Raw genomic sequence first — 144179 nt, 5'->3', positions numbered from 1 at the left:
GTTGGCCAGTTTTCCCAGCACCACTTGTTAAAGAGATTGTCTTTAATCCATTGTAGGTTCTTGCCTCCTTTGTTGAAGATAAGGTGTCCACATGTGCATGCATTTATCTTTGGGCTTTCTATTTTGTTCCATTGATCTATATTTCTGTCTTTGTGCCAGTAACATACTGTCTTGATGACTGTTCTGACTGGGGAAGGGGAACATTAAGCACAGGCGGCGGCAACTGGCACACTAAGTGCAGGTGGCTGTGACTGGCACACTAAGTGTGGCCAAGAGGAGCTACCCCACGTCAGAGGTCAGGGGCAGAAGCTGGGAGGACCCCATGGTCGAAGAGTGGTGGCCAAGAGGAGTTACCCCACGTCTGAGTTCAGGGGCAGTGGCCAAGAGTGCCAAGCTGCGACAGTGCAATTATGGCCGAGTGGAGCTACCCCACGTCTGAGGTCAGGGGCAGTGGCTGGGAGGAGATACACAGCATCCGAGGCCAGGGACTGTGGCCGAGAGGAGCCACTGCATGTCTGAGGCCAGTAGCGGTGGCTGGGAGGAGCAACCATACGCCCGAGGACAGGGGCGGCCAGGAGGAGCAACCCAACGAACAAGGAATGGTGGCTGCACAGGCACAGAAAGGCCTAGAAGAGCCATCCCACACTGAAGGTCAGGAAGGGCGGTGATGAGGGGATACCCCTCATCCAAGGTAAGGAGCAGTGGGTGCGCTTTGCTGGAGCAGCCATGAAGAGATACGCCAGGCCCAAGGTAAGAGAAACCAGTTAAGATGGTAGGTGTTGCAAAAGGGCATCAGAGGACAGACACACTGAATCCATACTCACAGAAAATTAGTCAATCTAATCACACTAAGACCACACCCTTGTCTAACTCAATGAAACTAAGCCACACCCGTGGGGAAACCCAAGACGGGCGGGTCATAGTGGAGAGGTCTGACAGAATGTGATCCACTGGAGAAGGGAATGGCAAACTACTTCAGTATTCTTGCCTTGAGAACCCCATGAACAGTATGAAAAGGCAAAATGACAGGATACTGCAAGAGGAACTCCCCAGATCATTAGGTGCCTAATATGCTACTGGAGATCAGTGGAGAAATATCTCCAGAAAGAATGAAGGGATGGAGCCAAAGCAAAAATAATAGCCAGTTGCGGTTGTGACTGGTGATAGAAGCAAGGTCCGATGCTGTAAAGAGCAATATTGCATAGGAACCAGAAATGTTAGCTCCATGAATCAAGGCAAATTGGAAGTGGTCAAACAAGAGATGGCAAGAGTGAATGTCTACATTCTAGGAATCAGTGAACTAAAATGGACTGGAATGGTTGAATTTAATTCAGATGACCACTATATCTACTACTGTGGGAAGGAATCCCTCAGAAGAAATGGAGCAGCCATTATGTTAAAAAAAAGAGTCCAAAATACACTACTTGGATGTGGTCTCAAAAACAACAGAATGATCTCTGTTCATTTCCAAGGCAAACCATTCAATATCACAGTAATCCAAGTCTATGCCCCAACCAGTAATGCTAAAGAAGCTGAAGTTGAACGGTTCTATGAAGACCTACAAGACCTTTTAGAATTAACACCCCAAAAGATGTCCTTTTCATTATAGGGGACTGGAATGCAAGAGTAGGAATTTAAGAAACACCTGCAGTAACAGGCAAATTTGGCCTTGGAATGCAGAATGAAGCAGGACAGACACTAACAGAGTTTTGCAAAGAAAATTCACTGGTCATAGCAAACAACCTCTTCCAAAAACACAAGAAAAGACTCTACACATGGACATCACCAGATGGTCAACACCGAAATCAGATTGATTATATTCCTTGCAGCCAAAGATGGAGAGGCTCTATACAGTCAACAAAAACAAGACCAGGAGCTGACTGTGGCTCAGATCATGAATTCCTTATTACCAAATTCAGACTGAAATTGAAGAAAGAAGGGAAAACCACTAGACCATTCAGGTATGACCTAAATCACATCCCTTATGATTATACAGTGGAAGTGAGAAATAGATTTAAGGGCCTAGATAGATAGAGTTCTGGATGAACTATGGACTGAAGTTCGTGACATTGTACAGGAGACAGGGATCAAGACCATCCCCATGGAAAAGAAATGCAAAAAAGCAAAATGGCTGTCTGGAGAGGCCTTACAAATAGCTGTGAAAAGGAGAGATGAAAAACAAAGGAGAAAAGGAAAGATATAAGCATCTGAATGCAGACTTACAAAGAATAGTAAGAAGAGATAAGAAAGCCTTCTTCAGCGATCAATGCAAAGAAATAGAGGAAAAGAACAGAGTGGGAAAGACTAGAGATCTCTTCAAGAAAATTAGAGATACCAAGGGAACATTTCATGCAAAGATGGGCTCGATAAAGGACAGAAATGGTATGGACCTAAAAGAAGCAGAAGATATTAAGAAGAGGTGGCAAGAATACACAGAAGAACTGTATAAAAAAGATCTTCAAGACCAAGGTAATCACTATGGTGTAATCACTGACTTAGAGCCAGACATCCTGGAAAGTGAAGTCAAGTGGGCCTTAGAAAGCCTCATTATGAACAAAGCTAGTGGAGGTGATGGAATTCCAGTTGAGCTATTTCAAATCCTGAAAAATGATGCTGTGAAAGTGCTGCACTTAATATGCCAGCAAATTTGGAAAACGTAGCAGTGGCCACAGGACTGGAAAAGGTCCGTTTTCTTTCCAATCCCAAAGAAAGGCAGTGCCAAAGAATGCTCAAACTACTGCACAATTGCACTCATCTCCCATGCTAGTAAGGTAATGCTCAAAATTCTCCAAGCCAGGCCTCAGCAATATGTGAACTGTGAACTTCCAGATGTTCAAGCTGATTTTAGAAAAGGCAGAGGAACCAGATATCAAATTGTCAACATCCGCTGGATCATGGAAAAAGCAAGAGAGTTCCAGAGAAACATCTATTTCTGCTTTATTGGCTATGCCAAAGCCTTTGACTGTGTGGATCACAATAAACTGTGGGAAATTCTGAGAGAGATGGGAATAGCAGACCACCTGACCTGCCTTTTGAGAAATCTGTATGCAGGTCAGGAAGCAACAGTTAGATCTGGATATGGAAAAACAGACTGGTTCCAAATAGGAAAAGGAGTACATCAAGGTTTTATATTGTCACCCTGATTATTTAACTTATATGCAGAGTACATCATGAGAAAAACTGAACTGGAATAAACGCAAGCTGGAATCAAGATTTCTGGGAGAAATAACAATAACCTCACATATGCAGATGACACCACTCTTATGGCAAAAAGTGAAAGAGGAGAGTGAAAAAGTTGGCGTTAACCTCAACATTCAGAAGTCTAAGATCATGGCATCCAGTCCCATCACTTCATGTGAAGTAGATGGGGAAAAAGTGGAAACAGTGTCAGACTTTATTTTTTGGGCTCCAAAATCACTGCAGATGGTGACTGCAGTCATGAAATTAAAAGATGCTTACTCCTTGGAGGAAAAGTTATGAGCAAGCTAGATAGCGTATTCAAAAGCAGAGACATTACTTTGCCGACTAAGGTCCATCTAGTCAAGGCTATGGTTTTTCCAATATTCATGTATGGATGTGAGAGTTGGACTGTGAAGAAGGCTGAACACTGAAGAATTGATGCTTTTGAACTGTGGTGTTGGAGAAGACTCTTGAGAGTCCCTTGGACTGCAAGGAGATCCAACCAGTCCATTCTGAAGGAGATCAGCCCTGGGATTTCTTTGGAAGGGATGAGCCTAAAGCTGAAACTCCAGTACTTTGACCACCTAATGTGAAGTGTTGACTCATTGGAAAAGACTCTGATGCTCGGAGGAATTGGGGACAGGAGGAGAAGGGGACGATAGAGGATGAGATGGCTGGATGGCATCACTGACTCGATGGAAATGAGTCTGAGTGAACTCCGGGAGTTGGTGATGGACAGGGAGGCCTGTCGTGCTGTGATTCATGGGGTCGCAGAGTCAAACACGACTGAGCGACTGAACTGAACTGATGCTCAGTAAATCTTTAATCCAGTTTTCTGTTGATGGGTGAGACTTGTTCTCTCCCAATTATTTGACCTTGAGGCCAAACTATGGTGACGGTGACAAAGATAGTGGTGACCTCCTTCAAAAGGCCCCATGCAAGCCCTGTCACAATCAGTGCCTCTGATCCTGCATTGGGCCACTGCTGACCCACACCTCCACTGGAGCCTCCTAGACACTCTCATGCAAGTCTGGCTCAGTCTTTTGTGGGGCCACTGCTCCTTTCTCCTATGTCTTGGTGTGCACAAGTTTTTTGTTTTCCCCTCCAAGATTGTGTTTCCCCAGTCCTGTGTAAGTTCAAATCTCAGTGGCCTCCAAAGTCAAATTCCCTGGGGTTCTCAGTCCCTTTACCACATCCTCAGATTGAGAAATCTGTTGTGGGTCCTAGAACTTTTTTTAACAATGTGAGAATTTCTTTGGTATAATTGCTCTGCAGTTTGTGGGTCATCTGTTCAGTGGCTCTGCAGATGGGTTAATGGCGACCTCCACCAAGAAGGCTTATGCCACATGCTTTGTGACCCAGGTAGCTGTCCTTGATATTTGCTGCTATCCTTACAGCAGACCACTGCTGACCTGTACCTCCATAGGAGACACTCAAACACTCAAAGGCAGGTCTGGCTCAGTCTCAGTAGGGTCTCTGTGTCCTTGTGTGCACAAAGTTTTGTTTGAGCCCTCTGATCATCTCTGGTGGGTATGCAGTATGTTTCTAAATGTGATTTTGCTCCTCCTACCATCTTGCTGGGGCTTATTCTTTACCATTGGACATGAAGTTTCTTGGAAAAGGAAATGGCAACCCACTCCAGTATTCTTGTCTGGAAAATCCTAGGGATAGAGGAGCCTATTGGGCTGCCGTCTCTGGGATCGCACAGAGTTGGACATGACTGACACAACTTAGCATCATGGAGTATCTTATTTTGGTGAGATCCAATATTCTCCTGTCGATTGATGTTCAGCAGCAAGTTGTAATTTTGGAGTTCTCACAGGGGAAGATGAGCACACGTTCTTCTGCTCCACCATTTTGATACAGAGTACAGATAAACCTATAGCCAACATCATAACCAAGGGTGAAAATCTGAAAACATCATCTCCTCTAAGATAAAGAAAAAGACAAGATTGCTTACTGTCACCATAGTTATTCAGCCTAGTATTAGAAGTGCTACCCATAACAATCAGAGAAGAAAAATAAATAAAAGTCATTCCAACTGGAAAGAAAAAAAAAAAAAAAAGAAAAGAAAAGCTAATCACCATTTTCAGTTGAAATGATACTATACATAGAAAACCCTAAAATTTCAATCATAAAGACTGCAAGAACTAATAAATAAATGTTTCAGAACAAATTTAATATGTTTCAGGATGCAACATTAATAAAATAAATCTGTTGTGTTTTATAGAATAATTAACTATCAGAAAACAGTTAAAAACAAGAATCTTATTCATAATTGAATTGAAAAGAAAAAAAATCTAGGAACAAATTTAAAATGAAGAAACTGAAAAATCTGTTATCTGAAAACTATAAAACAACAATAAAAAAATTGAAGACTACAAAAATAACTAAAAAGATATAATGTGCTCATGGATTGGCATAATTAGCATTGTTAAATTGTCCATGATAACTAAAACTATACAGATTTGAGGCAATTAATCTCAATATACCCTTGGAAATTTCCAGGGAATCAGAACAAATAGTCCACAATTTCTATGGAACCACAAAAGACCTTGAATAGCCAAAAGAATCTTGAGAGAGAAGAATAAAGTTGAAGCTTTCACACTCTTTGATTTAAAACTACACTGCAAAGCTATAGTGATCAAAATGGCATAATGCTGGCACAAAAACAGATACACCAATCAGTGAGACAGAATAGAGAGCCCAGACATACATGGACAATTAATCTACAGTAAAGGATTAAGGAATAAAGTATAAATGAATCTATTTACATAACAGACTCACAGACATAGACGATAAATAGACCATAAATTTATGGTTACCAAATGGGAGAGGGAGGAAAGGAAGAAAAGATTAAGAGTATGGAAATAAGAGATAGAAACCACTATACATAAAATAGATAATACAAATTTACTGTATAACACAGAGAACAATATTCAATATCTTGTAGAAACCTATAGTGAAAAATAACCTGATGTATATATATATATATATATGTATATAAAATGTTAATTTTGTACATTGTTTTATTTTTATATTTACTTTATAAAATCAAATATATGAGAAAAGCAAATTGCTGTACATTTTAAACTATAAGAATCTTGCAATAAAACACAGACAGTAATATCCTTGACATCATTCTTAGCAGTATTTTTTTTAAATATGGATTTGACTCCACAAGCAAGGAAAATAAAAGAAAAAATAAGCAGCATGATTACATCACACTAAAAATTCCTTCACACTGAAGGAAACCATCATCTGTTTTGATTCATCTTACTGAATGAGATAAAATATTTGCAAAACATATATCCAGTAACAGTATAATACCTCAAAATATATAACTCAACATTTTTAAAAATCAAATTAGAAAATAGGCAGATGACATGAATAGACATTCCACCTAAGAGGACATAAAGATGACAAACAGGCATATCACCATGAGCACTGAAAATATGGCTATCACTAATCATTAGGTAGTTACAAATAAAAATCTCTGAGATATCACCTTACACATATCAGAATGGCTATTATTAAAAAGTTGAATACCAAAGCTGGCAAGGCTACAGAGAAAAGGTAACCTTCATTCACTATTGAAGGAATGTAACTTGGTGCAATTATATGGAAAGTAGTGTGGATGTTTCCCCCCAAATTAAAAATTGAACCATATAATCCAGCATCACTTTGTTTTTATCCAAGGAAAACACATTAAAATATATGCACCTCTGGGTTCATTTCTGCAAGGTTTTCAATAACCCAGAAAGAAAGCAACCTATATGCCTATCATTACATGGATGGAAAAAGAAGTTGTATATGTGTATACAATGGGATACTAGTCAGCCATTTAAAAAAAAGAATGAAATTTTGCCATTTGTGGCAACATGAGTGGAGCTTGAGGTCATTTTGCTAAGTGAAATAAATCTGAAAGCGAAAGACAAATATTTTATTTCATTTATATGTGAAATCTAAAATATGAAACCAAAAATAAAATAAAGCAACACAAGAATAATAGATAGCAAACAGACTGGTGTTTGACAGGGAAGTGGATTGGGGCAGTGGACAAAATTCATGGGGTAATTGAGAGGTATAATTTACCATCAATAAAGTGAACAAGTCTTGGGATAAAATGTACACCACAGGGATAAAATCAATAATATTTTCATAGTTTTGTATGGTGATGGATAATAACTAGTCTTACTGTGGTGTTCACTTGGGAATATCTGTAGACATTGAGTCATTATGCTATATGCCTGATGCAAATAAGATATTACATTTCAATTACACTCCAGTAAAAAAGATAGAAAGTATGGCTACCTAAGGGATAATTGAAGAGTATAAATTCAGCATGTATAGTCCTTTTTGGGAGAGAAAAAGGGTTGTTGTCATTTTAAATGTAAAAGAGAAAAAGTGGTAGATGGTAGGAGAAATCCCCTAAAGAACAGAGACACCCTTTTGCTTTTTTGATCTTAAAAATTTTGAAATAAAGACATTGAATTTATTCAGTGTATCTTCAGTCAGTTCAGTCGCTCAGTCCTGTCTGACTCTTTAGCGATCCCATGGACTGCAGCACACCAGGCTTCCTGTTCATCAACAACTGCTGGAGCTTACTCACACCCATGTCCACACTCTTTGGCCCAATGTCCTGCCTGTCTATAGATTAGACATTTGTCTCTTGCCTTCTCCTTCAAGGACTTGGATTTTGTCATAGGGCTGCCCTGGAGGGCAGGCAGCATCAAACCATGCCAGTCTCTTTTCTCCTCACCCTTTCCTGGGCCTTGGCCTCCCTCTTCTATTCTCTGTTATAAAAGGTATTGGTGGCTATCTGGACCATCTCATCTAAAGAGGCAGCAGGGTCCTGCTGCTGTAGCTGTTGTAACTTTTTCCTGATGTCTGATGTGCATTGGGACAGGAATTTGTCCTTTAAAATCACCTGTCTCTCGTATGAGTCTAAGCCCAGATTGGTAAACTTTTGGAGGGCCTTTTTTACCCTTTCCAGAAAGGCAATGGGATTCTCATAGGGCTCCTGAGTTATTGCTGAGACTGGGCACAGCCCCACAACTAATAGCCTTCCTTCTATTTTTATTGGTGAACTTCCTTAAGGGTGAGTCTTTCTAAAGCTTATCTTACACAGTACTGTTGCAACCTGAGAGCTGGGCATCCCCGGGTCAGGGTGCAGATCCCCAGGCAGATTGAGGCTGACAACATCTTGGAGATCGAATCCACTGGTAGGTTAAGGCATGTCAGCCTCCTGAGAGTTGAGTTCCTGGGCAAGTTGAGGCATGTCGACCTCTTGGGACACCTGAAATGGCGGATCCCTGAGCAGGTTGAGGTGTGACAACCTCCTGAAAGCCAGATCCATAAGCAGGGCAAGGCAGGTCAACTTCCTGTGATCCCAGGCTGGAATTGGGTGTCCCCAAGGTCTCTAGCATGACCAGTGCCGGGTAGGATTAAGGGGTTGTAATCTTAACTCATTGCTGCTTTGCTACAGTGATAGGAATAGATACCAGGAGGTAAATTTGCCGACTAATGTCCGCCTAGTCAAGGCTATGGTTTTTCCTGTGGTCATGTATGGATGTGAGAGTTGGGCTGTGAAGAAGGCTGAGCACTGAAGAATTGATGCGTTGAAACTGTGGTGTTGGAGAAGACTCCTGAGGGTCCCTTGGATTGCAAGGAGATCCAACCAGTCCATTCTGAAGGAGATCAACCTTGGGATTTCTTTGGAAGGAATGATGCTAAAGCTGAAGCTCCAGTACTTTGGCCACCTCATGCAAAGAGTTGACTCATTGGAAAAGACTCTGATGCTTGGAGAGATTGTGGGCAGGAGGAGAAAGGGATGACCAAGGATGAGATGGCTGGATGGCATCACTGACTCGATGGACGTGAGTCTGAGTGAACTCCGGGAGATGGTGATGGACAGGCGTGCTGCGATTCATGGGGTAGCAAAGAGTTGGACACGACTGAGAGACTGAAATGAACTGAACTGAACTGAAAGCAATCCCAGCCTGCGCCCTTAGACTAGGAACCTGGCGAAGCAGACATATCCCTTATTCTCTTATTGCTCTGAGGGAATATAAGTCACTGATTTCCTCTCCTAGTCTTCCATAAGACCAGCTTAGTGTGTCTCCAATGGTAAACATTTCATTGCCATAGACACACTCTAGGTAATAACAGAAATAATGACAAAGCAGTTGGTTATCTCACCCTGTTAGGGGCATTATGAGTTTTAATAATAGGCTGGGTGGAGGAATTTTGCCTACAGATGAGGCAGGGTCCTGGTTGTAGGAGTTATTAAGTAGCTCAAGGATATAATGGTAAAAGGCAACAGATATTCAATAAAAGTGGAGTGGAGATTTGATTCAGGGGTATGTTCACAACTTTAGGAGAAGTTTGGTAAGTGTTTGGGCCCAAATAACCTATAGGGCTAACATCCAATGTGGCAAACATTGTCCCTGGAAGTCCAATTGCTCTTGAAGTGATGGCACAAACACATGGGCTTCTAGCAGGCATTGTGTGCCTGTTATCTGCCCTAGTGGATTCACTGAGATGCTGTTGCTGCACATGTTGTAGGAAACATGGAACATGAAGACCTGAATCTCCAGAAGGATTGGATATTATGCAGTATTTCCATCCCAAGGGCCAGCTATTTTCTGGTTATCCCACCAGAAGATTGTAGACGCAACACCGTGTGCCCGGATGGGTCTCACAAAAAGAACATGAAACAAGATGGAAGTGGACAGCGCACAACTTTTGAAAGAATGACATAGCCCAAGGGCATAGGTAACTGATTAAAATCAAATGTTTCCAAGACAGCAGACTGTGAAAAATTCTTCATGAGACCACCTGACCTGACCTTACAGAGAAATCTGTATGCAGGTCAAGAAGCAACATTTAGAACCAGACATGGAACAGCAGATTGGTTCCAAATCAGGAAAGGAGTATGTCAAAGCTGCACATTGTCACCCTGCTGATTTAACGTATATGCAGAGTACATCATGTGAAATTCCAGGCTGGATGAAACAAAAGCTGGGATCAAGATTTCTGGGAGAAATAATAACCTCCCACATGCAAATAACACACACTCTTGTGACAAAAAGTGAAGAGGAACTAAAGAGCCTCTTGAAGAAAGTGTAAGACAAGAGTGAAAAAGTTGACTTAAAATTCAACATCCAGAAAACTAAGATTATGGCATCTAGTCCTATCACTTCATGGAGAATAGATGGGGAAACAATGGAAACAAATACTTTATTTTGGAGGGGGCTCCAAAATCACTGCAGATAGTGACCTCAGCCATGAAAATAAAAGATGCTTGCTCCTTGGAAGAAACGTTATGAACAACATAGACAGCACTTTAAAAATCAGACACATCACTTTGCTGACAAAGGTCTGTCTAGTCAAAGCTATGGTTTTTCCAGTAGTCATTCATGTATGGATGTGAGACTATATTGGACTTTGGACTAAAGAAAACTGAGCTTCGAATAATTGATGCCTTTGGACTGTGGTGTTGGAGAAGACTCTTGAGAGTCCCTTGGACATCAAGGAGACCAAACCAGTCAGTCCTAAAGGAAATAAGTCCCGAATATTCATTGGAAGGACTGATGCTGAAGATGAAACTCTGGTAATTTGGCCACATGATGGGAAGAACTGACTCAGTGGAAAAAAAACCTCATGCTTGGAAAGATTGAGGGCAGTAGGAGAAGGGGATGACAGAGTATGAGATGGTTGGATGGCATCACTGTCTCTATGGACATGAGTTTGAACAAGCTCCAGGAGTTGATGATGGATAGAGAAGCCTGTGGTAGTGTGGTCCATGGGGTAGCAAAGAGTTGGACACAACTGAACTACTGAACTCAACTGAACTGGCAGAAAAGTAAAATTCAACTAAATCTTGATCCTCAATCTGCACTCTAAATGACACTCAGAGGCACCATCACAGTTCCAAATCACTATCGAATGACCAAGGAGTGGGTGGTTCCCTAATTGTTGGAATGATTCTCCAACTCATTAGCATATGAAATCACTCAGCTCAAAAATCTAACCGCACATTTCATGGCCACCACACTCGCCCTCTGTTATGGCCCACACTCTTGGAGTTTGCTTCTCTCTGAATCCAAAGAAATCTACCTCTTACCTATTGCTGTGTCTCTCAATGAATTATTTCTTCAATGAAATATTAAGAACCTGAGCTTCATTAGGTCCTGAAACCAGGCACCATGGATTTTGGCCAGGCTCAATTCCCAGTCGGATATGACTGTGAGACAAAACACAGCACAGAGTCCCTGACATGTGGGTTTGAGTCCTAATTTTAGGTAAATGGTTTCAAAAACAACTTTTAGAAATGGAAAGATGATGACCTTCCCAATACTTTGTAAATGGTGGCATAGATGAAGAGAGGATGGGAGGAAAAATCATTGGGAAAAATGTGTTGAGGAACCCCTTCCATAACTTGCCAGAAAAGCTGCTAAATACCTGACTTGTGCCCACAACTTTCATTGGCTTGATCCTTGGCACAAAGGAGATTAAGGACAGAAGAATCCTTACCCACTTGGGCAATAGCTACTAGGGTGCAGCAGATAATGGAGCTTTCTGGACACACTGGGGAGTAACCCCTTCCAGACTCCCTCAGTTACACTCACTGTTGCTTATCTGTTCACAGGGGCTTCAAGGAAATAAGAAATGAGCGACTGTAAAGGAATTAAGAATTTTTAGCCATATGTCCTTCCAGCCATAGGGGTGAGGACCTCCTACTTTAACCAGAGGTCTTCTGGAATCTCAGATGGAGCCCTTTGGGCTTTCTGCTGAGGTTTTTTTTTTTTTTTTTTTTTTTGCTATATCTTCTTCCAGCCCACTAGGCTTCTTGGCACTTCCATTGTGCTGGGTTTCCTTCGTGTTCAACTTCCATGATGTGAGCTTTTGCCAAGCTGGTTTCTGGTGTGCTTGGTCTCTGCCTTACTGGGGCCAAGCTGAGGTTGTCTCATCCAAGTTACATCCAGGTCACAGCATGAGATATCTCAGAGGAGTGTGTAATTTCCTCGGTTCTGTCTCCCTGCAGCAAAGATTTGAAACTGTGGACCAGTGTTATAGCTCGGTTACAGCTCAGAGTTGTATTTGGCAAACAAGGGAAAGTACACCCTTAAGGTGTGAGGGCAGGCTGGCCCCACAGGAGAGAGGCTCAGTTTTGGCTCCTCTTTTTATATGTTTTGCCTCTTTCCCCTGAGCTTGCCCTATGTAAATTGGGCTAGCCAGGAGGGTTGTTTATTTTCCTTGAGGTTCTCACTCTGGTCCTCGGATTATCTTTTTTTCCATTTTCTTGGGCTTTTTCATTTCTTTGTCTTTTAGTCATCATCATTTTGGACTCCTTTTTCTTATTCTAACTACCTAACAAATTGAAGGCAGGCGAAAAAGGGGATGACAGAGGAAGATGGTTTGATGGCATAACCGACTTGATGGACATGAGTTTGAGTAAGCTCTAGGAGTTGGTGATGGACAGGGAGGCCTGCAGTGCTTCAGTCCTTGGAGTTGCAAAGAGTAGGATATGACTGAGAGACTGAAATGATGATTTTCATTAGAAATGCTCTAGAATCTTGAAGCTATACTCAAACTTAACTATTGTAGTCAATTTTTGGTCATTCGGTGAATCAGTTAATATGTTTTATTAAGATGAAGAAACATTCAGTAAGCTGAACTCTCCAGGATTGTATGAGCCTATATCATCTTGTTGGTGGAGTCAGTCTATACACATATTATTTCCTCTGTCATCCTTTGCCACTTCTTTACATGTAAGATTATCTTATCTCTGTGAAATTGGAATATATACTTCCACATCAACAAACAAGGACTTAATAGCTATCAGTAATTTCTGGCCTTCAAAACTACTAAAAGGGAAACAATGCCTGTGATCCAGCAGATGCCGTCACTCCCCACAGTGATTACTGAGAAGGTCTGGGAAAGTAAGAAATCAGAAAAACAGGATGCTGGCCCCAGATAGCTGAAATGCATATGAAACGAATGCCTTCAATAATCCCAGACTCATGCATCTTCCCATACATAAAAGTGCTAAATTCCTTGAGATATATGATTTTCCTGAATTAACAATAATTTCTAATACTCAGATTGCCTGTCTGCTTTGTTACAAACTTCTAGATACCCTGACTCTTTACCTCAACCACACAGCAGTCTCTCAGGGCTACCACTGAATAAAACACTCTACTAACACCTCTAATAGTTTTTACTCTAGAGTATTGCTAGAATTCCTCATTGCCACTACTCTCAACCCCATCCTTATTTTTTTTTTTTATTTTTTAATTTTTTTTTAATTTTTTATTTTTTTTTTAATTTTAAAATCTTTAATTCTTACATGTGTTCCCAAACATGAACCCGCCTCCCACCTCCCTCCCCACAACATCTCTCTGGGTCATCCCCATGCACCAGCCCCAAGCAAGCTGCACCCTACGTCAGACATGGACTGGCGAATCAATTCTTACATGACAGTATACATGTTAGAATTCCCATTCTCCCAAATCATCCCACCCTCTCACTCTCCCTCTGAGTCCAAAAGTCCGGTATACACATCTGTGTCTTTTTTCCTGTCTTGCATACAGGGTCGTCATTGCCATCTTCCTAAATTCCATATATATGTGTTAGTATACCGTATTGGTGTTTTTCTTTCTGGCTTACTTCACTCTGTATAATTGGCTCCAGTTTCATCCATCTCATCAGAACTGATTCAAATGAATTCTTTCAACCCCATCCTTATTTTCCTACTTGCTCCTTTGAAATTCTTTTAACTATTTCTCCATTGTAATAATCCTACAGAAGCATCCAGTTCAGTTCAGTTCAGTCTATCAGACATGTCTGACTCTTTGAAACCCCATGGACGGCAGTAAGTCAGGCTTTCTTGTCCATCACCAACTCCTAGAGCCTGACCTAACTCATGTCCATTGAGACAGTGATGCCATCCAACCATCTCACCCTCTGCTATCCCCTTCTTCTCCCACCTTCAATCTTTTCCAACATCAGGATCTTTTCCAAAGTGTTGGTCCTTCGTATCAGGTGGGCAAAGTACTTGAGTTTCAGCTTCAGTATAAGTCCTTTCAATGAATATTCAGGATGGATTTCCTTTAAGATCGACTGGTTGGATCTCCTTGCAGTCCAAGGGACTTTCAAAAATCTTCTCCAGTGCTACAGTTCAAAAGCATCAATTATTCTTCACTCAGCTTTCTGTATAGTCCAAGTATCACATCCATACATGACTGCTAGAAAAATCATAGCTTTGACAAGATGGACCTTTGTTGGTAAAGTAATGTCTCTGCTTTTTAATATGCTCTATAGTTTGGTCTAGCTTTTCTCCAAAGGAGCAAGAGTCTTTTAATTTCATGGGTGCAGTCACCATCTTTAGTGATGTCAGTGCCCAAGAAAATAAAGTCTCTCACTGTTTCCATTGTTTCCCCATCTATTTGCCATGAATGAATGGGAACAAATGCCATGATCTTAGCTTTCTGGATGTTGACTTTTTTTAAATTTAAATTTATTTATTTTAATTGGAGGCTATTACTACAATATTGTATTGGTTTTGCCATACATCAACATGAATCCACCACGGGTGTACACGTGTTTCCCATCCTGAATCCCCCTCCTACCTCCCTTCCCATACCATCCCTCTGGGTCATCCCAGTGCACCAGCCCCAAGCATCCTGTATCCTTCATCAAACCTGGCTGGTGATTCATTTGTTATATGATGTTTTACAATTTTCAATGCCATTCTCCCAAATCATCCCACCCTCTCCCTCTCCCAGAGAGTCCAAAAGACTATTCTATGCATCTGTGTCTCTTTTGCTATCTCACATACAGGGTTATCATTACCATCTTTCTAAAATCCATATGTATGTGTTAGTATACTGTATTGATGTTTTTCTTTCTGGCTTACTTCACTCTGTATAATAGGCTCCAGTTTCATCCAGTTCATTAGAACTAATTCAAATGTATTCTTTTTAATGGCTGAGTAATACTCGATACCAGAACATTCTTATCCATTCATCTGCTGATGGACATCTAGGTTGCTTCCATGTCCTGGCTATTATAAACAGTGCTGCAGTGAACATTGGGGTACACGTGTCTCTTTCAATTCTGGTTTCCTCAGTATGTATGCCCAGCAGTGGGATTGCTGATTCATAAAGCAGTTCTATTTCTAGTTTTTTAAGGAATCTTCACACTGTTCTCCATAGTGGTTGTACTAGTTTGCATTCCCACTAACAGTGTAAGAGGGTTCCCTTTTCTCCACAACCTCTCCAGCATTTATTGCTTGTAGACTTTTGGATAGCAGCCATTTTGACTGGCTTGAATTGGTACCTCATTGTGGTTTTGATTTGCATTTCTCTGATAACGGGTGATGTTGAGCATCTTTTCATATGTTTATTAGCCATCTGTATGTCTTCTTTGGGGAAATGTCGGTTTAGTTATTTGGCCCATTTTTTGATTGGGTCGTTTATTTTTCTGGAATTGAGCTGCAGGAGTTGCTTGTATATTTTTGAAATAGTTGTTTGTCAGTTGCTTCATTTGCTATTATTTTCTCCCATTCTGAAATCTGTCTTTTCACCTTGCTTATAGTTTCCTTTTGAAAAAATAGAAAGAAAAACTAAAGAAACAATTCCATTTATCTTTGCAACAAAAATAATAAAATACTTAGGAATATATCTACCTAAAGAAACTAAAGACCTATATATAGAAAACTATAAAACACTGGTGAAAGAAACCAAAGAGGACAATGATAGATGGAGAAAAATACCATGTTCATGGATTGGAAGAATCAATATAGTGAAAATGAGAATACTATACAAAGCAATCTATAGATTCAATGCAATCCCTCTCAAGATACCAACAGTATTTTTCACAGAACTAGAACAAATAATTTCACAATTCGTATGGAAAATCAAAAAACCTTGAATAGCCAAAGCAATCTTGAGAAAGAAGAATGGAACTGGAGGAATCAACCTGCCTGACTTCAGGCTCTGCTACAAAGCCACAGTCATCAAGATAGTATGGTACTGACACAAAGACAGAAATATGGATCAATGGAATAAAATAGAAAGCCCAGAAATAAACCCATGCACCTATGGACACTTTATCTTTTTTTTTTTTTTTTGGCAAAAGGAAACAAAAGTTTATTTTCTGCAATACTTTTATGTAAATTACAAAGGCAAAATGCTAAACTACAGCATGTAACTTCAGTATTTAACCAGAGTACTTGACATAAATATGCATCCTGAAACAAGATAAAAGGCTACACTTTGTCAGGCGTCCTACAAAATGTCTCAAGTTTTACACTCTGCAGCATTTCTGTGTGGGGGTGGGGGGCGTGGTTTTGTGTTTTCTTAAGTGCTGTGACAGAAAGTCCTTTCACATTTTTCTTTGGAGCATGTTCGAAATTGCTGAACTATAAACAACTTAAGAAAAGTAACACCAAGTTCGAAAGCCATTTCTGCTTCGCTGTCGTTGGCCCTCATTCAGCACAGGGCTGCCAAGTGGCCTCTGAGCGCAGGCAGCCCTGTCAGAGCCGGCCTACACTTAACAGTTCTATACGTTAGAGACTTCTGTCTTCAGCTTATATCCCTCAATAAGATCAAGGCCATAAAGGAAGCTGCAAGCAAGTCAGAAACATTTTTAACCTGAAAGTAAAGGGAACAGAGATGTCTTTGACAAAGGAGGCAATAATAGACAATGGATTAAAGACAATATCTTTAACAAGTGGTGTTGGGATAACTGGTCAACCACTTGTAAAAGAATGAAACTAGAACACTTTCTAACACCATACACAAAAATAAGCTCAAAATGATACTAGATGCTTGGGGCTGGTGCACTGAGACGACCCAGAGGGATGGTACCCGGAGGGAGGAGGGAGGGGGCTTCAGGATGGGGAACACGTGTTTACTTGTGGCCGATTCATGTTGGTGTATGCCAAAACCAATGCAATATTGTAAAGTAATTAACCTCCAATTAAAATAAATCAATTTATATTTAAAAATAAATAAATAAACTCAAAATGGATTAAAGATCTAAACGTAAGACCAGAAACTATAAAACTCTTAGAGGAGAACATAGGCAAAATATTCTCCAACATATCTCAGCAGGATCGTCTATGACCCACCTCCCAGAATATTGGAAATAGAAGCAAAAATAACCAAATGGGACCTAATTAAAATTAAAAGCTTTGCTAAACAAATGAATGTTGACTTTTAAGCCAACTTTTTCACTCTCGTCTTTCATTTTCATCAACACACTCTTTAGTTTTTCTTTGCTTTCTGCCATAAGGGTCATTTCATCCGCATATGTGAAGTTATTGATATTTCTCCCCACAGTCTTGATTCCAGCTTTTGCTTCATCCGGCTTGGTATTTCACATGATGTATTCTGCATTTAAGTTAAATAAACAGGGTGACAATATACAGGTTTGACATACTCCTTCCCCGATTTGAAACTAGTCTGTTGTTCCATGTCCAGTTCTAACTGTTGCTTCCTGACCTGCATACAGATTTCTCAGGAGGCAGATCAGGTGGTCTGGCATTCCCATCTCTTAAAGAATTTTCTATAGTTTGTTGTGATCTGCACTGTCAAAGGCTTGGCATAGTCAATAAATCAAAAGTAGATTTTTTTTTTCTGGAACTCTCATGCTTTTTCAGTGATCCAGCAGATGTTGGCAATTTCACCTCTGGTTCCACTGTCTTTTCTAAATCCAGCTTGAATATCTGCAAGTTCATGGTTCACAGCCTGGCTTCGATAATTTTGAGCATTACCTTGCTAGCAAGCGAGATGCGTGCAACTGTGCAGTAGTTTGAACATTGTTTGCCATTGCCTTTCTTTGGGATCAGAATGAAAACTGACTTTTTCCACTCCTGTGCCATTGCTGAGTTTTCCAGATTGTCTGACATATTTAGTGCAGCATTTTCACAGCATCATCTTTTAGGATTTGAAAAAGCTCCACTGGAATTCCATTACCTCCACTAGCTTTGTTTGTAGTAATGCTTCCTAAGGCCCATTTGACTTCACATTCCAGTATGTCTTTCTCTAGATGAGTGATCACACCGATAGTTATCTGGGTCAAAATGATCTTTGTTGTATAGTTCTTCTGTGTTTTCTTGCCACCTCTTCTTAATATCTTCTGCTTCTATTAGATCCATACCATTTATGTCCTTTATTGTGCTCATCTTTGCATTTTGTGAAACATAAGCATACTTTCACAAAAAATATTCTACACCACTTCATTCATTTTCTCTATGTTAAACTTGATTCTATTTAACAATACCTTCATTGTTTGTGATGTTTTCTGACTAAATACTTCTCATAATTGTAAACAGAGTGATCCCAGAGCCAAGATAAATATTTGCTGCTTTTCTATTCAGGCTTTCAAATGACTACTGTTCTAATTCTTTTTAAAATTTTATTTGAAGTTCAGGCTATTTTATTGTTCCCCCTTTTTTAAACTTATAATTAGTGTCATCTCATAATCCTGCTACCTTTTCTTGTTCCCTTTATTTCACATTATTTCCTGTCAACCAGAGGATTACCTCTCTTATTGTCACTTTTGAAAATGACAGGGACATTATTATTTTTTTTTCTTTCTGAAGTATTGATGTGGCAATTCTTAAGTTTGGATTACTCAAATATCCAGCTTTCAATTGTAATATTCTAACTTCTGAGAGGCTCCATTAAAAATATGCAAATAAAAACTTTGGGACTATTAAAATTTATGATCTGTAAGTTCAGTATAAGGTGATGTTACTTTTACCTGTTCTGGACAAATTCACTTCTTCACACTGTAGCATCTTCAGTTTCTACTGATTTATTTATTTTTTAAGCATTAAGCTAACAAGGGCCCTTTGTGCATAATTAAATAGAAAATTCAGGCTATTAAACATTGCTTCACCTTTCTGTTTTATAATTGCCAGGTGATTTACAATCATTGATTGCTCCATTATCTGCCTGGGTCTTGGCAGATACTTTCACATAGATTTTACCTGAGTTCTTGATTCATTAATTTGCTTTCTCCCACTTTTTTATTCTTCTGTTTTTCCTACTTGCAGCATTTTACAGAAAAAATAATTGTAAAATAAGGAAACTCTGATCATATATCAGGCTACTGGTGGCCAGGTCAAACACCCTCCACTTGAGGGAAAAAAAAAAAAAAAAAAAAAACAGAGAAGAGACAGAGAAAAAGGACCTTCTCTCTACACTGAAATTAAGTGAATGTTCCTGGGAAACCACAGGAATCTCTAGATTTATTATCCTCGAGAAAGCAAATCTACTTCAAGAAGAAGACAATGTCTTTATACCTAGTAGTAATAACCTTAGACACGCAGATGGCACCACCCTTATGACAGAAAGTGAAGAGGAACTAAAAAGCCTCTTGAATAAAGGGAAAGAAGAGAGTGAAAATGTTGGCTTAAAGCTCAACATTCAGAAAACTAACATTATGGCATCTGGTCCCATCACTTCATGGGAAATAGATGGGGAAACAGTGGAAACAGTGTCAGCCTTTATTTTTTGGGCTCCAAAATCACTGCAGATGGTGATTGCAACCATGAAACTAAAAGACACTTACTCCTTGAAAGGAAAGTTATGACCAACCTAGATAGCATATTGAAAAGCAGAGACATTACCTTGCCAACAAATGTCCATCTAGTCAAGGCCATGGTTTTTCCAGTGGTCATGTATGGATGTGAGAGTTGGACTGTGAAGAAAGCTGAGCACTGAGAATTGATGCTTTTGAACTGTGGTGTTGGGGAAGACTCTTGAGAGTCCCTTGGGTTGCAAGGAGATCCAACCAGTCCAAACTAAAGGAGATCAGTCCTGGGTGTTCATTGGAAGGACTGATGCTGAACCTGAAACTCCAGTACCTTGGCCACCTCATGTGAAGATTTGACTCATTGGATAAGACCCTGAAGCTGGGAGGGATTGGGGGCAAGAGGAGGAGGGAGTGGCAGAGGATGAGATGGCTGGATGGCATTACCCACTCGATGGACATGAGTTTGAATATACTCCAGGAGTTGGTGATGGACAGGGAGGCCTGGCATACTGCTATTCATGGGGTCGCAAAGAGTCCGACACTACTGATCGGCTGAACTGAACTGAACTGAGTGGTACTCTGGACCAGGGAGGGACATAGGTATGAAACTTTAGTATTCTGGAATTTTTCCCTATGTAATTATCTTTAGCTGAAAGTGCCTTGCTCAGAAAACCTGAACCAAGCAGAATGTGAGACAAGTATGGAAAACCATGTCTTTGGCAAATAGTTTCAATCCTTTGGCAAATAGTTTCTAGTTTCTACACTCCTTTATAACATCTTCCTATATAAAAACTTATACTTTATTGAATAACTCAATCAAAATTTTCCTTAGAGTTTCCTTTGATGTCAAAGAAGGCTTACCACAGCTATGTAATAAAACTTGCTCATTTTCCTTTGTAATAGTTTCACTTGTTTGTTAACTTATGCATTTATGCATTTTAACTTTTTAATGTTTATTTTATCTAAAATTAGTTTTTGTGTTAAGGTAATATTCGAAGTGGGAGATGTATTTTATTGCCAGTGAATTTGAGGTTCTTTCTTCATTGCAAAAGATCTGGAAACAGAGCTGAGAGGTAAAGGAATTAACAGGATAAAAGTTCATTTAAGCAAGCCTACATTCTCCCAGGGACAGCCGTTGGGCAGGTGAGGAGCTGTCACCCTGGGCCTCTTTGGCAAGCCAGTTATGAGGAGAATACAAGTGAAGGAGCACAGTATTAACTGGGGAAGGATGAGTTTGGGGGCTGACTTCCCTGATTTTTCATTCTAGTTGACTTCTCTGAGGGGAGGAGTGGTTTCTGTCCACATTAGCTTAGAATAGAAGTGTCATGGCATTGGTGCATGATGCATACTTCTTATCTGTAAGGCTAATCCCATTATAATGAGAGCACAATGAGCAAAATGTTACATATGTATGCATTTCCCCAATTTTTTTTGTCTGATACGTGGACCCTTATAACCCAAAATGTGTGGTTTCCTATCAGCCTGCATGTTCCTGCTTTCCTTTGTCTGTCTGTGTGTGTTTGTGTGTGTGCTCAGTCCCTCAGTCACGTCCAAGTCTTTGGGACCCCATGGACTATAGCACACCAGGCTCCTCTGTTCATGGAATTTTACAGGTACGATTACTAGAGTCGGATGTCATTTATTTCTCCTGGGATCTTCCTGCCCAGAAATTGAACCTATATCACTTGTGTCTCCTACATTTCAGGTGAATTATTTGCCACTACACCTGTGAAGCCCCTTGTCTGACTATAGACCCCTGCTATTTACCAGATGTGTGATTTCCTTCCACTTGGCCCCTGCCCCAACACCTCATATCTAGCTACTTGCCTGCTGTTAACAATTGTGTCATTATGTTTATTTGAATATTCTATTATATTTTCACTAGCTGAAATTCTGTAAGTCTCAAAGAATAACTGTGTATACAAACAGACACACCCATGCATACTTCTGACTAATTGTAAAGTTTATTTTCTACTTCACTAATCATCTGACTACCTTTTAGAATGGCTTTACCATTTACTATATTTAATATTTTGTTGTTCCTGTCCAGTCGCCCAGTTATGTCATTTCCAACTCTTTGTGACTCCATAGACTGCAGAAGGCCACGATTCCCTGACCCTCACCGTCTCCCGGAGTTTGCCCAAGTTCATGTCCATTGCATCTATGATGCCATCTAGCCATCTCATCTTCTGACACCCTCTTCTCCTTCTCATTAATATTTAGTAATATTTAAACTGTTTTGTTTAAATATTGAGAAAATAGATTATATCTGCACAAAGTGTTTATGTAGGTCATAATATCTTTATAAATAGAATATAATCCTTGAAAAGTCAGTAAGAATTGGATTCAGCACATAAGTGGAAGGATTTGCTATCGATCTCTGGAGGTCTCAGCCTACAATAGCTTGGAGCAGGTCTTGGGTTCCCAGCCAGATGTTGGAGCTTATTTGCGGTGGGGAAAACACCAAATCCTAGCCACAAGACCAATAATCAGTGCCAAGGGCCCTGGTCCTTCAGATTTCTGGAAAAGAATCACCACAAAGATGGAAAGTAGTGAAGCAAGAAAAGTATTTATTAAGAGGAAAAAGGTATAGTACATGTGGATAGGCACATGGGCAAACTTAGAGGGAGATTCCCAGAGTTGTGTCCATGTGGCACTTTAAATCACTTATATGGGGCATTTCTTCCAGTTTTCCTCTGGTCAGTCATTTTAATTTTCCTGGTTCACAGTCCGTAATTGGTGTATCTCAGGAACCTTCATGTCTACTCACTCACCTCGTAGCCAAGATGAATCCTACCTCATAGGAGTCTGCGTAGAGCATCCTTTGATGTTGCTCCCCCTTTGGCCTGCAAGGAGTCTTTTCTGCACGTGTGTGGTTGGGAAAGTCTCCAGACTTTGGAATGAGAGATATGTGGTTTGAGCAGGGCCTAGCCTCCTTCCTTGATTTTCCTCCTATTCATGTATTAAACTTTTAGTAAAGAGAGAATGGATCTCCAATTTCTTTACCCTGAGAGGGAGCATCGGCTTCCTACCTGCTTATATTAGGCAAAAAATGCCTTTTTCCATCAAATAGAAAAAAAAAAAATAAATAAAGTAGGTAAAAGTTCTAAGTTTTCAGCTTGTTTTGATTTTGAAGACTTGTCTGCTGATGGATTCTGTGTTACATGAGGTTGCTATTATTTTAAAAGCACTGATCAACTTGATTTTCCCTACTCTTCTAAATTCCGATTTCTAAAGCCTTCCAGTAAATTATTTTTATACATTGTCACTTTTGATCATTTTATTTTTATTGCTGATTTAGTTTTATGACATTTACATTTTTTCATTAACTCTCTTAAAATTTTATACTGTTGTTCAAAACAATGATATCACTTACTTTTGCCTACCTTGTATCCCTCTTCTGGTAATGACACTTAAATTTTCCTTTGGGAAACTACCCTTTTTTCCTTTCTTATAGTTTTAACTTAATTATCAAACAATGTTCCTTCTTTTTTCAGTCTAAACAATAAATGTTTCTTATAGGAATTGATTCTGGTTAGAAGAAGGCAATTAAAAGATTGTCCATTAATGACAGCATCCCATAAACTATACTAGTTCTCATTATTTATGAGACAGAATTCTGTAGTTTTTTTTTTTTTCCTCTTCTTCTTCTTCTTCTTCCTTTCATTGTGTGAGTTACCCTATAGATTTACTGAATTTCTTTTATTGTAGCCATTACCCAATGGCAACTATTGTTGTCTGCAATCATTGTGGTCTTTCCTGATGGCAATAGAGAACAATGTAGAATGAACTAAACCAAAATGATGGAAACAGGTTTTAAATTGCTCTTGAGTTGAGATGGGACAAAATTCAGGGGCAATCTCACTGATTTTGGGGGATATAAAAGTAACAATCCATGGTAGCTAATTAAGTTATTACCTATGGTCCTACAGATGTCTGCCTACTAATAGGGAAAAACACTGTGTGATTGAACAACTAAATACTTAGAGTGATGTGAAGAGAATGAAAAATTATACCATCATAAGAGAAAAAGATAGTTTGATGATTAAATAAGAGAACATAATAATGAGATCTTTAAATTCCCACTCTAACCATAGAAACTTTAAATCATTGTGATAAAAGAATATTATACTTTTTGTAGCTTAGGATAGAAGTTATTGAAAGGAAAAGTCAGTATAAGATTTTTTGATTTAACAAATTAGGTTATCAATTGAATTAAAATTCTCTAAATATTTGGACATGAAATTTAAAGAAATGCAAATAATTAAAATGAAAATAAATGTGCAGATTCAGGAAATACAGTAATGAATTTATATTCAAGGAATAGCCTGAACTCATGAGTTCATTTCCAAGTAATTCCTATCCAACTTTGCTCTTCTTATCCTCCCTGCAATGTTCCTTGGGCTGGGTGGGAGTATGGCAGGAAAAGTATAATGCCATGTAATTCAATGGCATCTCAACATCTGCTAGTGCATAATTGTCTTTCTTTTATTTTTAAGAACTGAATCCACAGAACTACTAGGACAAGGAAGGGAGTGTTGAATTAACTCCTTTCTTTGATTTCATCTTTTGGGTTTGTGTTCTGACCTGTTGATTCTCTTGTAGTAGTAATTTGTAGGACAAGGGGTGATAGCTATTTCCATCTTCTTCTCACCTGTTTGTAGTATTAATATTTACAGTTCCACCTGACACTGATCACTTTTCAGTTCCATCTGTGCTACTGACCTATTGTACAAATACTGGCAGTGTAGTGAGCATGTGTTTGCTGGGTTTTGTGAGAACTTTTCAAACACTCCTTGCCAATGCAGACACCTGGTGTGAGAGGTGCAAGTAAGCTGTAGCTCTGCCCCCAAAGCAGCCCTAAAGTGTTATCCACCTCATGCCACAATGTTCAGCTGTAGTGCTTTTTCCTCCAGTGGATGACCCCTCTGAAGAATAGAAAAAGCATTTTGAGATCTGGATACCTCCCAAAGACTTCTCATTCCATATAAATTCATGACATTTTACTATGTCAAACAGCAAAAAATGTTGCTTGCTGCTATACATAAACTTTTCTTCTTTTTTCTCTATAACTTCTGATGTTTATGTGGCTTACAGATATTCATATGTGAGACAATTTATAAACTGTAAATTGGGGGGAGAAAGAGAGGCTGATTCCCTGACAAGGTACTTTTCTCTTTCTCTGATTATGTTTATATAGACAAGGGAGTGATGGAAGATGGGAAAGAATTTAGTTTCTCCTTGAATGCTGCTTTTTGTAAATCCTCAACTGCATTTGCTGATAGCCTTTCAAATTAGAAAATGAAGCATATCCTGCTTTTCTTTTTTCTAGCTATGAGCTAACTACACTCTTGTTCTGCATTACCCTTTAGCAAGAAAAATTGGGAAGAGTTACAAAGTAAGACGCCTCCATGGATCACTACCTCGTCCTGGCAAAGGGGCGTGTATAACTCAAAGAAGCTATAAGCTGTGTCACGTAGGGCCACTCAAGATGGACAGGTCATAGCAGAGAGTTCTGACAAAATGTGATCCACAGGAAGAGGGATGGCAAACCACCCCAGTGCACTTGCCATGATAACTTCATGAAATGTGTAAAAGGCCAAAAAGAAGGTGTCCCCAAATGATACTAGAGAAGAGCAGAGGATAATTACCAATAGCCCCAGAATGAATGAAGTGGGTGGGCCAAAGCAGATAGGATGCACAGTTGTGAATGTGTTTGGTGATGAAAGTAAAATCTGATGCTGCTAAGTACAATATTGTATAGGAAATTCGAATATTAGGTTCATGAATCAAGGAAAATTGGATATAGTCAAGCAGGAGATAGTAAGAAAACACATCGACATCTTAGGAATCAACAAACTAAAATAGACGGGAATGGGATAATTTAATTCAGATGATCTAGTCTTTCCAGTGGTCAGATACGGTTGTGAAAGCTGGACTGGAAAGAAGGCAGAATATTGAAGAATTGATGTCTTCAAACTGTGTTGCTGGTGAAGACTCCTGAATGTTCCTTGGACAGCAAAGAGATCAAATCAGTCAATCTTAACGGAGATCAACACTGAATATTCCCTGGAAGAACTGATAATGAAGCTGAAACTCTAGTATTTTGGTCATCTGAGGCAAAAAAGATGACTCATTGTAAAAATCCCTGATGCTCAGAAAGATTGAGGACAGAAGAAGAAGAGGACATCAGAGGATGAGATGGCTGATGTCCATCAGTGATGGACAGCATCGCTGATGCGATGGACATGAACTTGAGCAAACTCTGGGAGATAGTGAGGGACGTGGAGGCCTGGGCTGCTGCAGTCCATGAGGCCACAAAGATTCGGACACAACTGGGTGACTGAACAACAACAATCACTGCCATAAATTAAGAAAAGTGTGTATATCTGGAGTTTTTTTTTTTTTTTAACAAGTGAACACTTTCACAACAAAATTGCAAAAGTAAACAATATCTGAATAACTGTTTGAGGCAAAATGCAGAGTTAAAATGGAGAAGAATGAGGTTGAACTTATAAAATGTAGCAGAAAATTAATAATGTATTTTGTTGACTGCAGGCTTCCCAGATGGTGCTAATGACAAAGAACCCACCTGCCAATGCAGGAGATGTAAGAAATGTTGGTTCAATCCCTGGCTCAGGAAGATCTCCTGGAAAAGGAAATGGTAACCCACTTCAGTTTTCTTGCCTGGAGAATCCCCATTGACAGAAAAGCCTAGTGGGCTACAGTCCATAGGGTTGCAAAGAGTCAGACACAACTGAACTGACTTAACGTATTTTATTGGCTAAAGAAGCAAAGCAATGTTAGATTAGCCTGAATTTACCTGTATTGGTATATTGTCTAGAAATCTTGTGATTCTTTATTTAATTAAAGTTGATTTACAAAAAATACAAAAAATAGTGATTCAATATTTTTTATAACTTTACTGAAAAGTTTTATAAAATATTGGTGTTTTTCCCTGTGTTGTTAAATATATATTTGTAGCATATTTACTTTAAGGATATTAGTTTATGCTTCTTAATCCCTTAGTCCTATCTTGCTCTTCCCCCCATCTCTCTTACCACTTGTAATCATTAGTAGTTCTCTGGATCTGTGAGTATGTTTCTGTTTTATTTTATATATATATATATATATATATATATATATATATATTTATATATATATATATTTTAGATTTTATATATAAGTGATAACATAGAGTATTAATCTTTGTCTGACTTATTTCACAAAACATAATACTTTCTGGGATGTTGCAACAGCATCCATGTTGTAAATGGCAGAACTTCATTCACTGGAGAGAGTGATATTCCTTTTTGTGTGTGTATACATGCATATGGTATTATATATAATTTTCTTTATCCATTCATCCATTGATGAGAATTTAGTTTGCCTCCATTTACTATTGTAAATAATACTTTGGTGAAGATACTGCTGCATGTTTCTCTTCTGAACGTGTTTTCATTCTCTTCAGATATATACTCAGGAATTACTGGATCCTATGCTAATTCTATTTTTAGTTATTGACGTACCTTCATACTATTTTCATAGTGGTTAAACCAATTTACATTCCTACCAGCTGTGCACAAGTTTTCCTTTTTCTTCACATCCTCCCCAACATTTGCTACTAGTGATATATATATATATACATATATATATATATATATATATATATATATATATATATAGAGAGAGAGAGAGAGAGAGAGAGAGAGAGATGCTATCCATTCTGACTGGTATGAAGTAAGATCTCATTGGGAATTCAGTTTGTATTTCCCTGTTGATTCAAGATGTTGAGTATAATTTAATGTGTCTTTTGGCCATCTGTATATTTTCTTTGGAAAAATGTCTATTTAGGTTCTCTGTACATGTTTTGAAGAGTTATTTCAGTGACATTGAGTTATATGAGTGGTTTATAGATGTTGAATATCAAGAATCCGTCAGTCATGGGCTTCCCTTTTGGCTCAGATATTAAGAATTTGCCTGCAATACAGGAGACCCAGGTTCAATCCCTGAGTCAGGAAGGTAACCCCAGAGAAGGGAATGTCTACCCACATGAGGATTCTTGCCTGGAGAATTCTATGGACAGAGAAGCCCGATTGGATATATTTTTTTCAGGTATTTTCTGTCATTCGTTAGCTTGTGTTTTCATTTCCCTAATGGTTTCCTTTGTTTTGAAAAATCTTTAAATTTAATTTTGTCTTGTATGATTATTTTAGTTTTTGTGTCATTTGTCTAAGGATACAGAGCTATATGTGTGTGTGTGTGCGTGTGTGTGTGTATATATATATATATATATATATACAGCTTATGTCAAAGGGTGTTCTATGTTTTCTTCTAGGAGTTTCAGAGTTTCTAGTCTTACATTTGGGACTTAAATTCATTTCACGTTTTTGTATTTAGTGTAATAAAATATTTGAATTTTATTCCTTTAATATAGCTCTCCAATTTTCCCAGCAGCACTTTGTTAGGGAAGCTTCCTTTCCTCATTATATGTTTCTGAATTCTTTGTCATAGGTTAATTGTCTCTATATGTGTGGATTTATTTCTGGGCTCTCTATTTTGTTCCATTTATCTATCTGTCTCTTTTTATGTTAGTGCCATACTGCTTTGATTACTGTAGCTTTGCAATATAATCTGAAGTCAAACAGTGTGATACCTCCAGCTTTGTCTATTTTTCTCAGGATTGCTTTGCTACTTGGGGACACAATTGCTTTAACTATTGTATTTTGTGCAACCCCACATCCAAGGAGCAGTGGCTGTGGGGGCGCAGGAGGGCCTAGAGGAGCGATCCCACACTGAAGGTCAGGAAGGGCAGCGGTGAGGAGATACCGCTCATTCAAGGTAAGGAGCAGCAGCTGCACTTTGCTGAGGCAGCCGTGAAGAGATACCCCACGTCCAAGGTAAGACAAACCCAAGTAAGATGGTAGGTGTTGCAAAGGGCATCAGAGGTCAGACACACTGAAACCATACTCACAGAAAACTAGTCAATCTAATCACGCTAGGACCACAGCCTTGTCTAACTCAATGAAACTAAGCCATGTCCGTGGGGTGACCCAAGACAGGCAGGCCATGGTGGAGAGGTCTGACAGAATGTGGTCCACTGGAGAAGGGAATGGCAAACTACTTCAATATTCTTGCCTTGAGAACCCCATGAACAGCATGAAAAGGCAAAATGACAGGATACTGAGAAAGGAACTCCCCAGGTCATTAGGTGCCCAATATGCTACTGGAGATCAATAGAGAAATAACTCTAGAAATAATGAAGGGATGGAGCCAAAGCAAAAACAATACCCAGCTGTGGACATTACTGGTGATAAAAGCAAGGTCTGATGCTGTAAAGAATAATATTGCATAGGGACCTGGAATGTCAGGTCCATGAATCAAGGCAAATTGGAAGTGGTCAAACAAGAGATGGCAAGAGTGAATATCGACATTCTAGGAATCAGCGAACTAAAATGGACTGGAATGGGTGAATTTAACTCAGATGACCATTATATCTACTACTGCGGGCAGGAATGCCTCAGAAGAAATGGAGTATCCATCATGGTCAACAAAAGAGTCTGAAATACAGTACTTGGATGCAATCTCAAAATGACAGAATGATCTCTGTTCGTCTCCAAGGAAAACCATTCAATATCACGGTAATCCAAGTCTATGCGCCAACCAGTAATGCTGAAGAAGCTGAAGCTGAACAGTTCAATGAAGACTTACAAGACCTTTTAGAACTAACACCCAAAAAAGATGTCCTTTTCTTTCTCGGAGACTGGAATGCAAAAGTAGGAAGTCAAGAAACACCTAGAGTTACAGGTAAATTTGGCCTTGGAATGCGGAATGAGGCAGGGCAATGACTAATAGAGTTTTGCCAAGAAAATGTACTGGTCATAACAAACACCCTCTTCCAACAACAGAAGAGAAGACTCTACACATGGATATCATCAGATGGTCAACACCAAAATCAGATTGATTATATTCTCTGCAGCCAAAGATGGAGAAGCTCTATACAGTCAACCAAAACAAGACCAGGAGCTGACTGTGGCTCAGATCATGAACTCCTTATTACCTAATTCAGACTTAAATTGAAGAAAGTAGGGAAAACCGCTAGACTATTCAGGTATGACCTAAATCAAATCCCTTATGATTATACAGTGGAAGCGAGAAATAGATTTAAGAGCTTAGATTTGATAGATAGAGTGCCTGATGAACTATGGACTGAGGTTTGTGACATTGTACAGAAGACAGGGATCAAGACCATCCCCATGGAAAAGAAATGCAAAAAAGCAAAATGGCTGTCTAGGGAAACCTTACAAATAGCTCTGAAAAGAAGAGAGGCAAATAGCAAGGGAGAAAAGGAAACATATAAGCATCTGAATGCATAATTCCAAAGAATAGCAAGAAGAGATAAGAAAGCCTTCTGCAGTGATCAATGCAAAGAAATAGAGGAAAACAACAGAATGGGAAAGACTAGAGATCTCAAGAAAATTAGAGATATCAAGGGAATATTTCATGCAATGATTGGCTCGATAAAGCGCAGAAATGGTATGGATCTAACAGAAGCATAAGGTATTAAGAAAAATATTCTTAATATTATTCTGGCAAGAATACACAAGACTATCTTCAGATATTCTGCTGAAAAGAATACACAGAAGAACTGTACAGAAAAGATCTTCATGACCCACATAATCACGATGATGTGATCACTGACCTAGAGCCAGACATCCTAGAATGTGAAATCAAGTGGCCTTAGAAAGCATCACTACGAACCAAGCTAGCGGAGGTGATGGCATTCCAGTTGAGCTATTTCAAATCCTAAAAGATGATCCTGAGAAAGTGCTACACTCAATATGCCAGCAAATTTGGAAAACTCAGCCATGGCCACAGGACCGAAAAAGGTCAGTTTTCATTCCAATCCCAAAGAAAGGCAATGCCAAAGAATGCTCAAACTACTGCACAATTGCACTCATCTCACGTGCTAGTCAAGTAATGCTCAAAATTCTCCATCCAGGCCTCAGCAATACATGAACCATGAACTTCCTGATACTCAAGCTGGTTTTAGAAAAGGCAGAGGAATCAGAGATCAAATTGCCAACATCCTCTGGATCATGGAAAAAGCAAGAGAGTTCCAGAAAAACATCTATTTCTGCTTTATTGACTATGCCAAAGCCTTTGACTGTGTGGATCACAATAAACTGTGGAAAATTCTGAAAGAGATGGGAATACCAGACCACCTGACCTGCCTCTTGAGAAATCTGTATGCAGGTCAGAAAGCAACAGTTAGAACTGAACATGGAACTACAGACTGGTTCCAAATAGGAAAAGGAGTAGGTCAAGGATGTATATTTTCACCCTGCTTATTTAACTTCTATGCAGAGTACATCATGAGAAACGCTGGGCTGGAAGAAGCAGAAGCTGGAATCAAGATTGCCAGGAGAAATATCAATAACCTCCGATATGCAGATGACACCACCCTTATGGCAGAAAGTGAAGAGGAACTCAAAAGCCTGTTGATGAAAGTGAAAGAGGAGAGTGAAAAAGTTGGCTTAAAGCTCAACATTCAGAAAACTAATTTCATGACATCTAGTCCCATCACTTCATGGGAAATAGATGGGGAAACAGTGGAAACAGTGTCAGACTTTATTTTTTTGAACTTCAAAATAAGTGCAGATGGTGACTGCAGCCATGAAATTAAAAGATGCTTACTCCTTGGAAGAAAAGTTATGAGCAATCTAGATAGCATATTCAAAAGCAGAGACATTACTTTGCTGACTAAGGTCCGTCTAGTCAAGAATATGGTTTTTCCATTGGTCATGTATGGATGTGAGAGTTGGACTGTGAAGAAGGCTGAGCACCAAAGAATTCATACTTTTGAACTGTGGACTGCAAGGAGATCCAACCAGTCCATTCTGAAGGAGATCAGCCCTGGGATTTCTTTGGAAGGAATGATACTAAAGCTGAAACTCCTGTTCTTTGGCCACCTCATGCGAAGAGTTGACTCATTGGAAAAGATTTTTATTCTGGGAAGGATTGGGGGCAAGAGGAGAAGGGGATGACAGAAGATGAGATGGCTGGATGGCATCACTGACTCAATGGACATGAATCTGAGTGAACTTCAGGAGTTGGTGATGGACAGGGAGGCCTGGTGTGCTGCCATTCATGGGGTCGCAGAGTCAGACATGACTGAGCGACTGAACTGAACTGAACTGATATATTAGAAGACTGTTTGATCTAGTTCTATGAAAAATGTCATAGGTATTTTGATAGGGATATTATTAAACCTCCAGATGATATTCCTAGGTATTTTATTCTTTTCAATGGGATTTAAATGAAGATTTTTTTCTTGCTTTCTCTTTTGGTTAATTAAGCATTAGTGTATAGAAAAACGATTGCCTGCTATATATTAATCTTGTGCCCTGCAACTTTATTGAATTTTTTTTTCTGATAGTATTTTGATGGAGACTTCAGGATTTTTGTATATAGTATCATGTCATTTGTAAATAGTGATAGTTTATGTCCTCCCTCCCAACTTGGGTGATTCTTTTTGTGTGTGTGATTGATTTCTGACTAGATCTTCCAATACTATGTTAAATAGAAGTGGTGAGAGTGGGCATCCTTTTCATGTTCCTGATTTTAAAGAAAAAGCTTTTAGCTTTTCAACATAGAGTATGATGTTTGCTGTGGGTTTGTAACATATGGTCCGTTTATGTTGAGATTGTTGTTACTTTTGCTGTTTAGTTGTTGAGTCATCTCTTTCTCTAAGAAGAGTAGCACGCCAGTCTCCTCTGTCTATGGGATTTCCCAGGTAAGAATGCTGGAGTGAATTGCCATTTCCTTCTCCAGGGGATCTTCCAGACCCAGGGATTGGACCTGTGTCTCCTGCTTTATATGTGTAATTTTTACCACCAAACCACAAGAAAGGTCCTATGCTGAGATTTGTTCCCTTCATATCCAATTTTATGAGAGTTTTTCTTAATAGGAATGAATATTGAATTTTGCCAAATGCTTTCTGTGAGTCTACTGAGATGATCATGTGGTTGTCTTTCCTTTCTTTAATGTGATTTCCAACATAGATTGATTTGCAGTTATTAAACCATCTTTATGTTCCTGGAATAAAATCCCACTTGATTATGACTATGATCATTTTTATATATTGCTGAATTCAGTTTGCTAATATTTTGTTGAGTAGTTTTGTACCTATATTCATCAGATCCCTTGGCCTCTAATTTTCTTTTATTCTAGTGTCTTTGCCTGGGTTTGATATCTAGGTAACAATGGCCTTGCATAATTTATTTTGGAGTATTCCTTTGTTTTCAGTTATTTGGTGTAGTTTGAGAAGGATGGGTATTAGCTTTTCTTCTTATGTTTGGTAGAATTCCCCTGTGAGGCCATCAGGTACTGGACTTTTGTTTTCTGGGAGTTTTTCAATTAATGATTCAATTTCACTACTATTGGTTGGCATGGTCAGATTATCTATTTCTTTTTGATTCAGTCTTGGGAGATTGTATTTTTCTCGAAATTTGTCCTTTTTTTCTAAGCTTTCCAATTTTTTGCACTATAACTCTTGCTAGTATGATGAACTTTTGTATCTCTGTGTTATGGTTATAATTTCTTCTCTTTCATTTCTTATTTTGTCATTTTTATATTGATAAGGCTGGCTTACCAATTTTGTTTATCATGTCAAAAAATAGGTCTTATTTTCATGTGTTTTCTATTGATATTTTTGTCTCCGTTTTATTTATTTCCATTGTGATCTTTACTATTTCCTTATTCTCACTGACTTTGAGCCTTGTTTTTTCCTTTTTTTTTTCTGATTTTTTACATGGTAGATTACATTGTCTCTCTGGGGTATTTCATGTTTCTTGAGATAGGACTTTTCACTATAAACTTTCCTCTCAAAACTTCAACTGTGCCCTTAGATTTTGTTTTTGTTTTCATCTGTCTAAAGGTATTTTCTAATTTCCTCTTTGATTTCTTCATTTACTTACTGAGAACTTAGTAGCATGTTGTTTAGTTTCCATGTGTTTTTGCTTTTCCCATTTTTTATTTATTTATTTATTTTCCATTTTTTTTCCATTCTTTAATTTAAGCTGTTTCTATCCAATAATGTTTTATCATTATAATTGGAAATAATGTTTGATATAGTTTATATCCTCTTAAATTTGTTGAGCCTCGTTTTGTGATTTAGCATGTGACTTACCTGGAGAGAGTTTCATATATACTTGAATGTAACATGTAGTATGCTATTTTTAGATAGAATGTCCTGTCTATATTTATGAAATATTAATGGTATAATATGCAAGGTCAGTGTTGCCTTACTGACTTTCATTGTCGATGATGTGTCCTCTGAAGTGAGGTATTAGGGGTCCCTATTATCATTGTATTATTGTCAATTTCCCTTTGTGTCTGTTAACATCTGCTTTACATATTTAGGCGTTCCTATATTAGATGTATATATGTTAACTTGTAGACAAAAATATCCTTTTTGTCTTTTGTTTTAAAGTCTACTTTGTATAGTATGTGTTGCCATTGCAATTTTCTTTTCATTTCCATTTTCATTAAGTATATTTTTTATTTCCTTTCAGACTGTGTTTTAACTGTGAAGTAACTCTCTTGTAGACAGTGCATAAATTTTCTTCCCAACCAACCACCTTATATTCTTTCATTGGCACAGTAGTTATGTACTTATTGCCATTTTGTTGCTTGCTCTTTTTTCTTATTTTTTGGTAATTTTTCTCTGGTTCTTTTCTTGTTATTTTAGTCTCTTCCCTTGTGATTTATTCCTTATTTATAATTCCTTTCTAAAATTCTCCCTAGGTTCATTTACTTTCTCTCCAAGTTCAGTTAGTGTCCTTATTACTAATGTTTTTAATGGTGAATTATCTCTGCTTCTTTCAGGTTTTTATTATTATTTTTTTAATTTTGTGTTTTCTTTCATTTGAAGCAAACTCCTCTGTCCTTTCATTTTTCTTAACTTTCTCCATGTCTATGAAATTAAGTGAAGCATTCAACTACCCCTGCCTTGAAGGAGTGTCATTCTGTAGGAGCATCCCTATGCAGTTTGCATGTACCTACTGGCTTTGTTGGGAGAGCTGGATCTGAAGTGAGTGTGGCTCACATCTTTCCCTGGGATTTACTGGTGATTATCACCTTGGTGGGAGGTGAGACTGATGTTGGAGAGACTAGAGACAGAACCAGGTGTGAGAATGGGCTTCTTTTCTACTCAGTTGCTGTCAGTGCCCTACCAGGGGTAAATTGATGTCAAAAGTGCTGAAACAGAAGTCCTGAGAGTAAGGGCAAAATTGGCTACACCCCTCTAGATGCATGATGTCCCAGCAATGGAAATTTTGATCTAGTGGACAACAGCACTGGGGCGACAGAGGCTAAATCAGGCCCCTGATGTGACCAGGGTGTGCACTGGAATAGTCCAAGAAAGCCAGTCAGAGTCCCAGGCAGTTCCCCATCAGTTGCTTCCATGTGAGAATTGTCAACAACTGCCTTTGCCATATCAGGTCTGAGCTGGCTCTGTTCTCTGTACTTGTGTACTCTCTCCTTGGCAACATTGGTCTTTACTATAGTGGAGAGCTGTGCCAGAGCAAGAGAGGATGGGGCATATGCTGAGGCAGGCTTGGTGAGTCATATGGAGCTTCAGTCTTTTCCCTGGGTGGATCCTCATGCCTGTTATAGTCCCACCCTCTGCTCTGTGACTGCTAAGGTTGTGAGTTCAGACACAATTTCTTCTCCTCAACGTCTGACAAGATTCTGTGTGAATATCTCCTTACAGCTTTGATTGTAGAATAGCCCTCTTGCTCATTTCCAGATTGATTTGCTCCACAAGCAAATGCATTTTGATGTGTTTGTTAGGGGTGGATGAAATCAGGGTCTTCCTACTATACCATCTTGATCTTTCTCCCTCCTGCGGTGACTCAGTTTTCTAATGTAAACCTGTATGCAATTTTGGTGATTAAATGACATTGAACAGATAGAAATCACATGATAGAGTATACTGGGATTCAGAAATATCTAATTCCAAATTCAGAGAGACAGAAATGCTGGATATACTTTATTTTTATTTTTTATTTATTTATTTTTTTGTTGTTGTTGTTTTATTTATTTTTTTTTAATTTTTTAATTTTTTTTAAATTTTAAAATCTTTAATTCTTACATGCGTTCCCAAACATGAACCCCCCTCCCACCTCCCTCCCCACAACATCTCTCTGGGTCATCCCCATGCACCTGCCCCAAGCAAGCTGCACCCTACGTCAGACATGGACTGGTGATTCAATTCTTACATGACAGTATACAAGTTAGAATTCCCATTCTCCCAAATCATCCCACCCTCTCCCTCTCCCTCTGAGTCCAAAAGTCCGTTATACACATCTGTGTCTTTTTTCCTGTCTTGCATACAGGGTCGTCATTGCCATCTTCCTAAATTCCATATATATGTGTTAGTATACTGTATTGGTGTTTTTCTTTCTGGCTTACTTCACTCTGTATAATTGGCTCCAGTTTCATCCATCTCATCAGAACTGATTCAATGAATTCTTTTTAACGGCTGAGTAATACTCCATTGTGTATATGTACCACTGCTTTCTTATCCATTCATCTGCTGATGGACATCTAGGTTGTTTCCATGTCCTGGCTATTATAAACAGTGCTGCGATGAACATTGGGGTACATGTGTCTCTTTCAATTCTGGTTTCCTCGGTGTGTATGCCCAGCAGTGGGATTGCTGGGTCATAAGGTAGTTCTATTTGCAATTTTTTAAGGAATCTCCACACTGTTCTCCATAGTGGCTGTACTAGTTTGCATTCCCACCAACAGTGTAGGAGGGTTCCCTTTTCTCCACACCCTCTCCAGCATTTATTGCTTGCAGATTTTTGGATCGCAGCCATTCTGACTGGTGTGAAGTGGTACCTCAATGTGGTTTTGATTTGCATTTCTCTAATAATGAGTGATGTTGAGCATCTTTTCATGTGTTTGTTAGCCATCCATATGTCTTCTTTGGAGAAATGTCTATTTAGTTCTTTGGCCCATTTTTTGATTGGGTCGTTTATTTTTCTGGAATTGAGCTGCAGAAGTTGCTTGTATATTTTTGAGATTAGTTGTTTCTCAGTTGTTTCAGTTGCTATTATTTTCTCCCATTCAGAAGGCTGTCTTTTCACCTTGCTTATATTTTCCTTTGTTGTACAGAAGCTTTTAATTTTAATTAGATCCCATTTGTTTATTTTTGCTTTTATTTCCAGAATTCTGGGAGGTGGATCATAGAGGATCCTGCTGTGATTTATGTCTGAGAGTGTTTTGCCTATGTTCTCCTCTAGGAGTTTTATAGTTTCTGATCTTACATTTACATCTTTAATCCATTTTGAGTTTATTTTTGTGTGTGGTGTTAGAAAGTGATCTAGTTTCATTCTTTTACAAGTGGTTGACCAGTTTTCCCAGCACCACTTGTTAAAGAGATTGTCTTTACTCCATTGTATATTCTTGCCTCCTTTGTCAAAGATAAGGTGTCCATATGTGTGTGGATTTATCTCTGGGCTTTCTATTTTGTTCCATTGATCTATATGTCTGTCTTTGTGCCAGTACCATACTGTCTTGATGACTGTGGCTTTGTAGTAGAGCCTGAAGTCAGGCAAGTTGATTCCTCCAGTTCCATTCTTCTTTCTCAAGATTGCTTTGGCTATTCGAGGTTTTTTGTGTTTCCATACAAATCTTGAAATTATTTGTTCTAGTTCTGTGAAAAATGTGGCTGGTAGCTTGACAGGGATTGCATTAAATTTTTAAATTGCTTTGGGTAGTATACTCATTTTCACTATATTGATTCTTCCGATCCATGAACATGGTATATTTCTCCATCTATTAGTGTCCTCTTTGATTTCTTTCATCAGTGTTTTATAGTTTTCTATATATAGGTCTTTAGTTTCTTTAGGTAGATATATTCCTAAGTATTTTATTCTTTTCGTTGCAATGGTGAATGGAATTGTTTCCTTAATTTCTTTTTCTACTTTCTCATTATTCGTGTATAGGAATGCAAGGGATTTCTGTGTGTTGATTTTATACCCTGCAACTTTACTATATTCATTGATTAGCTCTAGTAATTTTCTGGTGGAGTCTTTAGGGTTTTCCATGTAGAGGATCATGTCATCTGCAAACAGTGAGAGTTTTACTTCTTCTTTTCCAATTTGGATTCCTTTGATTTCTTTTTCTGCTCTGATTGCTGTGGCCAAAACTTCCAGAACTATGTTGAATAGTAGCGGTGAAAGTGGACACCCTTGTCTTGTTCCTGACTTTAGGGGAAATGCTTTCAATTTTTCACCATTGAGGATAATGTTTGCTGTGGGTTTCTCATATATTGCTTTTATTATGTTGAGGTATATTCCTTCTATTCCTGCTTTCTGGAGAGTTTTTATCATAAATGGATGTTGAATTTTGTCAAAGGCCTTCTCTGCATCTATTGAGATAATCATATGGTTTTTATTTTTCAATTTGTTAATGTGGTAAATTACATTGATTGATTTGCAGATATTGAAGAATCCTTGCATCCCTGGGATAAAGCCCACTTGGTCATGGTGTATGATCTTTTTAATGTGTTGTTGGATTCTGATTGCTAGAATTTTGTTGAGGATTTTTGCATCTATGTTCATCAGTGATATTGGCCTGTAGTTTTCCTTTTTTGTGACATCTTTGTCAGGTTTTGGTATTAGGGTGATGGTGGCCTCATAGAATGAGTTTGGAAGTTTACCTTCCTCTGCAATTTTCTGGAAGAGTTTGAGGAGGATAGGTGTTAGCTCTTCTCGAAATTTTTGGTAGAATTCAGCTGTGATGCCGTCTGGACCTGGGCTTTTGTTTGCTGAAAGATTTCTGATTACCGTTTCAATTTCTGTGCTTGTGATGGGTCTGTTAAGATTTTCTATTTCTTCCTGGTTCAGTTTTGGAAAATTGTACTTTTCTAAGAATTTGTCCATTTCTTCCACGTTGTCCATTTTATTGGCATGCAATTGCTGATAGTAGTCTCTTATGATCCTTTGTATTTCTGTGTTGTCTGTTGTGATCTCTCCATTTTCATTTCTAATTTTATTGATTTGATTTTTCTCTCTTTGCTTCTTGATGAGTCTGGCTAATGGTTTGTCAATTTTATTTATCCTTTCAAAGAACCAGCTTTTGGCTTTGTTGATTTTTGCTATGGTCTCTTTTGTTTCTTTTGCACTTATTTCTGCCCTAATTTTTAAGATTTCTTTCCTTCTACTAACTCTGGGGTTCTCCAACTCTTCCTTTTCTAGTTGCTTTAGTTGCAGAGTTAGGTTATTTATTTGACTTTTTTCTTGTTTCTTGAGGTATGCCTGTATTGCTATGAACTTTCCTCTTAGCACTGCTTTTATAGTGTCCCACAGGTTTTGGGTTGTTGTGTTTTCATTTTCATTAGTTTCTATGCATATTTTGATTTCTTTTTTGATTTCTTCTGTGATTTGTTGGTTATTCAGGAGTGTGTTGTTCAACCTCCATATGTTGGAATTTTTAATAGTTTTTCTCCTGTAATTGAGATCTAATCTTAATGCATTATGGTCAGAAAAGATGCTTGGAATGATTTCGATTTTTTTGAATTTATCAAGTTTAGATTTATGGCCCAGGATGTGATCTATCCTGGAGAAGGTTCCATGAGCACTTGAAACAAAAGTGAAATTCATTGTTTTGGGGTGAAATGTCCTATAGATATCAATTAGGTCTAACTGATCTAATGTATCATTTAAAGTTTGCGTTTCTTTGTTAATTTTCTGTTTAGTTGATCTGTCCATAGGTGTGAGTGGGGTATTAAAGTCTCCCACTATTATTGTGTTATTGTTGATTTCTCCTTTCATACTTGTTAGCATTTGTCTTACATATTGCGGGGCTCCTATATTGGGGGCATATATATTTATAATTGTTATATCTTCTTCTTGGATTGTTCCTTTGATCATTATGTAGTGGCCTTCTTTGTCTCTTTTCACAGCCTTTGTTTTAAAGTCTATTTTATCGGATATGAGTATTGCCACTCCTGCTTTCTTTTGGTCTCTATTTGCGTGGTATATCTTTTTCCAGCCCTTCACTTTCAGTCTGTATGTGTCCCTTGTTTTGAGGTGGGTCTCTTGTAAGCAGCATATAGAGGGGTCTTGTTTTTGTATCCATTCGGCCAGTCTCTGTCTTTTGGTTGGGGCGTTCAACCCATTTACGTTTAAGGTAATTATTGATAAGTGTGATCCCGTTACCATTTACTTTATTGTTTTGGGTTCGAGTTTATACACCCTTTTCGTGTTTCCTGTCTAGAGAATATCCTTTAGAATTTGTTGGAGAGCTGGTTTGGTGGTGCTGAATTCTCTCAGCTTTTGCTTGTCTGTAAAGCTTTTGATTTCTCCTTCGTATTTGAATGAGATCCTTGCTGGGTACAGTATTCTGGGCTGTAGGTTATTGTCTTTCATCACTTTAAGTATGTCTTGCCATTCCCTCCTGGCCTGAAGAGTTTCTATTGAAAGATCAGCTGTTATCCTAATAGGAATCCCCTTGTGTGTTATTTGTTGTTTTTCCCTTGCTGCTTTTAATATTTGTTCTTTGTGTTTGATCTTTGTTAATTTGATTAATATGTGTCTTGGGGTGTTTCGCCTTGGGTTTATCCTATTTGGAACTCTCTGTGTTTCTTGGACTTGGGTGATTATTTCCTTCCCCATTTTAGGGAAGTTTTCAACTATTATCTCCTCAAGGATTTTCTCATGATCTTTCTTTCTGTCTTCTTCTTCTGGGACTCCTATAATTCGAATGTTGGAGCGTTTCATATTGTCCTGGAGATCTCTGAGATTGTCCTCATTTCTTTTAATTCGTTGTTCTTGTTTCCTCTCTGATTCATTTATTTCTACCATTCTATCTTCTATTTCACTAATCCTATCTTCTGCCTCCGTTATTCTACTAATTGTTGCCTCCAGAGTGTTTCTGATCTCATTTATTGCATTATTCATTATATTTTGACTCTTTTTTATTTCTTCTAGGTCCTTGTTAAACCTTTCTTGCATCTTCTCAATCCTTGTCTCTAGGCTATTTATCTGTGATTCCATTTTGATTTCAAGATTTTGGATCATTTTCACTATCAATATTCGGAATTCCTTCTCCGGTAGATTCCCTACTTCTTCCACTTTTGTTTGGTTTGGTGGGCAACTCTCCTGTTCCTTTACCTGCTGAGTATTCCTCTGTCTCTTCATCTTAGTTATATTGCTGCGTTTGGGGTGGCCTTTTTATATTCTGGGAATTTGTGGAGTTCTCTTTATTATGGAGCTTCCTCACTTTGGGTGGGGTTCTATCAGTGGCTTGTCAAGGTTTCCTGGTTAGGGAGGCTTGTGTTGGAGTTTTGGTGGGTGGAGCTGGGTTTCTTCTCTCTGGAGTGCAATGGAGTGACCCGTAATGGGTTACGAGACATCAAAGGTTTTGGGATAATTTTGAGCTGCCTGTATATTGAAGCTCAGGGGAGTGTTCCTGTGTTGCTGGAGAATTTGCGTGGTATGTCTTGTTTTGGAATTTGTTGGCCCTTAGGTGGAACTTGGTTTCGGTGTAGGTATGAAGGCATTAGATGGGCTCCTGTTGCTTAATGTTCCCTGAATTCAAGAGTTCTCTAATGTTTTCAGGCTTTGGATTTAAGCCACCTGCTTCTGGTTTTCAGTTTTATTTTTACAGTAGCCTCTAGACTTCTCCATCTATACAGCACTGATGATAAAACATCTAGGTTAAAGATGAAAAGTTTCTCCACATTGAGGGACACTCAGAGGGGTTCACTGAGTTATAAGGAGAAGAGAAGATGGAGGGGGTAGTTAGAGGTAACTGGAATGAGATGCGGTGAGATCAAAAGAGAAGAGAGCAAGCTAGCCAGTAGTCACTTCCTTATGTGCGCTCTATAGTCTGGACCGCTCAGAGGTATTTACAGAGTTATACGGGGAAGAGGAGAGGGAGGAAGTAGACAGAGGTGACCAGGAGGATCAGAGAGAGGAATGAGTAGGAGAGAGACAAATCCTGCCAGTAACCTGTTCCTTAGGTGTTCTCCACTGTCTGGAACACACAGAGATTCACAGAGTTGGATAGAGGAGAGATGGGGGAGAAAAGAGACAGAGGCCACCTGGTGGAGAAAAAGGAGAGTCCAGAGGAGGAGAGAGTGGTCAAGTCAGTAATCTCGCTCTCAGGTAAACTGGGATAGTGAAGTTTGGGTTTTTAAATGTACAAAATTGACCACAAAAACCTAAGAGCAAAGATTAAAGATCTGTTTTTGAAGACAATGATCTGCTTTTCTGGATGCCTAATGTCCTCTGCCAGCCTACAGAAGTTGTTTTGTGAAGTTTGCTCGGCGTTGAAATGTTCTTTTGAGGAATTTGTGAGGGAGAAAGTGGTCTTGCCGTCCTATTCCTCCGCCATCTTTCCCTCTCCCCCGGATATACTTTAACATATTAATTGAAAATATTACCTATTTATATTATCTGAGAGATATTAGAATAAATTCCCTTCACCAGGATGTTTAAGACGAGATCTGCAAGAAAAGCACAGACTGTACAAAATGCATTCATGAATGATGTACTAAAGAGTTTCAGTTGAAATGGGCTCTCTGATTTTGGTGTGGCTGGATGAATCACAAACATCAGAATCCAGGTATAAGAGACATAGAAATGTTTATTTTATTTTTTTTTAAAGAGAACATCTTTATTAATAGTGTCCAGAGGAGTTTAGGGGCTTCCCTGGTGGTCTGAAGGTAAAGGGAGTTTAAGAATGAAAGTTTAGCTTTATCAGACTGTGAAGTTTGTATTCTAATTCCCCACAAGAAGCAAATGGATTTGTAAGTTTTTTTTTTTTTTTGCTTTCATATGGAATGTAAGTTAGATTTTTGATTTGACATAGAAAATATAATTAAGTAACTTTCTAAGGCATCAGAAAAAATGCAACAATACTTTGGGTTTTGTTTACTAAATCACGATTGTGTTTTTTCTCCTTAACCAATATGTGTGGGCCACATATTGATCATATTGACTTTTACTCAGTATGTCTATGCATTTTGTTCAAAGCTTTTACTCTCTTTGCATTGTGTTAGGCATTAGACATTTAAGACCATGATGCGGAAATCTAACAGTCACTGTAACACAAACTCTAACAAGAGGGATTTCTCCTTGTATTCTAGTGACATGTGCCTCAGTCCTGTTCCTAGAATTTGCTCAACACTCTGCCATGAGGGCACTGGCACTAGTCTCCTTGTCCCAGCATGCACTGACCCCAGGTATCCACACATCTTTCTCTCTTGTTTCGGTCAGGTGTCCTTTCATCTCTGACTTCATTGAGTCTTTCCTGAGTGGCCTTCCTAAAAAGGGTATTTCTTCCTCTCTGTAGCCCTGTACCTTCCTCTTATTCCTGAACTTAGGACTTCCTTAGACTCTAGTTTATATGTATATATTTGTTTATTGCTGTCTCTACACTAGAATATAAATTATAGTCTATCAGATGTTATTTTTACAACTAATCTCAAAAATATACAAGCAACTTATGCAGCTCAATTCCAGAAAAATAAACGACCCAATCAAAAAATGGGCCAAAGAACTAAATAGACATTTCTCCAAAGAAGACATACAGATGGCTAACAAACACATGAAAAGATGCTCAACATCACTCATTATTAGAGAAATGCAAATCAAAACCACAATGAGGTACCACTTCACACCAGTCAGAATGGCTGCGATCCAAAAATCTGCAAGCAATAAATGCTGGAGAGGGTGTGGAGAAAAGGGAACCCTCCTACACTGTTGGTGGGAATGCAAACTAGTACAGCCACTATGGAGAACAGTGTGGAGATTCCTTAAAAAATTGCAAATAGAACTACCTTATGACCCAGCAATCCCACTGCTGGGCATACACACCGAGGAAACCAGAATTGAAAGAGACACATGTACCCCAATGTTCATCGCAGCACTGTTTATAATAGCCAGGACATGGAAACAACCTAGATGTCCATCAGCAGATGAATGGATAAGAAAGCAGTGGTACATATACACAATGGAGTATTACTCAGCCGTTAAAAAGAATTCATTGGAATCAGTTCTGATGAGATGGATGAAACTGGAGCCAATTATACAGAGTGAAGTAAGCCAGAAAGAAAAACACCAATATAGTATACTAACACATATATATGGAATTTAGGAAGATGGCAATGACGACCCTGTATGCAAGACAGGAAAAAAGACACAGATGTGTATACCAGACTTTTGGACTCAGAGGGAGAGGGAGAGGGTGGGATGATTTGGGAGAATGGGAATTCTAACATGTATACTGTCATGTAAGAATTGAATCGCCAGTCCATGTCTGACGTAGGGTGCAGCTTGCTTGGGGCTGGTGCATAGGGATGACCCAGAGAGATGTTGTGGGGAGGGAGGTGGGAGGGGGGATCATGTTTGGGAATGCATGTAAGAATTAAAGATTTTAAAACATAGAAAGGTTTAAAAAGAAGCAAAGCTAATATGATTAACATGTGGCTACAAGAACATGTCCAGTCATCCAATATCCAAGAATAGTTAAACCTTGGAAATCTCTGAGAAATTTCAATTAATTATGAATCCATAGGAAATAATTGTTAAGTAACTTTGTAATGAGTTATTTACTTTATGTATCAAAGTAAATTTTACTATTATAAGTTTTCCTATTTTATTATTACTATTAATAGTATATTTCACTACTTATATTACTATCAGTAAATTTTATTTATTTATTTTACTATAGTAAATAAAATAAAATCTGATTATGTTTTATTATATAATATAGCTAACAAAAGCCTGACTTAGTACTTAGAAGACAGAGTCCCAATGTTTCCTTAAATATATTTATCTGTGTCATGACATATATCTATGTCAGGAAAGAAACAGCAATAACAGCTCAATGCCACATGTCCATATTGTGATGTTTCATTCAAAGCTAGCAGAAAAGAACCAAAGATATTGCATTTATTTACTTGCCTAATAAAAGCTTTGAGAAATGGAAAATATACAGAATGGTTGAGAATTATTGGACATTTGGTCTCAGTTCAATTGAGTCACTCAGTCGTATCCGATTCTTTGCAACCCCATGTAATGCAGCACGCCAGCCTTCCCTGCGTATTGCCAAATCCTGGAGCATACTCAACCCCATGTTCATCATATTAGTGATGAACATCATATCATTCAGCCATCTAATCCTCTGTCATCCCTCTCTCCTTCTGCCTTCAATCGTTTCCAGCAGCAGGATCTTTTCCAATGAGTCAGTTCATTCTATGGGGTGGCCAATGTATTGGAGTTTCAACTTCAGTATCAGCCTTTCCAAGGAATTTTCAGGGCTGGTTTCCTTTAGGATTGACGGGTTGTGTCTCCTTGAAGTCCAAGGGACTCTCAAGAGTCTTCTCTGATACCACAGTTCAAAAGCATCTATTCTTTGGTGCTCAGCTTTCTTTAGAGTTCAACTCTCACATCCATATATGACTACTGTAAACTGTAGTCATATGAAAAACTGTGGCTTTGACTAGATCGAATTTTCTTGGTAAATTAATATCTCTGCTTTTTAATATGCTGTCTAGGTTGGTCATAACTTTTCTTCCAAGGGGCCTTTCAATTTCAGAGCTTCAGTCACCATTTGCAGTTATTTTGGAGCCCCCCAAAATAAAGTATGTCACTATTTCCACTGTCTCCCCATCTAGTTGCCATGAAGTGATGGTACCAGATGCCATGATCTTAGCTTTCTAAATGTTGAGTTTTAAGTCAGCTTTTTCACTCTTGTCATTCACTTCCAGTAAGAGGCTCTTTAGTTCTTTGATTTCTGGCATAAAGATGGTATCAGCTGCATATCCGAGGGTATTGATATTTCTCCTAGCAATCTTGATTCCAGCTTGTGCTTCATCCAGCCTGGCATTTCACATGATGTACACTGCATATAAGTTAAATAAGCAGGGTGACAATATACAGCCTTGACATACCCCTTTCCTGATTTGGAACCAGTCTGTTGTTCCATCATGTCCAGTCCTAACTGTTGCTTCTTGATCTGCATACAGATTTCTCAGGAGACAGGTAAGGTGGTCTTGTATTCCCATCTCTTAAAAACTTTTTCCATAGTTTGTTGTGATCCACACAGTAAAAGGCTTTGGCAGAGTCAATAAAGCAGAAATAGAATTATTTGGGGAAACTCTTGTGCTTTTTCACTGATCCAACAGATGTTGGCAATTTGATCTCTGATTCCTCTGCCTTTTCTAAAACCAGCTTGAACAACTGGAATTTCATGGTTCGCATACTGTTGAAGACTGGCTTGGAGAACTTTGAGCTAGCGTGTGAGATGAGTGAAATTCTGCCATAGTTTTAACATTCTTTGGCACTGCCTTTCTGTGGGATTAGAATGAAAACTGACCTTTTGCAGTCCTGCGGCCACTGCTGAGTTTTCCAAATTTCCTGGCATATCGAATTCAGCACTTTCACAGCATCATCTTTTAGGATTTGAAATAGCTCAAATGGAACTCCATCACCTCCACTAGCTTTGTTCATAGTGATGCTTCCTAAGGCCCACTTGACTTTATATTCCAGGATGTCTGGTTCTAGGTGAGTGAGTACACCATCTTAGTTATCTGGGTCATGAAGATCTTTTTTGTATAGTTCTTTGTGTATTCTTGTCACCTCTTCTCAATGTCTTCTTCTTCTGTTAGGTACATACCATTTCTATCCTTCATTGTGTCCATCTTTGCATGAAATATTCCCTTGATATGCATAATTTTCTTGAAGAGATCTCTAGTCTTTCCCATTCTATTGTTTTCCTCTGTTTCTTTGTATTGATCACTGAAGAAGTCTTTTTTTGTTGTTGTTGTTTTTTAATTTTTCCTTGCTCTTCTTTGGAACTCTGCTTTCAAATGCATATATCTCCCTTTTTCTTTGTCTTTCACTTCTCTTCTTTTCTGTTATCTGTAAGGCCTCCTCAGACAACCATTTTACTTTTTTTTTTTTTTTTTTTTTTTTTGAGAATGGTTTTGATCACTACCTGCTGTACAATGTCATGAACCTCCATCTATAGTCTTTCACGCATTCTATTTATCAGATCTAACCCCTTGAATCTATTTGCCACTTTCACTGTATAATTTTAAGGGATTTGATTTTGTTCATACATGAATGGTCTAGTGGTTTCTCCTACTTTCTTAAATTTCAGTCTGAATTTTCCATTAAGGAGTCATGATCTGGGCCACAATCTGCTCCCTGTCTTGTTTTGCTGACTGTATAAAGATTATCAATATTCTCAAAGAATATAATCAATCTGATTTTGGTATTGACCATCTAGTGATGTCAATGTGTATTATCTTCTCTTGTGTTGTTGGAAGAGAGTGTTTGCTCTGACCAGTGAGTTCTTTTGGCAAAACTCTCTTAGCTTTTGACCTGGTTCATTTTGTACTCTGAGGCCAAATTTGTTCTAGTTCATTCCCCTATAATGAAAAGGATGCCCATTTTGGGTGTTAGATCTAGAAAGTCTTGTAGATCTTCATAGAACCATTCAGCTTCAGCTTATTCAGCATAACTGGTTAGGGTATAGACTCAAATTACTGTAATACTGAATGGTTTGCCTTTGAAATGAGCAGAAATCATTCTGTCATTTTTGAGATTGTATCCAAGTACTGCATTTCAGACGTTTTTTGTTGACTATGAAGGCTACTCCATTTTTTCTAAGTGATTCTTGCACACAGTAGTAGATATAATGATCATCTAAGTTAAATTCACCCATTTCAGTCCATTTTAGTTCACTGATTCTTAAAATGTTGATGTTCACTCTTGCCATCTCCTGTTTGACCACTTCCAATCCCTTGATTCATGGACCTAATATTCCAGGTTCCTATGCAATATTGGGCCTAATATACCATTAATACTTGGGTGTCTAAAGCTACACTGTGGCCTGCTGGTGTGCATACAGCTCGTAAGCCTAAAGGTATAAATGGATTTTACATGGATGGTATATTTTAGATACAGGTGAATCCAAGTGTCCATAGTGACCACTTTTTCTTACCCTAAAATTCACAGTCATAATTAATATATTCTCAAAACCGTTAATAATTTTTCTGATACCTGGATATTGATATTTATATGCATATATCAATATAAATACTGATTTCTATTTAGGACAAGGGTTAAATGGTAGTTAGTGATTGTACCCTTCCTTTAAAAATAGTTAACTAATGAGTTAGCTAATTTCATTCCTAAAAAAAAATTGCTCAAATTTTCAACCATCAATTCAACCTGAAATTATTTCTATCATGGCTCTTTTGAACCCAGTGGAAAATCTGATACATTGGGGAAAATGACATGTGTTTCTTATAAGCTTAATTAAGTTTTGACCCTAATTGGATTGTGTTAAATAATGTATTTAATCTAATTATTATACTTGCCCCTTGAACGTATAGGATGGTTGCTTTGTCATCTTCCTTTTATCCATGCAGTTTGTGTGGTCAACTGTGAGGAAATATGAAGTAAAATACATTTAGTCCTTAATGTAAAACAGTCATTACAATCTCTTGTATCTTTTTTTTTTCTGCTTACAAGACTGGAGTCAAGTACTCTAAAATGGTAGGGTCATGTGATGGAAGAAACCTTAGATCCATGAGTACATCAACTGAGTGGCTATAGCTACTCAGGAAATTCAGTAAACTAGGATCATCTGCATCAGATTATGTGTGATCAAGAAATAAATCTTACCATGTAAAATAACTGGAATTCGAGGATATTTGTTAAATTATATCATGTTGACTACTTCTCAGTTCCTTATTATGGTTACTAAATTCATCTCATAGTGATATTTTTGCTTTTATTACATTTTCACTCTATTCATACTAAAGACAACAGATATTAAACATTTATAGATTCTCATGAGGGATATTTTCATTTTGCCTCAGAGGAACATCGGCTGTCTGGTTTGCTATATATAATGTATGCTTCAAAAAACTTAGCCATCTTACAAGTTTAATAGGTCATCACAGTATCCCACGTGACTGATGAAATCATACTAATGATTCCTAGAGACTGGGAAATAGTTAATACCTTGTATGGCTTGGAAAGACAAGGAGCTTTTGAAGATGGGAAATAACCCCCCCCCCCACCACACACACACACACACAAACTCTCAGACTTGCTACCTAAGTGGGATTTCTCACACTTCAATGATGTAGAATTTCAAGGAAGTGCCACTGAATTGAAGGGAAGAAATTCTACAGTTTTAGACCAAAATTATCATTTGTAGCTCCTTTATGGAGTCCTTTGATATTGTGGAAAACATATACATATTTTAGCACTCTTGTTTTACCTTATTTACAGTCAAACAAAAATACAGTAACTTTTTAACTGCAGACCATCTTGAGGAAAGACATACTGGCTGCTTTTGACAGCAGGATTAACGGATTTGCCTCTTGATCTTCTAGGTCCATGAGAACCCAGATAGGAGGACATTCTCATCACCTATGTGCTTCCTTTCAATAAAACAGCCCTACAATCTTTTTTCTTATTACCAGTTTACCAGTGGTGTTACTGCTTATCAGGGAATGAGAAACTTATAAAGTCATATCTTTGTGATGCATAGACTATTCCAAAGGCCACAGTACATTGACAGTTAGATTTGAAAATACTACCAAAAGTTGTCAAAATGTCCTTGTTTTATTTTTTTTTATTTATTTTTTTTTTTAGTAAGCATGTGGAACATACATTTTTTTTTTTATTTTTTTTTTTATTTTTTTTTTTAAATTTTAAAATCTTAAATTCTTACATGCGTTCCCATTTTTAAGCATGCATATCAGTATCTGTACAAAATTCTGGATTTGTTCAATTGTTCAGTGTTTGCTTTCCCCAAATGGAAAACAAACCATACCTTGAACAGAGTTCTGATTTTATTTTTCTCATCACTATCCTCATTGTTCCTATAAAAATGTCTGACATATACTGGGGTTCAACTAATATTTCTTGAATGAGGGTTAACTGGTCTATGATTCTGGCAAATATTTTTTCAAATTCATTTGCACATGAGGAAGTATTCTGTAATTTAAATGCTTCTGAGTAATTTTCCTTATTTTTTAAATCTGTTTTTCTTTCTTCATCTGTTCCTTTCTTCTTTTCTTCACCTCTCTCTTGCTTATTCATTACTAATATGAAACTGTTGCTCTCCTATAGAATATTCTAATCAGTATCCATTGTAATTGGTCATTACCCTAGATGTAAAAATAAAAAAAAAAATGTTTTCATTCTTCCCATGCATATACCTACCCTTTGACACATGTTCACTATATGGGGACTTGCACAAACAGTTCAAAATTAATGTATTGTAATAGATCTCATCACAGTTCTCCTAGTGATCTCATTTGGCTTATGTTCTCAAATAATAGCACCACAGAAATACTCTCTTTCCAACTTTTTCACACCCACACTGGACTGTGTGTTCTCTTAAAACATTTGTGTGATTGTCCTCTTCTCTTTGTTCTCTCATTAGTTTAGACACTCATTCTTCTCTGCCTTGCTTGCCTGGTGTCTGAGCTGGTGAAGAATTTGCTTGCAACGCGGGAGACCTGAGTTTGATCCCTGGGTTGCAAAAATTCCCTGGAGAAGGGAAAGGCTACCCAGTCCAGTATTCTGGCCTGAAGAGTTCCATGGATTGTACAGTCCATGGGATCACAAAGAGTCTTACAAAACTGAGTAACTTTCACTTTTACTTTCCTCCTCCTCTAGAATATTGTAATATATTTCTAACTTGTTTTGCTTTTCACTGTTATGAAGTTCTCTGAACAAGTGTTTTCGATTGAACTTTTCAGAACTATGTTTCTAGGAAATGGTCTAAAAATAAACAAATGAGTCTTAAAGATTCTGAAATGAACTAAAGTGAGGAATAACTATAGAATAGTACAAAACAATAAATAATACATAGCACAGTATATGTGCTTAATATATTTTTGGAATTGCACATTGAATCCAATTAATAAATACATATTATGAGAATAATAAAGATCTTAAATATTGTTTTCAAATCTTTCAAATCAGCTAATAATGTATAGAGCTTCATCTGTAGAAACTAAACAAAGAATAAAGTAGCAGAAAACTGGATTACTTCTTTCATATAAAATGCCATTCTGGAAGGAGTTACTATGATCTCAACATTTGATGCAGCTGGGTCACCGTAAACACAAACTTCTTCTAGTATCCTGATCTTCTATCTAAAAATGTGTGACATCTCATTTTTGATAAGATTTTGTTGCATCCCTGGCATCTCATCCATTTCCTAGGCAGAGAAATGTCAGAGAAAATAAAGTGTAAAGATATTCATTTTCATTAGGAACACAATAGCCTTCTTGGATGCCTCTCCTGCAAAAATCTGTTTGCTTCTCACTGGCCAGATCTAGGACACACAGCTACACTCAATGTCAAGAAACTGAAATAAATCATATTTTATTAAATGTACATGTGAATATTTTGCACTAAATCCATGGCTCTGTTAGTAAATGAAAAGAGAATAGACACATGTGAATTACATCAACTATTACGGCTAAATAAACCAATCCTTTACAGTTTAAATGATAATCATTTGCTTATTGCTCACATGTTTTTGGATTAACTAAGTAATTTTGCTCATCTGAAGGAGGCCTCAATGAACTCAGACTGGGTCATCTGCTCCGGGGTTTGGATGGTTTGGCAGTTGACTTACTGTCCATTCTGGTGGCAAGCAGTGAGGGTTGTGATGAGGCTATGTATATCTTATTATCAGCAGGCTAGTCTGGGCATGTTCACAATGCAAACAGCCAGCATCGTTCTGAGAGCAGTAAGAGGGAAAGACCCAGTGTGAAAATCGTTCTCACATTTTGGCTTGCATAACTTTGCTACTGCAATTTTAGCTAAATTAAGTCATATAGTCGAACCCACATTTAAGTGGAAAGAGGTTGCCTGAAGCACAGCTTCAAAGAGGCAAGAACAGATTTGGACCATTGCTGTAACCAATTCAACACAGGGGACTGTGTCTGCCTCAAGATTATACAGTGTTTGATGGGGAAATAAATAAGATGATTTGGGAGAATGGCATTGAAATATGTATACTATCATGTAAGAAATGAATCGCCAGTCTAGGTTCGATACAGGATACAGGATGGTTGGAGCTGGTGCACTGGGATGACCCAGAGAGATGATATAGGGAGAGTGGAGGGAGAGGGGTTCAGGATCGGGAACTCATGCACACACGTGGCGGATTCATGTCAATGGATGGCAAAACCAATACAGCATTGTAAAGTAAAAAAAAAAAAAAAAAAAAAGACTCAGTGAAGTGTTTTGAACACAGTCAACATTCAATAAGATTTTTTCTTATATTTAAGTATTAAAAAAATTTAATACTTTCTTAATAGAAAAATGTTTAATGAGATATATAATCCTAGGAAAGTATTGTCATATGGAAAGATGTATCTGATAAAATGTCACTGAATTTCTCCGCACATATCAGCCATCATCAGTTAGGTTCAGTCACTCAGTCATATCTGACTCTTTGTGACCCCATGGACTGCAGCATGCCAGGCATCCCTGTCCATCACCAACTCCCAGAGTTTACTCAAACAAATGTCATTTGAGTCGGTGATGGCATTCAACCATCTCATCCTCTGTCATCCCGTTCTCCTCCAATCTTTCCCTGCATCAGAGTCTTTTCAAATGAGTTAGTTATTTGCATCAGCTGGCCAAAGGATTGCAATTTCAACTTTAGCATCAGTCCTTCCAATGAATATTCAGGAATGATTTCCTTGAAGATTGACTGGTTTGATCTTGCAGTCTAAGGAACTCTCAAGAGTCTTCTCCAACACCACATTTCAAAAGCATCAATTCTTTGGTGCTCAGCTTTCTTTATAGTGCACCTCTCACATCCATACATGACTACTAGAAAAACCATAGCTTTGACTAGATAGACCTTTGTCAGCAAAGTAATATTTCCACTTTTTAAAATGCTGTCTAGTTTGGTCATAGCTTTTCTTCCAAGGAGCAAGCATTTTTAATTTCATTGCTGCAGTCGCATTCTACAGTGATTTTGGAGACGCCCAAAATAAAGTGTGTCACTGTTTCCACTTTTTACCCATCTATTTCCAACGAAGTAATGGGACTGGGTGCCATGATCATAGTTTTCTGAATGTTGAGTTTTAAGCCAGATTTTTCATTCTCCTCTTTCACTTCCATCAAGAGTCTCTTTAGTTCTTCTTTGCTTTCTGCCATAAGGGTGGTGTCATCTGCATATCTAAGATTATTAATATTTTTCTTGGCAATCTTGATTCCAGCCTGTACTTCATCCAGCCAAGTATTTTGCATGATGTTCTCTGCATTTATGTTAATAAGCAGGGTGACAATATATAGCCTTGTATATACTTCTTTCCCAATTTCGAACCAGTGTGTTTTTCTATGTCCAGTTCTAACTGCTGCTTCTTGACCTGCATGCATATTTCTTAGGAGGCAGATCAGGTGGTCTGGTATTCCCATGTCTTGAAGAATTTTTCACAGTTTAATGTGATCCACACAGTCAAAGGCTTTGGCAGAATCAATAAAGCAGAAGTAGATGTTTTTCTGGAACTTTCGTGCTTTTCCAATGATCCAACGGGTGTTGGCATTTTAATCTCTAGTTCCTCCGACTTTTCCACAGGATTATTTGCTTCTGTGAGTAACTCTGATGTGCCCAATATGAAGTGAAAATACTTTCACTGTAAGTTTCTTTAGGATGACAAATATCTTGAATAAAGGCATCTCAAGCAAAGAGGGCAATATGATATTTTGAAATCTAGAAAAATATTTTTACCAGGAATATAATAAAAACAGTATGATTTTCTTTTGTCCATTGAAAACAATATTATGTACATATGTAGCCATCCTGGTTACATTAAGCTTTTTAGAATGTACACTATGTCCTTATATTTATAATACAGGTGACCCGGTTCAATCACTGGGTCAGGAAGATTCCATAGAGAAGGGGAGAGCTACCCACTCCAGTATTCTTCCCTGAAGAATTCAATGGACATGGGAACCTGGAGGTCTACAATCCATGGGGTTGTGAAGAGTCAGACACAGCTGAGCAACTAACATATAATTTGTGGAAGTGTTAGTCACTCAGTTGCATCTGACCGTTTCTACTTCCATGAACTGTAGTCCACCAGGCTCCTTTGACCATGGAATTCTCCATGCAAGAATACTCATGTGGGTAGCTGTATCTTTCTCCAGGGAGTCTTTTTGGCCCAGAGATCAAATCTGAGTCTCCTGCATTGCAGAAAGATTTCTTATCATCTGTGCCACCAAGCAAGTCCAATATAATTTGTTTTGGGCTCTTCCAATTGATCCTTTTTCTTTCATTTTTTGCATAATTTTATGGATATTTTTATTATTGAACCAAAAACAGCATTCACACAATGGCTTCTTGGGCAGATGTTGAAAGCATTCCATACACAACAGTCTCCCTTATACAATTTAAAAGTAAAAATTATGCCAAGAAAATGTGCATTATATATATATATATATATATCAGATGAGATAAACATAAAAACTGGAATTAAAGCTCAGCTGAAATAAATAAAATTTGACAGTTTAGCATTTATGTTTGTAATATTTCTGCTACAAACTGTAGAAATTAGCATAGCTATATTAAATATTTAAAATTATTTTAAAGTTGGACATGTTTACTGTGTAATTGTCAATTTTTAAATACCAAGTCATATAGTATAAGCAATGCAAGCACGCATTTCAGTGAAAATGTACACTTGGGTTTTATTAATATTTGGTAGTATTTTTGGTGAGATGAAGAAATCTGGGATACCCTCTGATTAGCTCCCAGCCTCTTCTATGAATTCAAACTATATTAAATATTTAATTTCACCAAAAAATGTTTCTTTTTACCAACTTAGCAACACACATGATTGCCATTCTTCCTCCTTTCAAATCCCATATTTTTTGGAAAAAAATCACATGATCACAACTAACTACAGCAAAGGATTGGAAATATAGTCTAGATGGAATTTCAGAGGATGATGTCATGTTTGGGTATACATGGTTTCTGCCTATAGCATTATCCAGTTCCCATTTATTTCTCCTGAATCAACTCAGATCATTTCCCCCTGTTGCTTTTACTTGCAAGCTCTTTTGCCTGTATCCCTAATGCTAGACCCATTCCTACCTCAGGTTTTGATACACACTGTTCCTTGGGCATTAATATATTATGTCTAACTTCCATCCTTAATCTGTTACCTCTTAGCTCAAAGAATATTTATGGAGATAATTCTATCGTGTCCATCAAAAGGTCAATTTTCCCTAATACATGGTTGCAAAGCACTTTGGATTTTTACACATCAATACTTACCATGGTAGAGAACCATATTTTTGGATTATTTATATTTATAGTATCTTCCTGCCTTCATTATATGGTGTTTTAGTTTTCTAGTATTATCATAACAAAATGTCAAGTACTAGTGACTTAAATACAGAAATTCATTTTCTCAAGGTTCTGCAGATGGTACTTCCAACGAAAGCTGTCTGGAGTCTTGCCTTCTGAGGTTTCTCTCCTTGGCTTTCAGATGGGCACTTGCTCTCTCTCACATGGTGTCTCCTATGTGCATGTATACTCCTGGTTCTCTCTCTGTGTCCACACTTCTGGTAAGGACACAGGCCATATTGGATTAAGGTCTATTATAACGGCTTCTTTTAATTTAATTACCTCTTTAATTGACCCAGCTTCAAATATAATCATACTCTGAGGCACTGGGCTATTGGGACCTCAACCTATGAATTTGTGGGGAACAGAATTCTGTGATAAACTCCATGAAGGCTGAGTCGGTGATTTGCTTCCAATTGTGTCTCTAACACTAGTATATCACTCACCGTTTAGTAGGTGTTCAATGTAAATGTACTGAATTAATGAAAAATGTGGTGCCTAAATATTTGTGCTATTCACTGTTTTTTGTTACATTTTCTTTTTTATCTTATATATTCACCAAAGGTAATACTAGGAACCCCTGTTATAAGATACATTAAAGACAATGTTATGAAGTTTACTAAGTGATAAGGATATTTTATAATTTAGTCATTAAATTCATGTGCAAACCAGAATATATATATAGAACATTCTTTATTAAGAATCTGATTATTTTCACTACCAGTTGTACATGGAACTTCTAGGTACAGTGTTTATGTCAAGGGAATGCAAGTAATTAGAGTTCCTGATGGATATAAGATCAGTCCTAGGTGTTCATTGGAGGGACTGATGTTGAAGCTGAAACTCCAATACTTTGGGCACCTGAGGCAAATAACTGACTCACTGAAATGACCCTCACTCTGGGAAAGAATGAGGGCAGGAGGAGAGGGGATGAAAGAGGATGAGATGGTTGGATGGCATCACTGACTCAATGGACATGGGTTTGGGTGGACTCCAGCAGTTGGTGATGGACAGGGAGGCCTGGCATACTGTGGTTCATGGGGTCGCAAAGAGTCGGACATGCCTGAGCGACTGAACTGAACTGAAGTGATGGAAAGAATCACTGTGACAAAACTATCGCCAAATAGGGACAACACACTTGCTCTGGTAACCCTTGAAGCTCATTAACAAAATCAGAATTTAGAGAGTTGAGTAAAGATAGCATTTCCTAAAATTCCATTCAGTTCAGTTGCTCAGTCATTTCCAACTCTTTGCAACCTCATGGACTGCAACATACCAGGCCTCCCTGTCCATCACCAACTCCAGAAATTTACTCAAACTCATGTCCATTGAGTCAGTGATGCCATCCAACCATCTCATCCTCTGCCATTCCCTTATCCTCCTGCCTTCAATCCTTCACAGCATCAGTGTCTTTTCAAATGAGTCAGTTCTTCCCATCAGGTGGCCAAAGTATTGAAGTTTCAGCTTCAGCATCAGTTCTTCTAGTGAATATTCAGAACGGATTTCATTTAGTATGGACTGGTTGGATCTCCTTGCAGTCCAAAGGACTCTCAAGAGTCTTCCCCAACACCACAGTTCAAAACCATCAATTCTTTGGTGCTCAGCTTTCTTTAGAGTCCAACTCACAACCAAATGTGACTGGAAAAACCATAGCCTTGGCTAGACAGACTTGTTGGCAAAATAATGTCTCTGTTGTCTAGGTTGCTCAAAATTTTTCTTGCAAGGAGTAAACATCTTTTAATTTCATGGCTGCAGTCACCATATGCAGTGATTTTGTAGTATATAAAAATATAAAATAAGAAGTATGTTGAACACAAGTTTTTTATTTTTCATTTTTATTTTTATTGAAGGATAATTGCTTTACAGAATTTTGTTCTTTTCTATCAAACTTCAACATGAATCAGCCATAGATATACATATATCCCCTCTCTTTTGAACCTCCCTTCATCTGCCTCCCATCCCACCCCTCTAGGTTGATATAGAGCCCTTGTTTGAGTTTCCTGAGCCATACAGCCAATTCCCGTTGACTATCTATTTTATATATGGTAATATAAGTTTCCATGTTACTCTTTCTATACATCTCATCCTCTCCTCCTCTTCTCTGCATGTCTGTAAGTCTATTCTTTATGTCTGTTTCTCCATTGCTGCCCTGTATATAAGTTCTTGAGTGTCATTCTTCAAGATTTTGTATATATGTGTTAAAATACGATATATGTATATCTCTTTCTGACTCACTTCACTCCATATAATAAGTTCTAGGTTCATCCACCTCATTTGAAATGACCCAAAAACATTCTTTTTTTATGGCTGAGTATCATTCCCCTGAATATATGTACCACTCTTCTTTATCCAGAAATTATAAAATTCTTAAAGGAAAATATAGCAGAACAAACAATGATATAAATCAAAGCAAGATCCTCTCTGACCCACCTCCTAGAGTAACATAAATAAAAACAAAACTAAACAAGTGGGATCTGATTAAACTTAAAAGATTTTTCACAGCAAAGGAAACACTAAGCAAGGTGAAAAGACAGCCCTCAGAATGGGAGAAAACAATAGCAAATGAAACAACTTACGAAATATTAATTTTCAAAATCTACAAGCAGCTCATACAACTCAACACCAGAAAAACAAATAACCCAATCAAAAAGTGGAAAAAAAGACCTAAACAGATATTTCTCCAAAAAAGACATACAGACGGCTAAGAAACACATGAAAACATGCTCAACATTGCTCAATATTAGAGAAATGAACACAAATTTTGATGGTGAATATTTTTATCTCACTCTTGACTATGAGGAGGGGGTTTCACTATCTTTTCAGTTCGCTCACTCAGTCGTGCCCAGTTCTTTGTGACCCCATAAACTGCAGCACACCAAGCTTCCTTGTCCATCACCTACACCTGGAGCTTACTCAAACTCATGTCCATCAAGTTAGTGAAGTCATCCAACCATCTCATCCTCTGTCATCCCCTTCTCCTCCTGCCTTCAATCTTTCCTAGCATCAGGGTTATTTCTGATGTGTCAGTTGTTCACATCAGGTATTGGATGAACAGCTTCAAGATCAGTCCTTCAAATGAATATTCAGGGCAGATTTCCTTTGGTAATTACTGGTTGGATCTCCTTGCAGTCCAAGGAATTCTCAAGAGTTGTCTTCAATAACCCAGTTTAAAAGCATTGATTCTTTGGCCTCAGTCAGTTTTCTTTGTGATCCAACTCTCACATCCATAGATGAGTACAGGCAAAAACACAGCTTTGACTAGATGGATGTTTCTTGGTTAAGTCATGTCTCTGCTTTTTAATATGCTGTTTCAGCTTGTCATACCTTTGCTTCTAAGGAGCAGCTGTCATTTAATTTCATGGCTGCAGTCACCATCTGCCATGATTCTGGAGCCCACGAAAATAAAGTCTGTCACTGTTTCCATTGTTTCCCCATATATTTGCCATGAAATGATGGAGCTGGATGCTGAGATCTTAGTTTTTTCACTGTTGACTTTTAAGCTAGCTATTTCACTCTCCTCTTTCAATTTCATCAAGAGGTTCTTTAGTTCCTCTTGGCTTTTTGCAATAAGGGTGGTGTCATCTGCACATCTGAGGTTATTGATATTTCTCCCAGCAATCTTGATTCCAGCTTGTGTTTCATCCAGTCTGATGTTTAGCATGATGGCTAAACAGTGGTTCAGAGGGTAAATCACCTGCCTGCAATGCGGGAGACACGGATTTGATCCCTGGGTTGGGAAGTTCCCCTGGAGAAGAAAATGACAACCCACTCCCCTATTCTTGCCTGGAGAATCCCATGGATGGAGGAGCCTGGTCGGCTACAGTCCATGGAGTCGCAAAGAGTCAGACATGACTGAATGAGCTCACTTCACTTCACTTCATTCTGCATATAAGTTAAATAATCAGGATGACATTATACAGCCTTGACATACTCCTTCCTTGATTTAGAATCAGTCGGTTGTTTCATGTTCAGTTCTAACTGTTGCTTCTTGATCTGCACACAGATTTCTCAGGAGGCAGGTTAGGTATTTCCATAGCTTGACTGAATTTCCACAGTTTGTTATGATCCACATCAAAGGCTATGGCATAGTCAATAAAGGAGTAGATTTTTTTTTTTTCCAGAACTCTCTTGATTTTTTGATGATCCAGTGGATATTGGCAATTTGATTCTTGATTCCTCTGTCTTTTATAAATAAAGCTTGAATATCTGGAAGCTCTCAGTTCACAAACTGCTGAAGCCTAACTTGGAGAATTTTGAGCAGTTGTTTGCTATTTTGTGAGGTGAGTGCAATTGTGTGGTAATTTAAACATTCTGTGGCAATGCCTTTCTTTGGGATTAGAATGAAAATTGACCTTTTTCAATCCTATGGCCACAGCTGAGTTTCCAAATTTGCTTTAACAGAATCTTCTTTTAGGATTTGAAGCAGCTCAACTGAAATTCCATTACCTCCTGTAGCTTTATTCATAGTGTTGCTTCCTAAGGCCCGCTTGGATTTGCATTCCTGGATGGCTGGCTCTAAGTGAGTGATCACACTCTTGTAGTTATCTGGGTCATTAAGACCTTTTTTGTAGAGTTCTATAGGTGTATTATTGCTGCCTCTTTTTAATATCTTCTGTTCCTGTTAGGTCCATGCCATTTCTGTCCTTTATTGTGCCCATCTTTTCATGAAATGTCCTTAGGTGTCTCTAATTTTCTAAAGAGACCTCTAATCTTTCCCACTGTATTGTTTTCTCTTATTTCTTTGCATTTACCACTGAGGAAGACTTTCTTATCTCTCCTTGCTATTCTTTGGAACTCTGCATTCAAATGGGTATATCTTTTACTTTTCTCCTTTGCCTTTAGCTTCTTTTTTGTTTGTTCGTTTGTTTCAGTTCTTTTTTTTTTTCTCAGCTATTTGTAAGGCCTCCTCAGACAGCCATTCTGCCTTTTTGCATTTCTTTTTCTCGGGGTTGGTCTTAATCACTGCCTTCTCTACATTGTCTTGGACCTCTGTCCATAGTTTTTAAGACACTCTGTCCATCAGATCTATTTCCTTGAATCTCATTGTCAACTCCAATGTATAATCATAAGGGATTTGGTTTACTTCATACCTGAACAGTCTAGTGGTTTTCTTACTTTCTTCAATTTAATTCTGAATTTTGCAATAAGGAGTTCATGATCTGATCCACAGTCAGCTTGTTTCTGCTGACTGTACAGATCTTCTCCATCTTTGGCTGCAAAAAATATAATTAATCTGTTTTCAGTATTGCCCATCTGTTGATGTCCACCTGTAGAGTCTTCTCTTTTGTTTTTGGAAGAAGTTGTTATTGTCAGTATCATTTAGTATTATGGATTTTAAGGTTTTTACTTTTCCCTTGGAGATGCCTTTTACATACATATATATTTTATCATACTAATGATAATTTTTTAAATATAATTTTCTTTTATAAACCATGAGTTGTGCATTGACATTTATTCAATGCTTTTTCTCTATATGATGATTATGATTTTTTTTTGTTTTTATTCTGTTAATACACTGTATGTGCTTAATTGCTTAGTTGTGTCCAACACTTTGTGACCCCGTGGGCTGTTGCCCACCAGCTCTACTGTCCATGGAGATTTCTTAAGCAAGAAAACTGGAGGGGGTTGCTTTTTCCTTTACCAGGGACCTTCTCAACCCAGGGATCGAACCCAGGACTTCTGCACTGCAGGTGAAGTCTTTACTGTCTAAGCCACCAGGGAATCCCTAATATAGCTGTCTAAAATCCCTGTATAGCTTTTCTAAAATGTTTCTAATATTATGCATAATAAATTTCTGGAACAATGTTGAGTTTATTTTGATGTATCATGTTGCAAATATCTGATGTTTTCTTGGGTTGAAGTTCTTCTTAGTAAAAATCTGCTTAATATTTATAAGAACATTCAATTTCATTTCTTTTTAATTTGATTTTTGTCAGTTTGTTTTGTCAAGGGGTTTATCCATTTCATCTGACATAATTTTGTTTATCTTATCTTAAATACTAAATATCCAATGCATGCAAAATATTCCTTTAAATTTTTAAAATTTATAATGCATTATTAGTATACTCAGTTTTTTCTTCAGTAGCCATTGTTGGAGTGCATACACACAAAAACACATACATGTATTTATATTCATATATTCAAATAATCAATTTTCAGTTTCTTTAAATTTCTTATTTTTTTTCTGTGTGTTTCTATATTATTTATTGTATTTTATGGATTATTTTCTAGCTTCTTCAAATTGTACATATATTAATGTATTTCACATTTTCCTTTTTGTAGTATATTTATTAGAGAATAGAAGTTTTATTCTAATAATAGGCTTTGCTGCATTCCATGAGTTTTGGTATGCTATATTTTATTATATCTTCATTCAAAATATTTTTAAATTTTATTGATTTTTTTATTGACTCACAAGTTCTTTGCAAGTGTTTCAATTAATATAAAAAATTGGGGGATTTTCACCTTGAGAAATTTATAATTATTTTAATATATTAAATATATGTACCAGTGTATACAATTTCAATCATTTGAAACAAGTTGAGATGTAATGTTAGTAATCAACATGTTTTTAATTTTGGCCCACATGTACATTTGAAAACATGCAGTTAGAATATAAAGCTGTTGCATTCATTGTTCTATATATGACATTGATGTTGCATTTATTCATTGGCTTTCAAAATCTTGAATATTTCTATGAACATTTCTTTATTGTATAACTGAAATAAATCTTAAATATTGCTCTCTATGATTGTTGAATTGAATAATATGTAGTCTCTTTTGCAGAGAAGGCAATGGCACCCCACTCCAGCACTCTTGTCTGGAAAATCCCATGGATAGAGGAGCCTGGTGGGCCACAGTCCATGGGGTCGTTAAGAGTCAGACACGACTGAGCGACTTCACTTTCACTTTTCACTTTCATGCATTGGAGAAGGAAATGGCAACCCACTCCAGCGTTCTTGCCTGGAGAGTCCCAGGGACAGGGGAGCCTCGTGGGCTGCTGTCTATGGGGTTGCAGAGTCGGATACGACTGAAGCAACTTAGCAGCAGCAGTCTCTTCTACATATATTTTTGAGGTGTTGTTATTACATACAAAAAATTGACCGTCACATCATTCATTGGAAAGATTCCTTTTACACTATGAAATATTCCTTTGCAAATCTTACCCTTCCTACAATAAAGATTTTTGGTACAGTGATTTCAGAAGTTAATATTCATTTATATGTATTGTTTCATGTTTCGTTTTCAATCTTCCTGAATTCTTAAGTTCAAGGATTTCCTTTTATAGTGTCTATGCACAGTTTTCTATTGATGCCTGACAAATCTCAGTAGCTCAGTCTGGACATGCTCAGCAGTCTAGACATGCTCACCTGATTTATCTACTTAAAACTGACTAGATTATTGTCAAGATTTTTGGCTGAGATATATACTAAATTGAAGAATCAACAAAGAAATAACGTGCTTCCAAGCTCATTCAGGTTTTTGGTAGAATTATTTCCTTGCTAGATACTACTTGGTTATTGGTCACTTTCTTTTAAAATTTAGTTTGTTGATCACAATCTCATAATTGAATTATTTAGTTTATTTACATTTAATAATATTGATTTATCTACAAGATAGTGTTCCATGTTTCTAATTTTGAGGCATTTATTTACTTATTTTTCCTACTCAAGATACTCTAATATTTCTATATTAATCTTGCTATTTGTATATTATTTTATTCAGCTCAGTTCAGTCACTCAGTCGTGTCCGACTCTTTGTGACCCCATGAATCGCAGCACACCAGGCCTCCCTTTTCATCACCAACCCCCAGAGTTCACTCAGATTCATGTCCATCGAGTCAGTGATGCCATCCAGCCATCTCATCCTCTGTTGTCCCCTTCTCCTCCTGCCTCCAATTCTTCCCAGCATCAGAGTCTTTACCAATGAGTCAACTCTTCACATCAGGTGGCCAAAGTACTGGAGTTTCAGCTTTAGCATCATTCCTTCCAAAGAACACAGGCTCCTTGATATTATATGGATTATACCAGGTAAGTTTGACTTCTTGGATTCTATTAAGTATTAGTATTTTTATATTTTGTGGACAAATTAATGAGCTTACAACAACTTAATTTTATTTTGATACTCAATTTTAGTGGATTTTTGTCATATTTTATATATACATACATTTTTATATATCATATAATGATATTCTTACTTTTACATGTACAACAGTATTCACTTTAATTTGCCCAGATATTTACTTTTCCATTCCTGTCTTAAGGTAATTTTACTTGGGATTACTTTCCTTCTGCATGAAAATACTTATTCTTTGGAATACATTTTCATGGAAGTTTACTAGAGGTAAATTTTTTAGTTTGTGTCTGTATGGAAGTATATGTTTTTAAATGTGATTTTTGTATACATATAAAAGGCCAGACAAATCTGAATTTTATTTTAACAAATTTGTGTAAAGTTTGTATCATGCATGTGAGGAGGTTTATTGTTTCTTTAAAGGACTGTGAAAATAATTTTGCTTCTAGTTTCCCCTAATAGAGCAAAAGTCACTTCTAAATTTTATTTCACCTTGCTTATCTCATAAGGCCTATTTTCATGATAATAAACACCATAAAACTATAGCTATGAACAGTCACCAAAAATGTATACCAAATAAAAAACACTAAGGAAAAAGAGTTAAGATAAGCTCTAGAGGCTATGATTTTTAGGTAAAATAAATTTGGAAAATAATTGAGCTATTCAGAAAGTTCATCACAGGAAGCATGACAAGATGCAGAATAGAAGCAATCTTTTTAGTTAAAGATATATTCTTTCTATTATGAAACACTGACAAATTTGGAACAAGTAATAAAGAAAAAATTATGCTTCAAAATTGCATCATAATTAAAATTACATGTCACACTTTAATTTCATATTAACACTTCTTTTTTTCTGTTGAAACTAGGGTTTATATTTTTAAAAAATAAATAAAATAAAATAAATATATAAGTGGTCTATGACTCTACTCTGATAGTCATAAAATTTTATGCAAGTTTACTGGAAACAAATGGATGAGTTTAGCAGGTTATTTTAAAATTATCAGAATAAACATCTTACTTCTACCAAGAAAAGTAATTATTAGTAAAATAATTAATGTTAACTGATAGTCTACTATATGTAAAATCTTATCTTGGAGCTTTACATTAATTAATTTGTTGAATCTTCACTAAAGTTCTATCTAGTGATTGTTATTCATTGATTGTATTTAAGTGATGATACATATGGAGTGGAGTCATTATTGTGGTGGCTGAAGACATTTCTTCTTTTAGTTCCATAAAACAAAGTGCCTTTGTGGGAATTATGGGATCCAGCACCATATACCAAGGAGCCTGAGAGTAACCTTGCACCTGTGTATCTAGTATTGAGCACATAGACCTTTATACAGGTGGTGAAATCAATGGAGGTACAAATTTGCCAAAATCCCTGTCTTCAGAATAATTGGAAAGCAACCTGGAGAGGATATTCACGAAGACCAGAGAGAAACTGTAAAAGTGCAGCCTTTAGGAAGATATTGGAATAAAAGAAAGAAAAAAATACAAGTTATAGCATAGTGGAAGGAATCAAAATTTGCAATGTTGGTCCTTCTCCAAGGCAACACTGCATGTGACTGAACTATCAGAGAATAGTGACATTTCCTACAGGGAAGAGAAACAGTGAATAAGTGCCCCACCACCCAGTTGGTTTCAGATTTAGCTGGAGTATCCAGCTTCTTTCCAACAGTATCCAGAGTACTGAATTTGATTCTCTGTCTCTATGAGGTGGAAGGAGACCAAGAAAGAGTTAGATAAGAATATCAAAGGATATTAAAGAGACATGGTTCAAGGGAATGCTCTTGCACTGTTGGTGGGAATGTAAATTGATATAGTCACTATAGAATATGGTAAGGAGATTCCTTAAAAAACTAGGAATAAAACCACCATCAGTTCAGTTCAGTCACTCAGTCATGTCTGACTCTTTGCGACCCGAAGAATCGCAGCACGCCAGGACTCCCTGTCCATCACCATCTCCCGGAGTTCACTCAGACCCACTCCATCGAGTCCGTGATGCCATCAAGCGATCTGATCCTCAGTCGTCCCCTTCTCCTCCTGCCCTCAATCCCGCTGAGCATCAGAGTCTTTTCCAATGAGTCAACTCTTTGCATGAGGTAGCCAGAGTACTGGAGCTTTAGCTTCAGCATCATTCCTTCGAAAGAACACCCGGGGCTGATCTCCTTGCAGTCCAAGGGACTCTCAAGAGTCTTCTCCAACACCACAGTTCAAAAGCATAAATTCTTCGGTGCTCAGCTTTCTTCACAGTTCAACTCTCACATCCATACATGACCACAGGAAAAACCATAGCCTTGACTAGACAGACCTTAGTTGGCAAAGTAATGTCTCTGCTTTTGAATATGCTATCTAGGTTGATCATAACTTTTCTTCCAAGGAGTAAGCATCTTTTAATTTCATGGCTGCAGTCACCATCTCCAGTGATTTTGGAGCCCCTAAAAATAAAGTCTGACACTGTTTCCACTGTTTCCCCATCTATTTCCCATGAAGTGATGGGACCTGATGCCATGATCTTCATTTTCTGAATGTTGAGCTTTAAGCCAACTTTTTCACTCTCCTCTTTCACTTTCATCAAGAGGCTTTTTAGTTCCTCTTCACTTTCTGCCATAAGGGTGGTGTCATCTGCATATCTGAGGTTATTGATATTTCTCCCGGCAATCTTGATTCCAGCTTGTGTTTCTTCCAGTCCAGCGTTTCTCATGATGTACTCTGCATAGAAGTTAAATAAGCAGGGTGACAATATACAACCTTGACATACTCCTTTTCCTATTTTGAACCAGTCTGTTGTTCCATGTCCAGTTCTAACTGTTGCTTCCTGACCTGCATATAGGTTTCTCAAGAGGCAGGTTAAGTGGTCTGGTATTCCTATCTCTTTCAGAATTTTCCACAGTTTATTGTGATCCACACAGTCAAAGGCTTTGGCATAGTCAATAAAGCAGAAATTGATGTTTTTCTGGAACTCTTTTGCTTTTTCGATGATCCAGCGGATGTTGGCAATTTGATGTCTGGTTCTTCTGCCTTTTCTAAAACCAGCTTGAACATCAGGGAGTTCACTGTTCATGTATTGCTGAAGCCTGGCTTGGAGAATTTTGAGCATTACTTTACTAGCATGTGAAAAACCACCATATGACCCAGCAATCCCACTCCTAGGCATATACGCTGAGGAAACCAAAACTGAAAGAAACACATGTATCCCTTTGTTCATTGTAGCACTATTTACAATAGCTAGAACATGGAAACAACTTAGATGTCCATGGATGAATGGATAAATAAGTTGTGGTTCATAAACACTATAGAATATTACTCAGCCATGAAAAGGAATGCCTTTCAGTCAGCTTTAATGAGGTGGATGAACCTAGAACCTATCATACAGATGAAATAAATCAGAAAGAGAAAGATGAATAACATATTCTAATGCATATAAGTGGAATCTATAAAGATGGTACTGAAGAATTTATTACAGGGCAGCAATGAAAAAACAGACATAGAGAGTAGACTTCATGACATGGGGAGAGGGGAGGAGATGGTGAGATGTATGGAAAGAGTAACATGGAAACTTACATTACCATATGTAAAAGAGATAGCCAATAGGAATTTGCTGTATGGCTAAGAAACTCAAACAAGGGCTCTGTATCAACCTGAAGGGGCAGAATGAGGAGGAAAATGGGAGGGAAGTTCAAAAGAGAGAGGATATATGTATACCTATGGCTAATTTATGTTGAAGTTTGACAGAAAACAACAAAATTCTGTAAAGCAATTATCCTTCAATTAAAAAAAATTAATAAAATCAAATATGGTTAATTAAATTGCTAAAAGTGAACACTGAAATTGAGTCATTAAGTTCATCTTTAAATTGAATCATATGTTCAATTGATCAATTGCTGAACCATATAAATGGTGTCATACACACCAAGAAGTACCTTTCTAAGTCATATTATAAGTAAGCTGTGAGATATTTTATTGTGGAGTTCTAAATCAAGAGATTTGACACTGTACCACAGATATGTTAATATTATGGGATAGAAATTTAATGTGAATGAATAAATGTTGAATTAAAAAGAGAGAGAGAGAGAGAGAGAGAGATGTTTCCAATGAGAAAGAAAGTTGACCTGGGAATCAAAAATCCCACCACAGAAAGTTCCAGAACCAGATGGCTTATTTGTCAACTTCTACCAAATATTTAAAGACTTAATGAGAATCCTTTGAAATATTTTTCCAAAAAAATTAAAGAAGAGGGAATGCAGCCAAACAATTAAGAAAAAAAAAAAAAGAAAAATAAAGTGAAACTAGAGACCAATCTCTCAAATGAATAGAGAGGCAAAATTTTTCATCAAACTATGAAAAATCCAACATATTATAAGGATTATACACTGTGACCAAGTGAAATTCATACCTTGGATTCAAATAAGCATCAAACATGCAAGCTAAAAATGTGACATACCACTTTAATACAGTGAAAAATAAAAATCACATGATAATCTTAACAGAAGCAAAACAAAGATCATGAAAACACATTTTTCCATGAAATTCAAAAAATCCTCTCAGTAGATTTGTATGAAAGGAACATAAATCAACATAATAAGGCTGTATATGACAAATTCACACCTAACATATTACTCAATGGTAGGAAATTGAAAGCTTTTATCTAAGCTCAGGAATAAGACAAAGAGGCCTACTCTCATCACTCTTATTCACCATAGTACTGGAAGTTCTAGCTGGAGCAATTAGACAATACAAAGAAATAAAATGCAACCAAATTTGAGAAAAAAAAAAAAGTAAAATTGTCATTATTAGCAAACCAAAATTACTATTGACTCTAATAAAGAAATAATCAGCAAATTTGCAGGATATTAAATCAACAGAGAAATTAGTTGTGTTTCTACAGACTACCATAACTTCTGAAAAAAAATAAATAAATAAACTAACCTGATTCAAAAATTCATCAAAAACAAAAACAGTTTTTGGAATAAATTTAAGCAAGGAGGTGAAAATAGAAAGATACTGATGAAAGAAAGTGAAAAATATCCAACTGAACCCAAAAGATATTTCATGTTCACAGATCAGAAAAATTAATATTAGTGACATTTCTACACCACCCAATGCCTTCTCTAGATTCAACGTAATCCTGTAAACATTTCAATCACTTTTTTTTTTTCTTTTGGCAGAAATAGAAGATTATCCTAATATTTGTATGGAACTCTAAGAGACCCCAGATAACCAAAGCAACACTGAGAAAGAAGGGGAAAATTAGAGATATTGCATTTCTTGATTTCAAACTTTACTATAAAGCTATAGTAATTAAACAATATAGTACTGATATAAAAAATAGAGACATAGGACTTCCCTGGTGGCTCAATGGTAAAGAATCTAACTGCCAATGCAGGAGACCTGGGTTTGATCCCTGATTTGGGAATATATCACATGCCACAGCACAGCTAAGCCCATGTGCCACAACTATTGAGCCTGTGCTTTAAAGCCCAGGAGCCTCCACTACTGAGTCCATGTTCTGCAGCTACTGAAGTCCACTTGCACTGGAGCCCATGCTCCACAAGAGAAGCCACCACAATGAGAAGCCTTTGCACCAGAAACAAGAGTAGTCCTTCATCTCTGCAACTAGAGAAAGCCTGCATAGCAACAAAAACCCAGCACAGACTGAAATGAAATAAATAAAACTTAACTAAAAAAAAAAAAAAAAAAAGACACTGCAGACCAATGGAACAGAATAGAAACCCCAGAAATGCCCTCTCCTGCCCTCATCACTGATGATTGACTAATATTTGAAAAGCAAGTCAAGAACATTCAATGGGAAAAGGATAATCACTTCAACAAATGGTGTGGAGAAAACTGGATGACCACTTACAGAGAAATTAAATAGAACCTTTTCTTAAACCACTCAAAGATATTAACTGAAAGTGGATTAAAGGCTTAAACATTTTTACTTAATAGGGTAAGATTCACAGATGAAAATAAAGGGAAAAGATTCCTTGATTTGGGTCTTAGTAAATTTTTTTTTTTGGGGGGGGGATCAGTCACCAAAAGCACAAGCAAAAAAAAAAAAAAGCAAAAATCTTTAAGTGGGACTACATTTAACTAAAATACTCTTGTATAGGAAAAAAATAAACAGTAAAAATAAAAAGACAGTGTATAAAATGGAAGAAAATATTTAAAATCATATGCCAGATAAAGGGTTAAGATACAAAATCTATCAAAAACTCATACAACTCAATAACAGCCACGACAAATCTAGTTAAAGAGGGAGACAAATTAACCAAATAGGCATTTTTCCAAAGACATATCCAGCTAGCTAATAAGTTTGTGAAAAGATGCTCAACATTAATGTTACTCAGGAAAACGCTAATTAAAACTCCAAGAAATATTATCTCACACCTGTGAGAAAGGTTATGATTAAAAAGTCAAGAGATGAGTTTGATGAGGATGTGAAGAAAGGAAAATCATTGTACCTATCAGTGGGAAGTCAAATTGGTTTTGTTGTTTAGTTGCTAAATTATATCTGACACTTTAGTGACTCCATGGCCTATAGGTCACCAGGCTCCTCAGTCCTTGAGATTTCCTACACAAGAATACTGGAGCGAGTTGCCCCTTCTTACTAGAGGGCATCTTCCTGACCAATGGATTGAATCCATGTCTCCTGCATTGGCAGGTGGGTTCTTTCCCATTGAACCAACAGGGAAGCTCCAAATTGGTTTACCAACTATGAAAAACAGTATTTACCTCCCTCCCTCCAAATTGAAAAGAGAACAAATAGATTGTCCACCTATCTTGCTTCTGGCTATATATCCAAGGGAAACGAAAACAGCATATTGACGAGGTATATTCACTCCTATGTTTATTGCAGCATTATGCACAATAGCCAAATATTTAAACAGCCTAAATATTTATCAGTGGATAAAAAGTTGTGTGTGTGTGTATATATATATATGAATTATTCAGCCCTGAGAAAGAAGAAAAATCTCTCTTTCAACAAAGTAACAATCCTTCAAGGCATTATGCTAAATGAGATGTCAGACAGAGAAAGCTAAGCAATGTATAAGACCATACAATATATGTGGAATCTACAGTGAACTCACAGAAACAGAGAATAGAAAGATGGTTATCAAGAGCTGGAGGATGGGAAAATTGGGGACATGTTGTATTAGGTTACAAGCTTTTGATGAGTAGATAAATAATTCCTAGATATATAATATACAGTAGAGAAAGGAATGGCTGCCCACTCCAGTATTCTTGCCTGGAAAATTCCAAGGTAGAGGAGCCTGGCTGTCTAGAGTCCGTGGGGTCCCTAAGAGTCAGACATGACTGAGGAAAAAACATTATAGTGTTTATATAGTAGACAGCAATACTGCATCATAAACTTTAAAATTATTAAAAGACTAGATCTTAGTTGTTTCCACTACAGAAAAAGATGATGATGATATGATATGACATGGTAATTATAATGTGATATATAAATGTATCACATCAATGAGTTTTATACCTCAGATTTGCGTGATTTTATATGTGAATTATATCTAAACCAAAATAGTTGTGAAAAAAGATGAGAAACAAGTACAGAGACACATAACTAAGTTTCTGGCAATTGCATAGCCAGTAAAATTGGAGTTGAAATTTAAATTCAAGGAATGATATGATTTGATTTTAGAGCCACTCTGTATGTATGTGTGAGTCACTTTGTCGTGTTTGACTCTGTGACCCCATGGACTATATAGCCCACAAGGCTCCTCTGTCCATGGGATTCTCCAGACAAGAATCTTATATATATAATCGTTGACATATATAAAGAATTTATTTTTATTGTCACTTCATTTTTTTAATTGAAAGAAAATTGCTTTACAGAATTTAGCAGTTTACTGTCAAACATCAACAAGAATCAGCCATATGTACGCTCATGTTCCCTTCCTCCCAAATCTCCTTCCAGCCTCCCTCCCCATCCCACACTTCTAGATATTGTCACAGAGCCCCATACACTGAGGAAACCTAAATTGAAAAAGACACATGTACTCCAATTTTCATGGCAATACTATTTACAGTGGCTAGAACATTCAAGCAACCTAAACGTCCATAGACAAATGAATAGATAAAGAAGCTATGGTACATATATACAATGGAATATTACTCACTCATAAAATAGAACACATTTGAGTCACTACTAGTGAAACGGATGAACCTTCAACCCATTATACAGAGTGAAATAATTTATTTTTAATTGGGGCATAATGGCTTTACAGTATATGTTGGTTTCTGCCATACATCAACAAGGAAATTTGAAATAAGATGCAGGAAGATCAAAGTCGGTGCTCTGTAACAAACTGGAGCCACTCTGTTCCAAATAACTTTGCCGATGTGAGGAAACAGTAATATAAGCAACCTCAAAAATCTGAATGATGACTTTCTGAGAATATAGTTGAAATCAATACAGTAATTTTGATAATTAACAATGTTTGGTCTTGGTTCTATATTTTAAAACTATACAGATTAGTGAAGCAAAAATATACTCTCTTCTGGAGTTCACTGTACATTAGAGAAAATGGATGTGTAACTCTAATATAATGTGATGTGTGTTTATGAGCCCATAAATGTAGGTAGCTATGAACTAAATTGAAGGAATTTAAAGTAAAGTATTTTTTCCTGGAAATTAGATAAATTCTGAGAAAAGGCAAAGATAATCTTCTCTTAGGAAGACTACCAAAAATTTTCCAGATGAGCAGAAAGTAGATTAATATTTCAGAAGTGGGAACAATAATGGTACGATGGCCTGAATGCCCAAATTCTGTTTGAGAATTAGCAGGACATTTATGTGAGTAACATGTAAAGAGATAAGCCAAGTGATATTGAAGGAAATGAGAATAACATTTCCTAGGTTTTAAATACCATTGTGAAATAGGCTATGATTAGAGTACAATTTTCTGGAATTACTGAACAACTTGATCAAAATATTCTTGTGAAATTTGCTATAAATAAATGCCATTTTTCCATACTTACAGTGGATTATGAGTAACACAATTGACAGATCACTGACTAAGATTGCACATATACTGTGGTGATTGAAGGATACATCAATTTCCTACATACGTGGGTTTATTCTTTTTCAATTTTTAAAAATTATTTATTTTTTATTGATGGATAAATACTTTATAGCATTTTGCTGTTTTCTGTCGAAGCTCAGCATGAATCAGCCATAGATATACATGTATCTCCTGCCTTTTAAACCTCCCTCCCTTTGCCCTCCCCATCCCACTCCTCTAGGTTGATACAGAGCCCCTTTTCGAGTTTCCTGAGGCATGGAGCAAATTCCCATTCAGCTATCTATTTTACACGTAGTAATGTAAGTTTCCATGTTACTCTATCCATACATCTCACCCTGTCATCCCCTCTTTCCATGTCCATAAGTCTATTCTCTAAGTCTGTTTTTGCATTGTTGCCCTGTAAATAAATTCTTCAGTGCCAATTTTCTAGATTCTGTATATATGTATTAGAATACAATGTTTATCTTTCTCTTTCTGACTTACTTCTCTCTGTATAATAGGTTCTAGGTTCTATGTTCATCCACCTCATTAGAGCTGACTTAAAGGTGTTCCTTTCTATGGCTGAGTAGTATTCCATTCTGTATATGTACTACAACTTCTTTATCCATTCATCTGTTGATGAACATCTAGGTTGTTTTCATGTTTTGGCTATTGTAAATAATGCTGCAATGAACAATGGAATACACGTGTCTTTTTCAGTTTTGGTTTCCTCAGGGTATATGCTTAGGAGTGGGGTTGCTGGATTATATGGTGGTTTTATTCTTACTTTTTTAAGGTATCTCCATACCATCTTCCATAGTGACTGTATCAATTTACATTCTTACCAACAGTGCAAGAGTGTCTCCTTTTCTCCACACCCTCACCAACATTTATTGTTTGTAGCCATTTTGATGATAGCCATTCTGACTGGTGTGAGGTGATATCTCATTGTAGTTTTGATTTGTATTTTTCTTTTTTTTTTATTGTTAATTTAATTTTATTTAATTTTTTATTTTTTTTAAATATTAAAATCTTTAATTCTTACGTGCGTTCCCAAACATGAACCCCCCCCCACCTCCCTCCCCACAACATCTCTCTGGGTCATCCCCATGCACCAGCCCCAAGCAAGCTGCACCCTACGTCAGACATGGACTGGCGATTCAATCCTTACATGACAGTATACATGTTAGAATTCCCATTCTCCCAAATCTAATAATGAGCTATTTTGAGCATCTCTCCATGTGTTTGTTAGCCATTTGCATGTCTTCTTTGGAGAAATGTCTGTTTAGGTCTTTTCCCTACTTTTTGATTGGGTTGTTTGTTTTTCCTGTATTAAGTTGTATGACCTGCTGGTGTATTTTAGAAATTAATCCTTTGTCAGTTGTTTCATTTGCTGTTATCTTCTCCCATTATGAGGGTTGTCTTTTCACCTGGCTTATAATTTCCTTTGCTGTGCAAAAGATTTTAGCTTTAATCAAGTCCCATTTGTTTACTTTTGTTTTTATTTCTGTTACTCTAGGAGGTGAGTCATAGAGGATCTTGCTTTGATTTATGTCATTGAGTGTTCTGCCAAGGTTTTTCTCTAAATTTTAGAATTTCTGGTCTTACACTTAGGTCTTTAATCCTTTGTGAGTTTATCTTTCTGCATGGTGTTAGGAAGTGTTCTAATTTATTATTTTTTTTTTTACATGTAGCTGTCCAGTTATCCTAGCACCAATTATTGCAGAGGCTGTCTTTGCCCCATTGTATATTCTTGCCTCCTTTGTCAAAAATAAGACACTGGTAGGTGCATGGGCTTTCTATCCTGTTCCATTGGTCTACTTTTCTGTTTTTGTTCCAGTACCATAGTGTCTTGATGACTGTAGCTTTGTAGTATAATCTGAAGTCAGGAAGGTTGATTCCTCCAGTTCCATTCTTCTTTCTCAAGACTGCTTTGGCTATTCAGGGTCTTTTATGTTTCCATAAAAATTGTGAAAGTTTTTGTTCTAGTTATGTGAAAAATATCATTGGTCATTTGATAAGGATTGCATTGAATATGTAGATTATGTTTGGTAGTATAGTCATTTTCACAATATTGATCCTTTCTATCTAGGAACAGGGCATATCTCTCCATCTTTTTATGTCATTTTTTATTTCTTTCATCAGTATCTTATAGTTTTCTGTGTACATTCTTTTGTCTCCATAGGTAAATTTATTCCTAGATATTTAATACCTTTTTGTTGCAATGGTGAATGGGATTGATTACTTAGTTTCTCTTTCTAATTTTTCATTGTTAATATATAGAAATGCAAGTGATGTATGCCTATTGATTTTGTATCTTGCAGCTTTGCTAGATTCACTGATTAGCTCTAGTAATTTTGTGATACTATCTTTAGGGTTTCCTATGTACAGTAGCATGTCATCTGCAAATAGTGAAAGCTTTACTTCTACTTTTCCAATCTGGATTTCTTTTATTTCTTTTTCTTCTCTGATTGCTATAGCTAGGACTTCCAGAACTATGTTGAATGATACTGGGGAAAGTGGACACTCTTGTCTTGTTCCTGATCTTAGGGGAAATGCTTTCAGTTTTTCACCATTGAGAATAATGTTTACTGTAGGTTTATCATATATGGCATTTACTATGTTTAAGTAGGTTCCTTCTATGCTCAGTTTTGTATATTTTTAATCATAAATGGGTGCTGAATTTTATCAAAGGCTTTTTTCTGCATCTCTTGAGCTTATCATATGGTTTTTATCTTTCAGTTTGTTAATATTGTGTATCACATTGGTTGATTTGTATATATTTTTAAAAAAAGTATTTACTTTTGGCTGCGCTGGGTCTTTGTTACTGTGTGAGATTTTCTCTAGTTGCGGTAAGCAGAGGCTACTCTCTAGATGTGGTGTGTGAGCTTCTCATTGCGTCAGCCTCTTCTTCTTGTGGAGCAAGGCTCTAGGGTGTGCAGGTTTCAGTAGTTGCCATTTCTAGGCTCTAGAGCACAGGGTCAGCAGTTGTGGTCCATGGCTTAATCGTTCCATGGCATGTGGGATCTTCCCAGACCAAGGAACAAACCTGTGTAAACTGCAATGGCAGGCAGCTTCTTTAACTCAACAAAGTGTAGAAACCATAACTGATTACATGATAGGTGGCAAAATCTGTGCATATAGCACTAGCGGGTGCGGTAAATCACTGCAGTTGTGTCCAAGTTTATCTGACCCTATGGACTGTAGCCCGCTAGGCTCCTCTATTCATGGGATTCTCCAGGCAAGAATACTGGTGTGGATTGCAGTGCCATCCTCCAGAGGATCTTCCTGACCCAGGGACTTAGCTCATGTTTCATGTCTCCTGCATTGGTAGGAAGGTTCTTTACCACTACCATCACCTGGGAAGCCCAGAAATAGAATGAGACATATTCTAAAATTAACTTAAAATATATAATGCAGATTAAATAAAGTATTCTTAGGAGTAGCAGATTTTAGCTGCTATTCTTAACATTTATTTTGTAATTTTGTATTGCAGCAGTTTAGAATTATACATTGGATACCATTATTTTTATATCTCAGAGCCTCTGAAAAATTTACTACATTTTCAAGTGAAGAGGCCTGAAGTGGAGGTTACTAATAAAACCCTTTCTGGATCCTCACAGGAATGCTTCTTTTGAGCTTCTGCAGAGAAATTTTATGCAGCCTCCTTCCACAATTATAACTTGAAAGGTCAGAGAGTTCAGTAGGACACTGCCAGTTGCCATTACCTAAAGGGTGCCCAGAAATAAACAATATAGGTGTGGTATTCAAATGCCATTCCAAGCTATGAAGAAAAGTCCAGGAGCGGATGCATTGACATATGAAGAATCCTATTGTTTCAGGCTAGGATTCTAACACATCAAGCTATATTGGTTGGGGTACTTGTTAGAAAGAGCCAGATGAACAGAGCCAGACACCAGAATCTGATTCTGGCTATGATTTACTGTAAAGAAGCAAAATCAGAAATGTAGACATTTCAATTCACAGTTCAAATCTGTATCTAGACCAAGAAAATTAAGCTGGTCAGATACTGGTTGTTGAAGCTCTGATAAGATGCTCTATTAAGTTGTTTTAGTAACATGTGATTCATTCTGTCCCTATGGTATTTTAGGCACATTTTATTATGAACAAATATTTTATTACACTGTGCTGTCTAATAGAATCAAAGAAAATTACATTTTTTAGGAAACAGAGGCTTTGTTTTATATCTAGATATGATTAATTTTAGTAGACAGGATGGTAGAAATATCAAATACTAACTGAAAGATTATTATAGACTTACACTTGAAAAATAGAATTATGCAATCACATTATATTGACTATAAGATCAAAATGTTATTAATAAACAAAATTACTTCTTACTCTAATATATGAATTCAATTTATCATTCAATGTAACTTTCTGCTTTGGGTGAATATTTTACTGAATATGTTTATATAAATGTCCTGCTGAGAAAATATCATGCTATTTTTATCATTTGGATTACTCATTTATAATTTTCATTTCCTGAGTAGATTGATTTCCAATTCTTCAAATTGTTATGATTTTAGAAAACAGAACAATTTCTCATCACATGCATTGATTACTTGAAGTTAGCTGTAGCTTCTAAAAGAGGAAAGATACATTTTCCATATGATTCAAACTTCTATGGAAAAATTACCTGCTCACTTTCACCCTTCATTTGATTTGCTGCATATAAACCTTATTAGTAGTCATATGTGAAGTTTGTTATGACAAGATAGAACAGGCCAACTAATATAAAACATGAGAACGATGAATGCGGTTTATTTTCAAGTTTCTCTCTTCTACCTGTGCATGAGGAGAATCACTTTACATTCATTTAATTGTAGAAAAAAAATAAAATCTTCACGCACACAGGCCCAAAAGAGGTATTTTGCTCACAATGGTTGAGATTCTATTTCCTATTTGTTTTTGAGACCTCCCTGGTTATAAGCTTTCTAAATCACAATCAAGGAAGAAAAGACCAGAAGGAATTTGAATATCATGGCTGGAGCTTAGGTGAAAGAATTCCAGTATGTATTTGAGTTCCTAATATGTGCAAAGCATTTTGACAAATAAAGCAGCAAATGCATTGTACTAATAGATGTTACACAAGAGGGATGCAATGTTCTTGCCCCAAGAAGAGTTAAACCTTGACTGAGATAATAAAGCGGGTGCTTATTTGTCTCATTAATTTATTGATTTATTGAAAAAATATTAAGTGCCTATTGAGAACACTCTCAGATACACTCCCAAGGTATTTTTTTTTTTATTTTTTTTTTACTTTCTGGTTTATAATACCCTATCCAATCAGGTTGAGATAATTCAGATGTCTTTCCTAAGGGCAGGGCATATTTATGGTCTCTTGCACAAAGAGAGAAAAATACAGTAATAACAATAATAAACATCTAGGCAGGTGCTGGCATGGCTTTACCTTCATCCCTTCAGACCCTTCTATTACTTTTGTGCACACTAGCCCCAGTGTGATTTCACCTCAAAGAGCCAACAACCACATCTCTCTGCTGAAGGATAATCAGAGAGTGTTCATCTATCAGGACCAAATGCTGTTGGACTTCCCTGGTGCCCCAGGGGTTAAGAATCTGCCTTCCAATGCAGCAGGCATGGGATAGATCCCTGCTCAGAGCACTGGGATCCCACGCGTAACTAAAGAAACTAAGTCCACCCCCTCACAGCTAGAGAGTAGCCCTTGGCACTGCAATGAAGACCCAGCAGAGAAGAAAAAAAAAAAAAAATCAATTGTTCTTGTTTTCAGATCAACCGCTAGTGAACTTTACCCTATATCCTTCCTTCCTTGTAAGACTTTGATGAAACTTATACAGACATTTATGTTCAAATTTTTTATATTAAGATCTATTGTAAGCATATGTTTGAATTCCACATTATAAGACATGTAAACATATAAGGGAAAAATATAACAATGTTTTTCCAGCTCTAAATGGGGGATTCCTCACTGCCCCACCTCATCCACTAAGTGTATCATTTCAGCGTCTGTTCATCTGTATCAGATAAAATGGAAGGTTAACCAAATTAATCAATTATCTCATGCAATAAGATGTCCAAGTTAATTCCCTTGGGAAGTAAGATTTGTCCCAACTGTTCAGCTAGAACCTGTGAAGCTGACTGATGAATCTTTCACAAACTAAGAAGAGTGGTAAGAAAGGAGAACAACTAAATAGAAAAATTCTTGGTAAAGAGTGATTTTGTAATGACTGACTTTCAATTCAAAATTGGTTTTAAGGCATTGAACTGTATTACTTCCCAGTGTGTTTAACAAAATCTCCTTTCTGAACACTTTCAAATGATAAGGGCTTAAAAAAATAAAATAAAACATTTTAAATCTTAAAAAAAATAAACCCCTTTAAAAAAAAATACAGAGAGTATTTTTAAAGATTTTAGCAAAAAGTCATGGCTTATAAAGAAACAATAGATTTCTATGCAAAACTATTTGAGTTTGTATTTTCAAAAAATGCTTGAAAACTTAATTTTGTGACAAGTGTATTATGTGATAAAGTTTCCCATGAGATCTATGTGGCTTAGAGATAGACCATCAGGCTGGAGAAAACTAAAGGTTCAATCTGGTGATCAAATTCTTAGGTTCGTACTCTTGGTGTTTTCATTATTGCAATAGAGACCTTACTTTTTACTACTTCTACTAACTTCTCTGTTATTCTTTGATATTATATCTGGAGGATTTCATACTGAGAATAACATGTTATCACATGCCAGGAAGAAAAATCTAAACTTTTTAAGTGCTCAATAAATGCATCTTTCCACTAATAATTCATACTTGGTTATTTTTTACTCAAAGCGAAAACAATAAGGTAGAATATTAAAAGAGCAGTTAATTTATTCAGCCAGAGATGAGGAGTTCACAAAATTCTGAAAAACATTTATATGTTCATAAACAAAGAAAGAGGGGGAAGAAGCATGACTAAATATACATTTCTTTGATTTTAAAAATGTTGCTTGTTTCATCCTCCTCTGAAGATGTGACAATAAAGAAAATAAAATTGAAAGATTGCAAAGTGGTGTTTTCAACAATCTTTAGCACTGTCTTTATACTAAGGGAACTATGTTGTTGTTCAGTTACTCAGTCATGCCCAACTCTTTGCGACCCCCATGAACTGCAGCATGTCAAGATTTTCTGTTCTTCACCATCTCTTCAGTTCAGTTCAGTTCAGTCACTCAGTCATGTTCAACTTTTTGTGACCCCATGAATCGCAGCACACCAGGCCTCCCTGTCCATCACCAACTCCCGGAGTTCACTCAGACTCACGTCCATCGAGTCCGTGATGCCATCCAGCCATCTCATCCTCTGTCGTCCCCTTCTTCTCCTGCTTCCAATCCCTACCAGCATCAGTCTTTTCCAATGAGTCAACTCTTCGCATGAGGTGGCCAAAGTACTGGAGTTTCAGCTTTAGCATCATTCCTTTCAAAGAAATCCCAGGGCTAATCTCCTTCAGAATGGATTGGTTGTATCTCCTTGCAGTCCAAAGGACTCTCAGGAGTCTTCTCCAACACCACAGTTCAAAAGCATCAATTCTTCAGTGCTCAGCCTTCTTCACAGTTCAACTCTCACATCCATACATGACCACAGGAAAAACCATAGCCTTGACTAGACGGACCTTAGTCGGCAAAGTAATGTCTCTGATTTTGAATATGCTATCTAGGTTGATCATAACTTTTCTTCCAAGGAGTAAGCGTCTTTTAATTTCATGGCTGCAGTCACCATTTGCAGTGATTTTGGAGCCCAAAAAATAAAGTCTGACACTGTTTCCACTGTTTCCCCATCTATTTCCCATGGAATGATGGGACCAGATGCCATGATCTTCATTTTCTGAATGTTGAGCTTTAAGCCAACTTTTTCACTCTCCTCTTTCACTTTCATCAAGAGGCTTTGAGTTCCTCTTCACTTTCTGCCATAAGGGTGGTGTCATCTGCATATCTGAGGTTATTCATATTTCTCCTGGCAATCTTGATTCCAGCTTGTGTTTCTTCCAGTCCAGTGTTTCTCATGATGTACTCTGCATATAAGTTAAATAAGCAGGGTGACAATATACAACCTTGACGTACTGCCTTTCCTATTTGGAACCAGTCTGTAGTTCCATGTCCAGTTCTAACTGTTGCTTCCTGACCTGCATAGTGGTTTCTCAAGAGGCAGGTTGCTAAATCCCAATGAGTTGGTGACACCATCCAACCATCTCTTCCTCTACTGTCCCCTTCTCTTCCTGCCTTCAATATTTCTCAGCATCAGGGTCTTTTCTAATTAGTTGATTCTTTGCATCAGGTGGCCAAAGTTAGTTTTTTTAAAACTTTAACATGGATAGAATAATGGAATAATGAGCATGTGCATGTATGCCTGTGTATGTGTGTGTGTTGAAGGATATTAAAGCTTATTCTTTGTCAGCATGAAATACATGATGTAGAATATAGCACTATTTTCAATATCTATTATTTTTATTGAATTTTTTTCTCTTTTTAAAATTTATTTATTTATCTAACTGGAGAATAACTACTTTACAATATTGTGATGGTTTTTTGCCATGCATCAGTGTGAATCGGCCATAGGTATTCATATCCCCTTCACCCCGAATCCCCTCCCACCACCCTCCCAACCCCATCCCTCCAGACTGTCACAGAGCACCAGATTTGCGTGTCCTGCTTCATGCATTGAACTCATATTGGTTATCTGTTTTACATATGGTCATGTATACGTTTCGATGCAATTCTCTCAAATTTTCAAACCCTCTCCCTCTTCCACTGATAGCAAAAGTCTGTTCTTTACATCTGCGTCTGCTTTGCTGCTCTGTATGTCAAATCATTGGTACCATCTTTCTAAATTCCATGTATATAAGTTAATATATTGTATTTGTCATTCTCTTTCTGACTTACTTCACTTTGTATAATAGGCTCTAGGTTCATCCACCTCATTATAACTGACTCAAATGCATTCCTTTACATAGATGAGTAATTTTCCATTGCATATATGTACCACAACTTCCTTCTCCATTCTCCTGCCAGTGGACACCTAGGTTGCTTCCTTGTCCTCAGTTCAGTTCAGTCACTCAGTCGTGTTCGACTCTTTGCGACCCCATGGACTGTAGCACGCCAGGTCTCCCTGTCATCACCAACTCCCAAAGTTTTCTCAAACTCATGTCCATTGAATTAGTGATGCCATCCAACTGCCTCATCCTCTGTTGTCCCCTTCTCCTCCTGCCCTCAATCTTTCCCAGCATCAGTGTCTTTTCAAATGAGTCAGCTCTTCGCATCAGGTGGTCTTAAGTATTGGAGTTTCGGTTTCAACATCAGTCCTTCCAATGAACACCCAGGACTGATTTTTAGAATGGACTGGTTGAACCTCCTTGCAGTCCAAAAAAATGCTTTGTCAGACCTCTAATCTCCCATCTGCATACTAAAAGTACACAAACTATGGACCATTTAGTTATTAGTTTTCATAATGAGGTAAAAGTAAATATGTTGGATTTTCTTAATCAAAACTATATTATTTTTCTATTGTATTTATCTTCAGATTAGCATGGATCTTTTACATCATCAACTAACTCATTTTATTTTATTTATTTTTATTTTTTTTAACTAACTCATTTTAAGTGAACAGTTAAATAAAAATAGCTAAATAAGTTCAAGAACATAGAACTTGACATGTATTATAAGGAATGTTAAAATAACATTGATTTATTTCACATGCAAAAAATGAGCAACTATTTATTTTTGATATATAATGCTGTAAGCATAATGATTTTTAAAAATTGATCGAAGACTTGAAAATGTCAGATTACAATAGTTTCAGTTCAGTTCAGTTGCTCAATCGTTTCCGACTCTTTGCGACCCAATGAATTGCTGCATGCCAGGCCTCCCTGTCCATCACCAACACCTGGAGTTCATTCAGACTCACGTCCATCGAGTCAGTGATGCCATCCAGCCATATCATCCTCTGTCGTCTCCTTCTATTCCTGCCCCCAATTCCTCCCAGCATCAGAGTCTTTTCCAGTGAATTAATTCTTCCCATGAAGTGGCCAAAGTACTGCAGTTTCAGCTTTAGCATCAATCCTTCCAAAGAAATCCCAGTGTTGAATTTCTTCAGAATGGACTGGCTGCACCTCCTTGCCGTCCAGGGGCTCTCAAGAGTCTTTTCCAACACCACAGTTCAAAGGCATCAATTCATCGGTGCTCAGCTTTCTTCACAGTCCAGCTCTGACATCCATACATGACCACTGGAAAACCCATAGCCATGACCAAATGGACCTTTGTTGGCAAAATAATGTTTCTGCTTTTCAATATGCTATCTAGGGTAGTAATAACTTTCCTTATGAGGAGTAAATGTCTTTTAATTTCATGGCTACAGTCATCATATGCAGTGATTTTGGAGCCCCCCCCCCAAAAAGTCTGACACTGTTTCCACCTTTTTCCCCATCTATTTCCCATGAAGTGATGGGACCAGATGCCATGATCTTTGTTTTCTGAACCTTGAGCTTTAAGCCAACGTTTTCACTCTCTTCTTTCACTTTCATCAAGAGGCGTTTTAGTTGCTCTTCACTTTCTGCCATAAGGGTAGTTTCGTCTGCATAACTGAGGTTATTGATATTTCTCCCAGCAATCTTGATTCTAGCTTGTACTTCTTCCAGCCCAGCGTTTCTCATGGTGTACTCTGTATAGAAGTTAAATAAGCAGGGTGACAATATACAGCCTTGTCGTACTCCTTTTCCTATTTGAAACCAGTCCATTGTTCCATATCCAGTTCTAACTGTTGCTTCCTGACCTACATATAGGTTTCTCAAGAGGCAGGTCAGGTGATCTGGTATTCCCATCTCTTTCAGAATTTTCCACAGTTTATTGTGATCCACATAGTCAAAAGCTTTGGCTAGTCAATAAAGCAGAAATAGACGTTTTCCTGGAACTCTCTTGATTTTTCCATGATCCAGCAGATGTTGGCAATTTGATCTCTCATTCCTCTTCTTTTTCTAAAACCAGCTTGAACATCTAGAAGTTCATGGTTCACATATTGCTGAAGCCTAGCTTGGAGAATTTTGAGCGTTACTTTACTAGTGTGTGAGATGAGTGAAATTGTGTGGTAGTTTGTGTGTTCTTTGTCATTGCCTTTCGTTGGTATTGGAATGAAAACTGACCTTTTCCAGTCCTGTGGCCACTGCTGGGTTTTCCAAATTTGTTGGTATATTGAGTGCAGCACTTTCACAGCATCATGTTTCAGGATGTGAAATAGCTCAACTGGAATTCCATCACCTCCACTAGCTTTGTTTGTAGTGATGCTGTCTAAGGCCCACTTGACTTCACATTCCAGGATGTCTCACTCTAGGTGGGTGATCACACCATCGTGATTATGTTGGCCTTGGAGATCTTTTTTTGTGTAGTGCAATAGGTTAACATTGAGCAAAAACTAGAAAGTAAGAAAAAATTCACAAAAATCATTTTTTTAAAGACAGTACAAAACTGAAATGCTTGAGAAGATATCAAGGATATCTTATCCTACTAATGCATTCACATTTAGCTGTTATAGAATAAATGTTTTAAAAGACAATAAACAACAAGGAAAATTGGCTTCATGTTAACCAAATTTTGATTTAAAAAGAGTAGTAAATACTTTTATGCCTTCTTTCATACTATTAAAACAACTCATGTAAATCATTTAATAATCCTTTATTGAATCCAAGCAATATGTTAACTCAGAAAAGGAATATTTTTTATTATTTCATGATATCAGTTGTGATCCCAGTTGTGAAATGATTGTAATAAAAATAATATGATCATTTTCTCCTCAAAATTTGGATATAGTAACACCTTATTCTGTACTCTCCCTTAGATGTTGATTAAAGGGCAGGAAGAGAAAAGGACTGGTAAATGTGCCAGGTCCTGAGTGAAGTATTTTATGTGCATTTGTCTCATTTTATCCTGGGAGCGACCTGAGTGTTAACTGTGAGCATTGCAATGTAGCTATTAATGATTCTCAAAACCATCAGCAAGGATGTTTTATAGTGTCAATAAAAGTCCTAATTGCAACCATTTATTGAGCCCTCATTGTATGTCAGGCAGTCTACTTAGCATTTTACTTACATTATGTTATTTAAGTCTCAAAAAAAAAAAGCCTCAATATTCTCATAAAAATAGGAAAATAGAATCATAGTGGATAAGTAACTCAAGCTAAGATAAATTGAGATTCTTAGCCAGATTATTTGACTCTAAAGATTGCTATTAGCTGCCTTCCTAGGCCACTGCCCCTTCCAATCTTACCAAAGTCAGATATAGCTATGACTAATCATGGAGACAAGGGGAACTGGTGATGATCTTATGACAGGCATGCTAGAAGTTATGCTTATTTCTCTTTTAAACTGAGTATGTTAGGTAACTTGTGTGTTTCTATGTTTAAAGGGAATTTAAATTTTGCAACATAAGAAACTCTTTCATTGAGGTGAAGAATTGGTTGCAGAAGACTGAGGACAAGAGATGAGAAAATCCCAACTACTATGTTACTGCAGGAAGTGTGTTGTCTTCTCTAGAGAGCTCATCAAAGACAAAGCCTAGTAAGAGTTATTTTCTATCTCTATGTATTTAAATATAAAATCAAATATATATTTTAATATATATCTTGTCATTATAAGATTTTATGAGATACCTATCATTTTAATTAGAATAAATATATGCATATGTGTGTATATACTTATGTATATATGTACACATCCTTGCACATGTATATATACTACGCACCATTTATTGAGCCCTCTTTGTGTGCCATACATACATGCACATACACACATATGTATACACAATGCACATGAATCAAAAGTCTTAATAAACATGGAAATCAAGCATGTAACTTCTGAACTCTTATCCTGGTAAAAGAACAATAACATGAGAAAAATGAAAAAGAGAAGGTGCCAAAGATTTCACTTGCAGGAACACTCTTTAATTCTATAACCATTCAGTCAGAGGTAATGAAAAGAACCAAAATATATTAAAACTTTTTTAGTCTTTTATTTGAAGTATTTCCCAAATCTCATAGATAATGAACTTATAGATCATAGTGTATTGAGTTCATTATTGCTATTTTACCCCTCTATGGCTGTTTTCCTATTTTTCAAAAGCCATTCAATGATATCTCCCTCTGTCTATAATAATTTTGCCAGTACCATATTGTTGCTGTGAAGATTCAGTGAAACAATCTTGGTAAAATGTGTATAGGACTGTGCCTGCCCATGTGAAGTGCAGAAGTACAGAGAGGTAGCTGGATTCTATATGTTCACAGATTGAGCATAGAATTTGTTATACAGCCAATCTGCAATAAGTATTTCCTAGGTCAGTAACTACAGAGTCTGTAGGCATATTACTCCCTTTATTACTTTTTTTTCTTGTCATGGTCATTTCCGTTGACCCATAATTGGAGACATAAGAGGTTATATCTCTAAAGTCTCTCTTTCATGACATAGGTTAAAAGTACTCCACATGTGTAAATATATGCGGGTTGATGAAATTGCAAGCACTTTAGAAATAAGAACATTATTTGTAATTTTCTGAAATGATTGTGTGCTATTATGAAACTTCCAGCTTTATATATTCTAGGAATTTTCTTTTCTGTAGATGATATACATGATTTATTAGTTTGTTTAAAGATATTCTGTGAGTTTAAATGCATTATATTGGCTCAGAAAAGAAACTAAATGAAAGTGATCAACATAAAGTGTCCCATTCTACAACATAGCCCTACTGAAAATGAGTGCAGAGGGGGAGAAAATCTGCTTGATCATCCCTGACTGCTGGCTTATTCCACAGTGATAGACACAGGCAACAGAACTAGGGAGGGATAAATACTGCTGCTTCTTCCATTAACTCTTTTCATATGAAAGGAATAGTTATTTCAACCTTTACATATTGTCTTTGGGCTTCCCCAGTGGCTCAGCAGTAAAGAATCCACCTATAATGCAGGAGATGCATGTTCACTACCTGTGTTGGAAAGATCCCTTGGAAAAGAAAATGGCAACCCACTTGAGTATTCTTGTCTGGGAAATGACATGGACTGATGGGCTACAGTCCATAGGGTCTCAAAAGAATCAGACACAACTTAGGGACTCAACAACAACAACAACAACAACAATGTTGTCTTTATAAATCTTACACTTTTTTCCCATTTAACAGAAGTAAAAAGACATTCATAAGAAGCCCTTTATATAGGAGACATGAGCTCAGAAACTTGGTGCAACATTTTTCAGGGTGTATTTCTATGACTCCAGTGACCAGGAGTAAATTTCACCCTTGATATAATCTTGAATGACAGCAAAAGATATATCAAGTAAATGCCAAGTGTATATCTGATTCCTTCCCCAATGGTGTGAATTTCTTAGTGAAAAGAGTAAAATTTTTTAAAAAAAATAAATTTTACAAATTTTTCACTTGGACTTCTTTAATAATGATTAACCTGACCTACCATTGGCCTTAGTATTTGCATATTTCAAAGGAAGAAAAATATTATAGTGGCTAGATTCATTACAGTTTAATATCAGGGTTATTTTCATTTCATCAGGCCAATATAATTCTCATAAAAATAATGAATGCTGCATGCTGACCTTAACATCATGAATACAAATCTATTTACTTCTTTCCAAATGACCCATCACACAAAATTAAATTTTTCCTGTGTTAACTGATCTGTCACAAAACATTAAACATGACACATAGCTTAATTTTTTGTTCTACAAACAATATATTTTAGGTACAAATTAATATATTATGTATGGAAATTCATATACCATATGCTAAATAAGTTAAATTTTATGTAACCTAACTCCTGGAATTTTAGGTATACAATCAACAATGATAAGCTTAAGAATTGTTTAAGTCTTGGTATTTAACCAAACACATCCAGAAAAATAAAAATGATGATATAATTCAGTTTTGAATTATACAATCAAAAATCACAGAAAACTTGTCAAATCGAACTTACTACCTTCTAAAAGAAAGTAAACAATTACCAGGTTAGGGAAGTTGTAAAGCTATCAAAATAATATATCTATACTGAAATGTAGAAGTAAATTTAAGAAAAAGCATTAAATCTTGATTTTTTCTTTTTATTAAATGCATGTAAAGAATATTTTTTATTACACTATAAAAATTGTCATTAATTTGCCCTGATAATGATTATACTAGCAAATATAGTACTAGAATTCCAAAATACAATAATCCAAAATAAGGCAAAAAAAAATAAGAATATAATAAAATGATATATAATACAATAAAATAATGAATAAACCTAAATATATCATGTTTGAAAAAATAGGAGAATAAAATAATTGCTAAATTCACTTATTTAGAAATTTTTTCAGTTCATCTTGTCAATAATGGAAAAATCCCCAATATAACTAAAATTATCTAACTCTAAATCTCAAGTAAATGATGCAGCAAACTGCCTTTTTAGAACAGTAAAACATGAATAGATTTCCTCTACTAAGCAAAAAAAAAAAAAAGAGGAAAACAATAGAATGGGAAAGACTTGAGATCTCTTCAGGAATATCAGAGATACTAAGGGAACAAGACTGTTGGCTGCTGATATGGTGCACAGAGTGCAGCCGAGAGGAGCTACCCCACGACCGAGGTCAGGGGCGGCAGCTGAGAGGAGTTACACAGCGTCCAAGGTCAGGGACAGCGGCCAAGAGTGCCAGGCTGTGACAGTGCAGGAGCAGCCGAGAGGAACTACAACAGCCTGAGGACAGGGGCGGCGGTCGGGAGGAGCGACCCCATGTCCAAGGAGCGGTGGTTGCGAGGGCACCAGAGGGTCTAGAGGAGCTATTCCATGTTCACGGTCAGGAGAGGTGGTGGTGAGGAAATACCCATTGTCCAAGTTAAGGAGAAACAGCTGTGCTTTGCTGGAGCAGCTGTGTAGAGGTACCCCACATCCAAGGTAAGAGAAACCCAAGTAAGACGGTAGGTTTTGCAAGAGAGCATCAGAGGGCAGACACACTGAAACCATAATCACAGAAAACTAGTCAATCTAATCACACTAGGACCACAGCATTGTCTAACTCAATGAAACTAAGCCATGCCCTGAGGGGCCACCCAAGATGGGCTGGCATGTTATAAAGGTCTGACACAATGTGGTCCACTGGGGAAGGGTATGGCGAACAGCATTCTTGCGTTGAAAACCCCATGAACAGTATGAAACGGCAAAATGATAGGATACTGAAAGAGGAACTTCCCAGGTCATTAGATGCCCAATATGCTACTGGAGATCAGTGGAGAAATAACTCCAGAAAGAATGAAGGGATGGAGCCAAAGCAAAAACATTACCCAGTTGTGGATGTAATTGGTGATAGAAGGAAGGTCCAGTGCTGTAAAGAGCAATATTGCATAGGAACCTGGAATGTCAGGTCCATGAATCAAGGCAAATTGGAAGTGGTCAAACAGGAGATGGCAAGAGTGAATATCAACATTCTAGGAATAAGTGAAATAAAATGGACTGGAATGGGTGAATTTAACTCAGATGACCATTATATCTGCTATGGTGAGCAGGAAGCCCTTAGAAGAACTGGAGTAGACATCATGGTCAACAAAAAGTCTAAAATGCAGTACTTGGATGCAATCTCAAAATGACAGAATGATCTCTGTTCATTTCCAAGGCAAACCATTCAGCATCACAGTAATCCAAGTCTATGCCCCAGCCAGTAATGTTGAAGAAGCTGAAGTTGAACTGTTCGATGAAGACCTATAAGACCTTTAAGAACTAACAGCCAAAAATATGTCCGTTTCAATATAGGGGACTGGAATGCAAAAGTAGGAAGTCAAGAAACACCTAGAGTTACAGGTAAATTTGGCCTTGGATAAGGAACAAAGCAGGGTAAAGACTAATAGAGTTTTGCCAAGAAAATGCACTGGTCATAGCAAACAACCTCTTCCAACAACACAAGAGAAGACACTACACATGGACATCACAAGATGGTCAACACCGAAATCAAATTGATTATATTCTTTGCAGCCAAAGATGGAGAATCTCTATACAGTCAACCAAAACAAGAACAGGAGCTGACTGTGGCTCAGATCATGAACTCCTTATTACCAAATTCAGACTTAAATTGAAGAAAGTAGGGAAAATCTCTAGACCATTCAGGTATGACCTAAAACAAATCCCTTATGATTATACAGTGGAAGTGAGAAATAGATTTAAGGGACTAGGTCTGTTAGATAGAGTGCCTGATGACCTATGGACTGAGGTTCATGACCTTGTACAGGAGACAGGGATCAAGACCATCCCCGTGGAAAATAAATGCAAAAAAGCAAAATGGCTGTCTGAGGAGGCCTTACAAATAGCTGTGAAAAGAAGAGAAGCAAAAAGCAAAGGAGAAAAGGAAAGATATAAATATCTGAATGCAGAGTTCCAAAGAATAGCAAGAAGGGATAAGATAGCCTTCCTCAGGGATCAATGCAAAGAAACAGAGGAAAACAACAGAATGGGAAAGACCAGAGATTTCTTCAAGAAAATTAGAGATACCAAGGGAACATTTATGCAAAGATGGGCTCGATAAAGGACAGAAATGATATGGACCGAATAGAAGTAGAAGATATTAAGAAGAGGTGGCAAGAATACACAGAAGAACTGTACAAAAAGATCTTCACGACCAAGATAATCACGATGGTGTGATCACTGACCAAGAGCCATACATGCTGGAATGTGAAGGCAAGTGGGCCTTAGACAGCATCACTACGAACAAAGCTAGTGGAGGTGATGGAATTCCAGTTGAGCTATTTCACATCCTGAAACATGATGCTGTGAAAGTACTGCACTCAATATCAACAAATTTGGAAAACCCAGCAGTGGCCACAGGACTGGAAAAGGTCAGTTTTCATTCCAATCCCAACGAAAAGCAATGCCAAAGAACGCTCAAACTACCACACAATTGCACTCATCTCACACACTAGTAAAGTAGTGCTCAAAATTATCCTAACCAGGCTTCAGCAATATGTGAACCTGAACTTTTAGATGTGCAAGCTGGTTTTAGAAAAAGAAGAGGAACCAGAGATCAAATTGCCAACATCCGCTGTATCATGGAAAAAGCAAGAGAGTTCCAGGAAAACATCCATTGCTGCTTTATTGACTGTCAAAGCCTTTGGTGTGTGGCTCACAATAAACTGTGGAAAATTCTGAGAGAGATGGCCATACCATACCATCTGACCTGCCTCTTGAGAAACCTATATGCAGGTCAGGAAGCAACAGTTAGAACTGGACATGGTAAAACAGACTGGTTGCAAATAGGAAATGCAGTACGACAAGGTTGTATATTGTTACCCTGCTTATTTAACTTATATGCTGAGTATATCATGAGAAACGCTGGGCTGGAAGAAGCACAAGCTAGAATCAAGATTGCTGGGAGAAATATCAATAAACTCAGTTATGCAGACGACACCACCCTTATGGCAGAAAGTGAAGAGGAACTAAAAAGCCTCTTGATGAAAGTGAAAGAGGAGAGTGAAAAAGTTGGCTTAAAGCTCAAGGCTCAGAAAATGAAGATCATGGCATCCGGTCCCATCACTTCATGGGAAATAGATGGAGAAACAGTGGAGACAGTGTCAGACATTATTTTTTTTGGGCTCCAAAATCACTGCAAATGTTGACTGCAGCGATGAAATTAAAAGACACTTACTCCTTGGAAGAAAAGTTATGACCAACCTAGATAGTATATTGAAAAGCAGAGACATTACTTTGCCAACAAAGGTCCGTCTAGTCAAGGCTATGAGTTTTCCAGTGGCCATGTATGGATGTGAGAGTTGGACTGTGAAGAAAGCTGAACACCGAAGAATTGATGCTTGTGAACTGTGGTGTTCGAGAAGACTCTTGAGAATCCCTTGAACTGCAAGGAGATCCAGCAAGTCTATTCTGAAGGGGATAAGCCCTATAATTTCTTTGGAGGGAATGATGCTGAAGTTAAAACTTCAGTACTTTGCCACTTCATATGAAGAGTTGACTCATTGGAAAAGACTCTGATGCTGGGAAGGATTGGGGGCAGGAGGAGGAGACGACAGAGGATGAGATGGCTGGGTGGCATCACTGACTTGATGGACATGACTCTGAGTGAACTCTGGTTGTTGGTGATGAACAGGGAGTCTTGGCGTGCTGCGATTCATGGGTTCACAAAGAGTCAGACATGACTGAGCAACTGAACTGAACTGAACTGAAGGGAACATTTCATGCAAAGATGAGCACAATAAAGGAAAGAAATGGTATGGACCTAAAAGAAGCAGAAATATTAAGAACAGGTGGCAAGAATACACAGAACTATACAAAAAAGATCTTCACAACCCAAATAATCACGATGGTGTGATCACTTACCTAGAGCCAGACATACTGAATGTGAAGTCAAGTGTGCCTAATGAAGCATCACTTTAAACAAAAAGCTAGTGGAGGTGGTGTAATTCAGTGGAGCTATTTCAAACCTTTAAAGATGATGCTGTCAAAGTACTGCACTCAATATGCCAGCAACTTTGGAAAACTTAGCAGTGGCCACAGGACTGGTAAAAGTCAGTTTTCATTCCAATCCCAAAGAAAGTCATTGCCAAAGAATGTTCAGGGTATCCCAGAATTGCACTCATCTCACATATTAATAAAGTAATACTCAAAATTCTCCAAGCCAGGCTTCAACAATATGTGAACTGTGAAGTTCCAGATGTTCAAGCTGGATTTAGCAAAGGCAGAGGAACCTGAAGTCAAATTGCCGACATCCACTGGATCATCAAAAAAAAGAGAGTTCCAAAAAAACACTAGTTTTTCTTTACTGACTCTGCCAAAGTTTTTGAGTGTCTGGAACACAACAAACTGGAAAATTCTTCAAATGATGGCAGTACCAGGCCACCTTACCTGCCTCTGGAGAAAACTGTATGCAGGTCAGGAACAACAGTTAGAACTGGACGTGGAACAACAGACTGGTCCAAATAGGGAAAGGAGTACATCAAGGCTGTATATTGTCACCCTGCTTATTTAACTTATATGCAGAATACATCATGATAAATGCTGGGCTGTATGAAACACAAGGTGGAATCAAGATTGTTGGGAGAAATATCAATAACCTCAGATATGTATATGATGCCACCCTATGGCAGAAAGCAAAAAAGTACTAAAGAGCCTCTTGATGAAAGTGAAAAAGGAGAGTGTAACAGTTAGTGTAAAACTCAACATTCAGAAAACTGAGATCATGGCATCTGGTCCCATCACTTCACGGCAAATCAATTGGGATGCGATGGAAACAGTTTTGTTTGGGAGCTCCAAAATCACTGTAGATGGTGACTGCAACAAAGAAATTAAAAGGTGCTTACTCCTTGGAAGAAAACTTGTGACCAACCTAGACAGCATATTAAAAAGCAAAGGTGTTATTTTGCCAAGAAAGGTCCATCTAGTCAAAGCTATGGTTTTTCCAGTAGTCATGTATGAATGTGAGAGTTGGACAATAAAGAGAGCACAACACTGAAGAATTGAAGCTTTTGAATGGTGGTGTTGGAGAAGATTCATGAGAGTCCCTTGGACTGCAAGGGGATCCAACCAGTCCTTCCTAAAGGAAATCAGTCCTGAATATTCACTGGAAGGACTGATGCTGAAGCTGAATGTCCAATACTTTGACCACCTGATGTGAAAAACTGACTCATTTGAAAAAACTCTGATACTGACAAAGATTAAAAGCAGGAGAAAAAGGGACAACAGAGGATGAGATGGTTGGATGGCATCACCGACTCAGTGGACATGAGTTTGAGTAATCTCCAGGAATTTCTGATGAACAGGGAAGCCTGGTGTGCTACAGTCCATGGGGTCGCAAAGAGTCAAACACGGCTGAGCGACTGAGCTGAACTGAACTGATAACAAGTGGAAACGATAATCTACTGGGAGAGAAATGCCACAAGATGTATGTGAATTTGCATTATGGAAACTACCTCGTTTCAGTGAGGGACTTGGAAAAAAAGCAAGTACAAAATACTTAATGCATGTTTCTCATGTGAAATTAAATGTTTTTTTAAAAATAATCAAATCTACCCAAATTAATATACAACTTCAAAGAAACTAATGTAACTAATACTCATTTCCATTTTTTTTTCAGGGATTCTTGGACAAAATTTTCCAAAACTCAACTGCAAGAATATGTGTCCTGAGTTTATCACTGCACTATATACTTGCATTATTAAACAACACATTCTACTATATATTAATAATAGCAGTGATAATGAGAAACATGTACCAAAGTCAATTGGGGAAAATCACATCTATAAACAAGACTTGAGGGATTTCCAATTTATTTTATCACAAATATGGCATCTTCAAGCATGTTTTTAAATGATGCATTATAGTTTTAAATATTTATTTAAAAATTAGAAAATAATGTTATGTTTAAAAGTATAACCTCTCAGGAAAAAAAAAAAAGTATATATGCATAAAGATATATACTTTCTCTCCACAAAGATACAGCTAAGAATTAAAGATGAATTAGTTTAAACTCTATGAAAAATCTGTATTGAGGAAGCTTACTGTGGGGATTAACACTTGCAGGTTAATAAGGAGGGTGGAACTATTCAAAGGGAGAGTCCTGTTGTTAAAAGCAAACCCACAAGGAGCTCTGGAATATGATGGCATCTGAAAAGCAGACCACTTGACCTTTCTTCCTCTCTACTGATCAGTCATGTATGTTGCTGAACCTTGGGGATCTTCGGGAAAGAAATATCTTCCACCAAACCAGATCTTGGAGAGAGCATATAATCAGACAACAACATTGAATGGAGATTTTGCTCTCTATTTCTTAAAACATATTAAATATGACATCTATCTACCCATCCATCTATTAAACGAGAACTAAAAGGCAGACAAGACATGAGAAAGTCTTTAATCATATTTGACAACTAAAATTTAATATGCAACTATGCTCTCAAATCAGTGAAAAGTTGAGAAATACCACAGAAGAAAAATTGTCCAGGGATACAAACAGTTAATTCACAAAAGGTATTTCACTGGTCAATAAAGATAGGAAGAAACACCCAAGGTCAAAACTAATCAAATAAGGGTCTTTTTTTTTTTTTTTTAAAGTGGTAACATGATATCAGTGGTTGAGAGATGCTTGTAAAATAATTTGGAAACAAAACTGTAAAAAATTTCAGAATGTATAATCCAGTATATACTTAAACAGATAACTATGAAATCTTGAAATGATAACATTGATGAATTTTTATTTCACAGTGCATATTTTAACATTCATTTAATGATATTTTGATTTAAAAATATTTCCACTTTTAGTGACTCCTAATTTCTCTGTGATAGGTCAACCAAACCTGTTGGCCTAGCACACTGAATACAAAGGATTCTGAAATCAGGGTTTAGCCTTCTATTCTTTCTGTCCTGTCTCTTGCCACTCTTCAAATCACTGTACACTATAAAAATATTCAACTGCTTGCAGCTCTTAGAATTTCTATGTTTTATAAGGACTTCACTGGTGGCTCAGACAGTAAAGTGTCTGCCTACAATGCTGGAGACCCAGGTTCAATCCCCGGGTTGGGAAGATCACCTGGAGAAGGCAATGACAACCCACTCCAGTACTCTTTCCTGGAAAATCCCGTGGACAGAGGAGCCTGGTAAGCTACAGTCCATGGAATCAGAGTCGGACACGACTTCACTTTCACTTTCACTTTCCACTTTCATCCTTACATGACAATGCCCCTCCCACCCCTGGAAACTTCTCCACAATCTATGGCCAAATCGTAACTTGTGCTCCTTCATTTTCCATCTAGTGGTCCCTCTTCCCGGGGGGTTTCCGATTCCTCAAGGCTGAGGGAGGAACACCTCATCTTTGAGCTTGATCACCCACTGATCACACAGTAAAGCAGCTGTGTCTTTGCTCTTTGTCTCCCCAACTAGAATGTAAACTTCTCAGCAGTTCCGTAACTCCACTTCACAAATGCATTGGATAAAGTTTCCGCTCTCTCCTGTGGAAGGTGTTCTTCATTGTCAAGTGAACACACTTCAGACCAAACTCCTTTCCCTCACAGTAAATTATTTCATAGTCACTTTCTCTAGATCATTTATTTGTGTCTCACTGGTATGAATGATAAAGAGGGTAAAAATGACTCCCCCAAGATACTTCACTATTACCCTCTTTATCACTCATACCAGTGAGTTTCCATTGCAATGATTTAATACATACAGATGCCTGGACTCTATTTACAGGTCAATTAACTTAGAAGCTCTGGGTATGACCTAGTGCTGCTTTGTAATATCCTAGGTGACACCAGAGGCAGACAGGACTAAGAGGCAGTTCAGTGGTAAAGAATCTGCCCCTCAATACAGGAGATGCAAGAGATGCAGCTTCAATCCCAGGGTCTGGAAGATCCCCTGGAGTAGGAAATGGCAACCTAACTCACTCCACTGTTCTTTCCTGGAAAATTCCATGGACAGAGAGTCTATCAGGCTACAATCCACTGGGTCACAAAGAGTTGGACATGACTGAGCATGCATGAGTAAGTGATACCAGACAGGTTTAGGGGTCATTTGATTTTGGTCAAACTCAGATTGATTTCATTCAGTCCCATGGATTCATACATATACATATGCTGTTAATTTAAATTCAATTATCCATCTTCCCTGATCCACATCTAACTATCGTGGGAAATCTCTCTTAAAAGTCTAATAATCTTTACTTTATAAAGATAAAACTCTGATTTACCCCCTTAAAGTGCTCTCAGGTCAACAATGGATATATCTTATTAAAAGTTTTTCAGGCCCAAGACCTCCAGTCTTATTTAACTTCTCTCTCTCATTCTTGTTCTGTGTGATGTGAATCCATCAGTAATTTCTTATGTTATTTCTTTTTTATTTCATGACTTTTATTCCTTTCCTCATACTTTATATATTTTTTTACTGAAATATAGTAAACTTACAATGTTTTTTTTTGTTTTTATTGAAGTATAACTGCTTTACAACATACAATATGTATATGTATATACACATATGCCCTGCCTCTTCTGCCTCCCTCCCATCCCCTCCCATCCCACCCTTCTAGGTCATCACAGAGCAGAGATGAGCTCCCTGTGTTGTATAGCAGCTTCCATTAGCTATCTATTTAATAATGTTGCATTAGTTTCACATGTATAGCAGTGATTCAGTTCTGTGCTGTGCTAAGTCTCTTCAGTCGTGTCTGACTCTTTGAGACCTTATGCACTGTAGCCCATCAGGCTCTTCTCTCCATGGAATTCTCCAGGCAAGAATACTGGAGGGGATTGTCAGGTTCTCCTCCAGGGGATATTCCTGATCCAGAGATTGAATCCATGTCTTATTATGTCTTCTGGATTGTAGGCAAGTTCTTTACAACTAGTCTACCTGGGAAGTCCGAATCAATTATATGTACATTTAAATTCTTTTTTTTTTTTGGTATCGTTTTCTATTATAGGTTATTACAAGATAGTAGGTACAGTTCCCTGTTCTATATAGTAGGTCCTTATCATTTACCTGTTTTATATATAGTATATACAATAATGTATGTGAAAGTGCTGCACTCAGTATGTCAGCAAATTTGGAAAACTCAGCAGTGGCCACAGAACTGGAAAAGGTCAGTTTTCATTCCAATCCCAAAGAAAGGTAATGTCAAAGAATTCTCAAACTACCACACAATTGCACTCATCTCACACACTAGTAAAGTAATGCTCAAAATTCTCCAAGCCAAGCTTTAGCAATACGTGGACCGTGAACATCCAGATATTCAAGCTGGTTTTACAAAAGGCAGAGGAACCAGAGATCAAATTGCCAACATCTGCTGGATCATCGAAAGAGCAAGATAGTTCCAGAAAAACATCTATTTATGCTTTATTGACTATACCAAATCCTTTGACTGTGTGCATAACACTAAACTGTGGAAAATTCTGAGATGGGAATACCAGACCACCTGACCTGCCTCTTGAGAAATATATATGTAGGTCAGGAAGCAACAGTCAGAACTGGACATGGAACAACAGACTGGTTCCAAATAGGAAAAGGAGAACATCAAGCTGTATATTGTCACCCTGCTTATTTAACTTATATGCAGAGTACATTATGAAAAACGATGGGCTGGAAGAAGCACAAGCTGGAATCAAGATTGCCAGGAGAAATATCAATAACCTCAGATATGCAGATGACACCACCCTTATGGCAGAAAGTGAAGACGAACCAAAAAGCCTCTTGATGAATGTGAAAGTGGAGAGTGAAAACGTTGGCTTAAAGCTCAAGGTTCAGAAAACAAAGATCATGGCATCCGGTCCCATCACTTCATGGGAAATAGATGGGAAAACAGTGGAGACAGTGTCAGACTTTATTTTGGGGGGCTCCAAAATCACTGCAGATGGTGACTGCAGCCATGAAATTAAAAGATGCTTACTCCTGGAAGAAAAATTATGACCAACCTAGATAGTATATTGAAAAACAGAAACATTACTTTGCCAACAAAGGTTCGTCTAGTCAAGGCTATGGTTTTTCCAGTGGTCATGTATGGATGTGAGAGTTGAACTGTGAAGAAAGCTGAGCACCGAAGAATTGATGCTTATGAACTGTGCTATTGGAGAAGACTCTTGAGAGTCCCTTAGACTGCAAGGAGATTCAACCAATCCATTCTGAAGGAAATCAGCCCTGGGATTTCTGTGGAGGGAATGTTGCTAAAGCTGAAACTCCAGTACTTTGGCAACCTCATGCGAAGAGATGACTCATTGGAAAAGACTCTGATGCTGGGAGGGATTGAGGGCAGGAGGAGAAGGGGACGATATAGGATGAAATGGCTGGATGGCATCACCAACTCGATGGACATGAGTTTGAGTGAACTCCGGAGTTGGTGAAGGACAGGGAGGCCTGGCGTGCTGCAATTCATGGGGTCACAAAAAGCCAGACACGCCTAAGTGACTGAACTGAACTGATCTGAACTGATTTATATTAATCCCATACTCCAAATTTATCATTAACTTCTGTTTGCTTATTTAAAATATATTCCCAATTTCATTACCTTTTAGCACCTTCATTATCAGCTAAGCCAGAATTTCTCAAATCTGGTATCAGTGCACCTGGGCTGGGAATGGTTGCAGATGTGCTGAAATACTAATCCTTTTACACTGTCCTGGTAGCTGGCAGGACCAGTGAGTTGCAGTCCCTGAGCTTCTCATATCAGGTTTGGAGGTCTGTCTGAAGCTACCATCAGTGAAAACTGACTACTATAGTACTTTCTGATGAAGTCCTTTTGTTTTGATTTTCAGTCACCTGCAGTTATTTTCAAAATGGCAAATAAAATGATATTTGCCAATGAAAACTGGTTGTAACACTCCGATGATCAAGGTTTTTAGTGGGCTCCCATCACCAAGCACCCTGCCTATCCATCTAACTTCATCTCTACAACTCTTCCCCTGAGATAGTCTCCTTCTTGCTGATCTTAGAAAAGGCTATGCTGGTTTCTTCTGTCTTGCATGTCTCAGTCCTCTAGACCTGTCCTGGCCCATTCTCCCATTTTCCTGAGGTGTCTATCTTATGATGCTGCTCAGAGAGTCCTCCCCTACACACAGCTTTCCCCTTATCACTTATTATCTTTCTTCATGGCATAATATATGTTAATATGAATTTATCTGCTTATGAAATTTATGTGTCTCAACAGAAGAGAAACTCAGTAAATGCAAAGATAGTCACTGCTCTATCTCTTCATTTGGAAGAGATGACGCTAGTAGTCACATTTTGAATAAATGAGTGAATGGCTCTGATTATCAAGCATAGCTCTCCCTTCCTTTCTAAAATTGTCTAAATTTTGCCTCTTACTGCCTCAGAATTAGGAACTAGATACCAATGCTAAATTGATTTTTTTGTTGTTTTTATTGGTCAGAACTATTAGATAAGAATAAATAAAATATGCTATCAGCAGAGAAGAAATGTTAAAAAACTAGGATTTCTTAATTAAATTGGAGATGAAAGGACTATTGAATGTTGATTTTCCAAATCAAATTAAATATAGTCTTTACAGAGGTGCCACAATAATCAACTCCCTCAGAATGTTCACATTATATTCTTGGAAAAGAAAAAGAAATGGTGAATAATTTCTGGTGTTCAAGAGGTTTCTTTATGTGCCTGACAAACAAAATCTTTTGTGATTAAAATTTTGACTAATAGTAATGTATTTATTAAATTTATATAGACTAAATCATAAATATTTTTTATTCTTTTGTTCTTTACAAAGATAACAAAGATAAAATTTGAAATATATAAATATCACTTATTATATACAAAGTGATATGTGAACAAATAGACATATATAAATACCAAGAAAACTGTTGAAAACAATTAGCAAATGTATTAAACATAATTTAAATATGATGTATATCTAATATAGGTATGAGTTAATGCCACAATAATTAATTCTTTTAAAAATTAAATACCGAGTAAACCAAGTAGATAATTAAACTTTATTATTCAGGCTTAATTTTAATTAATAGAAGAATAGTCAAATCATACTCCCAGGGTCTTATCTTGAGATTAGGTTGTAACTGATCTTTAATTATTTCAGTAATTATTTACTCCCTTATTTGACTACCTACTCTACTCACACACACACACACACACAGACACAAGCACATGTACATGGATTTGTTACTAGTAGTCATAAATGAATATATTAAATCACATGCCCATATTTTTAATATTTGATTATATCAGTATTTTATGAAAACATAGTCTATGCAATTAAATATCATTTATTCAGCCATTTCTTCACCAAACACATAATTGTTTTCAAAACAAAGTTATGTTCCACTTTAGTAGTTTTGTTCATAAGGAATTTTATCTTTAATTCTAATATTCTCTTGTTCTTTTCAAATATTATTACTTTGGTCACATCATAAATTAAAATGAGTGAGACCTATATCAATTTCAGTTTTTTACATCTTCTACTATCCCTTTTGCTAGTATCTAATACATTTAAAATGCTTGGTTTTTATGTTAAATCTTAGTTTTCACTGAGGGCCAAAGAATTGATGATTCCAAACTGTGGTGCTGGAGACTCTTGAGAATCCCTTGAACAACAAGGAGACCAAATGAGTCAATCTTAAAGAAATCAACCCTGAATATTTATTGGAAGAGCTGATACTAAGCTGAAGCTCCAATACTTTGGCCACCTGATGCCAATAGCAGACTCATTGGAAAAGGCCCTGATTCTGGGAAAGATTGAAAATAGGAGAAGAAGACACTTTGAGATGATTAGATGACATCACAGATTCAGTGGGCAAGAGTTTGAGTAAACTCCAGAAGATAGTGAAGGACAGAGGAGCTGGGTGTGCTGCAGTCCATGGAGTACAAAGAGTGGGACACGACTGAGTGACTGAACAACGACAAAGAAGTTTTCACTCTATAGAAATTTGTTCCCTTTATTCTAGTATACTGATTTCTCAGACGGTAGATTCAAGAAGTTTATTACAAAGTATTGAGAGAATCAATGTAGAATTTCTACATAGGAAGGAAAATATAAGGAAGAGATAATAACTATGTTCACTTAATAAAAGCGGCATGAGGAAAAATGCACCTGTACATATAAATGTAAGTGTGTGTACACATGTGCATATGTACACACATACATCATAAGCTAACACATTCAGAAGACAAGCATAAATTTTGCATATTTATGATGGGGAGGCCTGGCGTGCTGCGATTCATGGAGTCGCAAAGAGTCAGACACGACTGAGCGACTGAACTGAACTGAACTGATCCTGAGAGGATGGTTTCATCTTAAAACTTGACAAGTGTTCAGTTCAGTTCAGTTCAGTTGCTCAGTCATGTCTGACTCTTTGTGCCCCCATAGACTGCAGCACATCAGGCTTCCCTGTCCATCATCAATTCCTGGAGCTTATTCAAACTCAAGTCCATTGAGTCAGTGATGCCATCCAACTATTTTATCCTCTGTCATCTCCTTCTCCTCCCACCTTCAATCTTTCCCAGCCTCAGAGTCCTTTCAAATGAGTCAGATTTTCCCATCAGGTAGCCAAAGTATTGGAGTTTCAGCTTTAGCATTAATCCTTCAAATGAATATTCAGGACTGGCTTCCTTAAGGATTGACTGGTTGGATCTCCTTGCAGTCCAAGGGACTCTCAAGCGTCTTCTCCAATACCACATTTCAAAAGCATCAGTGTTCTTCAGTGTTCAGCTTTCTTTATAATCCAATCCTCACATCCATACATGACAGCTGGTAAAACAATAGCTTTGACTAGGTGGACCTTTGTTGGGAAAGTTATGTCTCTGCTTTTTAAGTTTCTGTCTAGGTTGGTCATAGCTTTTCTTCCAAGAGGCAAGTGTCTTTTATTTTCATGACTGCAGTCACCATCAGCAGTGATTTTGGAGTATTCCAAAATAAAGTCTCTCACTCTTTCCATTGTTTCTCCATCTATTTGCCATGAAGTGATGGGACTGGATGCCATGATCTTAGTTTTCTGAACGTTAAGTTTTAAGGTAACTTTTCACTCTCCTCTTTCACTTTCATCAAGAGCCTTTTTAGTTCCAGAAAGACATCTCTTGACAAGTGTAGAAGAGCTAAGAAGATTAACATCAAATGGATCAGATATAACTTATTCTAAACAATGTTAATGTGAAGAAAAGGGCAGCAGGTTTATTTACAAAATTAATAAACTATAATGTCTAGCCAAGAAAAATCATGGGGCATTTATGAAAAGAAAAATTTTCAACTCTGTGCATGATCATGTATGTGTGAAGTTAAGGTGAAGGAAAAATCACAAAAGGACTGCTGATAGTATTTACTTGAGAAATATGTGTGACTAGATGATTAATATTTTGTACATGAGGTTCTTATTTTGAAATTAATAGATTCATTTCTGTTGATATTAATATCATGCTGATATATTTATATTAAAAGACAATCAAAACCATTAAACATTGTGGTACAACAGAGAAGACTCAATTCTTGTTAAACAAATTTAGTAAAGAACTATGAAATATTTTATCAATAATTAATATAAACTATAGTGATCCTTAAATGACAGTTTTAAATAATGAGGGTAGTTGAGTGGAAGCACATGGTGCATGGATCACAAAGTTTTATTGAGCAGAAATGTAAAACCATTCATATCCCAGTGAAAGAAAATATATTAGAGAAAACACTTAATACACTTTATGTGAGAAGATTCATGAAAATTTAATCGATTCTGGAAATAAGTTTCTGTCCATTCTTCTTTTGTGTCCCACTGCTGAAATCACTTAGTCAAAATTTTGTATTATAACTTCAGGTGGTTTTTCTTTTATTAAAAATGTAAAAGTTGCCTAATACGAATACAAAAGTGAGTAGCAAATCTTTTTTTTTCATAAAATATTAATATGAATTAATTTTTAAATAAAACTCATATCAAGTCACGCTTTACTGAAGCCGTTGAAATATAAAACACTGGAATAATCTGCCATTTCACTGAGGTCACAGTAATAAATTCTTGTTGTGCAGTTGCAAAGTTATATCTGACTCTTTGTGACCACAACACACCAGGCTCCCTTGTGTTTCACCATGTCCCGGAATTTGCTCAAATGCATGTCCATTGAGTCAGTGATGCCATGCAACTGTCTCATCCTCTGTCACCCCATTCTCCTCCTGCCTTCAATCTTTCCCAGGATCATGGTCTTATCCAATGGGTAAGTCCTTCACATCAGGTAAGAAAATTATTGGAGCTTCAGCATCAGTCTTTCAAATGAATTTTCAAGGTTGATATCTTTAGGATTGACTGATTTGATCTCCTTGATGTCCAAGGGACTTTCAAGAGTCTTCTCCAACACCACAGTTTGAAAGCATTCTTTAGGGTTCAGCTCTTATATCTATACATGTTAAGTTCAGAAAACCATAGATTTGACCATAAGGACCTTGTTGGCAAAGTGATGTCTTTGGTTTTGAGTATGTTTTCTAGATTTGTCACATCTACTTCTGCTTTACTAAATACACTAAAGCCTTTGATTGTGTGGACCACAAAAAAACTGTGGAAAATTCTTCAAGAGATGGGAATACTAAACACCTTACCTGCCCCCAGAGAAATCTGTATGCAGGTCAACAAGCAACAGTTAGAACCAGACATGGAACAACAGATTGGTTCAAACCTGGGAAAGGAGTATGTCAAAACTGCATATTATCAACCTTCTCATTTAACTTATATGTAGAATACATTATGTGAAATGCAGAGCTGGATGAAGCACAAACTGGAATCAAGATTGTTGGGAGAAATATCAATAAACTCAGATATGCAGATTACACTATAGCAGAAACCCTTTATGGCAGAAAGTGAAAAGGAACTAAAGAGCCTCTTGATGAAAGTAAAAGAAGAGAGTGAAAAAGCTGGCTTAAAATTCAGAAATCAAAAAATGAAGAACATGGCATCTGGTCCCATCACTTCATGACAAATAGATTGGGAAAAAAATGTAACCAGTGAGAGTTATTTTGTTGAGCTACAAGATCAATGCAAATGGTGACTGCAGCTATGAAATTAAAAGATGATTGCTCTTTGGAAGGAAATCTGTGACCTAACTAGAGAGCGTATTAAAAAGCAGAGACATTACTTTGCTGACATAGACCCATCTAGTTAAATCTATGGTCTTTCCAGTAGTCATATATGAGTGTGAGAGTTGGACCATAAAGAAAGCTGAGCACTGAAGAATTGATGCTTTTGAACTGTTGTCTTGGAGAAGACTCTTGAAAGTCCCTTGGACTGCAAGGTGATTCAAACAGTCAATCCTGAAGGAAATTAGTCCTGAATATTCATTAGAAGAACTGACGGTGAAACTGAAGTTCCAGTACTTGTATGTGAAGTATTGACTCTGGAAACGACTCTGATGCTGGGAAAGATTGAAAGCAGAAGTGGATGACATAAGGTGAGATGGTTGGATGGCATTACTGACTCAATGTACATGAGTTTGAACGAGCTCCAGGAGATTGTGATGGACAGGGAAGCCTGGTGTGATGCAGTCCATGGGATCGCAAAGAGTTGGACTTGAATGAATGGTTGAACTGAATTATGTTTGTCATAGCTTTTCTTCTGAGGAGCAAGCGTCTTTTGGTTTCATGGCGGCAGTCACCATCTGCAGTGATTTTGGAGTATAGGAATATAAAGTCTAGTCACACTTCTCATTGCGTCCCCACTTATTTGCCATGAAGTTATGGGGCCAGATACCGTGATCTTAGAGTTTTTGTTGCTGACATGTAAGCCAGCTTTTTCACTCTCCTCTTCCACCTTTATCAAGACCCTCTTCAGTTCCTCTTTGCTTTCTGACATTAGGGTGTTGTCATCTGCATATCTGAGGTTATTGATATTTCTCTTGGCAATCTTGATTGTCGCTTGTGATTCATCCAATGTGGCATTTCCCATAATGCACTCTACATATAATTTAAATAAGCAGGGGATAATATACATCCTTGACATACTCCTTCCCCAATTTTGAACAAGTTCATTGTTGCATGTCTGGTTCTAAGTGTTGTTTCTTGAACTGAATACAAGTTTCTCAGGAGGCAGGTAAGATGGCCTGTATTCCCATCTGTTGAAGAATTTCCAATATTTTGTTGTGATCGACACAGTCAAGGGCTTTAATATAGTCAATGAAGAAGTAGATGTTTTTCTAGAATTATTTTGCTTTTTCTATGATCCAACATATGTTGGCAATTTGATCTCTGGTTCTTTTGCCTTTTCATTGAACTCTCTATAATAAATTCTATCCTTGTATTATATTTACAATTTACTTGATGAAATGTACCATACTTATTTGGACCAATAGATGCTTCACCCAAGTGGCCATCCTTTGACTGTCCTGTTAATATTCTCACTCACAATATACAAGTAGAAAAAAGAAAGAAAGAAAAAAATAAAAGAAGAAGAAGAAAGCCCAGTGAGTCTATTTCAGGTCAAAATAAAATTAAGCTATGTTGCAATAGAGAAGCCGGGATTGTCTCATATTATTTTCATTCCTTTGTTTAGATTTTGCAATAAATGATAAACTAGATAAATGGCGGTAAAACAAGTAGGAGACATTACCCAGTGAATCTTTATCTGTCATGAAGGTGTTGACTTTGACTGAGTTTGAGCTGACTTAGAATTTCTTCACACTAGGGTTTGGATCTTAATTCTGCCACTTGGGCAATGTGATCTTAGCTTTGCCATTAACATTTTCCATCAATAATTTGGCAATGACAGTGATTGACTCTTCAAAGATAAAATTAATGACATCACTTGTCTAATTAATGTTTCACTGTTTTCCTGGAACCATATAGCAAAATTGAAACTTTTACGATGGCCTCTGAGGCCAAAACTGTGTCCTAACATGGTCCTTCCTCATCTGTGTGCTTTCCCCACCTACTATGTGCCAGGCAAGTTGGCAACTTCTGTTTCTTGACCAGTATCAGCTCTTTTTCTCACCTGTGTCCTTAAAAATGATTTCTCCTCTATCTAGAAATCCCTTCCCTACACTGTTGATAATTGTTGGCTTCTCATCATTTACTTTTAATCAAATCTTTCCAGGCAGGCTTTCCTGACCCATTTTTTAAAGTGTTTTTTCTGTGGCCATGATTCTTTATCTTACACATTTGTGTTTCCTTGATAAATTCTCACACAGCTAACACTTTTTAATTTATTTCTCTACTATAATTTTATATTCTATCAATTCCTCTGGACTCTTCTGAGACATCAGGGAAGACAGCATGTCTATTTTGCACTATAAGCTGCTAGTACAGAGTCAATTCCTATTTGGTGGTGTAACTGAACACACATTGACGTGTTTATTGAACTCACAATTTCCTCAGAGACTGTTTTAAAGAATAAATGACAATTCATTTAAATAATTCTGCACACAATAGGTACTCAAAAACCACTATGCAGAAGTATCATGTGAGTGATGAGAGGAAGAACAGAAAGTGAGGCATGTTTACAGCAGTTAAGAATGTAGCTTCAGGAGGAGAGAAAACTTCACCAAGTATTTATTGCCTTTGATTTCTTTCTTTTTTTTTTTAAATCATCCATTCCATACTTAAAATTTTTTGAAGCTCTTCTAAAAAAAAAAAAAAAAAAGACAATGCCTTTGATTTCTTATTTGACCTCGGATCGTCACTCGGTTTTTCTGTGAATCTCATTATTCCCCAGGAATTGTGGTTTATAATAATAATAGTATTTTATGCAAAGGACTATTGACGGGTAAATGAGAAAGAAAATACATGTAAATTTCCTACTACAGCGACAGATATAGAATAAATGTTCAAGGAATCTTTATTTTTCTGTGATTTTATTATAACAGTAACAATAGAATTAGTGCTCTTAAACTTTTGTGCCAGGAATTTTTTTTATAGTTTATGATGTAATGTTTTCAGAACATATGGATTTTGCTATGAAAATAAAAATAAAATAAAAATGAAATATCCTAATGAGTTGAGTATTTATACTAACAGGAACCATAAATTGAGACTAGATCAAAACAAAATTAAATATACAGAAAATTAATTCTAGAACTTGTTTTTTAAATTATTTTATTTTATCTTGCATTAGGTGGTATCTGGTCCCATTACATCATGGTGAATAGATGGGGAAATAATGTAAACAGTGAGACTTTACTTTCTGGGCTACAAAACCACTGAAGATGGTAACTGCAGCCATGAAATTAAAAGATACTTGCTCCTTGGAAGAAAAGCTATGATCAACCTAAACAGCATATTGTAAAGCAGAGACATTACTTTGCTGACAAGGGTCCGTCTAGTCAAAGCTATGGTTTTTCCATAAGCCATGTATGGATGTGAGTTGGACTACAAAGAAAGCTGAGCACTGAAGAATTGATGCTTTTGAACTGTGGTGTTGGAGAAGACTCTTGAGATTCCCATAGACTGCAAGGAGATCCAACCAGTCCCTCCTAAAGGAGATCAGTCTTGGGTGTTCATTGGAAGGACTGATGCTGTAGCTGAGACTCCAGTATTGGAAAAGACACTGATGCTGGGAAAGACTGAAGGCCAAAGAAGAAGGGGATGAAGACAGAGGATGAGATGGTTGGATGGCATCACCGACTCAATGGACATGAGCTTGAACAAGGTCTGGGAGATGGTGATGGATATGGCGTGCTACAGTCCATGGCGTCATAAAGAGTTGGCTCGACTGAACTGAGGCCACATGGTAAAGCTTGTAGGATGAGTCTTAACCAATGGACTATCAGGGAAGTCTCTAGAACTTTTTTTAAGTTACCAAATTTTTTCTTAAGTTTTTAAATGCAAAATTATACTCTATATAATTGTATAAAAATATATTCAATTATTTCTAACTATTATTTTCCAAAACTGCATTAATTTATTTTAATATAAAATTTTCACTGAAAAATGTGGATAAATATTGTGTAGCATATTCAAAAAATGAAACATCATAAGAATTTAGCTTTAGATGTAACCTCATCCATCAGTGATGAATGATAATATGTGAAATTATTGTTTGTGGGTTTTTTGTTCTACTTAAAAATTATTTGAGTTCACTGAGTTTTTTGTTCTACTTAAAAATTATTTGAGTTCACTGAGTTTTTCTCTTGTCTACTCAGATATAACATAAAGTAACATTTAATATTTTAATACATAATTCTGTGAATTTTGATATAATAATGGGAAGCTTATCCCCCTCAAATCTCCTGTGCTCCTTGGAAGCTAACCTTTCTCACATGGCAAACCCTGTAATCAGGTTGTTACTTGTCCACATTGCTGTTCCTTTCTCAAAATATCATACACAAATACAGTCATAGAGTCTTATTTCTTTCACTTTCATAATGTATATGAAATTCATCCATGTTGTGAGACAGATTTTGGTTTTTATACTGAATTTGCATCATCTAACTAGCTAAACTTATTTTTTAGTTATAGTGGTGTTTTAGGATTCTTTCAGATTTTATATAGCCAATCATTACACCTGAATATATATTTTACATATCTTTTTACAAACCATATATCTTTGATAAGTTTTTGCTTCCTTGAGAAGTGACAATTTCTGGGAAAAACACTTAGTCTTTCATATTATGCATGATGAATATTTTGTAGACATCATTTATCTGGCAGAGGTTAGATCTCTTTCTAGGATGAATTTACATTAAAGATATAAGCTATTTTACTGGAGGTTTACTTGAACCTCAGTATTTTCCACTTTGTACTGTGTCTGAGTTATCTCCATACTTTTGCATTTTCCTGTCCTACCTACTAAAATCACTTTATAGTTGATCTTTATTAGCCTGGAAGAAAGGGGCAGAAGAGGCTTCTTTGCTATTCTGATTAAGACTCAGCCTTAGAGAGATTGTCCATCTCTGGGTCTTGAGATTGGCGCCTAAGTGATCCTGCCACCATATATTCTCTTCCGTAACTGCCATTCTTCTCTTCCAGACAGGCACCATGAGAAACGCATCCTCACAGCACATTCAACATTTTCAGAAATGGATTAAGCATGAGTGTCAATTCTTTTTGTGCTTGGGACCCCAACAGCTTAGTTAATTCCTTAGCAATTTGTTAAAAATTTTAGAGGCATTCTTACTGACGTCCAGATGTGTACATCCCCAATTTATACACACACACACACACACACACATATATATATATATAGGAGGCTTTGGCATTAAATTTGCAAGAGACACAAGTTCAGTCCTAGAGTTAGGAAGATCCCTTAGAGTAGGAAATGGCATCGAACTCTGGTAATCTTGCCTGGAAAATTCCATGGACAGAGGAGCTTGGTGGGTCACAATCCATAGGGTCACAGAGTCAGATGGTAAAACAGACATGCTCGTCTTAAATGTTAGTTTAGCTTGTTGTCATGAGAGCATAGATGACAGATTCCAGTAAAGTTATGAATTTTCAGATTTTCTATTGTTGTTATTATAAGGATAGGAACATTGTTCTTGCCAGATATCTAGATCCTGTGGCGACAGTATTATTTTCTTCTTAAACTGTGTTTTTAGCCTTTACATTTAGATTTATGGTATATTTTGTAAAAAAAAAAAAAAAAACAAAAACAGTTATATAAGCTGTGAGTTAGAAATTATTATTATATAAAAGAAGGTAAAGTTGTCTGTATAGTCTACTGTTGAAAGAAGTATCCTTTCCCTACTGCATTAGGTAGTACTTTTGTCATTATCACTTGACCATACATGTGACCAGTCTAATTACAATTCTCTAACATGATCTATTGACACATATTTATTTTGCTATGGTCAGTAAAATACTGTATTGATTAGCTTCAATATTTTGAGGTAGCGTAATCAGGTAATGTATCAGGTAATGTAGATCTTTTAATTATTGGCTTTTAAAACTAGACTAGGCTATTTAATTTTTATATAAACAGCAGAACCAGCTTGAAAATGTTTACAAAACTTTGTTGTGATATTTTTATAGGGATTACATTGAATCTACAGACCATTTAGAGAGAGTGAATATTTTAAAAATAATAAATCTCTAGTCAATCCTAAAAATAATAAATAATAATCACTCTCTACCTCTTCTTCTTCAGTCTTCTTTAGTTTCTTTCAGTGATGCTGTGCATAATTTGTCATTTTTTTTAATTTACCCCTAAAAGTTCTAAATCTCTGATGTTAGTGAATACAAAATTTAAAGTATCAATTCCACATTTTTATCCAGTGTAATGAAATGGAATTGGTTCTTGTATACTACCATGTATCCTGCAAATGTTCTAAATGTAATACATTCAATATTTCTATTAACATTTTTATGGATTTATTAGGGTTTTAAACCTGGATGATCATAGCTTGTTTACAGAAAAACAGTTCAGTACCTTAGTTTCCCACTCATTTCTTCCTGCTTTATTTCACTGATTTAATTTTTTTCTAGATATTGAATAGAAATATTGAGAGGGGGCATTTTTCCTGATACCCAATCATAGGAAGAAATCATCACATATGTAGACTCTTCCATGTCTCTTAGAATAATGTGATTCTTATCTATAACTTTTTGTTTTATTGTTAATATGAGAATTAAGATCTTTGGTAAACTTGTTTTCAAATGCTTATATATTTTTTTACTTCTCTCTTTAAAAAAAAAAATATTTTCCTTTTTTTTTTCTTTCATTTTATATCCTAAAAAGAATTACAGGTGCTGATTCTTTTTGCACTTTATTTTATTGTATTTTCAGCTATCTTATTTCCATTCATATTATTTTCCTTTTCTCTCCTAAAATTCATAATGTCTTCACTTGTTATAGCTAATATTCTAGCAAAATATTTATTTATTATGGAAACTACTTTACTAGTCTGTAACTATAACAGGTTCAACTAAAATTACTGTTCTATTAACTATTTTCTCTCCCTTTTTTGACTTCTTTTCATGTCATACAATCTTTTTACTTTTCAAGACAATTTCTTTTAAGAAAAAATATAACCAAATACTGTTTGTAATACTGTTTTCTTTCTTTATTCCTATATTTTTTAAAGTATTTCTTTCTTCTTCTTCTTCTTTTTTTTTTTTTTTTCAATGAATGCAAGCCCTTCTTTTGTCACTGGTTTCTAGGCCAAGTTTCTAATCCTATTGGTTACACTAGATTGATTTGAGTTTGTCTGGGCCACATTTAGCTTTAATTCGGATATAATTAGTCAAACTGTCAAATTTTAGAGCTATTACCTTTTTATAGGTTTTGCAGTATTTAAGCTGAGACAGAGTCCACATTAGATTTATCTCTAGTTTTTCGTCCCCTCCTTTACTTGTTTTTAATGTTAAAACTTTGGGTTGAGGACAAAAATTGAAAAATTTGGAGGTTAAGTATTCTTTTTTTTTGCATACAACTTTTTCAGATTCCAATATGCCCCAGCAACCTATCCTGCCATCTATTATTTGGATGTATTTTTCTCAAGCTTTCAAAATAATTTCACCTATACCTGTGTAATTCTCCACCCTCTCCTGTCATTCAGCCATGTCCTACTCTTTTTGATCCTATGGACTGTGGCCTGCCAGGCTCCTCTATCCATAGGATTCTCCAGGCAAGAATACTGGGATGGGTTGCTGTTTCCTACTCCAGGGGATCTTCCCAATCCAGAGATCAAACCTGCATCTTTTAAGTCTCCTGCATTGCCAACTGGGTTCTTTACCACTAGTGCCACCTGGGAAGCACCCTCTGCTATTCAGATGAGCTAATTACCTCATAAATGGAAATTGTCATGGGTTTCTGCTGCCTACCTAGGCCTGGTTTATTCTTTGAACTTCAGTTTACCTGAATTTTCTAATATTCTCAGTTTTTCTTTATATTAACTTCTCTGAATTTTTCTTTCAATACTATATGTATTTTAAATAGTGAAACCATATGTATCTTGCTCACTGTTAGTCCCATAACACATAGCAGAGTGGTTATAAATTATTTATATTCACAAATAGCATTATAAAAGCTTGGTTACAAAAAAAATGTGCATTTAGTTATATCAAGCAATAAAGAAGATTTTCAGTTAAGACTAGTGCAATAAATATTGTATAAATAGCAATCAAATAATTAGCCACTAAAAAAGAAAACTATGAAATGTTTAATTGGATTACAATATTAATTTTAAAAAAAATTCATGACTGTTTAGGATAGTGAACTTAATAAATGTAGTGTGTGATCTGACTGCCCTACTGACCAGTGGTTCCCTGTCAGCTTTCTCCCTCTCATCAGGCCTCCTGATTCCCTGAGACACAACAATAATGAAATTAGACCAATTAATAAACCTGCAATATCCTCTAAGTACTTACGATCAGAGGTCTCGCTTAAATCAAAAGTTAGAAATGATTAAGCTTAGTAATAAAAGCCTAACCCAGAGCAGGGCCCGAGTCTCTCCAATACTGGGAAGGCAGACAAAGGTGAAGAAACTGCAGAAGAAAAGCTTGAAGTAACAGAGGTTGGTTCATGAGGTTTAAGAAAAGTGCAGGGTAAAACAGTAAGTAAATGGTTATGTAGAACCTGCAGCAACTTATCCAGATGATCTAGCTGATAGAATTAATGAAGGTAGCTGCACTTAATGATAATTTTTTATGTAGATGAAGGAGCCTCATGTTGAAAGAGCATGCCATCTAGGACTTTCATATCTAGAGAGGACAAGTCAATGCCTGACTTCAAAACTTGTAAAGTCACTCAGTCGTGTCCCACTCTTTGTGACCCCATGGACCGCAGCCCACCAGGCTCCTCAGCCCATGGGATTCTCCAGACAAGAATACGGGAGTAGGTTACCATTTCCTTCTCGAGGGGATTTTCCCGACCCAGGGATTGAACCCGGGTCTCCAGCATTGGAGGCAGACGCTTTAACCTCTGAGCCACCAGGGAAGCCTAGGCTGAATCTCTGGTAAGGGGCTATTGTATCTGGTGATTTCAAGTTACAGCCAATGACCATTCACCATCTGAAAATCCTAGGGCCCTTGAGAAGTATGCTAAATCTACTTTGCCTATTCTCTGTTAATATAACAACAAACCTGTTTGACAGCACATCTGTTCACAATATGGTTTACTGAATATTTTAAACCTGATGAGAACAACTGATCAGACAAAAAGCTTCAAAATAGTATTGCTCATTGACAATGTACCGAGTTATCCAAGAGCTCTGGTGGAGATGAACAATGAGTTTAGTGTTGTTCATATGCCTGTTCACAAAGCATCATTCTCTAGCCCATGGGTCAAGAGTCATTTTGACTTTAAAGTCTTATAATTTGAGAAATACATTCTGTAAGGCTATACCTGGAAGAATGTGAGTCCTCTGATGGATCTGGGCAAAGTCAATTGAAAAAATTTATGGAAAGAATTCACTATTGTAGATGCCATTAAGAATATTCATAGTTCATGGAAAGAGATCAAATTGCAGCATTAACAGGAGTTTGGAATATGTTTATCCCAACCATCATGGATGACTTGAAAGACTTCAAGAATTCATTGGAGGAAATAACTGCAGATATGCTAGAAACATCAAGAGAAGCTGTGTTAGAAATGGAGCCTGAACATGATAATAAATTACTGAAATATCATGATAAGACTTTAATGGATGAGGAGTTGCTTCTTATGGGTGAGTAAAAAAAGTGGTTTCTTGAGAGAATCTACTCCTGGTGAAAATGCCATTGAAATGATTGAAATGACAGTGGAGGATTTAGAGTATTACATAAACTTACTTGATAAAGCAGTAGCAGATTCTGAGAAGATTGATTCCAATTTTCAAAGAAGTTCTACTGTGGGTAAAATGTTATCAAATAGCGTGTTGCTACAGGGAAATTTTTATTTCATGAAGGGAAGAATCAGTTGATACAACAAACTTTATTGTTGTCTTATTTTTAAAAAAATTGCCACAGCCACCCTAACCTTCAGCAACCTCGGTTTCTCAGCAGCCATCAACATCCAGGCAAGAACCACCGATCAGCAAAAAGATTAAAACTAACTGAAGGTTAAGATCATGGTTAGCATTTCTCAGCAATAAAATATTTTTCAATTAAATTATGAAAATTGATTTTTTAGATGTAATGGTATTTTACACACTTAATAGTCTAAAGTGAAAGTGAAAGTCTCTCAGTTGTGTCCGACTCTTTGTGACACCGTGGACTATACCGTCCATGGAGTTATTTGGTCCTGAATACTAGAGTGGTTAACCTTTCCCTTTTCCAGCGTATCCTCCCAACCCAGGGATCAAACCCCAGTTCCCCACATTGAAGGCAAATTCTTTACAAGCTGAGCCAAACTTAAAGTATAGTGGAAATAACATACACACACTTGAAAACTAAAAAAAAAATCTGTATTATTTGTTTTATTGTGATATTTACCTCTTTGTGGTCATCTGTAACTACACCCACAACATCTCAGAAGTATGTGTGCCTATAAAACAAAAGTCAGTTTCTGAACCTGCTTGATGTAATCACTGGATCCCAAATCACCATTTCCCTCTCTCTGCCTGCCCATTCTAGGTAATCTCTATACTTCACTTGTTAGTCATTGAAACCCTCTAATTAAGTGACTATTAAAGTCTGTTGTTACTTATTCCTAGACTGCTGCTTAATGGTTGCTAGCTCATCGGAAAGAAGGATAGCAAAGAAATGTGTTCATTTGTATATGTTTTAAATATATTAAATAAAGTGAAATAAGCAATCAATTAGCAAAGGAGAGAAAGAAAAGGAGAAAAAAAAGAATGTAAATCCTGCAATTTGATATTGATGTTTAGAAAAAGTATGCAAAGGAAAAATAAGATATGTCTCATGGAAAGTGGTTTACACTAAATGATCACTCAATACTTTAATTCATTAGCAATCACACTGCATTCATAACCAGTTATGATAGTTGTAATGAACATAAATCATTATAAAAACTCAGAAGCAAATGCTTTTTCAAATTATATACTCAGTACATAGTATTAACTTCCTAAAATATGAACAGTAAGAAGCTTGAATGCCAAACTTTTCAATTGGCTGGAGGTCTATCCTATTAAGAATATATATTTTTAGTTTTCCAATAAAGGTATATCTGTCTTCTTAATTTCAATTAAATACTATTAGTTTTCTCCAGTTTATAAAACTAGACTACATTACAAAATAGTTGTTCAAATTATAAACTCAGTACATACTACCAACTTCTGAAATAGGAACAAGTAAGAAGTTTTCATGCCAAAACTCTCTATTAGCTATGAGGTGTATCCTATTAAGAACTTTTAGTATTCATTTTCCAATAAAGTTATATTTGTATTCTTAATTTCAATCAAATATTATTGATTTCCTCCATTTTTTGAAACTAGAATACATCATAAAATACTGAAAACATTTATTTTATAAGATAGTATGCATTTCCATTACAGGCAAAACATCACAAGTATAAACATAGTCATATCATCTTTATTTTTTTAAGAGATAAGCATTTTTAGGATAAAATCTATGAATTTTCAAATACTGAAGAAGAGAATGGCTACCCACTCCAGTATTCTTGCCTGGAGAATTTAATGGATGAAGGAGCCTGGCAGGCTACAGTCCATGGGGTTGCAAAAAATTGGACATGACTGAATGACCAACACACATAGCATACATAAGCATAAATGTCCATACATTGTGAAAACTATTCTGAATAATCATTTATCTCTTTAGTCTTTAAAAAGAACACAATGTGATTATTATCCCATCCACTTCTTTTCTTATTTTTATTAATTGATGCTACTAAAACTATAATAATGATTTATCTTCCTTATTTTAGGTCTATATGATGTGTCTACATTTTTTTCTCTTTGAGAATATACAAACCAAGAAGTTTCAAAGAAATATCTGAGTAACTGAGATCAGATGAATAGGAATGTAATAATAACTAAAAAAAAACACCAAAAAGTTATATACTTGAAATGCCATATTCCATTGATATCACTAACTTGTTTCTCTAGTATTAGCAAAATATTCAGGAGCTCTGAACCTGTTTCTTCACATGAAAATGTGGGATTACCAAGTAATCTTTGATATAAATTCTGTTTGTAGACATGATTATAAGTTTTACCATGTATAAGGTATGACTTTGATCAGAAGTAAAAGAGCATTATAACTTTAGCAACTTTCAATTAATTTTCTTGTTTGAATGACACTTGCTTTTAAAAATAAGACAAATAAAAACACAAGTTTTTTATTAAAATGAATAATATCAGTAGTCAATAAATTATTTATAATTCTATTATATTTTTACCTTGATAGATCTTTTCTTAAATATGTAAAATTTGTTAGCAAAAGAAGTTATTTAAAATTATACATTTTGATTTATAATTTTGTAAATTGGTAATCATACAGTCCATTAAGTATCCCACTAATTTACTATGATGAATGATATGACAAGTTACTACAACATTTGACATTAATTTACTTCTTTATAAAAATATGACAACAATTTGAGAATATGTTAGATTATGTTATTTCTTGAATACTCTTTTATAATGAAAGATGCATATGTTAGGGGAGTGTAATTTCCTCGATTCTGTCTCGTCATAACAAAAATTTGTAATGATGGACGTTAAAGCCCTCCGTGCATCACAGCTCTAGGACAGTCCATGTTATAGCTCTTGGACAGATCAGTTTTACTTAGAAAATAAAGGAAAATACATCCCTGAGGCATGAGGGTAGCCGATCCAAAAGACACAAAGAGGAGAGAGAGAGAGAGAGAGAGAGAACGTGCACGCTCATGAGAGAGAGACTCCGTGGCCCTTTGGCTCCTCTTCTTATATCTATTTTTTCCTCTCTCTGGGCCTGCCTATGTAATTTGGGCTAGTCAGGAGTGCTGTTTGTTCTACCTGAGATCCTCACTCTGTTTCTCAGACCTTCCTTTGTTCAATTTTTGCGGGCTTTTCCCTTCCTTGTCTTTTAACCACTGCCATTCTGGGCTCCTTTTTCCTATTCTAACTACCTAACACATATTTCAAGTTAATATAATTATTAAACATTAGAAATATAAGTTCAATTAGTAAGAGCTTTGTTTTTTAAGTAGTTATATATACATGTTAGAATTAGACCATAAAAAAAGCTGAGTGCTGAAGAAATGATGCTTTTGAATAGTGATGTTGAAGAAGACTCTCGAGAGTCCCTTAGACTGCAATGAGATCAAACCAGTCAATCCTAAAGTAAATCAGTCCTGAATATTCATTGGGAGGACTGAACGTGAAAGAACGAACTGACTCATTGGTAAAGACCTTGATGCTGAGAAAGATTGAAAACAGGAGAAGGGGACGACAGAGGATGAGATGGTTGAATGGCATCACTGACTTGATGGACATGAGTCTGAGCAACCTCTGGGAGTTGGTGATGGACAGGGAAGCCTGGTGTACTGAAGTCCATGGGGTCACAAAGAGTTGTACACTACTCTACAACTGAATTAAACTGAACTGAACTGATTAAGTGTAATGCTATACCCTAAATACATTTGGCACCTATTGGATAAAAATGGAAGTAGAACTTTATATATTTAATATTATATCTAGTGTAATGCTAGTGATAATTCTATGAAATTACCATTAGAATCCTCCTCTTCTAGAAAAAAGTAATATGCAATTAACAGAAATTAAGTTTTAAAGTTATATAGCTAGAAATTTCACAGCGGAACTATGAACCCAAGTCTGCATTATTTTACCATGTGAACTCTCATCTAAAGTTCCTCCAAGAGTCACAAGAATGTAGGAAAGTTAAAATGGTAAAAATTCTCTATTTTAAAGTTGAGAAGTCTGGCTGTGGCCAACAGATGACAAAGGGTTTGCTCAAGGTCACACAATGAGTAATTGCAATATTTAAAGAAAGATGGTTACTAATTTTAAGCAACCCATTAGCTATTTCATCTACATACTGTCTCTTTTATTGTATTTATTCATACTGATTATATCATTAATCAGACTGATGAAAGAAAGCAATAGCAATAATTCAAGCCAAAGTTATATAAAGGCATTTTTGAAATCATAAAGAAATTATAAATCATAAAGAAAAGTTACATTCTAAGAAATTGATGTAGTCAGATGTGTCATGTACTTGTTACTTTGGTTGTTTCAACAACTTAATCTTATAAAATGGCCAAGTCCAAAATATTATTAAGCAAAAATACTCTTTCAATAGTCTCTGCTATTGCTAATTATTATAGCAAACCTAGTAAGCTGTCATCAGTTTAGGATTTTGATTGGGATATAATCAAAATAAACTGTGCCCCATTGTCCCCGTTCTCTCCTTATATCTTATCTTAAAAAAAAAAAAAATTACCCTATAGCCCCTATTTACAGTCAACTACAGTTAACTTTTTTTTTTTTTTCAAATTGTATTTCTCACCATGATTATTTCCAAAGAGAAAGCTCAAGTCTCGTCTTTTTTTAAATTGAAATCCTTATATATTACAGTTAAAAATGTATATTCCTTTTACTTTAAACTTTCAGCCCTTTAGACTTTCCCTCCTATACTGGCATCAAAACCTTCTTAATCATTGTATTGGTTATGTTTCTGTTAGGAACAATAACCAATTTGTGTAGAAAAGAGCTTTTTACTTGACATTAGTTTGCATACTGCATAATTGGAAGGATGGAATCAATTACTGACAAAATTTTTAAAACTTCCCTCTGCTCCCTCAATCACACTGCCTCTGCGAAGATTACAAAAGCTGCTCATTATTGCATGAAAAAATAATAAACTTGGCCATGTTGGCTCAGCAAAGAAATATGAATATTATCACCACTGATACACAAAAGTAGCAACAGCATGAAGCCAGGAACCACACCACTGCATCACTCCTGTGAATATGAGCAAAATATTCCAGGCACTAATTCCAGTTTTGCATATCAATAATGCTCTTTAGCTGTGTATGCTTAGCCATGCTTAGTTGCTTAGTCCTGTCGCAACTCTTTGTGACCCCGTGTACTACAGCCTGCCAGGCTCCTTTGTCCTTGCTTATTCTCTAGGCAAGAATACTGGAATGGGTTGCCATGCCCTTCTCCAAGGGATCTTCAAAACCCAGGGGTCAAATCCAGATCTCCCACAATGCAGGCAGATTCTTTACCAGCTGAGCCACGAAGGAAGCCCAGTACCTAAGTCATATTCATAATTTTAACGGCAGGGAGCTTGGATATGCAATTTATAGTTTTCTAGGAGCTATTGTGGGAAAAAGACACTGGTAAGAATTTCAAAGGAAAGTTGAGTAAGTCACTTCATAACATCCATCAGCGTTCTCCATTTTTCAGTTCTAGAATAATTTCCACCCCCTTGTTATCCCTCTTTGTCATACAAGGTACTAACTCCTTCACATTATTCTTTTATCACATCTCACATATCTGACCTTTTCTTCCATTTCTACTAAGTCCTCATAAGTCTTTTTGAAGGTGATTTCCATACTATTTTAAGCATACTTACAAGTCTTTCATCAACTAGGATTTTCTCTATGTAATATTTTCCCTAACATGTCCCAAAATAATCTGTAATGATTGTCCATTTTCAAATAAATCTAACTCTGAGAACTACACCTCTCTCATCATCAAGTTCTAGTATTATTCCTGGGTTGCAGTGAAGTATATAAACGTAACTGATGGAGTCCCCCAAATACCTAACACACTTCTTCCTTAAGCCTGAGGAATTATAGAATTAAGTATTGTTCTCTTTCATTTAATTAACTACACCTGTGAGAAACCAGCCCTGGGATTTCTTTGGAAGGAATGATGCTAAAGCTGAAACTCCAGTACTTTGGCAGCCTCATGCGAAGAGTTGACTCTTTGGAAAAGACTATGATGCTGGGAGGGATTGGGGGCAGAAGGAGAAGGGGACAACAGAGGATGAGATGGCTGGATGGCATCACGGACTCGATGGACATGAGTCTGAGTGAACTCCGGGAGTTGGTGATGGACAAGGAAGCCTGGTGTGCTGCGATTCATGGGGTCGCAAAGAGTCAGACATGACTGAGTGACTGAACTGAACTGAACTGATGAGAATTCTAAAAAATTGGATCATGATAAAAGATTAAGATGTGGTGTATATACACAATGGAATACTACTCAGCCATAAAAATAATGAAATAATGCTGTTTGCAGCAACGTGGATAGACCTACAGATAACCATAGTAAATCAAAAAGAAAAAAGACAAATACCATAAGACACAGCTTATATGTACATTCTGAAACATGTAACTGATGAATTTATTTATGAAACAGAAACAAACTCACAGACATAGAAAACAAACATGGTAAAAGGGGATGGAGAAGGTATTACTTATGAATTTAGGATTAACATATACACACTACTATATATAAAATAATCAACAAGTTCCTACTTTGTGGGAAAATATATTCATTATCCTGTAATAAGCCACAATGGAAAATATGAAAAAGGATATATAATATGCATAATTGAATCACTTTCCTTTACACCAGAAACTAACACAGCATTGTAGATCAACTATACCTGAATATTTTTTTTAAGTATCATAAATTTAACCTTTTACACATTTATTTCTTTATATGTGACATACTCAAAGTATGCCCAAAATGTCTATGGAGAAGAGTATAGACATACAACACTGATGATCTCAGAATATTTTCCTAAAATATGACAGCAGTATCTTAAATTATGAAATTCATATATGCCCATTAAATTAAGTTACTTCTGCTTAAAGAATGTTATGTCATTATGCTGTTTCCCTTTATAAATTTTATTAAAAGATGATTTCACTAATACATAAACCTGGACATAATAATATGTCCTTTCTTTAAATTTTAAGAAATTTATAGCAATTACACAGTACTAAGCAGACTTTTGTCTAATTCTCATTTTGCTCAGAAATCACTAACACATCTGCTTAGATGGTTTCCTATTACAAACGTTTTACACTCATAATTTTAGTGTCTTCAAATGGGCTTCATTAGAGTTCATTTTTCATTTCCTTTTGTAATCAATGGATTGTGGTGTGTGTCTCAATGTAGTCCACCACTTAGTCAAATATTTTGATTTTCACAATAATGCCTTGTGGAATAAACTTACCAAGATCCAGGTATTGGCCAATCCAGTTCCTGAAAAGGGTCCTCTTTCTGGCTGGCAGACAGCTGCCTCTTCAGTGTGTCTTCTCATGGCTGTGACCTTGCATTTGAAAGTCATGGTCTCTCCTCTTATTATACAGATCCTAGTCTCACTATGAGAGCCTCATATTCATGACCAAATTACATGCCAACACCTCACCTCAAAACACTGTTACTTTTGTGGTTAGGGCATCACAACATTGATTTTCGGGGGACACAGACATTCAATCTAAAACACCCCCCCCATGTTGACTTTTGCTGGATGTGGACACTTCATTCATGCTTGTTAGAGAGTACTGAAATAAAGGAGAGGATGGTTTGTACAGATCCTCATATCTCACTGATATTAATAAAAGTACACCCGTGGTGCACACTCTTCTGCCTTCAGAATGGCTGTTGGTATCACTGCTATGCTTCACTTCACTGCTCTGTTCCATGTTCTTCCCCAAGGAGTCCACTCTTCCCACTCAAATCACCCATTCTTTTACCGCTGCTGAATTCCACTGACTCTGCTCTTTCTGTGTTTTTTTTTTTTTTCCTTTTTGATCTATATTGGATTTTGTCACATCTTACATTTTTTATTTTTATCAACTGAATTTTTGCTTTATTTTCATTTTGAAAACCTATTTTGATACTATTTCTATCTTAAATCCATTGTAGAGGATCCATGGAAATATACTTATCTACAATAATTTCACTATCGTGCAAACCACTAAAAACTTGAGTCAAATATAATCTCCTTTAAGAAGTTTATCAGATTGTGTCAAAATCTAACATCAAATTAACAATTTATATATAGTGATCAGTAACTCCTTTGTTTAAATGTAGACTCTGGGAGCACAAGACACATCCACCTATATCCAGCTAGATGGTGCTCTACTAACTAAGAGATTTTCTAGAAAAAAATCTAACTAGAGAAAAACTAAATGATAGAGAGTCTGAAACTAAAATGGAGAAAACATTAAATTTGCCAAAACTCAGGGTTACATTGGTGAGGAACATAGATGCCAATAAAGGAAACAAAAAATGTGAGAAAATAATGAGTGTGGTACATTCAGAATATATAGTTGCATGGTTATGAGTGTCAGGGCATGTGACTAAAAATTTAGGCAAAAATTGAACATTGAAGGTACTTACATGTTATTCTTACATGTTTGTATTTATAGAAAATTTAAGTACAACATTTTTAATATCTTTATCTGGGGGGAAACAGGAATGACATGATCTTATTTCTGGAGTTGTCAGACAGATAAAGCTTAAAATAAATGTCTGTCATATCGAAAGAGACAGGTCCAATGGCTATTTGAATTTTGGCTCTATGACTGAGATCTGAGCTAAGGGATTACGTTTACTATCCATTAGCATATGTGTTCTTTTGAAGTTACAGCTATCTATAAAACTGTACTGGAAAACATACTGAGATGAGAAAGAAAAAAAAAAAAACAGAAAGCATAAACTTTAGGGAAACATTGTCTCATAGTCCAAGAATTTACTCACACTTTTATGTAATTGCTAATTTTATTTTTGACACCACAAATAGAATGCATCCTTTTTTTCAAGACATTTCCTTTAAAATCTTTTCCTATAAATCACTTTTCTAGAAAAAAAATGTCAAACTATGTCTTTCCTTATAAAGTACTACCTTTACTCTTGCCAGAAAATTTTTTCATTATGTCATCATCTTTGGTTTCTGATTTGTAGACCATTTCTAAATGTATCAGATCAGGCCTTACTGTTCTAATGCAGAAATTTTTATTTCCTGTTCTAATTACTAATTAAATTCTGATTATCCAGTCTATAGAGCAAGTAGATGATAAGTAGTGGAAAACTCAGAGAGAGTTTATTTGTATTTCAAGATGTTTGAGTTTCTTTTTGGTAATTTCCCCTAGACTCTTTTTGAAGTCTAAGATCTACAGAATAAGTGTATTTTTAGACAATTGTTTATACTTTGCTTTGTCAATTGCTCATTTTTACAAGGTTAATGTTGCCCTTTATCCACAATCCTGAAGTTTTCAAATATACATCATTAATATTACTTGGAATTCCACCAAAGTAATTACAGTTCCTTGAAAAATAAAGTTAAATTTAAAATTCTTTGGGCAAGTGTTGCCCAGACATATTACAATAACATACACCAGTTTTGAAATACATGTATAATCCATGAATATGAACAAAGTTTACTTAAAAGTTAATATAGATTTGCATGCAAGATATACTTCTCAATCAACATATAAAGCATCCAATTTAACAGCTTTACAAAACTTTTACAAACTGAGAAAAAACAATCACTAGAAAGATCAAAATGCTTCATTATAAGACATTGTCCTATTTTACTATACATGTTAAAACCTACCATATTAAAATTATCTTGCTTCTTTGAAAAAGATCTAGTGATTAGTATTCATGTTTAAATTCTAAGTGCTCATTATTGCATTACTTGACGAACAGATTTGAAACGCAAAGTGGTAGTTTGTTGGAAATGATGAAATGAGACAGGTACTTGTATTTTTATTTACCAATATGGCTTTGCATGTCATGCAATAAACTACATAACAAATTTATTTATTTTTCCATTTTGTCAAGAGTATTTTCAAAGTTTTTATGTGACTGCTAGTAATATTCTAGAAACCAGTGTAATTAATTTTGGTATATCTGCTTATCTTTATAGCGAGAATTAGCTATAATTAATGTTGAAAATTTCCATGCCCCTTCCAGTTATGGTTGCAAAGAATTTAGAATGTATGCATGGTCAATAACCATTGACAAAGATCTTGGAATAATCAGAAGAAATACTATATGCTCCCTACTTTAGAATAATTTGTTCTATTAGAAGAGAAAAAATCTGGAAACAAATAATTAGTGTTCTACAATGCCATCATCATAGTGTTATAAAAACCCAAAGAAGGAAGATATTCTGCCTTGGTCAGAAGTTGGGAGCGGTTATTGAGGTGGGATTTATAAGGAGAAATACTTTAATTTAGTTATAAAGATGAATAGTAGGAATTTTCTTTGAGTGAATAAAGGGGAGAACATTAGACAAAGAGGTGAACATTGATTCTTACTCAAATCAAAACAAGGAGGGAGGGAGGGGGCTTCAGGATGGGGAACATGTGTATACCTGGGGCAGACTCATGTTGATGTAAGTGAAACAAATAAAATATTGTAAAGTAATTAACCTCTAATTAAAATAAATTTATATTTGAAAAAAGGGACAGAAAAACATTTTGTGAAAACCCACCCAATAAGCCTTATATTTCTGCTTTTTTGACTATGCCAAAGCCTTTGACCGTGTGGATCACAATAAAATGTGGAAAATTCTGAAAGAGATGGGAATACCAGACCACCTGACCTGCCTCTTGAGAAATCTGTATGTAGGTCAGGAAGCAACAGTTAGAACTGGACATTGAACAACAGATTGGTTCCAAATAGGAAAAGGAGTACGTCAAGGCTGTATATTGTCACCCTGCTTCTTTAACTTATATGCAGAGTACATCATGAGAAACGCTGGGCTACAAGAAGCACAAGCTGGAATCAAGATTGCTGGGAGAAATATCAATAACCTCAGATATGCAGATGACACCACCCTTATGGCAGAAAGTGAAGAGGAACTAAAAAGCCTCTTCATGAAAGTGAAAGAGGAGAGTGAAAAAGTTGGCTTAAAGCCCAACATTCAGAAAACGAAGATAATGGCATCCGGTCCCATCACTTCATGGGAAATAGATGGGGAAACAGTAGAAACAGTGTCAGACTTTATTTTTCTGGGCTCCAAAATCACTGCAGATGGTGACTGCAGCCATGAAATTAAAAGACGCATACTCCTTGGAAGAAAAGTTATGACCAACCTCGATAATATATTGAAAAGCAGAGACCTTACTTTGGAGACTAAGGTCCATCTAGTTAAGGCTTTGGTTTTTCCAGTGGTCATGTATGGATGTGAGAGTTTGACTATAAAGAAAGCTGAGCACTCAAGAATTGTTGCTTTTAAACTGTGGTGTTGGACAAGACTCTTGAGGGCCCCTTGGACTACAAGGAGATCCAACCAGTCCATTCTGAAGGACATCAGCCCTGGGATTTCTTTGGAAGGAATGATGCTAAAGTTGAAACTCCAGTACTTTGGCCACCTCATGCGAAGAGTTAACTCATTGGAAAAGACTGGGAGGGATGATGCTGGGAGGGATTGGGGGCAGGAGTAGAAGGGGACAACAGAGGATGAGATGGCTGGATGGCATCACTGACTTGATGGACGTGAGTCTGAGTGAACTCCATGAGATGGTGATGGACAGGGAGGCCTGGCGTCCTGCAATTCATGGGGTCGCAAAGAGTCGGACACGACTGAGTGACTGAACTGAACTGAACTGAAGCCTTATATTTTACCCATTTCTTCAGCATAATAAAAATAAATCTAGATGGAGGTGCTTCATCTACACAATTACTTTCACTTTCTAAAAGAAGAAAAAGGGAACAAAAAATGGAGGGGAGTTAGAGAGAGAAGGAAGAAAAGAATAAACAGAAGAAAGTAATCACATTCTTATTCTTTCTATGAATTGGAATTATTGTTGGGGCTTTATAAAAACTGTCTGAAACGATCTTTCCACACTGATCACCTCAGTGATGGAAGTCAATGTAAGATGGTAAAACCAACTTCTCTGATTTTGAAACCAATGCTCCTAATTACTTTGTGTGGTGTGTGTGAGTATGTGTGCATCAACAAAGGTCACTTTGTTAGAAGAAACACTGAAACTGCTCACTTTGATAGTAATCATTTGCATATTTTATGACAGGGGATCCTGGTAAGAAACATCAAACTAACAAGCCACCATCAACTGTAAGAATTCAGGAAAGATCAAAGGAAGAGAGGAGATACCAATCCATATGTCCTATGAACTTCCCAGAATCTTTCTTCTGGAATCGTTGATTGAGGGATGCATGCATCTAGGCAAGACCTCAGAGTCAGAATGATTGCCCAGAGACAGCCTGGAAAGTAACCTCATCACCATAAACCCCAAGACTGCTAGCCACCTGACAAAGGAGTCCCCCTTGGTTTCCTTATCCTGCTGCTTTCTGCCCAGGCATCCCTTCCCAATAAAGTCACTTGTTCTGTCAGAACAATACATTGCTAAGTGTTAGACAAAAGCCCACTCTCGGGGCCTGCAAGGGATTCCCCTTCTTACAACAACTTTATTATATTTGTTATGTGTACTTTCAGATATTATGAATCCAAGAAGTGGTGTGTGTGTGTGTGTGTGTGTGTGTGTGTGTGTGTGTGTTCATACACATGAGCACGAACCTGAGCTAAGTTTATGGCAAAAAGAGTTTTAGGTAAACTATTTTCCCTAAAATTGGAGTTTGTGTGTGTGTTGTAGCTGTCATGTCTGACTCATTGTGAACACGTGGACTCTATCCATCCAGACTCCTCTGTCCATGTGATTCTCTAGGCAAGAATTTTGGAGTGGGTTGGCAGTTCCTTCTCTGAAATTGGAGTGACTCCAGCTTATACATTCTTTTGTGATTTTCTAGGAACAGGGAGCTGAGTGTCATACTACCAGCAAAAGACAGAGCAAAAAAAAGGTTTTAAAAATGATGAGGGTATTCCAGGATAACAGACATAAAAATAATCCCAATTTCCATTAAATTTCTGTAATAATTTATAATTTCTGTAATAATAATTTCTGTAAAATTATTATAAACACACATTAGAATGTAAAATTGTCAACTATTTCCTTTTTAATTAAAGTTCATAATTCTAATTATAATAGATATATTATTTTAGTAGTAGGAATATTAAAATATGAATAATGCAGTTGTGATCTAAACATTGTCCAGAAGTCTTCCAGAAATAAAAGGAGACATTCATACTTTATATTTACTATTTACTCTATTTAATATATTTACTATTTGATATTTACTATTAATAATAGCCATCATATTTTATTCCTTGAACACTCCAAATTGGTTTTTCTTTTATTCTTTAAAAATAAATTAAAAATAAAATCAGAAATTTCAAATGTTCAATATAAAAGGGCATAGGGAAATATACATAGCATGTAATTAATTATAAAATTGAAAACCAAAATAAATTATGTTATATAATCTTCCTTGCCTTCTATTACAATGGAAATGTAACCCTGCTTTTACAAAAAAGACAAACCTTCATACTTGTGTCCTGGATCCACTTGATGGTACATCCAAAGGAAAGTTTTCCTCTAGCTACCCCCTTTTTCAACTGTATTATTGACTCCTTTCTTCAGATTAATTTCCATCAGCATTGAAACCTACAAGAAAAATCTTGACAAGATTTACTTCATTATGTGTGCTCTTGAATCTATCCAGTTCATCTTCTGATTCTAGTACTCTGTTAAAATTATGGGGAGGGAGGTGGGAGGGGGATTCATGATGGGTAACACGTGTGCACCCATGGCGAAGTCATGTTTATGTATGGCAAAACCAATACAATATTGTAAAGTAATTAGCCTCCAATTTTTTTTTTAAAGCATTATTTCTGTTAGGTCACCAGTTGCAATCTTGCACAATATTGCACCTGGCTATGTACTTTTGTTAACTGTTTTTCTATCACATTCTTATTTGCTATTTTCTCCTCTTCTCTCATTATCTTATTAGCATGTATTGTGGAAAACCCAAGAATTGGAAATTTCAGTCTTTTTTATCCACTTGCCCCTAAGTAACAATGATGTGATTCTTTTCTATGTCATGCACATTTGAACCAGATATATTATTATTATTATTTAACACTGTCCCAATTTGAATCTTATTTCTTACCAAATTTTTAAGAAACAACCTCAGTCATTCATAGACTTTTCTTTTTTTCTTTGATACAACTTAACTAAAAACTGTCTGTAGGTTAGGATGGCCAATTGCAGGCACATTTCTCTGGAATCACATCTAGTGTCAATCTTGGTTAATGTGGAGTGGGAACAATCATGGGTTTGGCCCTAACGGCTCCATAGGTTGGGAGACTCAATCCTGGAAAACAGAAATGGAGCTGCATTTGCTTTCAAGAAAGCCCTACTAATTTTTCCTTGTAAATATCACCACTAGGGGAAATCTTTTAATCAAAAATACATGGTCATCCTTTGAAAAAGGTCCAAAATGTCAGTTCAGTTCAGACGCTCATTAGTGTCCTACTCTTTGTGATCCCAAGGACTGTAGCAAGCCAGGTTTGCCTGTCCATAACCAACTTCCAGAGCTTACTCAATCTCATGTCTGTCAAGTCAGTGATTCCATTCAACCATCTCATCCTCTGTTTTCCCTTTATCCTGCCTTCAATCTTTCCCATCATCAGGGTCTTTTCCAATGAGTCAGTTCTTTCCATCAGGTGGCCAAATATTGGAGTTTCAGCTTCAGCATCAGTCCTTCCAATGAATATTCAGGACTAATTTCCTTCAGAATTGACTGATTTGATCTCCTTGAAGTCCCAGGAACTCTCAAGAGTCTTCTCTAACATCGCAGTTCAAAAGCATCAATTCTTTTAGCACTTAGCTTTCTTTGTAGTCCAACTCTCACGTCCATACATGACTACTGGAAAGACCATAATTTTGACTACATGGACCTTTGTTGGCAAAGTAATGTCTCTGCTTTTTAATATGCTGTCTAAATTGGTCATAGTTTTTCTTCCAAGAAGCAAGTGTCTTTTAATTTCATGGCTGCAGTCACATTCTAGAGTGATATATGAGAAGAGACCCCAAAAATAAAGTCTCTCACTGTTTCCATTGTTTCCCAATCTATTTGCCATGAAGTGATGGGACTAGATGCCATGACCTTAGTTTTCTGCATGTATTAGGCCAGCTTTTTCACTCTCTTTCACTTTCATCAAGAGGCTCTTTGGTTCTGCTTTGCCCTCTGTCATAAGTATGGTGTCATCTGCATATCTAAGGTTATTGATATTTATCCCAAAAATCTTGATTACAGGCTGTGCTTCATCCAGCCTGGCTTTTCACATGATGTACTCTACATATAAGTAAAATAAGCAGGATGATAATGTACAGCCTTGTACTCCTTTCTTGATTTGGAACCAGTCTGTTGTTCCATGTCCAGTTCTAATTGTTGCTTCTTGACCTGCATAAATATTTCTCAGGAGGCAGGTCAGGTGGTCTGGTATTCCCATCTCTTTCAGAATTTTCCAGAGTTTATTGTGAGCCTCACAGTCAAAGAATTTGGCATAGTCAATAAAACAGAAGTAGATGCTTTCTGGAACTCGTGCTTTTTCAATAATCCAATGGATGTTGGCAGTTTGATCTCTGGTTCCTCTGTCTTTTCTAATTCCAGCTTGAACATCTGGAAGTTCACAGTTCACATATTATTGAAGCCTGGCTTGGATAATTTTGAGTATTACTTTATTAGTGTGTGAGATGAGTGCAATTGTGCAGTAGTTAGAATGTTCTTTGGCATTACCTTTCTTTGTGACTGGAATTGAAAATGACAGTTTCCAGTTCTGTGGCCACTTGCTCAGTCTTCCAAATTTGTTGTCATATTGAGTGCGGCACTTTCACAGCATCACCTTTTAGGATTTGAAATTGGAATTCCATCACCTCCACTAGCTTTGTTCGTAGTGATGCTTCCTAAGGCCCACTTTACTTCACATTCCAGGATATCTGGCTCTAGGTGAGTGATCACACCTTCATGATTACCTGGGTCATGAAGATCATTTTTTTTTTTTTACTGTTCTTCTGTGTATTCTTGCCACCTCTTAATATCTTCTGCTTCTGTTAGGTCCACTCCATTTCTATCCTTTGGTGTGTCCATCTTCTTGACTATTCATTGGCAGGACTGATATTAAAGTTGAAACTCTGATACTTTGGCTACCTGATTTGAAGGACTGACTCATTAGAAAAGACCCTGACGCTGGGCAAGATTGAAGGCAGGAGGAGGAGGGGATGACAGAGAATGAGCTGGTTGGATGGCATCACCAATTTGATGTACATGAGATTGAGCAAGCTCTAGGAGTTGGTGATAGACAGGGAAGCCTGGCGTGCTGCAGTCCATGGAGTCACAAATAGTCAGACATGACTGAGTGACTCACCTAAATTAATTTATCCCATCCCTCCCTCGCCTCCTTTGCCTCACTGATTTCATCCTTCTAGTTCATCACAGTGTGCCAGGATATGCTTCCTGTGTTATTTAGCAACTTCCCACTAACTGTCTGGTTTACACATGATAGTGTTTATAACTCAGTGATACATTCTCAATTTTTCCCACCCTCATCTTCCCCTGCTCTGTCCAAATGTCTGTGCTTTACTGGATGCGTCGGTACCATTTTTCTAGGTTCCATATATATGCATTAATATACAATCTTTGTTTTTCTCTTTCTGACTTATTTCACTTTGTGTAATAGGCTCTAGTCTCATCCAACTCACTACAACTGACTCAAATTTATTCATCTTTTTGGGTGGATAATATTCCATGGTATAAATACACCACAACTCCTTATCCATTCATTTGTCAATGGACATCTATGTCCTGGATATTGTAAGTATTGTTACAATGAACACTGGGGTACATGTAGTCTTTAGAATTGTGGTTTTCTCAGAATATAAACTGAGTAGAGGAATTGCTGGGTCATACTGTAGATTTATTCCTAGTTTTTTAAATAAATCTCAAACTGTTTTCTATAATGGCTGTGTCAGTTTATATTCCAACTTACAGTCCAAGAGGATTCTGTTTTCTCCACACTCTTTCCAAAAATTATTGTTAGTAGATTTCCTGATGATGGCAATTCTGACTTGTGTAAGGTGATACCTCATTTTAGTTTTGATTTGCATTTTTCTAATGACCAATGTTGAGCATTTTTACATGTATTCATTGGCCATCTGTATGTCATCTTTGGAAAAATGTCTGTTTAGGCCTTCTGCCTTTTTTTTTTTTGATTGGGTGTTTGTTTTGATGATATTGAGATATATGAAGTGCTTATATATTATGGAGATTAACCCTTTGTCAGTTGCCTAATTTGAAATTATTTTCTCCCATTGTGAGGGTTGTCTTTTTTCTTGGCTATGGTTTTCATTGTGTGACAAGCTTTTAAGTTTTATTAGGTCCCAGTTCTTCCTTTTTTCTTTTTCTTTTTTTTTTTGCTTTTATTTCCATTATCCTAGCATGAGGATTATAGAGAATCTTGAGAGATTTCTGTCAAAGAGAATACTGCCTAAATTTTTCTCTAAGAACTTTAAAGTTTCTGTCTTACATTTAGGTCTTCAACACATTTTGAATTTATTTTTGTGTATGAAGTTAGGAAGTGTTCTAGTTTTATTCTTTCACAAGCAGCTGTCCATTTTTCCTAGCACCAGTTATTGAAGAGGCTATCTTTTCTCTACTATACATTCTTACCCCCCTTGTCAAAAGATAAGGTGCCCATAGGTTTGTGGGTTTATCTGGGCTTTCTATCTTGTTCCATTCATCTATATTTTTGTTTTTATACCAGCCTAACATACTGTCTTGATGACTGTAGCTTTATAGTATAATTTGAAATCAGGGATGTTGATTCCTCTGACTCAATTTTCTTTCTCAAGATTGTTTTGGCTATTCAATCTTTTGTGTTTCCACAAAAGCCTTGTGATTTTTTTTGTTGCTCTAGTTTGTGAAAAATGCCATTGATAATTTGATAAGGATTGTATTGAATCTGAAGATTTATTTGTATAATATATTCATGTGTCAACGTTGATTCTTCCAATTCAAAAACATGACATATCTCCCCATCAGTTTGTTTCATCATTGATTTCTACATCAGTGTCTTATAGTTTTCAAAATACAGGTCTTTTGTCTTCTTTTCTTTTCTCATTGCCAAGACTAGGACTTCCAAAACCCATATTGAATAATAGTGCTGGGAGTGTGCACCATTGTCTTGTTCCTGATCTAGAGAAAATGCTTTCAGATTTTCACCATTGAGAATAAAATTTTCTGTGGATTTATCATATATGATCTTTATTATGTGGTGGCAGGTTCATTCTATGACAATTTTCTGGAGTTTTTTTTTTTTTTTCTTTTTTCTTTTTTATCATAAGTGGGTATTGAATTTTGTTGAAAGCTTTCTCTGCATCTATTGAAATGATCATAATATTTTATCTTTCAGTTTATTAATATTATATGTTATACTGATTAATTTGTGTATGTTGAAGAATATCTTCATATTGGGATGAACCATACTTGATCATGATGAATGATTCTTTTAATGTGTCATTAGACACTATGTGATAGAATTTGCTAAAGACTTTTATATCCATACTCATCAGTAATATTGGCCTGTAATTTTCTCTTTTTGTGTGTGATATATTTGTTTGATTTTGATATAAGCATGATGGTGGCCTTATAGAATGAGTTTGGGAGTTTTCCTCTTTCAGAAACTTTGTGGAAGTTTGAGCAGGATAGGTGTTTGTTCTTATTTAAACTGTTGATAGAATTCACCTGTGAAGGAATCTGGCCCTGGCCATTAGTTTGTTGGAAGATTTTTTTTATTACAGTTTCAACTTCAGTGCATGTGATTGATCTGTTCCTGTTTTCAACTTCTTCCTAGCTGAGTCTTGGAAGATTGTAATTTTGTGAGAACTTGTCCATTTCTTCCAGGTTGTCTATTTTATTTACATGTAGTTTTCTATAGTAGTTTCTTATGATCCTTTGTATTTCTGTGGTGTCTGTTGTAACTTATCCTTTTTCATATATAATTTAATAGATTTTAGTGTTCTCCTTTCTCTCTTGATGAATATGGCTTATCAACTTTATTTTCTAAAATAACCAGCTTTTAGTTTTATTAATCTTTGCTATTTTCCTTTATTTTCTGTTCTGATATTTATTAATTCTTTCCTTTTACTAACTTCCAAGTATTTTTGTTCTTCTTTTTCTAGTTGCTTTAAATGTAAACTTAGGTTGCTTATTTGACTTTTTTTCTTGTTTCTTGAGGAGCACTTATATTGCTATAAACTTTCCTCAGCACTGCTTTTACTGCATCTTATAGGTTTTGAGCTGTCATTTTTTCTCTGTTGTTTCTGGATATTGCTTGATTTACTCTTTGATTTCTTCAGTGAGCTCTTGGCTATTTAGAAATGTATTATTTAGCCTTCCTGTGTTTTTACAGTTTTTTTTCCTGTGTTTTTTACAGTGTTTTTACAGTTTTTTCCTTCTGTATGTGATATCTAATCTTATAGCATTAGCAGAAAAATATAATTGATACAATTTCAATTTTCTTAAATTTAGCAAGGCTTGATTTGTGACCCAAGATGTGATCTATCCTGGATATTGTTCCATATGCACTTGAGAAAAAATTGTATTCTACTGTTTCTTGATGGGCTATCATATAGCTATCAGTTAGGTCTATCTCATTTAGTTCAGTTCATTTCACTCACTTAGTCGTGTCCAACTCTTTGCAGCCCCATGTCCTGCAGCACGCCAGGCCTCCCTGTCCATCACCAATTCCCAGAGTCCATTGAAACTCATGGATTGGTGATGCCATCCAAGCATCTCACTCTCTGTCGTTCTCTTCTCCTCCTGCCCTCAATCTTTCCCAGCATCAGGGTTTTTCAAATGAGTCAGCTCTTCGCATCAGGTGGCCAAAGTATTGGACTTTCAGCTTCAACATCAGAACTTCCAGTGAACACCCAGGATGAATCTCCTTTAAGATGGACTGTTTGGATCTCCTTGCAGTCCAAGGGACTCTCAAAAGTCTTCTCCAACAACACAGTTCAAAAGAATCAATTCCTCTGTGCTCAGCTTTCTTTACAGTCCATCTAGGTTGTAGTTTTTCTTTCTTTCTTTTTTTTTTTTTTTCCCTTTCATCCCTTTACATATATCTTGCCACTCCCTTTGGACCAGCAGAGGTTCTGCCAAAAATCAACTGTTAACATTATGTGGATTCCCTTGTATGCTACTTATTGCTTTTCTCTTGTTGCTTTTAATATGTGTTTCTTTTTGTTTAATTTTTAAAATTTGATTAATATGTTTCTTGGCACTTTTTTGGGGGGGGATATGTTTATCCTCCATAGGACTCTCTGGGGTTCCTAGACTCGGGTGACAATTTCTTTCCAATTTTAGGAAAGTTTTCAACTATAATCTTCTCAAATATTTTCTAACACCCTTCCTTTTTGTCTTCTTCTTCTGGGACTTGTATAATTTGAATACTGGTGCACATAATGTTCTCCTGGCAGTCTCTGTGTCTGTCCCCATTTTTTTTTCGCACTGTTACTCTATTCTACTCTGCATTATTTATTTCTACCATTCTATCTTCCAACTTACTTATCCATTCTTCTTCGTTGGTTATTCTACTATTGACACCCTACACTGAATTTTTAGTTTCAGTTATTAGGTTGTTCATTGTTAATTATCTGTTTCCTATTTCTTCTCAATACTTATTTGTTTCTTGTATCCTCTTAATTTGTGACTCAATTCTATTTATCTCTGCCTCCATTTTATTTCTGAGATTTCAGATCATCTTTACTATCATTATCAGGTAGACTGCCTATTTTTTGGTCTTATTTCTTATTGTTTTGGCCTTATTTCTTTGTTTGGTCTGGTGAGTTTTTAGCATGCTCCTTCATCTGCTGCATGTTTCTCTGTCTTTTCATTTTGTTTAATTTGTTTAATGTGTTTCTGATCTTTCTGCATGCTGCAACGTTATAGTTCCTCTTAATTGTGGAATCTGCCTCCAATATGTGAGGCTGGATCAGCACCTTGTGAAAGTTTCTTAGTGGAGGGTACTGGCTCCTACGTTCTGGTGGGTGTTGGGCAGCCTATCTGCTAATGGATAAGGTTGAGTTTCTGTTTTTCTAATTGTCTTGGTGTGGGGTGTATAGCACAGGAGCTTGAGACTTCGGATTGGGTCACATCTTAATGTTGAGATGGAGTCCTTCAGGAGAGCTTTTGCTAATCAGTATTCCACGAGGTCAGGTGTTCTCTGATGGCCCAATGTCCTAAATTTGTATCTCCCATCTTGGAAGTTCAGGCCTGACTGATTGCTGGAGCACCAGGACTTCACAAGCCACACAGCACAGAAGGGAAAATAAAGAAATCAGGAGAAAAAAATCAAACCAACCCACAGAGAGAAAAGAACAAATAGACAAAACTTTAAGACAATTGATAAAATCAGCATTAATCAGATAAGAACACAGAAAGAAATTTATACTTACCAAAAGGAAAAGAAAGAACAAGAAAAAAGTAACCAAAAGGGAAAGACACAGAGAGGGAGAGAGAACAATTAAACCAGTGAACAAATCTGTAAATAAAAACAGACTAAAAACTAGAGTTACACAAATTCAAAACCAAAACATGTGGGAAAAATTCAATATAATGAAAAGGTATTGTAGAAATTGGGGAAAATGAAATGAAATTAATTTATTTAAAAATAAAAGCATCAAAAAAGAAAAGATAAGTAAGAAATAAAAATAGATTAATAAGATAGGAACAATTGTAGAACAAAATGAAAAAGATGAACAAAAAAGTTTATATATATATATATATATATATATATATATAGACACACACAGAGAGTGGAACTAAGATTATTATCCTGTGGATGTCGGCTGTCTTTACCACACAGCGAGTACCAACCAATCTGCCTACTCATAAAGTCCTCCAATATTTCTAGGAATGTCTCTGGGCCTGCTGTGGGCGCTGTGTGATCATCTCTTACTCAGATCTGGCCTTACTCCACTTTATTCTTGCTTCCAAATTCTACAGTTGCCCCCAAAATTCAGTCTCAAGCTAATTATAGGAAGTTAATCTGTTGTACATGCTGCTGTAGAGGTGAATTCCCTTCCTCTTCTTTGGTCACACAGCCCTTGGTATTCAGCTTTGGTTTTCATCCTGCTTCTGCTTGTGGCCACCCTCTGGCATCTGATACCTACCCAGACAAGTGGGGGCAAATTTCTTAGGCTGGGAAGAGGGAGGAGTATAGTAGACACCACTGGGACATGTGTGGCGTGCTGCTAGCAATAGAGACCTATGGAAAGTTGCCACTGTCTGAGGTGGGTTGTGTGCTCTCTCAGGGGAACTATCATTGTTTTTCAATGGTGCAAAAATTAAAACCTTATGATACTGGCACAAAGTCATGTTTTCATGAATATTGAAAATTTTATTGAAATCTATTTCTTGTTAAAATTATCAATCTAAACCTCCCATATTTCTATCAGAAGAATTTTTTTCTAAAATATTCTTGAGATAAATAAGGCAGAAATTGGAATATTTTACTACTGTACTCTATGTAATGTTTCTATATACTTTGTCACCTTTTAATCATGCCTTGATACAAATATATCTTTGACATTATTAAATAATACAAACACAATAATTTGGAATTAAATATGCTACCTTCTCCACTTATCTCCTCTTTCAGTGAACGAATATTGTTGTTGCATTCCAAGTAATATACTGAAAAAAGGGGGACATAAGATTGAATAAGATGAACAGAACCCCTATCTTCATGGAATTGTTTTAATGGAAGAAAGACATAGATAAAACAAACTAAATATTCAGGGTGTAGCACGAGGGCAATCAGAGTCACCAACATCAACTAAACACTGAAACTATAACAAAAAAGCCTCTTGATGAAAGTGAAAGTGGAGAGTGAAAAAGTTGGCTTAAAGCTCAACATTCAGAAAACTAAGATCATGGCATCTGGTTCCATCATTTCATGGGAAATAGGTGGGGAAAAAGTGGAAGCAGTGTCAGACTTTATTTTTGGGGGCTCCAAAATCACTGCAGATAGTGACTGTAGCCATGAAATTAAAAGAAGTTTACTCCTTGGAAGAAAAGTTATAACAAACCTAGATAGTATATTCAAAAGCAGAGACATCACTTTGCCAACAAAGGTCCGTCTAGTCAAAGCTATGGTTTATCCTGTGGTCATGTATGGATGTGAGAGTTGGACTGTGAAGAAAGCTGAGCACTGAAGAATTGATGCTTTTGAACTGTGGTGTTGGAGAAGACTCTTGAGAGTCCCTTGGACTGCGAGGAGATCCAACCAGTCCATTCTGAAGGAGATCAGCCCTGGGATTTCTTTGGAAGGAATGATGCTAAAGCTGAAACTCCAGTACTTTGGCCACCTCATGAGAAGAGTTGACTCATTGGAAAAGACTCTGATGCTGGGAGGGATTGGGGGCAGGAGGAGGAGGGGACGACCGAGGATGAGATGGCTGGATGGCATCTCTGACTCGTTGGACGTGATTCTGAGTGAACGCCGGGTGTTGATGATGGACAGGGAGGCCTGGTGTGCTGCAATTCATGGGTTTGCAGAGAGTTGGACACAACTGAGCGACTGAACTGAACTGAACTGATAACCTTGTATGCTCTTAGAACACAGGTGACAAATTTTTAAAGCACTTTGTATTGCTACTACATCCAGCTAAAGCAAAACTGGACTTAATGTTATAAAAGAAAACACTGGCCAGAGGCAGAATTTGTCACTGCTAGTTACCCATCCGTCACTAGACACTTAAAGTCTTACCTTTAAAAGACTTCAGAGAAGACAAATAATTCTGATGAAAATCCAAATAGATAAATAGATAGATCTATAGGTCCAAAATAAATACTCTTTTGAGTGCTCTAATTAAAATAGTTTTATAAATATCATTATAGTCAAAGACATTGTCTTAAAAAAGTTGTAAATAGCCTTAAATTTTAGTGTAAAAATGGAGATGAACAGGATTAAGTTAATCATAAAAGTAATCTGTCTGAATTCTGAAATTGACAAACCTCACAATATCGAAGAATAAAGAGTTACATACCCTCTATTTTCATATCTAGTATATAAATAGCTTCCATTAATTTGGTCATATCATTGAATTTTCCAAGAAGACCTCATAGAAAAAAAAGGTTAAACATTTGAATTATAACATTTGAATTATTCATTTGAATTATAACACATTGTGAGGCTGTCAGGAAAAAAAAAAGTGTATATACGTAATTCTATATGTGCCTTATGTTTGTATGTATATGTGTATACACCTATTGAACACATGCAAAGATAGACACACATATACACTTTGGGAGCTTTATCTGCTTTTATCTTCTTAATAGTGTACTGAGAATATATTCATCATTTATTACAAATATCATTGCTTTTCTAGGAGTTAGAAAACTATGATCATTTGAATAAGCTTTGTGCCATGAAAGATACACTCTGCATATCAAACACATACAAAAGATACTGGATGCTAGGGGCTGGTGCACTGGGATGACCCAGAGGGATGGTATGGGGAGGGAGGAGGGAGGGGTGTTCAGGATGGGGAACACGTGTATACCTGTGGCAGATTCATGTTGATGTATGGCAAAACCAATACAATATTGTAAAGTAATTAAGCTCCAATTAAAATAAATACATTTAGTTAAAAAATAAATTAAAAAACTCAAATTAAAAAAATAAATAAAAGCAACAAGTAGTCAAAAAGTGACTACCATAACGCTTTAAAAATATTCTCTTGTGTTACATATCATTGTTATTTTTATTCAGGAAAAGGACCAATATTATTTGAAGTAAAAATAAAATATAGAGATATAATGTAGATGGAAATGAATGCAAATTTCCAGTGTACAGAGACAAAAACTGCTAATTCTAATAGCATACTTAACATACAATATATTTATGATATATTTAAACATAATTCATTGTATATCAAATAACAAGTATGGCAATGTGTTAATATGTTCTGTGATGTGTACTCTGTTGTGAACTTATTTATACAATGAATAATATATATTAACCCCTTTCTATACTTTTGAAATACTCTTTGAGAAAAATTTTTAGTTATACTTATATTCCATATGTTACTTAGCCATTCCTCTATTGTGGAAAAAGTTGTTTACAGTATTACACTATAATTATAAGTGATGTTGCAATGCATATTATTACTCATAAATTTATATACTTCCTTTTGTTCTCACTTAAGATATTTCCTAAAAGTAGACACTGAAATCAAAAGACCTAGACTTGGTAATAATTTGATTACATGGCAATAGATTACAGGTTTGAAGAGAGATTTATTTATTTGGATGTGTGAAAAAAATAGTGATTATAGAAGATTTGGAAAGTTTGGGCTTCCCTGATAGCTCAGTTGGTAAAGAATCCGCCTACAATGGAGGAGACTCTGGTTTGTTCCTGGGGTGGGAAGATCCACTGGAGAAGGGATAGGCTACCCACTCCAGTATTCTTGGTTTTCCCTTGTGACTCAGCTGGTAAAAAATCTGCCTGCAATGTGAGAGACCTGGCTTTGATCCCTGGGTTGGGAAGATCTCCTGGAGAAGGAAAGGCTACCTACTCCAGTATTCTAGCTGGAGAATTCCACGGATTGTAGAGTCCATGGGGTCACAAAGAGTTGGACATGACTGAATGACTTTCACTTTCATAATCTGGTCAGCTAATATTTATTTAAATGTTTTAATATATAATAATGATGCGTGTATATATATGTGTGTGTGTTTCTGAGAGAGAAAGAGAGAGAGATTAAGAGAGATACAATCTATACATATTATATATATATATATAATAAAATATATCTTCACCCTTATTATTCATTGTAGCTGTGTTCAATATAGTTGCAATGAACTCTGAATTAATTAATACTGAACTATTGCTCCTGGACATAATTAGGTTTCTGTGAACTTCTATCATTTTCATTATTTTCATTAATTGATCAATACATGACATTGTCTAAGCTATGCTTCTTTTAAAAGACATTCTGTTTAATATATATTATTGATTCATGAACACTGAAATAATACTCAACAGCACTACTGCTCATGCTGAATGAAGTTTATGTAACAATATTTTCTCAGTGAAATATATCATAGACCTCTTGCACTTAGGAAAAATGCACAGCATTTCAGCACTATATTTGAGAGCCATTTTAAACAATAAAACAACCAACAAAAAGGGTGAAAAGGTGACATGACAAATAAAATTTTAAAAAATACATCTTATAGTATTAAAGGTTAAGAGAGTTCAAGTAAGAAGCCATAATGCAGTCTTTTCTGACCTCAGCTAGCAACTTGAATATCAGGCAACTCAAATTATTTGCTAAATGACATATGTCTGAATCACTGTGAAATTATCCAAATATTGATTTGGGGATTAAAAATAAATGTTAACAAGTAAGCAGATGGTAATATGGAATCAAAAAATAATATGGATTTACCTTAGAAATTTATGTCAATACTGACAAAGAGAGAGAAGTGATTTATGTCTAAATGTGGTATGCATGTGCGCGTGCTTGTTCAGTTGCTTCAGTCTCATCTGACTCTTTGCGATTCCCCCATAGACTGTATGCTTCCAGGCTCCTCTGTCCATGGAATTTTCCGGGAAAGAAGACTTGTGTGGGCTGCCATGCCTTCCTCCAGGGGATCTTCCCTACCCAGCGATTAAACCCAGGTGTCCCACATTGCAGGCAAATTCTTTACTGCCTGAGACACCAGGGAAGCCCCCTCAAATGCTTTGCCATATGGCCAAACTCAGAAAGAGTCTGCTTAGATTTTCAGTCCTCAGACTGAACCATGAGTCTGGCCAATACCAAATACTTCTTTTTGCATACCTGCAATATACTTTTGGCAAATTACTCCCTCATGACTAACCTTGATGATTCAGAAGGATTATACATAAAAGAAGGACAACAGAGTCCATTTTAATCTACATGATTAACATTCACATTCTGATTAATTTTACTGAAGATATCCTAAATGTAAATTTCTGGGGAAGGAATCTTTACAGGATATGAACATATTTAAAGCATTAAATTATGCATTGACTTGACAAATTAGCTTTCAGAAAGTTGGCATAAGTGTACATTTGCACTACTGGTCAATGAGAATACATTTTGTCTTTATTGCATTCTTACTAAAACTTTTAACTTTGAAATTTTGTAATAAAACACATTAAAATTCAAGTTTTCTTATAAATAGTTTGAATTTAATGAATTATTGAATTTTAACTGCTTTTCAATAAATTGATATTTTCTATCTTCCTAAGATTTCCATTAGCACGTTGATGATTAAGAATATAAAATTTAGCCTGGTTCTTTTGGATCAAACATTTACTATAGTTACAAGCAGAACATTTACAGAAAATATAAACTGCTGCATGTTTGAAAATTAGGAAAAGTAATGTAAAGGTAAAGAAGTTAAGGTAAAGGTAAATAAATCAAAAATTGATTTTTTTCTTCAACTATCTTTTTAATCATCATTTTATGAGAACGTAGCTCTTAGTTGTCAGACCAATTCTTGCCAGTTCCTTTCCTGACACATTACTAGTAAGAAGTTTTATACCATTTAAAGTTTTATCTCCACCCAGTATCTAAACTAATATTAAACCTTGGCGGTTGTATACTTACAGCATCATCACTGGACACAGAGTCCAAAAATGAATTGCTCTTCAATCAGTGTTAGAATACTTACTGACCATGCCCTGCCATTTCCTCGGCTGACCAGAACTCTTCCCCAGAAATCACACCATGGTATCTCATTGTACTTTCTTGTATAGAATCCTATTTGTATCAAAGCTGCCTTCATTTCGCTCTCACCTTACTCATGAAGATCATCTTGAATCATGATCTTCAGAATATTATTTTCTAATATCTTCAGCTCAAATATTTAAAATAGTAGTTCCATCATACTACACATTTTCTTACTGTATTTTATTAGTACAATGAGTATCTGTATCACTAGTTCATTTACATTTTGATGCCTCTTTAATTACCTTGAGAATAATATTTATTGTTGTTGTTCAGTCACTACATTGTGTCCAACTCTTTGGGATCCCATGGACTGCAGCATGCCAGGTTTTCCTGTCCTTCAGTATCTTCTGGAGTTTGCTCAAACTTATGTCCCTTGAGTCAGTGATGCCATCCAATCATCTCATCTTCTGTCACTCACTTCTTCTCCTTCTCCCAATCTTTTCCAACATCAGGGTCTTTTCCAATGAGTCAGCCCTCCACATCAGGTGGCCAAAGTATTAGAACCTTAGCTTCAGCATCAGTCCTTTCAGTGACTATTCAGGGTTGATTTCTGGTTTGATCTCTTTGCAGTCCAAAGGACTCTTGAGTCTTCTTCAGCACCATAATCTGAAAGCTTCAATTCGTCAACACTCAGGCTCCTGTAGGATCCAATTCTCACAGCTGTACATGATGCAAAGACGGGCACAATAAAGGACAGAAATTGCTAAAACTGAGAAGCAGAAGAGATCAATAAGAGATGGCAAAAATACACAGGAGACCTGTACAAAAAAGATATTAATGACCCAGGTAGCTATGATGATGTGGTCACTCACCTAGAGTCAGATATCCTGGAGTGTGAAGTCAAGTTGTCCTTAGGAAGCACTGTTGCCAATAGAGTTAGTGGAGTTAATGGAATTCCAGCAGATCTGTTTAAATCCTACAAGATAATGTTACCAAAGTGCTGCACTCAGTAAGCTAGCAAATTTGGAAAGTTTACTAAAGTGCTGCACCCAATATGTGAGCAAATTTGGAAAATCCAGCAGTTGTCTACAGGACTAGAAAACGTCACTCTTCATTCCAGTTCCCAAGAAGGTCAGTGTTAGAGAACATTCCAACTACCAGACAGTTTTACTCATTTCCCATGCTAGTAAGGTTAAAATCCTTTATGCTAGGATTCATCAGTACCTGAATTGAGAACTTCCAGTTTGAAAAATTGGGTTTAGAAAAGGCAGAGGAACTAGAGATGAAATTGCCAACATTCATGGGATCATAGATAAAACAAGAGCATTCCAGAAAAACATCTACTTTGATTTCATTGACTACACTAAAGTCTTTGACTGTGTAAATCATGACAATCTGTGAAAAACTCTTAAAGAGAAGGGAATGGCAGACCACCTTACTTGTCTCCTGAGAAACCTGTATATGGGTCAAGAAGCAACAGTTGGAACATTGTATGGAACAAATGACTGGTTCAAAATTGAGAAAGGAGTATGACAAGGTTGTATGTTTTCATCTTGTTTATTTAACTTATACACAGAGGACATAAAATAAAATGCTGGACTTGATGAGTTACAAGCTGGAATCAAGATTGCCAGAAGAAATATCAACAGCCTCAGATATGCAGATAACATCACTTTAATGGCAGAAAGTGAAGAAGAATTAAAGAGGCTCTTGATGAGGGTGAAAGAGAAGAATGAAAAAGTCGGCTTAAAACTCAACATTCAAAAACTAAGATCATAGCATCTGATCCCATCATTTCATGGAAAATAAAATGGGAAAATGTAGAAGCAATGACAGATTTCCTCCTCTTGGAGGACTCAGATCACTGTGGAAGATGACTACAGCCATGAAATTAGAATAAAATTGCTTCTTGGAAGGAAAGATATTACAAACCTAGACAGTGTATTAAAAAGCAAAGACATCACTTTGACAACAGAGGTCTGTATAGTCAAGGCTATGGTCTTTCCAGTAGTCATGTACGGATGTGAGAGTTGGACCATTAGAAGGCGGAGTGATGGAGAATTGATGCTTTTGAACTGTGGTGCTGTAGTAGAAGCTTGAGAATTCCTTGGACAGCAAGGATATTAAACCCGTCAATCCTAAAAGAAATCAGCCCTGAATATTCATTGGAAGGACTGATGCTGAAGCTGAAGTTCCAATACTTTGGCAACCTAATGTGAACAACCAACTCACTGGAAAATACACAGATGCTGGGAAAGACTGAAAGTAGGAGAAGATGACAAAATAGGATGAGATGGTTGGATGGCATTACTGATTCAATGGACATGAACTTGGGCAAACTCCAAGAGGTGGTGAGGGACAGAGAGGCCTGACATGCTGCAACTGATAGGGTTGCAAATAATTGGGCACAACTTGACAACTGAAAAACAACAACAGAATAATTACTGGAAAAACCATAGCTTTCACTATATGCACCTCCTCTGGGAAATTGATGTCTCTGCTTCTTAATACACAATCTAGTTTTGTAATATCTTTCCTTTCAAAAAGCAAGTGTCTTCAAATTTCATGGCTGCAGTCACCATCTGAAGTGATTTTGGAGCCCACGAAAAGAAAATCTGTCACTGCTTCTACTTTTCCCCCTTCTGTTTGAGGTGAAGTGATGGGCCCAGATGCCAAGGTCTTAGTTTTTTAAATGCTGAGTTTTAAGGCAGCTTTTTTATTTTTTTAAATTTTTTAATTAATTAATTATTAATTATTTATTTTCTTTTTACTTTACAGTATTTTATTGGTTTTGCCATACTTCAACATGAATCCACCACGGGTGTACACGTGTTTCCAATTCTGAACCTCCCTCTCTCCTCCCTCCCTATACCATCCCTCTGGGTCATCTCAGTGCACCAGCCCCAAGCATCCTGTATCCTGCATCGAACCTAGACTGGTGATTTGTTTCTTATATGATATAATACATGTTTCAACGCCATTCTCCCAAATCATCCCACCCTCTCCCTCTACCACAGAGACCAAA

The sequence above is a fragment of the Capra hircus genome, chromosome 14 (genome assembly GCF_001704415.2).
Source record: "Capra hircus breed San Clemente chromosome 14, ASM170441v1, whole genome shotgun sequence".
Taxonomy (NCBI): domain Eukaryota; kingdom Metazoa; phylum Chordata; class Mammalia; order Artiodactyla; family Bovidae; genus Capra; species Capra hircus.
Note: the sequence above shows the minus strand (reverse complement) of the source record.